We start from the raw sequence: 128,210 nt of genomic DNA on the forward strand, positions 1-128,210 counted from the left end.
CTTACGTCACACTGACAGAGCTGAGTGGAACTTTCTTCCCTAGCTTTTCCCAGAGAGCAGCCTCTCCTTTAGAAGATGGATTTTCAAGGCTTGAGGCAGGACCATTTTACAATCTCTTGGTGTTGTAGTCGGGTGAGTCCCCATCAACAGCCCTCTGGGTGATGAGAAAAGAGGAAATCCCTCCCAGGATAACTGCACACAGAATCACCATGAGATAGCAGGTCCCTAAAGGGATGAGAGAGGTTAGGGGAAGAAGAGCGAGGGGAAGTCACATGTTCAGCAAGGCGTCAAGCCAGTATTAGTTACAGCCATCATTATTCAGATATTCAGAACGAGGTGCTAATTTGGGGAGTTTAAGTACATTTGAAAAACAAGATTTTGTCATCTGATTAAAGGCTGGTTCCGAAATTATTGTCTTTTGTTCTTTTAAATAGTATTTTTATTAATTTTTCAGAATTTCATGCTCTGTATTTTGAACTTACTCACACCCCCACCTCTTGTAAAGCTTTTCTAGATTTCCCTTCACTTTTTCTGGCTTCAGAATGGAATCATAGCTCTAGGAACTACTGTTAAATCTTTCATGAGGTACTAAGCACATCTTCAAAAATAATTGAAATATTTTATCCCATGATATTATTGGAATCTAAAGTTACATTCTAAAGGAGAAAGCAGGACCCAGCCCAGTGCCATTAAGAGTGAGAGGGAGAAGAAAACCCACTTGCCAGCCCAGGACTACCTGCCCTGCGGACCTGCCCAGTACCACAAGTTGATGTCTGGGCCTGGGCTGCTGCCACAGCCCATATCTGGGTTCCAGGCCCTGCTCCAGCCGCGGTCTGTGTTGATGTCCTTGGCTCCTGTACCAACGAAGACCAAGAGGATAGGGCTGCACAAAGTTGTTCCTGCCCTCACTGTTGCAACACTAGGGAGAGTTGACACTCTCTTTAACAGCTACAACACTCAGGGTACTGGCCCTGCACCTCACCTGGGCAGCACAGTAGAGCTGACCCTGTTGACAGGGGCATTGGTGAGAAGCCCCAAGAACATGAGCATGGGAGATCTTGCCCCACCCCTCATCTTCCATAAGATGGGATGTGAGAGGGAGAGATGCCTTCCCCTCCACCCTGCCCCTCACCACCTGTGGAGGAGGGAGAGCTGGCCCTGAGGTCATAAGAGCAGGAGAGCTGTCCCTGCCCCTCACCAGCTGTAACACTAGGGAGGGTGCCCCTGCACCTGCATGGGCAACACAGTAGAGCTGGCCCTGGTGGTGTATGTGTGGGAGAGCCAACCCTGGGGGCATGAAAGCGGGAGAACTGGTCCTGCCCCTTGCTCCTTCCTGCATAGGGTGAACTAACTGGGGCAATGCCAGAGAGCTCACCCTGGTGGTGAGGACAGGGGAGAGCTGGCAGGCTGATCAACTCAGCAACCACCCAGGCCCAGAACCAGGGCTGTGACTTCATCCACCCCAACATCCACTTCATCAGTGATCTGATGGAGCACATGAAGGAGCCAGACATGCAGATCCAAAGCTGAAGTATGTCCATGACACAGGATGAGGATATCCAAGAGAAGTCCCATGAGAGCCCAGCATTGATAGTGTAGCAGAAGACTGAGGCCTCGAATCAGACCAATGACTCTTTGCAGTGAAGTCTTGTAAATAAAGATACATGGACACAAGTATATACTGTGTGACTCACTGGGCCAAACTACAGCTTCCACCACAAGATTTTTTTTCTCACTTTTCTCTCTCTTTTTTTCTCTTAAATTTTATTTTATATTAGTAGGGGAGGTTGCAAGGGCAGAGGGCAGATACAAAGGCATGGAGATGAATGGGATGGAGATACGTGTTGTGAAATCCACAAAGAATATAAAAAAGTTTTTTTTTAAACTACATTCTAACTATATAAAAATACTGAGTTGTGTCAAGACCAGGGAGAAACATTTGCAAGGGAATCCTAAACACTGGGTTATTATCTATTATTATCTGTGAGATCATTTACTAATGAGGAGGATAGGTAGTGATTTCATTGAGCAGTTCATACAACATATTTTAATATGTCAAAGCAAAGCACTCATGAGTTACTGAAAAATGAGAATATTAAATGGAAAAGAATAGCTTCAACAGAAATTCTTTGCTGTAGTTCTACTGGTGGAAAATCATGTATAAATGTGGGAAGGTACAACGATGGTGGAATACAGTGATGTATCAGAAGAGTGTGCACCATTCTATGAGCAAAAGACACCTTTGATGCATGAGAAATGAACTGGACCACCAAGAAGATGATTTCCCTCTACAACATTATTTTCTCTAGTTTTTAAATTTCTACAGTCAAGACAACACTAATTTCATAATTATCATATCACAGAATAAAATTGTGAGCAGATTAACACAAGTATTTTGGATATACAGATCTTTAGGAAAGCATGCATTATATTCAATGTTATGGAGGAACAAAATGGATAAATGCAATGTTTTGTTAGTTTGAGTGCACGTGTCCAATGTGGGTGAGGATGTGATTGTGTCTCCTCTAGCATTATATATTCCCAGGTGCAGTTTTTTCCTCATTGCAGAGAGGGCTCAGGATTATCAGTTTCAGTTAGATATCCTAGGAATGGATAAACATAAAGTGAACACATCCAGTCATTAAAATATTCATAAAGTTCAGACAGATACCATCCCTTCAAGTTCCTAGTCTTGGTCTCACTTTCCAGGCTACAAAGTAAACTGTTCAGACTCTCAGAGGGAAAACCCTGACTCTGGCCACTAGAGGCACCACAGTTGTTTCCAGTTAAATATCTTTTTTTTTTTTTTTTTTTTCGAGACAGGGTTTCTCTGTGTAGCTTTGCGCCTTTCCTGGAACTCACTTTGTAGCCCCAGCTGGCCTCAAACTCACAGAGATTCGTCTGGCTCTGCCTCCCGAGTGCTGGGATTAAAGGCATGTGCCAAATATCTTAAATGTTCACTCTATCAGTGTTTCTGTATTGAAATCTCCACACACGCACATTCAGACAGTTCTTCTGCTGTTGACCCCAAATCTGCAATCCACTCAATGTTCATCTATTCCTGCCTCGGTGCAGATTGAGCTCTGCACACTGTAGAGATTGAGCTCTGCACACTGTAGAGATTTCTCTCCTGGAGTAGAGTATGGGTTCTCCAACATGCCATCCCTTCACAGGCCTCTCCAAATTTGTCCAGGTCCTGGAGTCCCTTCCTCTCCTGTCTGCTCTGCACACTGCTGCCAAGTCCTGAACCAGCATCTCCGTCTGCTTCCACTCACCCCTGCCTTCCCTGGCACATGCTGGTGATTCCCACCAAACTCCAGAACTACCTGACATTTTGTAATGTGGACACTTGGAGTATATTAGTGTGTCTCTAGCATGTGCTCTGGACTGAAGCTTGGGTATTCTCCAATGATCTATTTGTTGAATCTTTGTTGTCAAGGCAACACTATTGGGAGAAGTTAATAAGCAAGACTTTATGGGAGACCCTATGCCATTGGGGTCGTGCCTCTGAAGGGATGGATCAAGGGAACCCAGGCCTGTCTCTTTGCCTGTGCTTCCTAACCATGAGAGGGCTGGTTTTGCTAACCATGCACTCAACCAAATGGTGCTGCCTTACCACAGGTCAAAAGCAACAGAGTCAAACTGTCCAGGACTGGAGGTTTTAACATTACAAACAAAACTGCTTTTGCTTTATAAGCCAATAGCCTAAGATATTTGTTACTCTTGGAAACATAAAGTACATGGTCTTGTATTATACCACTCAGGATTTTCAGAATAATTAAAGCTTTTACTTAGGTACATAAACTGAAATTTTTAAGACAGTCTCACTGTGCCCTCAATGGCCTGGAACATCTGTGGACATCAGGCTGGCCTTGAAGTCGCAGATATCTGTCTACTCATGTATATCATACATGTTGCAATCAAAAGTGTGCAGGATAATGCCTGGATTTTTAATATTGTTTTGTGAAAAATTTAAAATCTGTCTTTGTAAACAATAGCTGAGCAGTCTCTGCTAATGAGTTACACTGCCATCTCAGAATATTTCTGTTGTTGTTTGCTGTATCCATGCCAGACAAGAATTCTACCAGGTAGTATATCCCCAGCTCCAAGATTTTTCTTTAGCTCTTTGTGGATACTTGAGTTATTTTATCATAGTGCCACCTTGTGGCACAGTTGTGAAGTACAACCAGAAGACAAATACTGGAAGGTATTCAAAAGTTCAAATCTTTGAGAGAGGGACACTGATGGCCTCTAGAGAAAAATTAGATCATTTTCTGTATCAAACAGAAAGTTCTGTGCTACCAGAAGTGGAAGGTTTCCTGTCATTTTCCTATTCTGAGACAACTGGATAGAGATCTGCAAAAACAAAAGTGAATTTGTGTCATTTTTGACTAGTTGATGTAAAAATCTCAGCTCCATATTAAAAGGGAATAAGGGGTAGTTTATTCTGGAGACATTATGAGTGACCATGACACAGGGATACAGATGTAGGTTACCCCAAATTCCATGTTCCAATGAAGAAGTGGATTCACGTCTTTTTAATGTGTTTACAGCACATAAATATGTTTTAAATCAAGGCTAGTTTAAACTACATTGATAGGTACACCAGAGAAGGGGAAACATTGAGAGTGGAGAAGCTCTTTTATAGGCCTAAAACATTGTCTGATGTCATTTTTAGATCTTGGATTGGTGGAAGGTAGTGCTCTACTAAGTTGATAGCTTCTAAGGGACTTTTATTTATGATCACAAGATAAAGTTCTAAGTTAACAGCTTCTGAGAGGGTTTTCTTCTAAGAGGTGTAAGTTCAGATACAGAGTGGGGCAGGGAATAACTGTTCCTAACACTAGCCCAAGATAATGTAAATAGTCTTTGAACCTAGGAAATTCCTATGTCTCCAGACTACTGAAATTCCCATTGTCCTTCAGTCTCTGAGGTCAAGGAGGATCCTTCAATGAGCCACGGGTTCTTTGCCAGACACAGCTTCTTAGCAGGGAGTTTATTTCTCAGATGCAATGATAAGCTATGTTCACTTTTTCCATAGCTACATTTGCATAACAGTTTCTCTGGCATCATTTTAAATTTTACTGAAATTTCAGGTTTGAGTTTTATGTCCACAGTGATCTATAACTGGGATAAGTTAAAATCTATCTCACCAGCCCTCAAGTGACAGGAATTTTCCATTGCCATACTTTCTATTGCCTATAAAGATATATCTTGTATACACTTGTCTATAATGGAATCTTGAAGGTGTTTTTTTCAGGATCATAAGATCTATATTTTATAATAATATTTTACATTGGAAAACCTGTTGACAAATTTTATTCCTGACAACACAATGTGGAAGTGCCTGTTTTCCCACACATTGGAAATCACATGACACAATACTACTCTGACCAGCTACAAATCATTTTCCATTGGTTTTTATTATAATGTGTTTTCAAACCTTGCATAGAATTCTGTTGTATGGATATGGAAATAAGTTTTAATAATACCACATTATTTAGAATATTCTGACAGTCCCAACTTCCTAGAGCTTGAGGCCAGCATACTTTCCACGTTTGTACACTCCTGAAGAGCTGAGTTCACCCTGTTACTGGAACCTGTGGGGACCCTTGTGATACTGGGGAAGCTGGAATGGCCTACTGTGAGTTCTTAGTCTTGTTAATAAATGGAGAAATGGAGTCAGAAGGAAGCTCAAGGGCAATTTTTACTCTGCTTTGAGAGAAAAACTCCAGGGTAGGCAAGCTGTGGGTCTTGGCAGCCGCCCAGAGGAGGAAGCTAGAGAAGAAGGAGAGAGAACCATGTTGTTGTAAGCAGACATGTGGTAGAGGAGATGGGTCAGCTACAGAGAAACAGCGAGAAAGCCCAGAGCACCAGGGAAAGCATGCGCAGGCTTAGGGAGGGACAGAAAGCAGAAAACTGAAAAGCTTCACTTGTCTGATCAGGTTCACAGTGCTGTGGGAGGAAAGGTCTGCAAGCTTCTGTCCTGCCGAAGGTGGCATTCTGAGAGGGACCAGTACATCGTCTCGTTGTGCAGATAACTGTTCTTCTGTCTCCTTAGCTCGGCTCCAGGAAAATCAGCTTGCCGGAGGGGTTGTTGCTTCACCTGATGACTGACAGACCCAGCTTAACTAACTCTTAAGGGACGATATGATAGTATGTAACATGGTTCTTCAGAGTCATTTACACTCTCATGTCTCCAGCCAGCCAAGGGCAGAGATGGCCTCCATTCCTTCCATCAGGAGGAAGGAGCTTTTCCTTAAAGAGCCTCATCAGAGTTCTGGTATCCATCCTCAATGGCCTCCAAGACTACTGTCACACATACCCCGAGAGTTCCTAAATCATGTAAGAGATGGCTTAACATTTGGGAATATGGCATATTCATCATGGCAACATATGGCAAGTTCATCATGAAATCCCAGCTCCAATGACAAAGGTGTTTCCTAGCAGGGACTAGTGTCCAGACTGGAGTCTCACTCACAACTTCCATTGTCCCTCAAGCTGAGGCTCTAATTCAAGAGGAGGTAAGAAGCCAGAGTTCCCTTCTGGTATCCCAGCCAGAAAGCCAAGGCCATTTCTACTTCAGGCTGTGAAAGACTGGAACTTTTCCTTTTGGAGATTCCTATCCCTCAATTGCCTGATCAATTTATGTATTGTCTATAACAACAGATTTCACATGGCTGTTTGTACTGTTGAACTCTGTCTTCTTTGAATCTATCACACTCTTTGGGAGAATTTTCTGGTCATGATAATAGAACGTGGCTTGTGTACAAGTGTGTAAAAGTGATTGTGTGCTGCACAGAGAAGCCTATTTCTGTCTACTTCTTTTTGACAGGTGGACACATCAAAGGTTTAGTTGGCTGGACAGAGGTGGGTGTGATGTCCATATTCCCAGTGTTCTCTTCCTGTTATGTAGCCTGTAAAACATTGCTACTCAGGAACAGAATGATGTCAAATAAGTAAAAACAAAAAAGAGAGAACATTAAAGACTAAAATATGATACGTTAGAAGATGCTCACAATTCATACATAGTATAAACCCTTAAAATTTCAGAACTGAAGCCGGGCGGTGGTGGCGCACGCCTTTAATCCCAGCACTCGGGAGGCAGAGCCAGGTGGATCTCTGTGAGTTCGCGGCCAGCCTGGGCTACCAAGTGAGTTCCAGGAAAGGCGCAAAGCTACACAGAGAAACCCTGTCTCGAAAAACCAAAAAAAAAAAAAAAAAAAAAATTTCAGAACTGTGTTTGCCTATTCTGTGCCTTATTATTTCCCTGTTGCCTGATCCATTTGAACAAAAATAGTTGTAATATTAGTAGTGATGAATAATGACTTAAAAACCTTAGAAAATTAAGCAATACAGTGCTGTGTCTTTAATGTACTCTTGTCAAGACTTCTGGTACTTAGCTGATGGCCTCTTCTCTCACATTTCTTGATGGTCCATAGAACTTCCGAATTAGAGCTGAGCTGTCCTGTCTTGTTTGCGTACATTCCTAAGATTTCTTTTTTCCAGTCAAGGTTTGCTTTTACCCAACACTGTATCTCATGATTCCAGAGACAACCTCATTTTTCTTTCTCAGACAATCTCAGGGCTTGTTTAGCATCCAGTGAGTTTCCTGAAGTATGAGCCCACCCTGAAATGAAGATTATTACCAAGGAAACAGGATGCAGCAAAGAGAGCTCTGATAGATGCTTCTGCAGCTTCAAGAGCAGGTCTGTCTCAACAAAGAGAGCTTTTCTGAGTCATTGACTTTTACAGCTACTGCAGGCATTTGGTGGCCTGTGGCCACAATCCTCTTTAAAACAACTACTTACTTGTGAATCTGCTCCAACCAGGAAAGCGCCAAAAGTGACTTTCAACTGTTTACAGACACCAAAGGTCATTGTTAATCCATGAGCAATGTCTCTGCTTCCACTGATCTCCATGTGTCGTGGCTCAATTACTTGTTTTAGGATACCTGAACTTGGAAATCCCAGTAGATAACCCTAGAATTCCAATATATCCTCATATTACAATCTCACTGGAGTAAGGATTGCTTAATCAAAGGTCAGAAACAGACTTGCTGTGGGATGGTCTTTCTGTATGCTGTGAATATGTGTTGCTACCATTGGTTAATAAAGAAGCTTCTTTGGCCTATGGCAAGACAGGTTATAGCCAGGTGGGAAATCCAAGCAAAGATACAGGGAGAAGAAAGGTGGAGTCAGGGGACCAACTGCAAACAGCTTTTTACTGGCTGACCCATTCTCCACACCTCGACCACATGAGATGAGAGCCCACAGATAAATATATAAATTTATTATGGGGTGCAATGGGGAAACAGAGTAGATGTGCTGCAGATCTGCTTCTGATCCAGCTTCTGTTCTCCTCAAGACTAATAGGGATCAACTACAAGCCACTTTCCACCAGCCTGACCTGATCTCCTCACCCCAAAAGAGTGTGTGACCACCTTTCTTGCTCCTCTTAAGTGGTCATGTATGTAGACAAGATGCCATGCCCCAAGGCTTATACCCCAAAGCTATTGGCAGAACCAATTCCCACAACATAAACTTGGTGGTAAAGGTGTGTGTGGCGATAAGATCCATTATTCACTTCAAGTTGGAGGGTGACCTGGTACTGCCATGTTCTAGTTATAGGACACTGGAGTATACACCCAAAGGACTCAGTCTTCAACTGTACAGATACTTGCTTGTCCATGTTCACATCTCTATTCACAACAGCAAGAAAATGTTACCAGTCTACATATGGACACCATACATGGCTAGAACAGGAAAATGTGGAAGAAATACACAATTGAATTCCATTTAGCCATAAAGAAATATGAAGTTAAGACCTTTTCAAGAACATGAATAAAATCAGAAATTATTATGTCAAACAACATATCCTGACTTAGAGAAACTCTATGATTTCTCTCATGTTTGGGTCTTAAATTTGTATTCTCTCTCTCTCTCTCTCTCTCTCTCTCTCTCTCTCTCTCTCTCTCTCTCTCTGTGTGTGTGTGTGTGTGTGTGTGTGTGTGTGTGTGTGTGTGTGTGTGTGTGTGTGTGTGTGTGTGTGTGTGACTGTGCACAGGTCATGAAACTAGAAAGGGTCATGACCATGGTAAATAGGTCTTCAGAGAGTGCTAAGGAGATGAATGAGGACTCTATAACAACATGTGACATGAAAGCCCAAAGCAGGCCACTAGGGGGAGAAAGGCACAAGTAGGAATTGGACAAGGGAATGGAGGGGCGTGTGGAAAGATGAGAAAAATAATGCATTATGAAAATAGTGACACCACGGCCTCGTAGAGGCTAACTGACAAGGTGGGACCCTGAGAGCGACACCTGGATAGCCCAGTGAAGTAGAAGTGGATGGGATCTGCATGGGTGAGCTGGGAATGTTGGGTGGTGAAGGGCAAGGAAGGAGGGTGAAAGCATAGGGAAATGAGAGGGTTGAGCTGGAGTGGGGACAGAGTGAGAGAGCAAGGAAGGAGATACCGTGATAGATGAGGACATCATGGGAGTGGGAAGAGGCAGGGGGCCAGGGAAGCTCTCAGGAATCCACAGGGATGACCCCACCTTGGACTACTGGCAGTGATTGAGGGGATTCCTGGACTGGTCTACTCTGGTGACCGGTCTAGTGAATGCCCTAACTGTCATCATAGAACCTTTGTCCAGTAATTGATGGAGGTGGATGCAAGGATCCATGGTGGGGTGCCAGGCTGAGCTCCAGGAATCCTATTAAATGGAGAGAGGAGGGATTCCATGGGCAGGGGACATCGAGAGCATGATGAGAAGATGTGCAGAGATGACCAGCCATACTGGTGGAGACCCATGAACTAATGACTGTGGAGCCCCCATGGGACTAGACTAGGCCCTCTGGATATGGGAGACAGCTGTTTAGCTCGAACTGTTTGGGGGACACCCAGGCAGGAGGATTGGGATCCATCCCTGGTGCATGGGCAGGCTTTTGGAAGCCCGGTGCCTGTGGTGTGGCACCTTGAGGAGCCTTGGTGCGGCAGGGAGGGGCTTTGACCTGCCTCTGCCGGGTGTGCCAGGCTCTGCCGATTCCCCATGAGAGACCTTGATTTGGAGGATGTGCGGATCTGTGGCTTGGGAGGGAGAGCTGGGGGGTGGGAGGAGGGAGGATGTGGGATCTGTGGGTGGTATGTAGGATGAGTAGAAAATTTCTTAATTAAAAAATATTTTAAAAAAACATAAAAAGTGGATATCACAAAAAAAAACATGAGAGGCAAAACCAAGAGTTTAAGAATGAGGGGGACAAAAGAATATATATATCTCAGCCTGGCGGCGGCGGCGGCGGCGGCGGCGGCGGCGGCGGCGGCGGCGGCGGCAGCGGCGGCGGCAGACACACGCCTTTAATCCCAGCACTCGGGAGGCAGAGGCAGGGGGATCTCTGTGAGTTCGAGGCCAGCCTGGTCTCCAAAGCGAGTTCCAGGAAAGAAACAAAGCTACACAGAGAAACCCTGTCTTGAAAAAACAAAAAACAAACAAACAAACAAAAAAGAATATATATATATATATGTGTGTGTGTGTGTGTGTGTGTATATGTACATATATATATCATCCAAAGTACCTTATGTATGTGTACTTGTGAAATGATAAACATTTGAGAATGTACTTCCAGCACCAACAGTGTTGGTATAATATGTTGGCATATGTATCATTATTATGAAGGCAGTGTGTGTGTCCTCTCAAAGCATGTGGAAGATATTCCTCAAGGAACTCTCTATCCTTTGTCCTAGTTAGTAATGAGGTTTTCCAGGCATGTGTGTTCTTACTAAAGAGTAGACTGTTCATTAGTCAACACCCTGGTCTCCTAGAAACTCACACTGGTATTTATTTATTTATTTTGGCTTGTTAAGATCTCTTGTAACCTAGGCTGGCCTAGAATTAGCTAAGTAGCCAAGGATGACTTTGAACTCCTGCTTCCTACCTCTGTCACCAAGTGCTAGGTTACAGGTGTTTACTACCATGCCCAGTGATACATTAATAAATTAATAAATGGATATTTGATCTGGAAATCAAAAAAAAGAAAGAAAATACTGAAAGCTAATATTTCATGTGTTAATTTTTTAATATAATTCTCTATTGATTCTTTGGGAATTTCACATCATACACCCCAATCCTGCTCACTTCCCAGGCCTTCCCTATCTGTGCCTCACCCCTGCAGCATCCCCCACAAAGAACTCTCCCACAAATCTATTATGAACAACAACAAAAAACTAAAGTACCACCTTGCTCCCCCATCTGTCCCACCTCTCCAACACCTCTACATTCATGCTAGTGGCATTGGGAGCTACTGGGTGTCACACAATGTAGCATGCCCTTTTGTCCAATCAGCCCCACCCACAAATGTTCATTGCAATGAATCATTGGTCTGGTTCAAGGACTCTGACACACCATCATCACTGGACCCTCACAGAAATTCCTCTCAGATATCCTGCTGTTGCCCCGAGTCATGGAGATCCTGCGGCTATGGTTCCAAAGGATCAGTCCCTTTATACTATACAGCAGGTCATAGATGGGGTTGATGTTAGGCTGGGCCAACCCATGGCCCAGGATATGGGCCTTGATGGTAGCTGAGTTGGTAAGTCCAGGTCACTGGGACTGCCCCCCCTCAGGTGACAGTCAGAGCTAGCTCTCACATGCTGGTGGTGAGGGGTGGGGACATCTCTCCAGAGTGCTGAGACCAGCTTTCCAATGAGGGGTGAGGCCAGTTCTCTTGCTGCAGTGTCCAGCCAGGCACAGAGTCAGCTATCCCAGGGCCAGTGAAGGGCAGAGTTGGCTCAGCACACCCTCAGGTTTCAACAGGCATGGTTCCTGTGGCCCCTCCGTGGAGATAACATCAGCTGGCACATCAAAGTGACTCAAGATGAGTACAAACAGCTTCCCTACTACAAACACAGAGTTAAAGATTAAACTACCTGCAGACAGATGCCAAGCCAGGCAATGGAGAAAAGTAAGCAAAGGGAGCCTGCCGCCAAACAAAATCATAGCTGTCCTGTCACATAAACAGCTGTCCAACAACGGAAAAAGCCTTCAGAAGGACAGGCCTTGCACACGTGCCCTCTTTACACATGGATACCAAGAGCAGAAAACAAACCAGGTCCGTATGGCATGAGAGTAGGGACTGGAGAGAACAGCATCGAGATTAGCAACAGAAGAAGCCAATCAGCAGAGGAAGACTGAAAACACTGCCTTCCTTTACAACAAGAGGAGCTTAGGTGGGAAAAGACAAAGGATACCAACAAGAGACAGGTGCTATATTCAGCACTGATAGTGTTCATGAGCATGTGACTTTCCCCCACTCCCAAGAGTGTGCCTTCTCTTAACAAACTGCCCCTACTTCTGTTTCTATCCAGGAGTCCCTATGCCATTTCTTTGGCCTAGGATGTGTGAACCTGAAAGCTTCAGCAGGTGTCCTCCAAAGTGATGCACAACTATTCCAGCTAGAACAGATTTGACCAGATCGTAAATCCAAAGGACTGCATTGTGTTTCACTACTGAGCCCAAGTCAAAACCTCAAGAGTGTGATTCTATTGGCTGCTCCCCCTGTTATATCTGAGGAAGACTGTGGAACAAGGAGAGGGGGGGACGAGGGAGAGAGTATGGGCAAAACGGGGAGAGGAGGAGAATAGAAGACGAGAAAGAAGGGGGAGAAATGAGAGGAAAAGGTAAGAAAGGTGAGTCTTGGCCTGCCAGTCAAAGCAACTCCAGAAGCCCAGGCTACATCCAGTTCACAGAGAGCTTGAGAAACAAGGCCCTTCGCAGCCAGGAACTTGCCCTCTCCCTGCCAAGGCAACTCTGGAATTGTGGAAGCAGACTCTGCTTCATTCCAGCCTTCTGACTAAGTCGGGCCACCCTGCTTATGAAATCATTGCTTTGTGTTCCAGATGTGTAATTCTCCCTTGAGTCCCATTGATTCACTTAGCAGATCCATCCCTCAGGACCAGGATACATTCGGTATCCAATCCTTAAACAGAAAAACGAAACTTGACCAGAGAGGCTGGTCTATTTACCTCTTTATGTAAATGGATGAACAAATGTTCAAAATAAAAGACCCAGATATATGTGATAAATACAATCGACCAATTTGAACTAAATGCTAAATATAACCAGTAACTAGAAAGAAGTGATCAGGGACCTAATAAAACCCCTACTGCATTTTCAATCTGCCTTTAGATGGATATACAAATGTAGAGTCTGTCTGACATTAATGCCTCAGGAGGCAAAATCGTTTACAGAATGGATTCCATATTCAAACTGCTCCTGATACTAGGAGAATATTTTAAAATATTCACTGGGAACTCTGACTACCCATTTACTAAATCTAAATCATCCTGTTTCCTAGAACATGCAGTTAGGGACAGAACAGAGGGGACAAATTTAGGTTTAAGGTTCTAGAGAGGTCTAGAAAAGAAAAGGCACGCATACCATTTTGAAGCCTGACAGAGAGACCTGAGATCTCCTGATGGCTTCTATCCAGAGGAAATGCACTGACAATGATTGTTGTGACTCAGTGTGAGGGCAATGGAAGACAAACTGTCAAATGGCAAATATCCTCCTAAGATTCCTTGCCTCGCTGTGCCAATACAGAACATTGCAGGCATTGCTGACTACTCAACTGAAGACCTCCACATCAGAGCCAGTGATACTGTCCCTGGAAAAAGGAAGCCTTCAGCTTGGCAACCAACTTGACAATCAGCATCAATGGGACAGAGTCTGGGATGAGTCGGGAAGTCACAGGTAGGACCACTAGTTTTCTCCTATATTAAGGGCTTCCTACTCTGCTCTTAACTCTCATTCCAGGCAACAGACCTCCAACTCTTTTGAGGTAATGTGCCTAGATGGCTCTCCTCTGACCATACATTTCACTCCACCTTGATAATGTCTGTGGAGTAACTTGCTCTTTTCTTACACTTTCCTACTGATGCATCTCCTTTATTGGGTAGAGACTCCCTAGAAAATGAGACCCAAAATATCTGCAACCCCCTACAAAATCTCACAATAATAGCTATGATCACATTTCCTGGAAGGAAGCTTGATGGTTCAGTCCTTAGAGGCCTGTCCATTAGCCCCCAGCATGGGCTTCTGAAGGGCCAGGTACAGTGAGCATAGCCATCCCATCCCTATGAAGATATAAAGACTCCTGCTTTGCCTTACTCTAGACTGTACTTTCTACAACCTGAAGCTCAAGTGTGACATCATCTCCTAGCCAGCCAGGTAACTTCTTTGTGTTCTTTTTCTTTCATTTAATTAACATTTCTCATTTATTTTACATACCAACCACAATTCCTCCCCTTCACCCCACATCTACCCCCCTCCCCACTCCTCCTCTGTCTCCCTTGTGAAAGGAGCAGCCCTCCCATGGGCTTGAACATAGCATGGCACATCAAGTTGAGGCAGGACCAAGCTCCTCCCCTTGTGTCAAGGCTGAGCAAAGTAATCCAGCATAGGGAACAGGTTCCCAAAAGCCAGCTAAAGGCCAGGGACAGGTCCTGATCTCACTGATCATAGTCTTACAAAGAGACCAAGCTACACAACTGTCACACATATGCAGAGGGCCTAGGTAGGTCTCATGCAGGCTCCCTAGCTGTCAGTCCAGAGTTTATGAGCTCCCATGAGCCAGGTCTGATGTCTCTGTAAGTTCCCCCATCATGACCTTGACTCCCCTTCAGCCAGGTAATTTCTTATGGACTTTGAATTAAGACTACTGCTCACCTTGTCTTAGCCCAACACTGGACATTGGTTGTGTAGCAGTCCTCAGGACTGAAACATTCCATCCTGAAGGGAAGCTGGTTAACTCAGAAAGCAAACAACTCAAATGGTTTCAACAAGTCCTTGAAACCGACCAGGTTCACTAGGCCCCTCTCTCCTACAGTAAACTTCTGAGAGTCACTCTGAGACAAACCAAGCTGCCTGGGAGAAGCAGGAACCAGCCAAGGAGCCTAAAAGAATCAGAGACCAGCTGAGCTACCTGGAGGAGGTATCGATCAACTGGGGCACCTGGAAAGGACATTCTGCAACCTGCAGGCTGAGCAGTGTGCTCCAGGGTCCCAGCTTTTGTGAGCTGTTACCTGTGCTGGGGTGGGGTTTCGGTCATGTGGCTGCCTTGAGTTATCATTGCTCCTGTAAGTAATTCTTCAACCATATTCCTGTAAGTAACCCCAATAGAACTCATTGGTTCACAAGTTAGACTTTGGGAATATCTGTACTTTGGTCTCTCATGGGCCTTCTTTGTGGGGTGAGTAGATGTGTATGTGTTGTGTGTCTCCCCTGGAAGAGCTTGTCACACAACATTAAAGTTATCCCTTGATTTCCCCATCAGATCTCTTCAGAGTGATCATGGCCCTTTCTTTGTTTACCAGATGACTTAGCATTTGAATCTCTAGCAATTGTTAAATTCAAATTGTGGGCTCTTTCCTTGTGCTTGCTTTTGTTTCTGCCAAGCCTCTGCTTCTGCTTTCTTATACCAAGACAAACTATCCGGACCACTATAATAGTTTGCCTGTGTTACAACATCCCTCAACTGGAAACTCTTTGTATACTCTTCTAGGTTCCATTTTCATTGCATTCATAGAACATTTCTCTTTTATTTAACTTTTTCTTAATTGAAAATAATTTTTCATACAACATATTCTGATCATGTTCCCCTTCCCACAACTCCTTCCAGATCTCCCTATATCCCCATTCAGATAATCCACACTTACTGTTTCTCTCTGCAAAATGAACAGGCAAACACAAAAGCAAACAAACCAGATTTTAAAATAACAAAGAGAGAGCACGGGGCTGGAGAGATGGCTCAGAGGTTAAGAGCACCGACTCCTCTTCCAGAGGTCCTGAGTTCAATTCCCAGCACCACATGGTGGCTCACAACCATCTCTAATGAGATCTAGTGCTCCCTTCTGTATACATAATAAACAAATAAATAAATGAATAAATAAATAAATAAATGAATAAATCTTTAAAAAAAACAGAGAGCACAAGAAACAGACACAGACAATGAAGAAAATAATTTTTCCCTTGCAAGTGAATGCCCTCTTGCGATAGTTTCTTGGTTAGGAATGGGAGATCATGTCCACTTCCCACTCTCAGCACTGGGACCCTGTCTGGCAGGAAACTTTGCAGGCCCTGTGCATGCTGCCCCAGCTTCTGTGAGTTCATATGTGCATCAGTTCTGTTTCCTTGATGTCATTCATCTCCTGGGGCTGGTACAGTCTTTGTACCACCTCTTCCCCATAGCTACAAGAGCCTTGACAGGGAAGATTGATGATGACATCCCAATTATGACTGGCAGTTTCAAATTCCCTCACTCTCTGCACATTGACCAGTTTTGTGTGTCTGTGTATCTACTGCAAGAGTAAATTTCTCTGATGAATGAGCAATGCTCTGATCTATGGGTATAGCAGAATGTCTTTGGGAGTCATATAATTGCTAATGAGCAAGGCTCTGCTCTATGGGTATAGCAGAATGTCTTTAGGAATCATATAATTGCTATGTCAATTAGCAGAACAGTAGCATTTGGTTATCTCCTTGGCCCCTGTCCTATCTAGTCTCGGTTCTTGGTCACTGAAGCAGTGTGAAGCATGTGGACTTTAATTCTAATCAGAGTGGTCCGTGGCTCCCACAACGGTTGTGCCACTATTGCACCAACATATAATGCAGGCTGGTTACTGTTGTAGATTGCAGGGTTTAGAGATGGGTTAGTAGCTACTTTTGTTCCCTGACAGCATGCAGAGTACCTTCCAGTACCATGAACACTGACCAGTATGGGTGAAGGCTCTAGTTAGTCACATGTTCAATATCTCTGTGTTCAATGAGATATGGAAGTAATATCTTCTTCAATGTGGGCTTACTATCAGATTGTGGAGAGCAATCAATAGCCTGGACAATAGCCTGGGTTGCTTTCCTTGTCGATGATACCTCTTTGGCCAGCAACTTAACTAGATGTAACCCATTCCTCGTGCTGGAGGTTTTGGTGGGTGTAAGATGACTATTGGAGGCTTTACTTCTTCCATTATTTAGTGACCCTATTTAAATGTCTTTCATATATATACATATTTTAAGAAACTGGTAGGCTTCCATATAATCCCTCAAATGACCACTAGTGCTAGTTTTCCCTCTTATAGTCCAATTCATTCTGGTCCCCATTTAATCCTACTGCTCCAGTCTCATCCCCTGTCTCTCCATAAATATGCAATCTATTTCTCTTTCCTTGGAATATTGTAAAGGTATCATTTGATCAAGGTTAAATGTCATTTGTATATTCCTGACAATTCTGATAAAGTTATACATCTCATCTCCTTTACAAAACCAGATTCAAAGCACAGGAGTCACCACCACCATCAGTGAAAACCTTTGGAATTTCATCTCCAGATTCTCATGGAGGAAATTCGTTATTCCTCTCATTATGTTAGTGGTGATCATATTTTAGTTTTTGGAGCTTGCAGACTTAACTGGTGCCTTAATTTTATCTTTTTTAAATTTGCAACCAGTCCATCCTTAGGTGGTCTTGTGGAAACCTAAGTCCTGTTGTCTCCATACACTAGCTGTTTTTCAAGTTCTGAAAGTGAACAAGAGTGGAAGACCCTTCAGGCAGAAGTAGCCATATCAACTCACTGCCTAGCACCTGAATGATTGTAGAGTCTATTATAGAGTATTATAGGGAATTGTTACATCTATATTTCTCTATTAGAGCTAACTTGAAGCTAATTATGAACTGCTCCAACATCATCAGCGCCTTACAAAACCTGGAACTGAAATGCTAGACTTGGATTGCTCATGGGGAAAAAACTGAGAATGTGACCTTAAAATTAAAATTGTATTAGGCTCATTTGAATGCATAATTGTATGTGGCTACTGCATATTTGTTTCTGGATGGTCTTGAATGCATAATTTTAATAGGTTCTGTGTGTCCTGTTGATAACTCAACTGTTACTGTTGCCACTAGCTGCTGGGGCTCAGAATTTACCTCTGGGCTTTCTGGCCACTGAATCAATCTGGTTTGATAACAGAAATTCATATGTCATTTGAGTGAAAATGATACTAAGTTTGTTTTATGCTGTTCTACTTTATTAAAAACAGCTAAGGGGATTGGGTATGGTTAAAAATTTGACTGAGGTGATCACATGGTATGAGGCAGCCAAAGAGATAACAGGTCTCAAAAGATACTTTTCAATTGGGATAAGATTTTTAAATAATCCATCTCCTGTCCGAAAAACAAGGTTTATGAAAGATAGGATTTAATACAATGCTGATTTAATGGAGGCATTAAACTGCTCCTCCATGCATTCATATACAAAAATGTATCTTGCTGGCCGCCAGACTTTGTAACATAGGAGTAATCCACTTGGCATTGATTTTAGTGACACTGAATTGTTTACCCTGGTGAAACTTGCTTTTGCTTTCCCCAAATTATGGTTTGTTGTTCTATGTCTTCATTCTTGAAATTAAAAAGGTACTTTAGTTGGATATTACCAAAACACACGGTTGAGAGATCTTAAACGTCTTTAAAAGGAAATTTTAGAGTTTTACAGAAAGTTTAAGTAAACTGGATTTTTTTTGTGTGTTTTTTTTTTTTTTTTTGTGTGTGTGTGTGTGTGTGTGTGTGTGTGTGTGTGTGTTTGTTTGTTTTGTTTTGTTTTTCGAGACAAGGTTTCTCTGTGTAGCTTTGCGCCTTTCCTGGAACTCACTTGGTAGCCCAGGCTGGCCTCGAACTCACAGAGATCCGCCTGACTCTGTCTCCCAAGTGCTGGGATTAAAGGCGTGCGCCACCACCGCCCGGCCTAGTAAACTGGATGTTTTTAAGAAACAGCTTTTTAAATGTTAAAATTTATAAGGCTATGGGGCATTTCAAAACTTAGAAGATACAACCACCCCACTACCTCTCCCTTACTCTGGCAGAAGTTCTCCATTTTTGCCTGGCTCAACCCTACTGTGGGACCAGTTATTCTCACTTGTCTGTTTTCCTCTAGCCCCTTGCCTTCTTTGCTTCTTCTAGGAAAGGATTTGCGAGGTCTCCTGGGTGACAGTCAACCAAATGCCTCTTTACCCACACCTGCTGCTGAGCACAAGCCCACTGTGTTACTGGTGTTATATTTAGGAAGTGATCTCCAATGCCAATGCATTCAAGACTACTTCCTACTTTCTCTTCTAGCAGGTTCAGAGTAGCTGGATTTATGTTGAGGTCCTTGATCCACTTGGACTTAAGTTTTGTGCACAGTGACAGATATGGATCTATTTGCAGCCTTCTACATGTTGATATCCAGTTATGCCAGCACCATTTGTTGAAGATGCTTTCTTTTTTCCATTGTACACTTTTGGCTTCTTTGTCAAAAATTATATGTTCATAGGTGTGTGGGTTAATGTCAGGGTCTTCAATTCGATTCCATTGGTCCACATGTCCGAGGGAGTTTTGGGGTCCCACCTCTCTGTCTCATCTTCCTATTGTCAGGGTTGTAAAACAGCCTTAACTACCTTAATTGTATTTTCAGGGGTAATCCTCTCACCCACACATTTTTATTTGTGCCAACCTGCCTTGTGCCCCTAACGGAAAAAGATTTTCTAGCAAAGATAGGAGCTTTAATTTTGCTTTCTCCCCCCATTTACCTTACTCTGGACTCCTCAGCAGCTCTTCTCTTCCTCCTCCTAGCCACCCAGCCTACTAGCTCTAACATTTCATTTCCCTTGCCACCCTCTTAGGTAGACCCCAAAGACACCCAGAACCATTCTATCGCTAGGCACCTCTTTCCTGAGTTCTTTCTCTCCAAGTGGCATTACTAAGATGCCACACTTACTTTCCAGACTTGCCCACCCCTTAATATTTCAAACCTCCTTCCTTGACCTAGCACTGACTATTCTCCATCTCATTCCTGTACTGAAACCTGAGAGGAACTGTTACCTCACCCTTCACACATACAGGAGGGCACATTGCCTCAGGCCACTTATACCTGGTACACAGATGGCAGCTCCTTTTTATATGAAGGGACCCTTAAAGTGGGTTATGCCATAGTGTCAGATACTGAGATAATAGAGGCACAGGCATTACCCACACACACCACTAACCAACAGGCTGAGCTGATAGCTCTCACTTGTGCCTTCCAATTGGCACAGGGGCAATTCATAAATGTTTACACAGACTCCAAATATGCTTTTCATATCCTCCTGTCCCACACTGCTATCTAGAAAGAGTGTGGGCTCCTTGCAGCAAAGGGAGGATCCATTTCTAACTCAGGCCAAATAATGGCCATGCTGGAGGCTTCCCACCTCCCCAAGGCTATAGGAATTGTCCACTGCCAGTCTCATCAGATCAATAGCTCCATCATCTCTAGGGCAAACAACCAGGCTGACCAGGCAGCCAGGACAGCGGCCCTCCAGGGCCCAGTCTCACCTCACCCACCACAGGGAATCCATACAGTGCAGCTCACACCCTCACAGGGAACCCCTGACACTAGGCAAATTCTTTCCTAGCTACACCAGCTTTTTCACCCTAATAGTCTTACTCTGTGTCATTTCATAAAAGCCCATCTGCAGCCCACTTCTGAGGACTTACATTTCTTAATAACTATTACTGCCTCCTATGAAATTTGCCAAAAGTCAGATCCTAATTCCAAATATCAGAGTCAACCTTTTCCCACCCACCGGGATAGAGGTTCCTTTCCAGGGACTGACTGGTACCTCAATTTTACCCATATGCCCACTGTCAGATGAATTAAATATCTCCTCATGATGGTGGACTCATTTTCAAATTGAGTGGAGGCATATCTAGTTTCTAATAAGTGGGCTCACACAGTTACTGATCTCCTTCCCTGGGAAATTATTCCTCAGTTTGGGATTCCTGCTTCTCTTCAGTCTGATAATGATCCGGAGTTCACCTCCCTGATTTCCCATACATGACCTAATGCTCTTAATATTCCTAGGCATTTTCAAATCCCATACCATCCTCAGTCCTCAGGGAAGATGGAGCACACCAACCTGTCTTTAAAATCCATTCTTAGTAAGATGTCACAGGAACTTCACCTTGACAGGGTAAAATTATTGCTTCTAGCTCTTTTCAGGCTCTGGGCCCTTCTCAGGTAGCTCCTTTCTATCTTGCCATTTGATCTCATGTATGGGAGACCAGTTCTAACCCGGGCTTCCTTTCCAAATCTTCACCTCTCCCTGATTATCAATTAAATCCCCTACTCTATCATCTTTGTTCTCTCCCATGGAACTTCACAGACCATTCCTTACCTCAGCCATGCCCAACCCCAATACACATTGGGGATCAGGTCTTTCTTTCCCCTCCAGGCCAGTGCCACACTCCCCTTTCCCCTAAATATCAGGGATCCATCAAGGTATTTCTTGTAACACCCACAGCTGCTAAGCTCAAGGGCTTTCCCCACTGGATTCACCTGTCTTACCTGAAGCCTTTTATCTCACTTCCATCCCAGAAAAATCTCTCTTCATACACAGTCACACAGACAGGGCCCTGCTCTCTCAAGTTACAAAGGACACCAGTATAACTGCCTTGTCACAAATTCCAGAAGAATGAGGTTTTTACCCCACAAGTTTTTCCTACCTGTTTTTCTCTCCTGTCTCTACTAACCACATTCTGCTTCATCAGTTTCCCTCTGTATCTCCAATAATATATTCAAACTTTTAATTAACTACTCAGCTAATTGTTGCAGGAGTACCATAGAGCCAGAGGCCAAGGACCATCAAATATACCAGGCAGTAAGGAATGGTAACAGTCCAAAAGTATTTACACTCCCAGACTCAAAATGGTCTGCATTCTGCAAAAAAACGGACTTTAATATAACAGTTTTTTACTGTTAAATGCCTTCAGCAATTGATCACGTGTGTCTCCTGGATGCTAAACTAATAAAGAAAACAGGTGCCTTGAAGTTTGTCTCAGATAAGGCTTAGATAATAAGGTGAAAATTAAGAACATGTACCAGGTCTCTCTCTCTCTCTCTCTCTCTCTCTCTCTCTCTCTCTCTCTCTCTCTCTCTCTCTCTCTCTCTCCCTCCCTCCCTCCCTCCCTCCCTCCCTCCCTCCCTCCCCCTCCCTCCCTCTCTCCCTCCCCCTCCCTCCCTCTCTCCCTCTCTCCCTCTCCCTCCCTATTGTAATAAAATTCTGATAGCAGAGTATTAAACACTATAATATCATGGCTACCAGCTCAAATTTTAAATTAACTGTGACTGCTTCTTAATGTGTTTAAAAATTCTTCTGAGCTCCCGAGCCAGCTTGAATCCACCTGAATATATCATCCACTTCAGATAAGTATAATTCAAACTTTTTTGGTCCCAAGACCCCCCCCCTCACCCTGGGCCCCCTGGCAAAACCCCATGGTAATTTTTTTCTAAACTTCCTCTTCTGCCTCAGCAGCACCTTATCAACCCCAGTCTCAGAACCCAAAGCAGTGGAAGGTGATGGACAATTCCCAAAGCAGCAGAGGACAATCCACTACCTCAGGATGTCTGGCTACCCCCAAAATCCCCCTTCCTTACCCACAAAAGTTAGCCAACGCCCAGTAAGTCAGCTGGAAGTGGTTTTGGGAGACCAGATGCCTCCATTACTGCTCACCTACCATTTTTTATAAAACAAAGTCTGCAATGTTTGAATTTCTATCCACTCCCCCAGCTACATGACCATGCATGTGCTCTCCAGTAGTCAGGCAAGATGCTTAGTCATCCCAGGGCTTTATGTCTTAAGTAATCCATGAGCTGCATGTTCAGGTAATCCATGTGCAGCATGATTACATAATCTATGCAACATGTATGGTGCAGCTATGTAAGTCCATGTGTGCATATTCAGGGGGGACCTATAAAAGCAGGTTCCACCTATTCCCTCTTTTCTCTTCCTGCACAGTCATTCCATAGGTCTATGAACACCCCCTCTGTATCCCCTTAATAAAGGTTTTGTTTTACCTCATGGCTTTTCTCAAATGGTAAACAGTGCCACTTAATAAATAATATTTCTCCACTTAATAAATAACAGGAATACTCAGGAGCATGATGTGCCTTGCTTCTTATTTAGAAGCACAGCATGCCAAGAAGCCTGGCTGTCAGGATGTGCCTGCATTTTCTCCTAAAGCTAAGATACCAAGTGTTCAAATCTATGAGCCTTTGGGGGCCATTCTAATTCAAACTACGACACCATTCCTCTCAGATCTAGCCATTCTTCCCTAAACCCCCAAAATTGTGGGGTTTTTTTTACCAACCCAGTCCAATTTGTGCTGCCCATATATTCTTGGATATGTGGCCTTCTAGTGGAACATGAACATGGTGGGCTTACCAGGGCCACCAGTCTTTTTGTTAATGCAATATATTTTGATCATATTATTTCCCCTCCCCCAACTTCTCACACATCCTCCCCGCCTCCATACACAGGCAACTTCATGTCCACTCTCAATATAAATAAAACAGGTAAACAAAAAGTGAAAAACAAAACAGATGAACAAATAATGGAACTCTAAGTCTACCTCATCATTTCCATGATAGGATTTTTTTCTGGATTGTGCTTGCATGGGACTTGTGCATGCTATCACAGTAACTGTCTGTTCATATGTGCAGCTGCTCTAATGTGTCTAGAAGAAATGGTTACCTTGTATTAATCAAAGGCCTCTCACTCTTACAGTCTTTTTGCCCTCTCTCTTGCAACTATCTGTGAGCTTTGTGAGATAAAAAGTTTAAGTAAATGCCTGATGCTAAACAGAATAAATGGAGTGGTGACCTCAGAGCAAGATTCTGTCCATATAAACTTCCAACTTGTGGAAAGCAATAAAGAAAAGCTACAGCAGTGAAGGAAACCAGAAACAACAGCAATCTGATGAAAATGTAGTTGGACAAGGGGGAAAACTACCAGCCCCATAAAGCATCAGAACTTGGCAGTTTTGGCCACGTGGTTCTGACTTCAGAGTCAAGGACTGAAGATAGAGTTTGTGGAATCTTCCTCTATGCTTAAGGAGAGCAGCTGAGGCCAGGCACATGACCTTGCATTCCCTGAATGGAGGCTGGGAGAGGCCATTTTGTGAAGCTGTGAAGGTGGAGCCAGAGCTGTGGGATATCTGCCCAGGAGAGCTGCAGACTAGGTGTAGAATCAGCCCACAAGAGAGACAGGCATGATACAGTCAACAAAACTGGAAGGAGTTGGAGTTCTGCAGAGAGCTTTGACATCAGTCATGGAGATACAGAATCTGAAATTTGTCCTGCTGGTTTTGGAACTTACTTGGTCCAGTATTTTCTCACTATGCTCCCTTTCTTCCCTTTTGAAATGGAGATGTATAGCCGGTGCCATTGTATGTTGGAAGTACATGATCTGCTTAATGATTTTGATTTTACAGGGAATTACAGTTAATAGATTACCAGGAGTCTCAGAAGATAATTTGAACTTTCAAGCAGTGTTGAGACTGTTATAGACTATGAGGACTTTTGAAGTTGGACTGAATGGATATTTGCATTATGATATGGCTATGAGCTTGTGGGGGCCAGGGATGGAATGTGATGATTTGAGTAAGAATGATTCTAATAGGCTCATAACTTTAACCCTTTGTCATCAGTGTTAGATATTCATGCCAATGTGGGTGTTGGAGGAAGCTTTCACAGCTGCACATAGTGATGCCCCTGGAGACCTCTGGCCACCAGTCTCCACCCCCAGACTACTCTAGTGGCAGGCCTGACCCCCCCCCAAGGCATGTGAGTGGCCATACTGCCATGCCCAACCCAACCCCATCCCCACCTTGAGAAGCTGCAACAGCCAGGCCAAGGGATGTAATGGCCCTGTCAAGCAGGAGAGTGACCAGGCTATGCCCTACAAAAAGAAATCCCACCAATCCCTGAACTTGCCCCAAGAATGGCCACATAATCCCTCCAATACCATGTGACCCTGGAAATCAAAATATATATAAACCCTTCTTCTGCTCAGTTCTCTGATGCTTCTTGCCTGAGCAGAGCTGAGGCAGCCATCCTCCTGGGTTTTTCCCTCCCAATGAATCTCTTGTGTGAGGTTTGTTGTGTGGTATGACTTTGTGGTATTCTTTGGTCCTCAACTGCCAGAATACCTTTCACATCTGAGTTGTAACATGATCAAGGAGACCATTATTTAAGAATAATTAGAAGGTGTGTGGGGCATTTACCCACCACCCCCACAGCTTCCCCAGAGTTTTCTTGAGTGCAATCATCAGGAAATATTAGATAGAAGGATTTATTGAGGAGAATATCGCGGAGATAAACAGATAGAAAATAAAGGATAGCCTCGAGAGGGCCTGGAACTTATTCCAAAGGGCCCTGACTGTCTCTGGCCCAGGGTTTTTATAGAGACACCAAGGGGTGGAGCAAAAGACCTCCTCGCCCAGCACAGCCAAGTGCAGACCATCTCAGACACCTGCACTCAGGCCCGTGGTCCTGATCATCCTCTATTCGGACCTGCTGGGTAAAGCCACGAGGAACCCCAGAACGGGCTCCCACAGGTGTGTCCCTATTGGAAGTAGATGTTACTAGGGTTAGGAGTTGAGATTTCAAAAAAGCTGATGAGAGGCCCAGGCTCTCTACCTCACCTGCAGATGTAGCTCTCAGCTACCTCTCCAGCACCATGGCTGCTTTGCTTGCTGCCATGCTCTCCATCATGATGGTAATCTCTGAAACTGTGAGCAAGTCCCCAGTAAATAATTTCCTTTTTTAGTTACCTTGGTCATTTTTTAACTTCAGAGAAATGGAACAGTGACTAAAACATCATATATGTGTATATATATATATATATATATATATATATATATATATATATATATACACACACACACACATATATATAAAGCATCATATTATGGGGCTGGGAGGATAGTTCAGTCAATAATTCACTTGCCACAAAAGCATGAAGATCTAGTTAGAGTCCTGGTCAACACACACACACACACACACACACACACACACACACACACACACTCACCAACAACAACAACAATGGCCACTGTGCAAGGCAGCCCATCTGTAATTGCAGTGCTTGGGAGGCAGAGATAGGGAACCTCCAGAGCTAACTGGCTAGGTAAGCTATGGGTTGAAGTGAGGTAACACGTTTGGATGAAATAATGAGGAGACCAATCTAAGACATTTGGCATCAATCTCTAGCACACACACACACACAAAAAAAAAAAAATTCGAACATGGTACACAATATACACACACATACAAATCAAAAGGTACCATATTGTGTGACAAATACACACAATAAAACTTCTTAGATGAAGTAAATCTAGTCTGCAGAACATTTTCAAGAATATAGATATGGCCAGCTTCCAGTTTTATGATATGAAACTCTCTGTGACAACCTAACCAAAACTATCAAAAGAAAATAAAGCAGTATTCTTGTACATAGTTGTAAAAATCCTCAGGAAAACATTAATAAATCAAATCTATCAAAACACAAAGTATAATACAGCATCACAAAGAGGTTGTTATCCAGTAACTCATCTTCTAAAAATGAGATCACTGTATTAATGATTTCACTATTTTAAGAAAATTAAGAAGAAAAATAAAATGACTGTATCACCAGCCAGAAAAAAACAATTGATGAAAATAAGAACCATATGCCAAAATTTCAGAATTAAGAGTAACTTTTATTTTCTGTGTTTTAAATTTTTTTAGATTTATGTTATATATATATATATATATGAAGGTTTTGCCTGGTGATCATGGAGGTCAGAAGAAGGCATAGGATTCCCTCGAACTGGAGTTATGTATGATTGTGAGACACGATGTGATCACTACAAGATGAACCTGGGGTCATTCACAAGAGCAGGAAGTGATCTTAACCAGTAAGCCATCTCTCCAGCCTGTTTTCTGTTTTTATTTATTTATTCATCCATTTATTTATTCATTTATTTATGTTTTTTCAAGACAGTAGTTCTCTGTAGCTTTGGCTGCCCTGGTACTCACTCTATAGACCAGTCTGCCCTCGAACTCAGCGAGATCTGCCTGCCTCTGCCTCCTGAGTGCTGGGATCAAAGGCATGTGCCACCACCACCTGGCCTGTTTTCTGATGTTTTTGTTTTGGTTTGGTTTGGTTTGGTTTTTTGTTTTTTGAGACAGGGTTTCTTTGTGTAGCTTTGCACCTTTCCTGGAACTCACTTGATAGCCCAGGCTGGCCTCGAACTCAGTGAGATCTGCCTGCCTCTGCCTCCCGAGTGCTGGGATTAAAGGCCTGAGCCACCACCGCCCAGCCTGTTTTCTGTTTTTAAAACTGGGTTTTGCTGCTCTGTTCAGGCTGGTCTCCGGTAGTCTTCTGCTTCTGCTTCCCAAATGCCACAAATAGCCATGTCTCAGGGATATTTGTACTATAGCCATGTCTCAGGGATATTTTTACTATAGCCATGTCTCAGGGATGTTTTTACTATAGCCATGTATCAGGGGTATTTTTACTATAGCCATGTCTCAGGGATATTTTTACTATAGCCATGTCTCAGGGATATTTTTACTATAGCCATGTCTCAGGGATATTTTTACTATAGCCATGTCTCAGGGATGTTTTTACTATAGCCATGTCTCAGGGATATTTTTACTATAGCCATGTATCAGGGATATTTTTACTATAGCCATGTCTCAGGGATATTTTTACTATAACCATGTCTCAGGGATGGTCCCACTACCACATACATCAGAGAACTAGGGACATTAATACACGAGAGTGTTTTCTAACAAATGCATTTTTGATGTATGGGGTTGTGCATGAATGGTTTTTGCACCATGTGCCTGCAGTGCCCACAAAATCCAGAAGAGGGCATCTGTTCTTGATGGACACCTAAAGAGAGTGGTGGATTCGAGGGAACTCAGGTACCTAATGTAGAAAGCCGATCTGTGCATCCTTCCGACCTGGGGCCTTTGGGCGAACAGCCGGGGCTCTGGACCCCTGAACCATCTCTCCAGCAAGGGCCTGGTTTTTAAGAGAAAAGCTTCTGTGCTTTTGTCCACTCTATCTGACTTTTGGTCCCTGAGCTTGAGACCTGGCTTGGGAGAATCCTCCAGTCAGGCAGTGCTGCGGTCACACTCACAGAGTCCACATAGAACTTTGAACCAAAAAAGACGCAGGCAAGTGCATAGACACCTATGACTTGAGGACCTCAGCCTCGTGAACGGAAGTGCGCAGAGGGAGGTGAAGTCACCTGACCCCAGCTAAGCCAATCACAGTCCAGCTGACCCAGCTAAGCCAATCACAGTCCAGCTGACCCAGCTAAGCCAATCGGAGTCCAGCTGACCCAGCTAAGCCAATCGGAGTCCAGCTGACCCAGCTAAGCCAATCACAGTCCAGCTGACCCAGCTAAGCCAATCACAGTCCAGCTGACCCAGCTAAGCCAATCGGAGTCCAGCTGACCCAGCTAAGCCAATCGGAGTCCAGCTGACCCAGCTAAGCCAATCGGAGTCCAGCTGACCCAGCTAAGCCAATCACAGTCCAGCTGACCCAGCTAAGCCAATCGGAGTCCAGCTGACCCAGCTAAGCCAATCGGAGTCCAGCTGACCCAGCTAAGCCAATCGGAGTCCAGCTGACCCAGCTAAGCCAATCACAGTCCAGCTGACCCAGCTAAGCCAATCGGAGTCCAGCTGACCCAGCTAAGCCAATCACAGTCCAGCTGACCCAGCTAAGCCAATCACAGTCCAGCTGACCCAGCTAAGCCAATCGGAGTCCAGCTGACCCAGCTAAGCCAATCGGAGTCCAGCTGACCCAGCTAAGCCAATCGGAGTCCAGCTGACCCAGCTAAGCCAATCGGAGTCCAGCTGACCCAGCTAAGCCAATCACAGTCCAGCTGACCCAGCTAAGCCAATCGGAGTCCAGCTGACCCAGCTAAGCCAATCGGAGTCCAGCTGACCCAGCTAAGCCAATCACAGTCCAGCTGACCCCAGCTAAGCCAATCACAGTCCAGCTGACCCAGCTAAGCCAATCACAGTCCAGCTGACCCAGCTAAGCCAATCACAGTCCAGCTGACCCAGCTAAGCCAATCACAGTCCAGCTGACCCAGCTAAGCCAATCACAGTCCAGCTGACCCAGCTAAGCCAATCACAGTCCAGCTGACCCAGCTAAGCCAATCACAGTCCAGCTGACCCAGCTAAGCCAATCACAGTCCAGCTGACCCAGCTAAGCCAATCACAGTCCAGCTGACCCAGCTAAGCCAATCGGAGTCCAGCTGACCCAGCTAAGCCAATCACAGTCCAGCTGACCCAGCTAAGCCAATCGGAGTCCAGCTGACCCAGCTAAGCCAATCACAGTCCAGCTGACCCAGCTAAGCCAATCACAGTCCAGCTGACCCAGCTAAGCCAATCACAGTCCAGCTGACCCAGATAAGCCAATCACAGTCCAGCTGACCCAGCTAAGCCAATCGGAGTCCTCCAGTTGCGGCACTAAATTTGGAAAGGAGCAGTTGGGGACCTCGCAGGACTTTTCGAGGATCGCGCTCTGGTCTGGAGGTCACAGCTGCCGTGCCTGAGGGGGTGAAAAAGTCGGAAGATTCATCCCACTCTCCCGCTCAGGTAAATAAATGGCAGAAGTTTCTTTTTTAAAATTGAACCTGTTATGGGATTAACCGCCAGTTTCCCTGGATTTCTTCACAGTGTGGCCTTGTTCGCTCGAGGCTTCGGTTCCGCCATGTTCGCTCTCAGAATCCGCATCGCTCGCTCATTGCATTAATTCCTGAGGTGTGAGTCGCTTCAACTGTGTGACCAATTGCTTCAGATTCTTTTTCTAAAATACTTCGCACTATCCTTTAACTTCTTATTTAATAATTTGTATTTATGAACTGGGTGTGGTGGCATATTGGAGGCTGAAGAAAGGGATGTGAAGTTCTGCCTCAGCCTGGATACACAGTGAAGTCTTAGAAAAAAATGACAAAAAAAACCCCTCAAAACAGAAAAACCCAAGTAACCAACAATAACAACAAGAAAAATTATTATTTGCATCAGCCTGGGTACCTGGTGTGTCATTGTTTAAAAAAAAAATGACATTACTTTTTCCCCGGTTTGCATCAGCCTCGGTACGTGGTGAGGCCTTGTCTTAAAAACACAAACACAAACAAAACACATTTTTTCCTTCCTTTGCATCTTAGTCTTATTAGTTTTCATGTCAGACTTTCATAATGGTAGGAAAATGAGCTGTGAAGATACTTATTTCCCTTTCAGTTTATTTAATATGTATTTTTAAATCGATTTTCATTTGAAATTCATATACATACTGGAGATAAGTGATTTCATTTCCAAGGCATGTAGAACTTTTTTCAGTTCCCCGCAGAGTCTTGTCAGAAACTTTATGATTTTTCTGTCTTTGCATTCTGAACGTGAGAGTTACAAGTGTTTGCCTCCATGCCTGACTTTTATCTTTAAAACATTTAAGAAATAATTTTACAATTCTAAAATGTGTTCTCCCTGATATCTTTGAGAGACATCATATATAATGCCATAAAATGTCAAAACTAAGAGATTAACATTGAAATGAGTTATTACAGATTTTATTTTCATTTTTCAGTGTTATCCTTTACTTTTTATTATAAATTGTCTTTATTGAGAATTTCCTACATGTATACAGTAAAATATGATCATATCCACCCCCATTTCCCCTTTCCAACTCCTCCTACATACCTCCCCTACATGATCCCCTCTCAGCTTCACCTTGGTGTCTTTTTGTTTATGATAACCTACTGAGTCCAATTATTGCCACATATATGTTATTTCAGAAGTATTTCAGGATCCTGTTCAGGATACTTCATTGAATGTGGTTGTCATATTTCTCCATAGTCCCATCCAGGGGTATAAGCCTGAAATGTTTGAAGAATACTTGTCAGGAACTAATTTTATTCACGTTTTGTGGGTTTATCTGTAGTCACAGTTTTCCTGTCCAGCAGCCATTCTCAAATAATCACAGAGGCTCAATATTAATTACAAATATTCTGCAAATAGCTCAGGCTTATTACTAACTAGCTCTTACATTTTAAGTTAACCCATATTCCTTATTTATGCTCTGCAACATGATGGTACCTTTATTGGCTTGGCACATTAATCTCTGGCTCCCTCTGTGTCTGGCTGCCAACTCGAGACTCCATCCTTCTTCCTCTCAGCATTATCAGTTTGGCTCTCTCGGGTACCATTATCCTGTTCAGCTATTGGCCATCTTTATTAACTAATAAGAGTAATATATATTCACAGTGTACAAAGATTATTCCTAAGAATTTCCCCCCTTTTGTCTAATTAAAAAGGAAGGTTTTAACTTTAACATAGTAAAATTATATTCAACAAAAAAGTTATTAAGAATTATGCGTATCCAGTCCATTTATTTGTATTTGACAAAATTAGAGAAAAATACTCTATTATCTATCTTATCTTGGTGAGTTTTATGCCTAATTTGCTTTCTATCATAACTAAGGAAAAATGTAAGTTTAACTGTCTAGGATTCAACTCCACCTGAGACCACAGAGGAATGAATGTTACCTAATGACAGGGACATCAGGCTGCCTGGACAGTCATCCAAAGTTCCTCTATAATATTGGGGTATCCAGGTCTTGCCTCCAGGCCTAGCATATCTGATAGACTTTCCTGTGAAGTTGGGAATTTTGAAGGACTGTCCTACCTTGTCTTGGCAAAGTCTGGATGTCATTTTCTTTGCATCCTATTGGTCCAGTTTGGACAGTAACTGTTAGCAATTGAGGCAAGGTGAGTTTCTTTGCCCAAATGGCTAGTTTTTGCCATAAGGAAAGCAAAGATTCTTTGATGCCCATCATCTTCCTTTGAAGTAAAATGGTGCTGCCAAGAGCAGACATGTCTCACTGTCATTAAAACTGTTAGGTTGCTAAACATATTAAATGCCATATTCTATAGGTCTTTGAAGTGTTTGAAGACCATCTGTCTATCTAAGTATGTTTGTGTATGGCCTTGAAAACATACCTAACAAGACTATTAATTTGACTATTACAGATGACTATTAATTTGTATTTTTTAATTATATATTACATTTTTTTTTCGAGACAGGGTTTCTCTGTGTAGCTTTGCACCTTTCCTGGAATTCGCTTTGGAGACTAGGCTGGCCTCAAACTCACAGAGATCCGCCTGGCTCTGCCTCCCGAGTGCTGGGATTAAAGGCGTGTGCCACCACCGCCCAGCCTATTTATTACATTTTTAAATGAGCTGCATAAACACAATATCTCAAACAAGAGTAGAAATATACATACAGTATAACAAAAATAACTTTAAATTTGTATCAATAAACCATAATCCATACCAGTGTAAAATATTTAAGTTAAGTTAATACTTGCTTTTTGGATTAAAACAGATTCAATAATCTACCCTTTTTCCTATCATTTCTATACTTTCCCCTTTTCTTTTTAGAATGAGATCCCTGAATCTAATCTTTTTGTTCATCTTTTTTTTTCTGTTACCAATAATAACTTGAACAAATACCCCCTTAAAGATAATAAATATCTATAACTCATCTTTTAGTAATGTGGGCATAGTTCTCTAGACTGCTTCTTGTAGTTTGACAGTGTTTGTGGGGACCCTGAGAAAATTTAGGATTATGATCAAGTCCTGACTGGAGTATTCTGTGAGGCTGTATCATCTCAGCCAGCATCCTTGGAGATGTTCTGGATGCAGGCTTCTGAGGAGACTGTAACAGAGGCATTTTGAAAGGTTGAATCACCTGGGTCATCCTTTTTGTTGGTGTTTAGTGCCCTTGCTCTGAAAATACATAAATTTTTAAAGGTAACATACATATCTGCATTAATACAAGTATAGAATATACATTGTACATAAATCAGCCAAAGATGATTTTTTTGTTTTATTTTTGAGCAGGTAAAATATACTTCAAGTCTTGTACTTTTTCTAGGTTTATTTCTTTACATTTGTAGTTAGATTTTTCAGGGGGTCTTCCTCAATCAAACCTGATTTTCCTTAACCCAGAAAGAGTCCATAGTCTCTCATTTCCTGTGGAAATATAAGCATAACCTTTCCCCCAAAGTTAACATATCTTTTGACTTAAGTTTTGAGGTCAAGATATTTTTAAAATATCTAGTTTGGTTGAATCTAGCAGTTTTTGTAATCCAGTGTCTCTTAGCAGCCAAAAAGCTCAAAGATAACACAATAGAATACAGGATCCAGACTCTCTGTATTTCCCATCTTTATGTGGCTTATTTTTTTATTGCTACATTTTTCTCTACCATTTTTCTTTTCTCTCCCAAAGCTTTGTATATTTTTAAACACATTGCAACCTGTTTAGAGGTTTGGGATTTTTTTGTTTGCATCTGTCTTTACTGCATATCTGTAACCTTTTCTGTCTGCATGATCAGACAGCATCCTGGCAGAGCTTGCACTGATAGCTTAAGCCCACAGGTAATGGCTAGCAGAAGCCTCTCTGTACTGTGGCCTGTGTGAGAGACTGCAGGAACCCACCACCCCGCTTAGGTCACTGCAGTTGGTGGCTCCATCTCAGAGGCAACTGTAGGGAGATGTGTCTCTGCACTTCGGCTAGCATGAGACTTTGAGACTGGGAAGCTGTATTTATCTCTATTTCTGTGCATTTAGAACCTTTTTAAAAGCTTTCTCAGGCTTTCTGTGGATGTATTCCACCCTTCTTCCTCCCAGCATTCTCAGTTTGGCTCTCTCAGCTCACCCCATCCTGTTCAGTTATTGGACAGTCAGCTCCTTTATTAACCAGTGAGAGTAATCCATATTCCCAGTGTAAATAAAGAAGGATTATTACATAGCACATCCTTAAAAAAACAAGTTATCATACAAAATGTGAATGATGACATTTTTAGTATGTATATCTTGGTCCTTTGCTCCTGTTCCCTCTCAGTGCCCTCTTTTGTCCCTTGAGCCTCTTAAGATAATTTTCCTTCCTTCACTCAAACAGACCCTTTTCTACTATCATTGCATATCTTTGTGTATATATGAATATATATTTATATATTTAAATCTAGGTTCTTCCTGTGAGAGCAAGTATGTAATATATCTTCCTGAGACTGGATGATTTTGAGTAAACTGATGATTTTCAGTGCTGTGTATTTATCTACAGATGGCATCATTTTGTTTCACTTTATCACTTGTTAAGAACTTAATTTCATATGTACACCTAATTTCTTGGGTACATTCATCTGTTGATGGAATTCTAGGCTGATTCCATTCCAAGGTTATTGTGAAAAGTAATATAAGAAACCTGAAAGTGCGGGTATCTCTATGGTATGTTCATTTAGATTGCTTTGGGTGATAAGTGTGAAAAGTAAGAGAGTTCTAGTTTTCATTTTTTCAGAATCTTCCATAAAGGTTTTCATATTTTCACCAATGTTTTTATAAGAGTTCCTTTCCCTCACATCTTCACCATTGTTTGTTTTCATTTAGTGTATCAAAGTATTTTGATTGTTTTTTTTCCTTATGGCTAAGGAAGTTGATCCTTTAAGATTACTGCTATAGGAAGTTAAACATTTATATTTATTAGCCATTTGTATTTCTTCTTTCGAGACATGTCCAGTTGATTAATCATTTATCAGTGTGTTGGCTTCTCTATTCGGTATTTATGTTTTAAGTTCTTTAAAGATTCTAAATATGAATTTTCTGTAATGTGTATAGCTAGAAAAATATTACCATTCTGTCGAATGTCACTGTATTGTTGTTTCTACTGCTCTGCAGAAGCTTTTTAATTTCATGCAATTTAATTTGCCAGTATTTGCTATTGTTTCCTAAATGTGTTTTAAAGAGGGTTTTCTGTGCCTGTATCTTAAATTCTCATATCTTCTTATAGAAGTTTCAGTATGTTGCACTTACATTTTGAATTGATTTTTAAAAGAAAGACAGGCATGCTGTTTAATCTCTCTACATTAAAGCTACCTTTTTTAAAAAAAGGTTGTTAAAAACAGTTTTCTTAGCCAGGCAGTGGTGGTGCATGCCTTTAATCCCAGCACTTGGGAGGCAGAGCCAGGCAGATCTCTGTGAGTTTGAGGCCAGCCTGGTGGGCTACAGAGTGAGTTCTAGGAAAGGCACAAAACTACACAGAGAAACCTTGTCTCAAAAAAACCAAAAACCAACCAGCCAAACAAACAAACAAAACAGTTTTCTTTTCTCAAGTGGATGTTTGTTGGGCACTTATTTTCCTTCAAAAATCAGGTGATTGTAGATATATGGTCTTATTTCAGGGTTGTCTATTTCATTCCAGTGACTTACACATCTATTTTGTTGCAATAACATGCTGTTTTTGTTGCTATTGCTCTATGATATAACTTAAAAGCAGCTAATATTTACTTGCTGATTCTTGTTTGTAGGAGGTCTTTTCCTCTTCTACTGTCTTCTTCAGTCTCTTTCTTCATTGTTATTAAGTCAGATTGTTCCAGTCTTTCACTTCCTCATTTAGGTCTATTCCTTAGTATTTAATTTTTGAAGCTATTGTGCATGAAATTGTTTCTCTGATTTATTTGTCAATGTCATGGTTATTGTCATGGAAAAGCCACCAATGTTTGCACTTATTTTGTAATACTGATTTTTTTGCTGCTTTTTATCAAATCTAAGTACTTTCTATTCGAGTGTTTGGAGTCTTTTAAATATAGGATTATAACAAATGTTCTTAGGCATAATTAGACACCTTCCTTTACTGTTTGTGTATCATTTACCATTTTCTCTTCTACTACAGTGGGCTAAGACTTCAATCAGTATATTGAATAAGATTGGAGAGGGTGGTCCATGTTTTCTTTTTCCTAACTTGAAAAAAATGCTTTCAGGTTTTCCAAGTTTAATAATATTTTGACTATAGATTTATTGTGTAGATACATTTTATGGAAAGATATATTCCTTCTAGTGTCTTACATTCTTCAGGGCTTTTCTGATAAAGGCTTGTTAGACACCTGCAAGATCTCTGATCTGTGATCTCTGATTCCAAACCTATTTACATGTGAAAAATCTTTGCATACCTAACATAAACCAAATTGATCATGATGTTAAAATATATTATTAAATTCACTTTATAAAGACTTTATTGAGATAAAGTAATCTATTAATAATGTTCATCACAGAAACTTCATTTTCAAAAATCTTTAGTCTGAACTAGGTTACAGAACAAGGTATATTGTCCACATAGAAGAAATTTGGTATTTCCTTTATGTTTTATCAAGTATTCTGGGGAGCATTTTTCAGGTCTGATAAAATGTTTATATCATCCACGTGTTTCTAGGATTTTCTTTGTTGGGAGGTACCTTAATCTTACTGATTTTTATAGATCTTTAAAGTTGTTTATGTCCTTTGTATCTAGGGAATTATCCATTTCTTCTAGATATTCTGTGAGTATAAGTTTTCAAATGTTCATTAACCATTTTCAGAATTTCATTGGTGTTTCTTTGTAAAGTCCCCTTTTAACTCTATTTTTACTAATTTATATATTCATTCTCTCATTTAGTTCAACTAAGGTTTTTGTCACTCTTTTAAAGAAACCATCTTTTTTTCACTGATTATTTGTATTGTTCCTCTTAGTTACTATTTTACTGCTATGAATAGATATGACCAAGGCACTTAATTGGGGGCTTACTTATAGTTTCAAAGTGTGAGTCCATGGCCATCATGATGGGGAGTGTGGCAGGCATGGTGCTGGAGTATTAGTTTACAGCTCTCATCTTATCTGAAAGTTGCAGGCAGAGAGAGATTGGGCCTGACATGGGTTTTTGACACATCAAAACTCCATTGATACACCTCCTCCAACAAGGCCACACCTTCTAACATTTCCACTAACTGTAGCCAGCATTAAAACTAGAGTTTATTGAGCCCTTTTTTTTTTTTTTTTTTTTTTGAGACAAGGCTTATTTGTAGCCCTGGCTGTACTGGAACTTGAGATACATCTGTGTCAGCTTGGGATTAAAGGTGTACTGCTCACAGAGGCAGAAGCCACAAAACCAGTGGGTCTCAGATTGCATGCAGCGAGTGTCTGTTTAGCCTATATAATGAGTTCGGAGGATATCTGTGTTCCCAAAGTCCCAAGAATGGTCACGGTGGGTAAGAAAGTCAAGAAGGTCCTAAGAGAAGGGTTGGAGCCACCAGAGGGCAGGGATCCTAGAAGACCCTCTGGGTTTCCACACCAAAATGTTAGGACAGTAAGGAACAAAAGGCATGGAAGAGACCCAAGTCTGCTCTCAACAGATGAAACTGTTTATTGGCACAGCAGCAGGGGGCAGTGACTTCCCCATGGGAATGGAACTTGTGTGAAGGGGAAGAGGCTGGTCAGGGCTCTTATAGGAGTGGGCAGGGGGCCTGAATATAAGGAAGTTGATAGAGCTGCACAGGATACATATGACCTCCTTCTTTTGAAACTTCTTGTTCAAGCAAAGCAGGCTGTAGGTGGAGTTTTCCTATCCCACAGCCACTCTCAAGCACACTGAGGCTTATATTAATTATAAATGCTCACTCAATAGCTCAGGCTTATTACTATCTCTCACAACTTAAATTAACCCATTTCTATTAATCTACTGAAACATATATAATCTAGTGTTCGACTTGTTCTGCATCTGACTAGCAAATACTCCTACTGTGGTTTTCCTTCCTAAATTCTTCCTGCCCAGCTATAGGCTAGTGAGCTCTTTATTTGCCAGTGAGATCAGTACATATTCATAGTAAACAAAAAGATTCCGAAGCAAGCTATCTTGAGAACTGTCTCAACAAATAGTTCTCCTTGGGATATGAATTTGGCTGACTAATAGCAGTTGAGCAATGACATCAAGACAGTTTCAGCAGGACTTTTGGTTTTATGCTGCCAGGGCATTCCATCAGAAACCATTGTAAAGGTAAAGTTTATATAAATATAAGTCATGGATGAGGCCAGGTTTTAACCCAGGTAAGCAGAAGAACTTAGTACCGTAAGCCACATGGTTCTGTTTTTTTCAAGAAAGATGCAGGTATAAAGGGGTTGTGGAATCTTGCTCCATTGTTAAGCAAATCCAATGATGTCAATAACACCAAGAGGAGTGGGAGATATGAAGAGCCATCTAATAAGTGTGATGATATATTGTGTACTTTGCCTGAAGATCAGAGAACAGAACAAGCCACTAGATTAAACATAGAAGCCAAGTAGTGGTGGCACACGCCTTTAGTCCCAGCACTAGGAAAGTTGAGACAGGAAATGATATGAGTGGGCAGAGAAAGGTGTATAAGGTGTGAGGAGACAGGAACTAAAGTCTTTTGGCTGAGGAAAGCTTTTCAGACTGACGAGTCCTAAAGGTAAGAGGTGGCTTGTTCCTTTGTCTCTCTGACTTTCACCATTCACCTCAATATCAAGCTCCGGTTTTTTTTTTTTAATTAAAAAAAAAAAAAAAACACATTTAGTCGGGCGGTGGTGGTGGTGGCGGCGCCGGCGGCGGCGGCGCCGGCGGCGGCGGCGGCGGCGGCGGCGCACGCCTTTAATCCCAGCACTCGGGAGGCAGAGCCAGGTGGATCTCTGTGAGTTCGAGGCCAGCCTGGACTACCAAGTGAGTTCCAGGAAAAGGCGCAAAGCTACACAGAGAAACCCTGTCTCTAAAAACAAACAAAAACATTTAGCAATTTGAGCAACAATTAAGCCCTTTAACATCAGTCATAGAGATACAGAATTTGCCCTGCTATGTTTCAGTCTTGCTTTGGTCCAGTATTTCCTCACCATGACCCCTTTCCTCCTCTCTTTTGGAGTGGTAATGTATATTTTATGCCACTAAATGCTAGAAGTATGTAATTTGATTTTATCTTTTGATTTTACAGGGCTTACAGTTAAGAGATTACCTTGAGTCTCAGAAGAAACTTTGGGCTCTGGACTTGTAAACAGTCTTGAGACTGAAAGACTGTGGGGACATTTGAAGTTGGAGTGAGTGCATTTTGCATTATGATATGGCTACAGGCTTATGGGGTCCAGGGAGTAGACTATAGTAGTTTGAATAAGAATGGCCCCCATAGGCTCAAGTGTTTGAATGTTTCATTCCTAGTTGGTGAACTATTTAGGAAGGATTAGGAGTTGTGGCCTTGTTGGAGAAAGTGTGTCACTGGATGTGGGTTTTGTGGTTTCAAAAGCCAATTCCAGGCCTATTCTCATTTTCTCTCTTCCTCCTGCCTGCAGATCAGGAAGTAAGCTCTCAGATACTGTTCCAACACCATGCCTGCCTGCCTGTCACCATACTCCTCACCTTGATGGTCGTGGACTAAGCCTCTGAAACTGTAAGTAACCCCCTAGTTAAATGCTTTCTCTTATATTTTTCCTTGGTTATGGTTTCTCTTCACAGCAGTAGAAAAATAACTTGAGACAATGGACTTAAAGTGACATATGACTGTTGATTGCTTTTCTCTGTTGGCAGCTTGCATAGCACCATTGAATACTGTAAGAAGTAGTCCTTAGGGATGAGACTTAGAGGCTTTTTCCGGCTCAGTTCCTCCAAGTCCTGTGCCTGAAGTGTGTGGTGTCTTCCAGAGTAGTGTCATACCTTCAAGTCCTCATGGGCAACTGAGGGCAATGGCAGTGGCCTATATTCCTTGGGAAAGTGTCTTACACTCCCCTAAACTGATTTCAGGAATTTTTAACATCCTTCCAGATTGCTTCAATTAGCTACTAATCATTAGATGTAATGTTTTATTTGGATTGTTTCATTTCTGTCATTTCTCATTGATAGCAATTTATAATTATTTTTTTTGGTTTTTCGAGACAGGGTTTCTCTGTGTAGCTTTGTGCCTTTCCTGGAGCTTACTTGGTAGCCCAGGCTGGCCTCGAACTCACAGAGATCCGCCTGGCTCTGCCTCCCGAGTGCTGGGATTAAAGACGTGTGCCACCACCGCCCGGCAGCAATTTATAATTTTACTGCTTTATGATCTGATAAGGTAGAATATATCTATGTTACAGAATATTCCATAGGTTGCTGAGAAGATCTGTATCCTATAGCTATTGAATGTAATATTCTATAGATACTTGCACTAGTTTGCTTTCTTGTGGCTGTGAGAAACACCAAAACCAAAAGAAACTTGAGGAGGTAAGGTTTTATTTCACCTTCCAGCTTTTAAGTCCATCATCCATATAAGGCCATCATCCAGGGAAGTCAGGGCAAGAACTCACGGCAGGAACCTGGAGGTAAAAACCATGAAGAAATGATGCTTACTGACTTGCTTCCCCTGGTTTCCTCAGCTGCCTTTTTATACAACCCAGGACTACCTGCCCAGAGGTGGCATCTCCATCAGAGAGCTGGGCCCTCCCACATTAATTAAAAATATGCCCCACAAACTTGCCTATAGGCTAATATGATGGAGGCAATTTCTGAGTTGAAGTTCCTTCTTCCCATATGAGTCTAGCTTCTGATAATTTAACAAAAATTAACCAGCACACTGTCCTAAGTCTGTTTGATCCTTAGTGCATTATGTCTGTGTTAACTGTCAATTTTTATGTTTGGATTAATTATCTACTGACAAGGGTTGAGTATTGTGTTTATTGAGTAGCTACAGTATTGTTTTATAATACTAGGTATACCAATATTCAGTGCTTACTTATTTATTGTAATGATAGCTTATTGATGGGTTATTCAAAATATTTATTGGTTGTCTATGTATTCTGAATAATTTTTTGGCTTGAAATCTACTTTATCAGATCTGAGCATATAACTAGACCTGGTTTTTGTCCTGCTTCCAAGAGCTTGGTATATTGACTTCAGCCCTTTCGTTTTCAGAGTTTACTTATATTTGACGAATAGATTCACTCCCCTCAGGCACCAAACATCTAGGCTTATCTGTAATGCAGTCGGCTAGTTTGTATCTTTAGATTCAGTAGTTAGGACCATTTTAATTAAGATTAATATTAAGAGAATTTTTTTCATACAGGGAATTTTTTGGTTGATTTCATGGTTTGTTCAAATATTAATTGGCCTTGCTATTCTCCCTTCATTTTACTAGGTACATGATTATTTACTGAATTGTAGGGTTTTTCTATCATCTTCTGTATCTTTTACTATCATGAAATCAATTATTTTCTGTTTTCTCACAGTTAACACCGTATTTAATCCTCCTCTCTATGTAGGATTCCTTTAAATATATTTCTGATATGCTGGCTTGGTTGCAACTGATTGCTGTAGTTTGTGGAAAATCTTTATTCACTGACTTTAGGGGATAAGTTCTGGATATAATAATCTCACTTGACATTTATTTACTGCAATGCTTAAAACATATCATTTGCTATTTTTGTGGCTTTTCAGCGTTCTGTCAAGAAGTTTGATGTTACTCTGATTGGTTGTTTTCTTACATTGCCTTCTTACATGAGAGCATAGTGTGTACATTTCTGTTTTTCATTTAAGAGCATTTCTTTCCTTACTGAAAATAGATTTTTTTCATATAATATACTCTGATTATACTTTCACTTCTCCCAGCTCCTAAAACCTCCTTTTTCACCCAAATCTGTTCCTTTTCTATCTCTCTCTCTCTCATTAGAAAACAAACATATAATATTAACAAAATAATATAAACTAAGATACAATAAAATCAAACCAGAATAGGACAATGCAAACAGACAAAAAGAAAAGTAGAAAAAGCACAAGAGACACACACATTCACACGCAGAGAAAACTTATAAAAACAAAATCTGAAATGTAGTCAGAATTTCCTTGGACCACCAGCTCCCAAATAATGACATGGAGAGTTCCTATTAATTATTAGAGCTAGTTGGGAACAAGCTTAGCTCCTTACACCTCCCCTACACCCAAATCTGTATCATTTCTATATCTCTCATGTTAGAAAACAGACAAATAAGATTAACAAAATAATATAAACTAAGATAGAATGAAATCAAACCAGAATAGGACAATACAAACAGACAAAGAGAAAAAAAGAAAAGTAGAAAAAGCACAAGAGACACACACATTCACATGCATAGAAAACTTATAAAAACAAAATCTGAAATGTAGTCAGAATTTCCTTGGACCACCAGCTCCCAAACATGGAGAGTTCCTATTAATTATGAGAGCTTGGCCTTAGCTTAGGCTTGTTCCCAACTAGCTCTCAAAACTTAAATTAACCCATTTATATTAATCTGCATTTTCCCACATGAACCGTCACCTCTCCTCCACACTGTTTGTCTGACTTCTCTGTCTCGCTGGCAAATTCTGACTCTTCTTCCCAGAGTTCCTGTCTCTGCTGGGAAGTCCTGCCTGTCCTCTCCTGCCTAGCTATTGGCCATTCAGTTCTTTGTTAAACCAAACAGAAGGTGCCTTGGGAAAGACACATCTTCATAGTGTACAAAAAGATTATCCCACAACACTGAAACTATGATATATAAGCAACAGACCTGTAAGGTTTTTAAAAAATGCCCAGAGGATGCATTATTCGACTAAAACAAAACAAAAAAACTCCAAAAATACCATTGAGTTCATTTTGTGTTAACCATCTGCTGCTAGGCATAGACTCTGCTCTTAAATCTGGTTTGTATATCCAGTGAGACTCTTGGAGAAAACTATTTTTTTTCTTTTTGAGAAATTTAGAAATAGCTTCTGAGTTAGGAATGGGGCTCGTGTCCACTTCTGCAGACCCTGCACATATTGCCACAGTCTGTGAGTTCATAAGGGCATCATTCCTGTTGTGTCTAGAAGGCCTGGTGTCCTTGGAGTCTATACATGACATATTTCATGGATCTACTTTAAGTGATGTTTTTGTTTTAAATCAAGTCTCACTCTGTATATTGCATGTCTGTCTTTCCTTTAGTGGCTTCTCCACGTCACCTTTGTGTTTTTTATTTATTTTAATTATGATTTATGTGTATGGGTTTTTTGCATATATATATATATCACATTTGTACAGGGCCCATAGTAGCCAGAAGAGGGCATCAGATCCCCTGGAACTGAAGTGTGTTATGGATGGTTTCCAGGACTGGGAATTGAATTCATGCCCTCGGGAAGATCAGCCAGTACTCTTAACTGCCACACCATCTTTTCAGCCCTTCATTAAACATGGATGTCCAACCATGTTGGCTTCTATTTCTAAGATTTCTAACCTATTTCATTCAGCTATTTGTCTGTTCTTATAGCAATGATGAGACACTGTAATTACAGAAATTCTCTAGAAAGTTTTCATTTTCTTGGTATGGTGTCAGGAGTCTCTTCTCAAGTGTCTTCCTTCTCTCTTCTTAGCTATTCTTGTGTATTCTTTCACATATGAGCTTTACCATCAGGCTGTATAACTCAGTAAAATGTAGATATTTTTATTTTATTTAGGGAGAACTTTTTTAATGTTGAGTTTGTCAGGGAAAAGTCAAATTTAAATAGCATTGCTCCACAACCCTTATAATGGAATCTGGAGTCCTTATTCAGTCATATCAGGCACATCCACAACCGAATTTTGAATCAAAGTACTTGAATATTCACAGATATTCCTAGGAACAGAACATGGTGACCTTGTAATAGAGCACAAACAGCAACTTCTTGAATACATGTCACTAACATTTCTAACAATGTGTGAAACCAGCTGCTTTGTTTCATGAGACGGCCCAGTCCCTTTCTTTCAAAACTGTTTGAGTTTTTCTTCACACAAAAGAAAGTTCTTCACAAATAGGATGTACTTAAACTCTCTTACACCTTGAGCTATAGCAGAAGACCATCATTTGAAGAACAGGCTTTTAGGACTGCATGAACAATGTGTTCCTGAGAACCTGGATGCCTCAAGAAAATGTTCCACTTCTTTGTTGTTAAGTTTGATAATTTTATCTTAGTCATCAAGTCATTTATCCAAGGACAATGTCATAATGTGTGCAAGATGCTGTAGCAAAGTACCGTATTAGGTAGGTGATGAGCAACATTAATTTTGTTTTCTTATGGTTTTAATGATTTTGCATGGAAATTTTCTTTATTTGGCTTATTCATATTGTTTTTGAAGCTATCTAATTTAATCATTCTATTTTTGTTTATCAGTGTTGTGTAGGTCTTTTAGAGGGTTTATTGATGTTCCTGAAGTAGAAGAAAAACTTAGGAGCTTTCTGACTCTTTCATGTGTAACAAGATTCGTAACCCCCCCCATTTTGTTTCTTTTCCCACCATTAACAAATGTTCTTGAATGTTTCTCCTAACCACATCAATGCATTCTTCCCACAGTCTGTGTCTTTTAATATTGCAGTTTTAAACTAACCTCCATATCACTTATTTGATTCACCTTTGATATTCATTGTTTATAACACATATTCGTAATACATCTTGATGAGACTCCATCCTCTGGCTTACATGAATCGTATACAACTGTGCTTTGCCACCCCCCAACCCTGGCACCAATCCCAGACAAGTTTGACTGTTTCTTACTTTCCAGATGTGAGACAACATACAGCTTTGAAAGGAACAGTTTTCAAGTCTTTGCCCTAAACTGTACTGCATTCTTTTGATTTTATGTTTTCTTTTTCATCTTTAGGCTTACTTCATGACTAGTTTTTCTGAATATGCTTAAGGTCAACTTAAAGTTTTGTTAACCATCTTCCTTCATGTCTGTCTTGTGCCATTTTGGTGTCTTCGTCTGCCACAAATACAGTGACAAGGGTGAGACAGATCAAGGGCTGGAATGTCATTCTTTTTCTTTTAATCACAATGAACTTGGTGTTGTAATATTTTCTGTTGTACCACTGTTTTGTAGATTTATCTTTTTCTTCATCATAGCTTATATACTATGGAGGGAAAATACTGGAGTCATGTAGCTAAGTGACCAAAATTGTTTTCAGTTTACTTACTACCCATTTTTTTCTTTTCTTTTCTTTTTTCTTTTTCTTTTTTTTTGTTTAAGACAGAGGTCCATTGTGTAGCTTTGGAGCCTATCCTGGAACTTGCTCTGTAGAACAGTCTGGCCTTGAACTCACAGAGATCCACCTGCCTCTGCCTCCTGAGTGCTGGGATTAAAAAGTATATGCCAACACTGCCCTTTCTATCAATTTCTAATGGTGTTTTATCACATACATACTGTATATACATGGGAGGGAGAATAGTAATACACACACACCTTTATACACTCACAAGTCACTTTCTGATCTGTGTCTATAGTAGATGATTCTAGTGTTGGCTATCTGGTTCATTTATTCTTTAAATTTCTACTTTGCTGGCACTGGTTGCAAAGAAGAGACTGTGTATTATTTCCCAGAACTTCTAAATATTTCTCCTTCTGATTCAGGTTCACAAAGATGGATGCAAAGAACCCAAAGACACTGTTGTCTCTCGCTATACAGAGCCTGCTGAGAAATGAGTCTATAGCAATCCAAGCTCTGGAGGATATGCCAAGAGTCTTTTTTGTTCCACTGTTCATTGCTGCCTTCGAGGGTGGCCATAAGAATATATTGAGTGAGATGGTGAAAGTGTGGCCCTATTACTGTCTCCATATTGGGTCATTAACTGTACAGGAGCCTCAACATGAACTCCTGAAAGCCATGATTGAGAATCTTCCAGTGCGTCCTTCAAGGAACTCTGCTTCTAGGTAAGACTGGATAATAGAAACATGGAAAGACAGAGGAGGTTATACCACAGCCTGCTACTCTCCCAGAAGGAGAAACAAGTAAATGCTGAAGATTTATGTGTGAGGTTGTTGGCTCCAAATTTGGTAATACCTTAAAGACTGATTATAATCAATGTTCATTTTGAAACCTATTACTTAGGTTTCTGTTGATGGGTTTACATAACAGATGTTAACATAACAGAAAGACAGGAGCTTTAAGACTGGAGGGGGTTAAGGTGTATAAAGGATTGGGGGGGAGGCTGAATTTTTATGGGAAATATTTGTTGATAGTTATTACAAGGAGTATCAGCTATGAATAAAAGAATTATTTCCTAGATGTCATCATTGATTCTACTCAGTTTCAATATCGTTGGCTATTTCTCAACTATTCTATCTCCTCTACCCCTACAGGAGACCTAAACTGAGGATCCTAGATTTAAGGCAAGACAACGACTGTAGGACCACATGCCATGAAGGCAGCATCAAGGAACCTTTCTGTTCTCATTCTTGTACTTATTCCGACAGCTCTATCCTGAAAATAGAAGGGCAGCATCGTTTTGTGAATACAGATTCCATGGTTCAGTTCCCCAGGCCTGTAGAGTTACTAGTGGATCTTTCCCTAGATGGCTCCTTAGTGGAAAAGGAATTTTTGGTTTTGCTTACAAGTAAAATTAGGGAGAGTTCAGGGTCTTTGCACATATGCTGTCGAGATTTGCAAGTTGATAAACTGTGTGACAGCAAATGCACCCTGAAAATTCTTGATCTCAACTGTGCTAGTCAGTTGTCAATTGATAAGGGTTCACTGAGTGGTATCACCAATGTCCTGTCTCAGATGGACCACCTAGAGAGCCTCAGTCTGTCTAAAGTCACTTTTAGATCTCTGGGTGGGAAACTCTTTAAAAATTTCCTAGGTCACTTGCAACGTATGAACACTCTTAAGGAAGTCAGCTTCTCTTCATTCTGTCTCACAGGTCATCTGGACAGAGTGCTCAGGTGAGAGTTTGGCCCAGGTCCCTGGGTTTCCTAGAGATCCTGTTGAGACAGGAAAGAAAACATTCTTGGGTATTCCTAAACTCCTGAAGAGCTTTTATGCTTTCCTCTTTTTTGATTCTGGGAATTTGTAACTGGAGAAAGAATTACAAAAATTAAGCAGCCAGCAATGTACAGACAAGTAGAGAAATAAAAGGTGAAAAACACTAGCCTTCTAGATATGAAGAGGAACAGGGATTGAGATGGGGGAAGACTTTTTGCTGTAGCATTGATGCACCTCATCATAGATGCCCATAGTTCACAATGTCAGATCAATTTACTGATATGTAATCTCCAAGGCATAGGCCATGAAATTAGAGGTTGGTATGTAGGGACTGACCAAAGGGAATTTTCAGTTGCCTGCTCCTTCTGATCCCTCCCCACTAAAAAGATGAACTGAAATATACAGGATTTTAATCTTAGCACTCTGGAGGCAAAGACAGGCAGATTCTGTGAATTCAAGGCCAGTATAATCTCCATAGTGAGTTCCAGGACAGCCAGGGCTACATAGTAAGAATCTGTCTAAAAAAAAAATTCTCAGAGTCACAAAACTATTAAGTGAATTAAAGCACACATTAACACATTAATACCCAATTATAATGCATGTGAAAAGTAGTTTATTCTAGATATAAAGGTATAGTTTTCCTTATTCAGTCTTCATTCTTCAGAAGTTTTTTGTTTTCTCCCTACAGAGTCCTGCCACCTGGACTGCGTTTCTTGTATCTGCCATTCTGTGATCTTTCGTACAGAGACTTCAGATTTCTGGCCCAGAGCCCTCAGGCCACCCACCTGCAGCAGCTGAATCTTAGCAACAACTCAATGTATTGGGATGATTTTGAGCCTTTTCAAACTCTTCTGGCAAATCTCTCTGGTACTCTTCGGCATCTAGAGATAAATCACTGCCTTATAAATGATACTGCAATCTCTGTCCTTATCCCTGCCCTGATTCGTTGTACTCATCTCCGTGTCCTGTGTTTTGCTTCTAACCCCATCACAATGCCTATGCTTGTGACTATCATGAATAATTTAACACCCTTGAAGAATCTAAAATATGTGATTTATCCCATCCCTGTACATTGCTATGAACTGTGGCCTTTTCAGTGCAGTATAGATCGAAGGAAGCTTGCTATTGTTCAACTACAGTTGAAGGTGATGTTAGCACTTGCAGAGAGGCCTGACATGAACTGGATCACTTACTTAGAATAAATTTCATAGTCCAACACAGTTTCTACCGATATGTACTATTTAAGTACTAAATGTTATTTCCTGGACCAACACACACACAATATATATATATATATATATATATATTTATATATATATATATATATATATATATATATATATATATATTTCTTTACATTGTAGAAAATTACACTTAGGAAATATAGGTATATAACTGATTTCTACACAGCATAATTTAGAAAAGATGGAGGACCTCGAGTGTTCCTGTGTATCACTGGTCTACTATTGATATATTTCATTTTACTGACTACAGTGATGTGTATTGTGTACAATACAGGATGATCAAGTCCTAGTTTGCTCTTTCTCTGTCCACACTGTTTGGTTCACTTGTTGGTACATCACACAAATCAGAACAATGACAGGCTTTCCTGCCTGTATCTGTGGAAGGGTTGGTGGTTTTTGAAGACAATATTTTCATCCCCTAAGTTACTTTAGGCTGGTTTTGGTTGCTTTTGGGAATCCATCAGGATTTAATAGTGGGGCCAGGAAGGAAAGACAACAGAGGCTCTGAGGTATCAATAGAACCTTCAAGAACATAAAGATCATTTCCTACTTCTTGATGTAGGTCTGCTCTAAAGTTTCCACTACTTCCCATGAAGTCCTCAGCTGGCTCTCCAGCCTTTGTCACATGAATTTTTAGGTGGGATTTAGGGTCCTTCCCATAATATTCCCCCTCCTTCCTTTAGTTCTCTTACTCTACTCCCAATTCTGTTAATCCTTTCATTTCCTTAGCTGTATAAATCATTCCCTATATATATATTGATTCTTTTCCATTAGCTGTGCCCCATTTGGTATGATACATACTAGCCATGGGTGAGTACTGAGTCCAACTTATTTTATATTCCAGAACATAACATAATTATAAATTCAGTTTGCATATCCTAGACATAGTTAGAAATGATGTGTATAAAGTCTATAGTTAATAATTTGCACAGGGCTAAGGAATGCCTCAGTCTTCCAGTTGCTTACCACACAAGCCCACCTGTGCTCAGATCTGAACCTAGCGTTTGTGTAAAAAGCTGAGCATCCAAGTGCACACTTGTCACCCCAGTGTGAAAAGGTGGAGGAAGGAAGAGCCTTGTGGCCATATGGCCGGACATTCTAGCAAATTAGGAATTCGAGGTTCAGTGAGAGATCCTGCCTCAGAAAATATGTGTAGAATAAAATGCCAGATACTGAATTTTGGCATGCATGTGAGCATGTGCACACACAGAGACAAGGAAGTGCATGCACCTCCTCCCACATATGAACATGGACACATAAAAAGTTCTTACTTGTATTGTTAATTTCTTGAAACAGTATGCTGCATCGCAAAGACATGGTAAAGATATAAAATTAGGATTTGTTCTGTCCACATGTTGAAATGCCAAAATGACTACATTTCACTGACTGACTAAAAATAGAGTAGACGATAAGTAGTCATTTACACATAATGTTTTTGTACTGAAATAAATTAGTAAAAGCAATGCCTAAAAATTTATATTGTTTTCTTTATTAAGTGAGGTCATAATCTGTTTTATTCTGACCACAGATAAAAGTATTTTAATTTTGATTTTAGTGGCGATACTGGTAAATATATCAAATTATATTTTACAGTCATTATTATAATAGGAAAACTGACAAGACAGTTAACATTTGTTTTTTTATTAATTTTTTGGTGGTAACATTGTATTTCCAAGTTAGTAAGAAAAAACATGTTAAAATATATTGAAATTAATGTGTCATATTTCTTTTGTGATACATTTCAAATTTGTTTATATTTTCCATAATGCTTATATCATCATATAATGCAGAAAATTTCAAAGACCTACTAATATGCCAGTGTAATGAGCGATTTACTTACATTGTTTCCAAGTTAAAAATTGTGGAGTTTTTGGCACTTTGTGTTAAATAAAATATTAAAATTAGATCTACTTGTTTCTTTGAACTTTCTCTTCGTTTTATCCATATGGCTCTTACTATATAGTCTCTGGATAAGCTGGGATCTCGTGCTCTCAGAAGTACAGTCTGACCAGTGTGTTAACAGTGGCAGAATACTGTGGAAGATGCAACTGGATCAATATTGGCATATTTTCTCGCTTTCCTCCATCCTTCCTTGGGTGCCATGTTTCTATCAGAGACACTGCACCCTGAGGTGAAAACTAGACCCTACAATAAAGAGAGAATTTGGAACTCATTATTGTCATATTGACAATGTGAAGGATATTCTTGGAAATTCCTAGTACAAGAAAGTTCTCCCGATACTTTGTTTTCAATAGATTTGAAAAATAACCTAAGGGAGTGTACTATGTTGCCAACACATGGCTGTGATAAAAACTGTCCAAAAGCAACTGAGGGAGGAAAAGGTATGTTTGACTTACATGTCCCAATCTCAGTCCATCACTGGGGAAGTCGGGGCAGGAACTTGAACAGGAGCAGGGGCAGAAAAGGTGCTTAGTGGCTTTCTGTGACTTGCTGAGCTACCTGTTTTATACAACCCAGGACCAGTTGCCCAGGGGGCACTGTCCACACTGGACTGGGCCCTACCTCATCAGCCATTAATCAAGAAAATGCCCCAGAGACTTGCCTACAGGTCAGTCTGATGGAGACAGTTCTTCATCTATGGTTTTCTCTTCCTTCAGGACTTGTTTGTGTCAAGTTGACAAAAAACTAACCAGTGCAGTTGATCCTGTCAACTTGCCACACAAACGTAACTACTAAACTACACCCTTTCCTTGTTGATCCCCAATAGCTCATGTGAATATCACAGTATAAAAGAATATGACTTTAAAAATACCACAGCCTTTAATTTTTCAGTACATTAACAATCCAAGATCTCTTTAAAAATTCAAAGTTTCTTATTTGTGATTTCCTATAAAATTAAAAATAAGTTTATGAAAATTCCATAATGAAACCTAGTTTGTGGGTATATATATATATATATATATATATATATATATATATATATATATGTGTGTGTGTGTGTGTCTGTCTGTCTGTCTGTGTGTGTGTCTGTGTGTGTGTGTGTATATACATATATTTGTACTATTCAAAGCATTTTAATATTTTGCCACATTTAATATGCAAAAGGAATGTACACATGTGGAGTTCATAAGACAGCTTGCAGGAGTTGGTTCTACCTTTCTGCCAGGTGGGTCCAACGGATTCAACTCAGGCTGTCAGGTAAGGCAGCAGGTGCCTTTATTGGCTGTACTAGCTCCCTGGCTCCTTTTAACAGGTGTTTAAGAAGTTCAAAATACCTTCTTTTATAACACAGTATAGATTTAACTGGTTCTAAATTATGTGTGATAGATTAACATAATCAGCTTACATATAATTTGTTTTGTAATCATGTTTTGTAAACCTACAGCAGAGGTTTTTCCTCCCCTCAGCCTTAATTTCCAGAATTAGCATTTGAAAGTACGGAAATTTAAATATTCCACCATGAGGCTCAAAGTGGACATTTCAATATCTACATTTTAGTTAGACCCGACTGAGATAAAGACTTTGAATAATGAATTTTTCAAGAGAATAAAAAATAGAGAAAGGGAGCTGGAGAGATGTGTCAGTGGTTAAGAGCACTGCCTGCTATCCCAGAGGCCCAGGGTTTGATTCCCAGCACCCACACTGGGTACAACTATCTTTTGACTCCAGTTCCAAAGGACCTGCCAACTCGTCTAGCCTCTTTTCACACTGCACACACATGGTATACAATCATCCATGCAGGCAAAACATACACATAAAAATGGAAAAAATTTAAATACATACAAGCAACAACCCCTGGAAGTCCCAAACTCACTTACTGAACTACAATTGTCAGAAATGTTAGAATGGTATGGGCTTTGAAAATGTAATAAAAGATGGTAGCATTAGCTGTATTTGTCAATTCGGTTTAGGAAACCCACAGACAAATTGTGATCCATCTTAGAGAACTAAGGAAAGTTGACTCAATGTGGTATGTATGTGTTTAGGTATGTATTTCTGGTTCACCAACACTTGCAGATGAGTCAGTCTCACAGATGCAGCTGTACTTTGAAGTAAACTTCTGGTAGCTGCGCATCTGGGTTAGACTTGATGTCTCAACTAGACTTTAAGGTCAGACTCTGCCCCACCTACAGTTCCAGTGTATCTCTGTGTTTCACTTCTCCTAGGAGGATTTCCCTCATGTTCCTGCACAGGGCTGTGATCTGAACTCTGAAATCACTACTGTTTTCCAGGCCTAAAGCTTGACATACCTGATGCAGGAGAGAGACCCTAGGAATGCCCTGCCCTGTGCAGGGAGCCTGTACTCTATGACCTCAAAAGTCAGTTGCTTATCGTCTCAGAACGACTTTTCCAGTCTCCATCACATCTCAAAACTCCCTCCCCAAGCTGAGAGGCCCAGAGCTCAGGATCAGAGAGCAGTGTCCCACGGCAATGCCTCCTTTCCCATTGCAAAGCTTCCCCTTATCTTCAGATAACTCCTGTGTAAAAATCTCCTCTGATTTTTCTAGGTATTTGACATTTGACATTTCCAGTAATATTAATCACTGTAATATCATCACAGTGACCTGCGACTCCCCTTTCAGCATGCTCACTGTAGGGAAAAGGGGCTGGCTAAAGAAACCCACCCTAACCCTGGAGCCCAGAATTAGGGAAGGATGGCTCAGATAAGGCCAGTGTGAGAAACGCAGTTTAGCTCAAATCAGAGCCATCTCTGCCCCTGTCCAACTGACTTGTGAAACCAACCAATCACAGAGCAGGATATTAGAACCCTGGGCCAGGGTTGACTCCACCCCCTAGACTTCCTGTAAAAACCGCCTGCCTTGTCAGCTAGAAAGGAAGGCTGTTCTCTCCACGCTGGTAGAGGCAGCTACTCTCCGGACTCCTCCTTCCCAAATAAACCTCTTCCTCAAACGAGTTTTTTGGGTGTGAAGATCTTCATTCACTGGCATAGAGAAGATCCTTGCTGAGGCGTCACCCAGTGGACAAAACAAGAGAGAGAGAGAGCTGAACAGATGATGTTTGCTAAGACATCCCACAGTGGATGGACGGAACTATAAGTAACACTTTCCTGAGGAGCCGGAGCTGGAGGAGATTGCTACATTTCTGCAGGGGTTTCCCCTTTTGCTGAGTGTAATAAAAGAAGCAACATCTTAGGCTGGAGAAGCAGAGCTCTGCTAGGAAGCCCCCTTAAGTGGGGACTGAGCAAAGCTCAGCTGTAGAGGCTCTCCAGGAGAGGAGCAGGATTCCTATAGCCCATGGGGAGACTATCCCCCATCACACCAGGTATACCTTTACTTTCCTGAAGAGTCAGGATACCCTTCCCTGCCTGAAGCAGTTCCAGGTTTGACTCTCCAGAGAAGTCAGAAAAATCGCCCTCCAGGGCTGAACTGTCTCCTTGCAGTTTCAACCATCAATTTATTAACATTTGGGTGCTGAAACCCGGGACACCAAACCCAGAGATTTTGCAATTTACTAACATTTCTCGTGCAATTTACTAACATGCACAGTTCCTGAGGCTTGAGATTATGTCTTTCACCCAGCTCTCTGTTTCAATACCCATTGTTTTCTGTGCATTAACACAAGGGCATCATTCTTCTGTCCCTCACTAGTTTATGGTAACTCGTTTGTTTTCCAAATGATCTCTAAAATTGAATTGCCCAGAGGGGCTGGAGAGATGGCTCAGTGGTTAAGAGCACTTGCTGCTCTCCACAGAAGTTCTGGATTTGGTTCCCAGCACCAATATAGGTTGGCTCACAAATGCCTGTAACTCCAGCAATAGGTAATCTGACACCCTGTTCTGGAAGTTGTATGCAATTGCACTTACATGTTCAAATACACACAGATACACATAATTAAACAAAATTTTAAAATTGGGTTGTCAAGAAAAGACACTGATAATATTTTTAATATAATCATGTAAAATGTGAAAATTTGTGGAGAATTTTTATGTTATTCCTATTGAGTGTTTTCACATTAGAATATAGAATATCCTTTCATTCTTCAAAGCTTCATTAGTTGACTTTCAGAAGTTTTGAAAATTTCCCTCTGTTTGGAAAAGCTTATAAGATATCACCCTTTTAAATCAGCTCCTACAGGAGAACCTAGCAGACAAGATCAAATAAAAACGATATAACTTTGCCAAACTGAAATCTGAAGTGGCCCTGATTTCGAAAAGAGCAGAGAGTTCCAATCACCCTGAGCCAAGGATACAAGGAAGGCCCTCTGGTTTACCTGGGCAAGGTAGGTTGTCTTGAAGTAGATAATCTGCAGGGCTTTCTCCAGCTCTTCTCTCCATGAACGCAGCTCTCAGCTCAGCTCATGAGAACTTGCACAATACTTTAAAGGAGGTTTTACTAATTCTACAATGGCCGACAGTGGCAAATCAGATCTTGGATTTCAATGTGCTGGGGTTTGTGTCTTGATCCCTCCACATTTCCTGATTGCTCCCTTTGCTGTAGTTGTTTTGACATTTTATTTAGTATTCATACGTGGATATAATGTATTTGTAGCCAATATATCTCCCCTTCCTTGCCCTCCAATTCTTCTCTTGTGGCAGTGTGTGCCTGGATCCCCAGCACTGAGAGACAGAGACAGGTGGATCATGGGACTCACATGCCAGGTGGTCCAGCAAAAAAATGGAGAGCTGCAGATTCAGGAAGACACCCTGACTCGAAAAATAAGGATTAAGAAGTGATGAGAAAAGACACTCCAGTGTCAGTCTCTAGCCTCCATACAGAAGATATAAACACACACACACACACACACACACACACACACACACACAGAGAGAGAGAGAGAGAGAGAGAGAGAGAGAGAGAGAGAGAGAGAGAGAGAGAGATATCTAAAAAGAAAGTAGTCCCTTGACACTTTACCTAGGTTCCCAGAGAAGAATATGCAGGTAGAGAACTTACCCTCTAGAGTTGCCTAACTGTGAATTCAGTAGAGGTTATTTTTAAAATACCTTCTGCAGTGCTTGGTGGCTCACGTTTAACACACAGGAGGGAGAAGCAGTAAGATCTTTGTAAGTTCAAGGCTCCCATAGTTTATTTAGAGAGCTCCAGGAGAGCCAGTGAGGCATCCCCCAAAAATTCTTATTATCACTGCTCCAGTCAAATGCCAAGCTGAGGGGCTTTTACCATATTTTGTGCCTACACCAGTTTCCCTATCTCTGGGGGTCATTCCAACTGATGGTGGTGGTGGTGGTGGTGGTAGTGATGATTGTCTGTTTTGATTTTGTTTTCTTTTTTTCTGCCCCTCCCCACTCTGCCATCTGCATCTCCAGACATCATGGATCTGTTCTCATGCAGGCTCTTGCTCTCTCTGTCTCTGTCTCTGTCTCTGTCTCTGTCTCTGTCTCTGTCTCTGTCTCTGTCTCTGTCTCTGTCTCTCTCTCTGTCTCTCTCTCTGTCTCTCTCTCTGTCTCTCTGTCTCTCTGTCTCTGTCTCTCTCTCTCTCTCTCTCTCTCTCTCTGTCTCTCTCTCTCTGACAAAACACAAAAAATAGATTTCTCCATTCTCTGTTAAGATTTCCAACTTCCTACGGACTCTTCATTCCATTCCACCAGGACTTCTGTCCCCAAATTGCAATGGGTGTCCTCTCACCAAGGTCACAACCATTTTATTTTCTCTAACCTTGTACAAATTCACCAACGTATTGATAGTTACTGTTAATATGTATCCTTTTGTCAGCTCCTTCTGTCTCTCAACAACAGATTTTCAGCATTTTCCCAGAGCCCAGAACAGTGTACTGGATACAAATTCAAGGTCTCTCCTTTGCTGACTGTGTAGTCATGAGTACAAACCTTATTGTCTCCACCTCTCAAGATTTCATCTATAACATGGAAAGGGTAGGAAATTAGTCTCATATTGGTGCTGTGAGCACAGGGAGTGTGTGAAAAAGACTAGCACACAATTCATTACAGTCACTTTTATCTCTTCTTCTGTATCTTGGTTAGGAATTAGTAGACCTGCCACTCCCAATGTGTAGGCTGATGATAATGAATATTCAATCACTTTTTAATTGTCTGTCTTATTGATCCTGGAGTTACAGGAAGTTGTGAGCTGCCTGGCATAGTTGCTGAGAACCTAACTTTTGTCTTCTGCACAAGCAGCAAATGGTTTAAACCACTGAGCCATCTCTCCAGCCCCCATGTCCTAACATTTAAAGATCCATCAACATCACACCCTATACGTGGACAATAGGAAGATTTTATAAGATGGCCTCAAGTGAGCTCTGTGAGGATGGTATCCTTAGATAACAGTTAATAAATTTCCTCACAAAGCTTATGTCACACTGACAGAGCTGAGTGGAACTTTCTTCCCTAGCCTTTCCCAGAGAGCAGCCTCTCCTTTAGAAGATGGACTTTCAAGGCTTGAGGCAGGACCATTTTACAATCTCTTGGTGTTGTAGTCGGGTGAGTCCCCATCAACAGCCCTCTGGGTGATGAGAAAAGAGGAAATCCCTCCCAGGATAACTGCACACAGAATCACCATGAGATAGCGGGGCCCTGAAGGGATGAGAGAGGTTAGGGAAGAAGAGCGAGGGGAAGTCACATGTTCAGCAAGGCGTCAAGACAGTATTAGTTACAGCCATCATTATTCAGATATCCAGAAGGAGGTGCTAATTTGGGGAGTTTAAGCACATTTGAAAAATAAGGTTTTGTCATCAGATTAACAGCTGATTTTGGAATTATCATCTTTTCTTCTTTATATAGTATTTTTATTAATTTTTTTCAGAATTGCATGCTGTGTATTTTGAACTTACATCCCCACCTCTTGTAAAGCTTTTCTAGATTTCCCTTCACACTATATTATAGCTCTAGGAACTGCTATAGCTATATTATAGCTCTAGGAACTACTATTAAATCTTTCATGAGGTACTAAGCACATTTTCAAATAATTGAAATATTTTATCCCATGATATTATTGGAATCTAAAGTTACATTCTAGAGGTGTGGGGCGTTTACCCACCACCCCCACAGCTTCCCAGAGTTTTCTTGAGTGCGAGCAGCAGGAAATATTAGATAGAAGGATTTATAGCGGAGAATCTTGTGGAGATAAACAGATAGAAAATAAAGGATAGCCTCGAGAGGGCCTGGAACCTATTCCAACGGGCCCCGACTGTCTCTGGTCCAGGGTTTTTATAGAGACGCCAAGGGGTGGAGCAAAAGACCTCCTCCCCCAGCACAGCCCAGTGCAGACCATCTCAGACACCTGCACTCAGGCCCGTGGTCCTGATCATCCTCTATTCGGACCTGCTGGGTAAAGCCACGAGGAACCCCAGAACGGGCTCCCACAGGTCCCCCCTTCTTAATATATAAAAAAATAACTATTAATGGCTTACAGCAATCTCCATAGCTGTTACACCTCCCAGTATGGGAGTAGAGGATGATATAGATGGCATTTCTCTTTTGAATTAGGTCCAAGGTGACTACAGCAGTCTTAGCTGCCTCAAGCCCTTTCTAAACCAAAACTCGGTGACTACAAACTTAAAGAATCCCTTAGCTTCATCATTACCACTAACAGGTTAACATAAATATTGCTATACATAGTCACAATTCTCTCAATCTTACAACTCAAAGCAAACTCTTAACAGAACCATTAGAATTAGCACATATGGTGCTATATATAGTTAACAATTTTCTCCGTCTTACAACTTTAACTCAATCATTTGAATTTTCTTGTTAACAGAACATAGGAAAAACTTCGATGTATTCACATCAAACTTAAATATTTCCTTAACTCCACAAAACCAGGGTGCATTAATATCAATAGGTTTCTGCGAACATAATTCAATCTCATAACTCCTCCTTTTCTTTATAATTTTTTAAACAAAGTCTCAAACCTAGTTAGAAAACCCAAACTTTTCTGTTTAAACAGTTCCATTTGTAACACAAAACCAGTTCCATAAGTAATTCCATTTTTACATAAACAGTTCCACAAAACAATTCATGAACTACCAGTTAATAAAGCATATACGCATATACAAAATTGCATCTTGATTCTAAGTAGAAATACATTTCTTCATTTAAACAGTTCCAGAAAACTGTTCCTAGGTCATTACTATAAGTAAGCTCAAAATTGTCCCATTGCAATGAAATCTCTATTGTTCATTTCATTTAAGTACCAAAATTCAAATGATAAATATTGGTACTAGCCTTCCAAATTTGAAGAAATCCATAACCCAAATGTTTTTGTAATTTTATCTCATTTTAAGTTCAAAAAGTTTAAATAAGAAATAAATACTGGTATCAGGCTTTCACTTTCAAATATGAAGAGACGTTTTTCAACCAAAACTTTTTGCAGTTAATAATTTTTGTTCAAACAAGCGTCTCTTCAACTTTTGTTCTCACAGACAGACCTTTTTAGTTATAGTAATATTTTAAACCGCACCGTTTTTGCTGTTAGCTCAGGTTTTTCTGTACTGCGTTGATATTCCACGGATCTCAGCTGCGGATGCCTTGTGCTGGTTCTGGCGACCGCCATTCTTAGCTTCTTAGCGGCTTCTGGAGCTTTTGAAACCATTCAGACCGCCTACTTTGCAATCTACTAGGACACTATCTCCTGTGTCTCAGGTGTTTTCACCATATACATTAAGAATAGACTCACACTTAACATTTACACTTTACAAACCCACATAACATGTGCTTAAGCATAAACTCACTCAACATTACACATTTTTACAAACTCACATATTAACATCTACTTATTTATACTTTAAGGAAACTATAGAACTACTTTAGCAAATATATTTCTTATTAATTCTTATATACTTATATTCATTCCATCTTATTTCTTATTTAAACTTACATTTACAACTAGCATCTTACAAGCTTATTACTACATGTCTTAAGACTACCTTAGATACTTCTTACAAGCTTATATTCTTAAAGGAACTCTATAGATCTATTTTACAAACTTATATAGGTTACCATTAGCATATATCTAACTTAGCAAACACCTAAAGATTTCTTAACACAGATCTAACAAGACAGAATTTTACAAACTCACATATCTTATATTCGTCTTTCTACTTCTTACTCTTAATTATTATCACCATCTATCAGAAAGATTCTCTTAACTAGACAGGAAGTACGTACATCATTTCTAAAGTTTACAGTTTATAGTCAGCTTTGCTATAAAGCACTGGGATTTAGTGAGTGTTGTCATTATAGAGTTGTGATACTTGTTGCTAGGGGATTGTAACACTCTCAGGACAAAGCCACACCCCAAAGTTGCGAGTGGGCCTTTTCGAACCGGCAGAGATGCACTGTCAGCGGTAAACCGTTTTTAACTAGAGGCTGTCCCTTCACCCAGATTCATAATAGCTCCCCTAAGTACTTCAATTCAGACAAGCGTTTCTATTACAGCAGCACTTTTGGTTTGCTCTACCAAAAAACTTCACTTCACACTGAGGGTGAAATTACCATATTTAGCTGCTGTAAAGCTCTTCGCCAAAAACTGTACAGTTATTAGGTGGTATTTTAAGGATTTTAAAGTGACTTGTTTGCTCTTATAGGTAGCTTTTTGTCATCCAACTGCCGTAAAAACTTTGCACAGCTATTAGGGTAAATAAGGCATTTTACCAATGGAGCCCCAAAACGCGAAGCACCTAGTTCCGTATCCTTTCAATTTTTCATCGGAACTGACACTTAAACCCTTAGACAATTTTCCTCATTTTTAAAAGCTGTATTTTAAGTTTAGAGCTGACAAAAGTGTTTCAGGGCAATGTCACCATCTTGAGCGGAAAAACTACCTTTCCCAGAATGCATTTCCCTTATATCAGTCCATAATAATATCAGTCCCATATATCATTTCCCATAGTTCTTATCGGGTTTGAGAGTCAACTGGTTCTCTTTTACCAGACTTGCTTACAAATTCTTGCCCGGGAGGTTTGAACAAAGTTTTTTGCTTTTGCAATGGGAGATTTGAACAAGCATTTTACATTTTCAGCTATGGGACATTGGGAGGTTTCTGGTCTCTCCCTCAGCTAGCTTCAACAGGTGTCTCTCCTTCATCAGACACTGGCCCCCGAATCAGAACCGCACCTGCCTCGTTAGCGCCAATTGAGGCTGGCATTTCTGATAGCAACTTTGCTCGGGGCTTGTGCTTGCCTTAGCCAGTCAGTGAAAAACAAGATCACGTACAACAGCTTTTCCATAGCTCTTTCAGAGAGATTTTCTCCCACTGATCTTATTCTCATTTTGCTTGTTCCTTCCTTCCCCAGATGCAGAGCTTCAGCTATCAGTCTGCGGCTCTGTACCTCTGCTAGCTGCCTTTGGAAGAAGGGGCTTTTTTTTCTCCCCCGAATCTGCCTCCAATTCTAGCAGCTTTTTCAGGTCATACATTTTCTGGGGAGGTAATCTGTCCCTTCTGTTTCTTCAGAGTCTTTCTCCCAGACAGTTCCCAGTTTGGTCTCAGTTTATCCCCTCTACCCCAGAAACGGTTTCCGACACTAGAACGGCGGCTTTCCCTGCTACTGAAGGTAGGGGCTTTTGTCCGTTTCTATTTTTCGGGGTCTGAGGTTTGTGTTCATAAATCAAGCTTAGCAAGGGAGGTTTTCACCATCTCTAAACTCCCATTAGGACAGGTGCTTTGCCTTATCAGGCCTTCACCTGGCCCAGTCCCCCAGTGGGTTGCATTTGCTTGTCTGGGTGCTCAAGGACAGAGTTTATGCCAGAGGCAATCACCCCTCAGGGCTACACTCCCTCATCTCACGGAAGTCAGTTAAAACAAAGCTTTTCTCAAAGAGATGCTTTCTCTGACAGAAAAGAAAGCTTTACTCCAGGACAGTTCTGTTCTGCCCTGGCTGGGCTCTTTCCCCAGACAGCGTTTTGACTCAGCAGCACAACTGCTTCAGACCCAGTTCAGCTTTACTGTTTTCCCAGAAAGGTCCTTTCTCTGATAGGAAAGCTTTTTCTCAGGTTTCTTTTTGTAGTTGTGGACCTTTCAACCCGGGACTTGTAGGAAAGTGGACAACTGTGCCGTTCCCACCGGCTTTAGCTTTGTTTGTTCATTAGCAATCTTCCCCTGGGTCCTGCACCTTCCTGCCTCAGCTCTGTGCTCCAGGAAGTTTACAACTGCAGGAACCCTAGTATCCCCGAAATGCACTCCAACTCAGAGACGCTGGCCAGGCGCCTCTGGGTTTTTGCTCAGAAGCGAGGATACAATGCTAACAGTTTCAGGGAATCTTTGCATAGGACGATTAGGAGCACCTTTTCATTCTGAAATGCTCACTCAAAACCTTTGCTGCCTTAGCTCAGCTGTAACTGTGAAGCTTGACTATTTTGCTTTTCTCAGGTAAAGTTTCCTGCCCTTTTTGGGCTCTCTGTAGCTCGTCACCCACACTCTCCCCAAGCGTTTCCCTCAGGTACTCTGACCCACTGTCTTTTACTAGCTTGTAGAGACAGAGCTTAGAAGGGGTTTTTAGAAACTTGTCCTTGCCTCCTGCATTGCAGGGATGATTTTTAAAGCTTGAAAGAACTTAGAGGTTTTGCTGTCTTAAGAGGTTTGTTGTTTTCCCTTAGAGCTAATCACAGGTGGTCCCCATACTAATATCTTCAGGTGATTCTAATTTTTGTCCTTCTGAGGGAGAAAGTTCTGAAAGGCTTTAGTTTCTAAGTTTCTTAAGAGAGATTAAGGCTTTTTAAGAGAGTTTTTTCCCCCAAATTTTCCAAGAAAAGCTTTAGAGTTTAAGAGAAAGGTTTTTTCCCCCCCAGGAGAAAGACCAACTTTTCCCAAAACTTCCCAACTTTAAACTTTGACTTCTTACACCCCCATTCTTGCCTCAGGGAGAAATTACTTTCTCCTGCCGCTTGGACTTAGCATTTCAGCTGTCCCCAGGTCAAAAGCTTCCATAGGAAACTTTTTCTTTCCCATAAGCTCAAAGAAGAGCGTTTTTACTACCCGTAAAGCCCAAAGAAAGATTTTTCCCCCCAGTTTGCTTTCAAAGCCCCCAAAGTTAGAAAATTGAAGAGTTTTTCTGTCTAGTTGCCTTACTTATTTTTCCTACACAATCTTACACTTCTAAGTTTTTTCCTAAACTATATTACTACCCTATACCTTATACTTATCACAGATAGAAATTGAGAAAGGGATAGAAGATAGAAAATTTTGACAGAAGAGAATTTCGCTGCAGCATCGGACATCCTTCCAGTCCGCTTTCCTTTTCTCTCGAGGATAAAACGCCTGCCTTCCCAAAAAATATATATAAAAATATATATATATTCCATAACACCGGCATGCCTTTCCACTGGCAGGGCTAACTCAGCACTTTCACCAAAAACTCTGTAATAAAACTATTATTTTCCTTTATCTTTAGTCCCTATTACTTTGTCTTAAGTCCCTGTTCATTTGTCTTTAGTCCCCCCTTTTTTTGTCCCTTTTTTTCTTTAGTCCCTTTTTCCCCCTTTCTTTAGTCCCTTTTTTCTTTAGTCCCTGTTCACGGCGCCATTCTGTGGGGCGTTTACCCACCACCCCCACAGCTTCCCAGAGTTTTCTTGAGTGCGAGCAGCAGGAAATATTAGATAGAAGGATTTATAGCGGAGAATCTTGTGGAGATAAACAGATAGAAAATAAAGGATAGCCTCGAGAGGGCCTGGAACCTATTCCAACGGGCCCCGACTGTCTCTGGTCCAGGGTTTTTATAGAGACGCCAAGGGGTGGAGCAAAAGACCTCCTCCCCCAGCACAGCCCAGTGCAGACCATCTCAGACACCTGCACTCAGGCCCGTGGTCCTGATCATCCTCTATTCGGACCTGCTGGGTAAAGCCACGAGGAACCCCAGAACGGGCTCCCACATAGAGGGAAACAAGACCCAGCTCAGTGCCATTAAAACTGAGTGGGAGAAGAAAACCCCCTTGCTAGCCCAGGACTACCTGCCCTATGGAACTGCCCAGTGCCACAAGTTGAAGTACAGGCCTGGGCTGCTGCCACGGCCCATATCTGGGTTCCAGGCCCTGCTCCAGCCACGGTCTGTGTTGATGTCCTTGGCTCCTGTACCAACGAAGACCAAGAGGATAGGGCTGCACAGAGTTGGTCCTGCCCTCACTGACTGCAACACTAGGGAGAGCTGACACTCTCTTTAACAGCTACAACACTCAGGGTACTGGCCCTGCACCTCGCCTGGGCAGCACAGTAGAGCTGACCCTGTTGACAGGGGCATTGGTGAGAAGCCCCAAGAACATGAGCATGGGAGATCTAGCCCCACCCCTCATCTGCCCTAAGATGGGATGTGAGAGGGAGAGATGCCTTCCCCTCCACACTGCCCCTCACCACCTGTGGAGGAGGGAGAGCTGGCCCTGGGGTCCTAAGAGCAGGAGAGCTGTCCCTGCCCCTCACCAGCTGTAACACTAGGGAGGGTGCCCCTGTACCTGCCTGGGCAACACAGTAGAGCTGGCCCTGGTGGTGTAGGTGTGGGAGAGCCAACCCTGGGGGCATTTAGCAGGAGAACTGGTCCTGCCCCTTGCTCCTTCCTGCATAGGGTGAACCAGCTGGGGCAATGCCAGAGAGCTCACCCTGGTGGTGAGGAGAGGGGAGAGCTGGCAGGTTGATCAACTCAGCAAGAACCAAAACCCATAACCAGGGCTATGACTCAGCCTACCCCAACATCCAACTCATCTATGATCTGTTGGAGCACATAAAGGAGCCAGACCTGCAGATCGAAACCTGCAGTATCTCCATGACACAGGGTGAGGATATACAAAAGGAGTCCCATGAGGGTCCAGCATCAACAGTGTAGCAGAAGTCAGAGGCCATGAACCAGACCAATGACTCTTTGCAATGAAATCTTACAAGTAAATATATATGGACACAGGTATATACTGTGTGATTCACGGGACCACAAAACAGGTTCCACCACAAGATTTTTTTTCTCTCTTTTTTTCTTTTCTCTTAAATTTTATTTTAATGGAGGAGGCTACAAGGGCAGAGGGCAGATAAAAAGACATGGAGATGAAAGGGATGGAGATACGTGTTGTGAAATCCACAAAGAATAAACAAAAAGGTTTTTTTTAACTACATTCTAACTGTATAAAAACACTGAGTTGTGTCAACACCAGGAGGAAACATTTGCAAGCAAATTCTAAACACTGGGTTATTATTTCTTACCCCTGAGATCACTTACTAATGGGGAGGATAGGTAGTGATTTCATTGAGCAGTTCATACAACATATTTTTAATATGTCGAAACACAAGCACTCATGAGTTCCTGAGGAATCGTGAGAATATTAAATGGAAAGAATAGCTTCAGTGGAAGTTCTTTCCTGTAGTTCTACTAATGGAAACTAGTGTGTATATGTGAGGAGACACAATGATTGTGGAATACAGTAATGTATAAGGAATATGCACCATTCTATGGGCAAGACACACCTTTGATGCACAAAAAAAGAACTGGGCCACTGAGTAAATGATTTCCCTCTACAACATCATTTTCTCTAGTTTTAAATTTCTTCAGTCAAGACAACAGTAATTTCATAACTAAAATATTACAGAATAAAATTGTGAGCAGATTAACACAAGTATTTTGGATATACAGATCTTTGGAAAAGCATGCATTGTATTCAGCGTTATGGAGGAACAAAATGGATAACAGCAATGTTTTGTTAGTTTGAGTGCACGTGTCCAATGTGGGTGAGGATGTGATTGTGTCTCCTCTAGCATTATGTATTCCCATGTGCAGTTTTTCCCTCATTGCAGAGAGGGCTCAGGATTATCGGTTTCAGTTAGATATCCTAGGAATGGATAAACATAAAGTGAACACATCCAGTGATTAAAATATTCATAAAGCTCAGACTGATACATTCCTTCAAGTTCCTAGTCTTGGTCTCACTTTCCAGACTACAGAGTAAGCTGTTCAGACTCTCAGAGGGAAAATCCTGACTCTGGCCACTAGGCGGCACCACAGCTGTGTCCTTTTGAGTTGTTTCTAGTTAAATATCTTAAATGTTCACTGTAACAGTGTTTCTGTGTGGAAATCTCCGCGCATGCACATTCAGACAGTTCTGTTTGCTGTTGACCCCAAATCTGCAATCCACTCAATGTTCATCTATTCCTGCCTCGGTGCAGATTGAGCTCTGCACACTGTAGAGATTGAGCTCTGCACACTGTAGAGATTTCTCTCCTGGAGTAGAGTATGGGTTCTCCAACATGCCATCCCTTCACAGGCCTCTCCAAATTTGTCCAGGTCCTGGAGTCCCTTCCTCTCCTGTCTGCTCTGCACACCGCTGCCAAGTCCTGAACCAGCATCTCCATCTGCTTCCACTCGCCCCTGCCTTCCCTGGCACATGCTGGTGATTCCCACCAAACTCCAGAACTACCTGATGTTTTGTAATGTGGACACTTGGAGTATATTAGTGTGTCTCTAGCATGTGCTCTGGACTGAAGCTTGGGTATTCTCCAATGATCTATTTGTTGAATCTTTGTTGTCAAGGCAACACTATTGGGAGAAGGTAAGACTTTTAATAAGCAAGACTTTGTGGGAGACCCTATACCATTGGGGTCGTGCCTCTGAAGGGATGGATCAAGGAACCCAGGTCTGTCTCTTTGCCTGTGCTTCCTAACCATGAGAGGGCTGGTTTTGTTAACCATGCACTCAAACAAATGGTGCTGCCTCACCACAGGTCAAAAGCAACAGAGTCAAACTGTCCAGGACTGGAGGTTTACACACTATAAGCAAAACTGCTTTTTTGCTGTATAACCCAGTAGTCTAAGATATTTGTTACTCTTGGAAACATAAAGTACATGGTCTTCCCTTATACCTATCAGGATTTTCAGAATAATAAAATTTTTTTTGCTTAGGTACATAAAATGAAATTTTTTAGACAGTCTCATTGTACCCTCAATGGCCTGGAACATGTGTAGACACCAGTCTGGCCTTGAGGTCACAGATATCTGCTTACTCATGTATTGTGGGTGTTGGGATCAAAAGTGTGCAGCATGATGCCTGGTTAAACTGGATTTTTTTTAAAGATTTATTTATTTATTATGTACACAGAAGAGGGTGCCAGATCTCATTACAAATGGTTGTGAGCCACCATATGGGTGCTGGAAATTGAACTCATGACCTCTGGAAGAGCAGTTGGTGCTCTTAACCTCTGAGCCATCTCTCCAGCCCCCCTAAACTAGATTTTTAAGGAATTATTTTATGTTCATTTTTGTGGTGCACAAAATCTAAACCCTGTCTTTGTAAATAATAGCTGAGCAAAGTCTCTGCTAATGAGTTACACTGCCACCCCAGAGTATTTCTGTTGTTGTTTGCTGTATCCATGCCAGACAAGAATTCTAACAGGGAATATATCCCCGGGTCTAAGATTTTTCTTTATATCTTTGTGGACACTTAAGTAATTTTATCATAGTGCCACCTTATGGCACAGTTGTGAAGTACAAGCAGAAGACAGTAGAAATACTGGAAGGTATTCAAAGGTTCAAATCTTTGAAGGACACTGGTGGCCTTTAAGGGGGAAATTAGATCATTTTCCTTATCAAAGAGAAAGTTCTGTGCTACCAGAAGTGGAAGGTTTTCTGTCATTTTCCTGTTCTGAGACCTCTGGATAGAGAGCTGCACAAACAAAAGTGAATTTGTGTCATTTTTGACTAGTTGATGTAAAAATCTTAGCTCTCATATTAAAGGGAATAAGGAGTAGTTTATTCTGGAGACATTATGAGTGACCATGACACAGGGATACAGATGTAGGTTACCCAGATTCCATGTTCCAATGAAGATGTGGATTCATGGTTGTCATTTTTCAAATATGTTTATAGCACACAAAAATGTTGTAAATCAAGGCAAGTTTAAACTACATTGATAGGTACACCAGAGAAGGGGAAACATTGCTTTCCTTAATGAGAGTTGTCGTGGCCATTGTTTCTTCACAGCAATAGAACAGTGACTGAGACAGAAGGTGGTACTAAAGACTGTGATCTCACTGTGAAAGGCCCAACTACGCTGTGGTTTGAGGACTATGGGAGACTTTGGGACTTTGGAAAGAAAAGCAGTTGAACACTTAAGTGGGGCTTAATGGGCTGTGCTGATAGGGTGGAAGACAGTAGCTCTGAGAGCAATGTGGGCCCAGCTCAAGAAGTTTCAGAGGGGAAGAATAGTACTAAGGCCTAGAGCCCATTCTTGTGATATTTTGGCAAAGAATGTAGCTGATTTCTGCCCTTGCCCAAATTTCTGGAGGAACATTAGAAAGTATAATTGAGCTCAGTTCAGTACCCAAGGAGATAAAAAGTTTAAGTAAATGCCTGATGCTAAACAGAATAAATGGAGTGGTGACCTCAGAGCAAGATCCTGTCCAGCTAAACTTCCAACTTGTGGAAAGCAATTAAAGAAAAGCTACAGCAGTGAAGGAAACCAGAAACAACAGCAATCTGATGAAAATGTAGTTGGACAAGGGGGAAAACTACCAGCCCCATAAAGCATCAGAACTTGGCAGTTTTGGCCACGTGGTTCTGACTTCAGAGTCAAGGACTGAAGATAGAGTTTGTGGAATCTTCCTCTATGCTTAAGGAGAGCAGCTGAGGCCAGGCACATGACCTTGCATTCCCTGAATGGAGGCTGTAAGAGGCCATTTTGTGAAGCTGTGAAGGTGGAGCCAGAGCTGTGGGATATCTGCCCAGGAGAGCTGCAGACTAGGTGTAGAATCAGCCCACAAGAGAGACAGGCATGATACAGTCAACAAAACTGGAAGGAGTTGGAGTTCTGCAGAGAGCTTTGACATCAGTCATGGAGATACAGAATCTGAAATTTGTCCTGCTGGTTTTGGAACTTACTTGGTCCAGTATTTTCTCACTATGCTCCCTTTCTTCCCTTTTCGAGTGGAGATGTATAGCCACTGCCATTGTATATTGGAAGTACATGATCTGCTTAATGATTTTTATTTTACAGGGAATTACAGTTGATAGATTACCAGGAATCTCGGAAGATAATTTGAACTTTGAGCTTTCAAGCAGTGTTGAGACTGTTATAGATTATGGGGACTTTTGAAGTTGGACTAAATGGATATTTGCATTATGATATGGCTATGAGCCTGCAGGGGCCAGGGATGGAATGTGATGGATTAAAAATGGTTCCAATAGGCTCATAACTTTGAATTCTTAGTCATCAGTGTTAGGTATTCATACCAACTTGGGTGGTGAAGGAAGATTTCCCTGCTGCACATAGAGATGGCCCTGGAGACCTCTAGCCACCAGTCTCCACACCCAGACTACTCTAGTGGCAGGCCTGACCCCCTAAGGCATGTGAGTGGCCATCCTGCCAGCCCCTAACTCCACACCCCTGCCTTGAGGAACTCCAACAGCCGGGCCATGCCTCCCCATCCAGAGGAATGTAATCCCCCCCACCCCCCCACCCCCTACCCCCCACCCCCCTACCCCCCTACCCCCCACCCCCCCACCCCCCTCTAACCCCCCCACCCCCACCCCCCCACCCCCCGCAAGCAGGAGAGTGACCAGGCTATGCCCTACAGAAAAATAAATCCTACCAACCCCTGAACTTCCTCCAAGAATGGCCACATAATCCTTCCAATCCCAGGTGACCCTGGAAATCAAAATGTATATAAACCCTTTCTTCTGCTCAGTTCTCTGATGCTTTTGGCCTGAGCAGAGCTGAGGCAGCCATCCTCCTGGGTTTTTCCCTCCCAATGAATCTCTTGTGTGAGGTTTGTTGTGTGGTATGACTTTGTGGTATTCTTTGGCCCCCAACTGGCAGAATACCTTTCACATCTGAGTTGTAACACGATCAAGGAGACCATTATTTAAGAAGAATTAGAAGGTGTGTCCCTGTTGGAAGTAGCATGTTACTGGGGGTGGGAGTTGAGGTTTCAAAAAGCTGATGATAGGCCCAGGCTCTCTGCCTCTCTACCTGCAGATCAGGATGTAGCTCTCAGCTACTTCTCCAGCACCATGGCTGCTTTGCTTGCTGCCATGCTCTCCATCATGACGGTAATGGATGAAACCTCTGAAACTGTGAGCAAGCCCCAAGGTAAATAATTTCCTTTTTAGTTGCCTTGGTCATGGTTTCACTTCAGAGCAATTTAAAAGTGACTAAAACATATATAAAATATTTTGGGGGCTGGGAGGATAGTTCAGTCAATAATTCACTTGCCACTAAAGCATGAACCCGAGTTAGAGTCCTAGCACACACACACACACACACACACACACACACACACCCCACACACAAACAAAAACAATGCCCACTAGGCAAGGCGGTCCATCTGTAATCCCAGTGCTTGGGAGGCAGCGATAGGGAACCTCCAGAGCTAACTGGCTAGGTGGGTTTGGGTTGAAGTGAAGGATCATGTTTTGATGAAATAACGAGGAGACAAATCTAGGAAGACACTTGGTATCAATCTCTAGCACACACACACACACACACACACACACACACACAGAAATTCGAACAGGATACACAATATACACACATACATACACATCAAATAGCATCGTATTTTATGACAAATACACAAATTAAAACTTCTTAATAATGAAAGCAAGGTTTTATTACAGAATTAATAAACAATATATTATAGTAAGAAATACTAAAACCAACATAAATAACTTGAAAATTAGACAAACCTTAGCAATTTTTGAAAGATACAAACATACCCAGGAAGGAACAGAAATTTTGTTTAGCCTTAAGCAATTAAAAATATTAAATTAATAGCTGAAAAATTTTCAAATGCAATAATAATAATCTACAGGTCCACAGTAATGAAATTGTAAATACCAACAAAACTTAAAGGTAAAGTAAATCTAGTCTGAAGAACATTTTCAAGAATATAAATATGACCAGCTTCCTGTTTTATGATCCGAAACTCTCTGTGACAACCTAACCAAAACTATCAAAAGATCAAATAGACCAGTATTCTTGTACATAGTTGTAAAAATCCTCAGGAAAACATTAGTAAATTGAATCTATCAAAACACAAAGTATAATACAGCATCACAAAGTGGTTGTTATCCAGTAACTCAGTTTCTGAAAAATGAGATCACTATATTAATAATTTCACTATATTAAGAAATTTAATGCCAGGCTGCAATGGTGCACACCTTTAATTCCAGCACTCGGGAGGCCGAGCCAGGCAGATTTCTGTGAGTTCAAGGCCCGCCTGGTCTATAGCACAAGATCCAGGATAGGCACCAAAACTACACAGAGAAACCTTGTCGCGAAAAACCAAATAAATAAATAAATAAATAAATAAATAAATAAATAAATAAATAAATAAATAAATAAATAAATAAAAGAAAAGAAATTTAAGAAGAAAAATAAAATGACTGTGTCACCAGCCAGAAAAAAGCAATTGATAAAAATAAGAACCATTTGTCAAGATTTTAAAATGAAAAGTAACTTTTATTTTCTGTGTTTTAAAATTTTTTTAGATGTATGTTACAAATATAAGTGTTTTGTCTGGTGATCATGGAGGTCAGAAGAAGGCATTAGAGTCCCTGCAACTGGAGTTATGTATGATTGTGAGACACGATATGATAGCTCCAAAATGAACCGGGGCTCCTTCCAAGAGCAGGAAGTGGTTTTAACCAGTAAGCCATCTCTCCAGCCCATTTTCTATTTTTATTTGTTCGTTTATTATTTATTTATGAGTTTTCAAGACAGGGTTTCTTTAGACCAGCCTGGCCTCAAACTCACTGAGATCCACCTGCCTCTTCCTCCTGATTGTTGGGATCAAAGGGGGCAACCACCACAGCCCAGCCTGTTTGGTGTTTTTCCTTTTTTTTTTTTTTTTTTTTCCGGAGCTAAAGACCGAACCCAGGTCTTAGGCAAGCACTCTACCACTGAGCTAAATCCCCAACCCGTTTTGTGTTTTTAAAACTGGGCTTTGCTATTTTGTTCAGGCTTGTCTCCCGCAGTCTTCTGCTTCTGCCTCCCAAATGCCACAACTATAGCCATGTTTCAGGGATATTTTTACTATAGCCATGTCTCAGGGATGTTTTTACTATAGCCATGTCTCAGGGATATTTTTACTATAGCCATGTCTCAGGGATATTTTTACTATAGCCATGTCTCAGGGATGTTTTTACTATAGCCATGTCTCAGGGATATTTTTACTATAGCCATGTATCAGGGATATTTTTACTATAGCCATGTCTCAGGGATATTTTTACTACAGCCATGTATCAGGGATATTTTTACTATAGCCATGTCTCAGGGATGGTCCCACTACCACATACATCAGAGAACTAGGGACATTAATACACGAGAGTGTTTTCTAACAAATGCATTTTTGATGTATGGGGTTGTGCATGTATGGTTTTTGCACCATGTGCCTGCAGTGCCCACAAAATCCAGAAGAGGGCATCTGTTCTTGATGGACACCTAAAGAGAGTGGTGGATTCCAGGGAACTCAGGTACCTAATGTAGAAAGCCGATCTGTGCATCCTTCGGACCTGGGGCCTTTGGGCGAACAGCCGGGCTCTGGACCCCTGAAACATCTCTCCAGCAAGGGCCTGGTTTTTAAGAGAAAAGCTTCTGTTCTTTTGTCCACTCTATCTGACTTTTAGTCCCTGAGCTTGAGACCTGGCTTGGGAGAATCCTCCAATCAGGCAGTGCTGCAGTCACACTCACATAGTCCACATAGAACTTTGAACCAAAAACGACGCAGGCAAGTGCATAGACACCTATGACTTGAGGACCTCAGCCTCGTGAACGGAAGTGCGCAGAGGGAGGTGAAGTCACCTGACCCCAGCTAAGCCAATCACAGTCCAGCTGACCCAGCTAAGCCAATCACAGTCCAGCTGACCCACCTAAGCCAATCGGAGTCCAGCTGACCCAGCTAAGCCAATCGGAGTCCTCCAGTTGCGGCACTAAATTTGGAAAGGAGCTGTTGGGGACCTCACATGACTTTTCGAAGATCGCGCTCTGGTCTGGAGGTCACAGCTGCCGCGCCTGAGGGGGTGAAAAAGTCGGAAGATTCATCCCACTCTCCCGCTCAGGTAAATAAATGGCAGAAGTTTCTTTTTTAAAATTGAACCTGTTATGGGATTAACCGCCAGTTTCCCTGGATATCTTCACAGTGTGGCATTGTTCGCTCGAGGCTTCGGTTCCATTACTTTGGCTGGAGGAATCTGCCTTGCTCGCTCATTGCATTGTTTCCTAGGTGTGAGTGGCTTTTATTCTGTGACCCATTGCCTTATATTCTCAATTTAAAATCCTTTGCACAACCTTTAAGCTCTTATTTAATTATTTGTGTTTCTGAGCTGGGTGTGGTAGCATATCAGAGCCTGAAGCCAGCAGATTTCAAGTTCTTCCTCAGCGGGGTTACATGGTGCGGTCTTGTCTCAGAAAAAAGAAAAGAAAAGAAAAATCATAACAAAAACTACAACAAAACAATCCTAAAAAAAAAAATGCAGCCAACAATAAAAAAAAAAACATTCTTTGCATCCACCTGAGTACCAGGTTTATCCTTGTTTAAAAAAATACATTATTTTTTTCTCCCTTTGCATCAGCCTGGGTACGTGGTGAACCTTGTCTAAATAAAACAAAACAAATTTTTTCCTTCCTTTGCATCTTAGTCTTACTAGTTTTCATAAGTCAGCTTTTAAAATGGTAGGAAAATGAGCTGTGAAGATACTTATTTCCCTTTCAGTTTATTTAATATGTATTTTAAATGGATTTTAATTTGAAATACAAATACATACTGGAGACCAGTGTGATTTCATTTTCAAGGCATTTAGAACTTTTTTCAGTTACCTGCTGAGTCTTGTCAGAAACCTCATGATTTTCCTGTCTTTGCATTCTGAAAGTGAGAGTTATAGGTGTTTGCCTCCATGCCTGACCTTTATCTTTAAAACATTTAGAAAATAATTTTACAATTCTAAAATGTGTTCTCCAAGATATCTCTACTGAGAGATTTCTTATAAAGCCATAAAAATGTCAAAACTAAGAGATTAACATTGAAATAAGTTATTACAGATTTTATTTCCATTTTTCAGTGTTATCCTTTACTTTTTATTATAAATTTTTTATTGAGAATTTCCTACATGTATACAGTAAAATATGATCATATCCACCCCCATTTCCCCTTTCCAACTCCTCCTACATACCCTCCCCTACATGATCCCCTCTCAGCTTCACCTTGGTGTCTTTTTGTTTATGATAACCCACTGAGTCCAAATATTGCCACATATATGTTATTTCAGAAGTATTCCATTTGTTTTCCAGGATCCTATTCAGGATACCTCATTGAATGTGGTTGTCATATTTCTCCATAGTCCCATCCAGGGGTATAAGTCTGAAATGTTTGAAGAGTACTGGTCAGGAATTGTTTTTATTCAAGTTTTGTGGGTTTATCTGTAGTCACAGTTTTCCTGTCCTGCAGCCATTCTCAAATAATCACAGAGACTTAATATTAATTACAAATGTTCTGCCAATAGCTAAGGCTTATTACTAACTAGCTCTTACATTTTAAGTTAACCCATATTCCTTATTTATGCTCTGCAACATGATGGTACCTTTATTAGCATGGCATGTTCACCTCCTGCTCCCTCTGTGTCTGGATGCCAACTCTAGACTCCATCCTTCTTCCTCTCAGCATTATCAGTTTGGCTCTCTCGGGTACCATTATCCTGTTCAGCTATTGGCCACCTTTATTAACCAATGAGAGTAATATATATTCACAGTGTACAGAAGGATTAATCACAAGCATTTCCCCCCTTTTTGTCTAATTAAAAAGGAAGGTTTTTAACTTTAACATAGTAAAATTGTATTCAACAAAAACAGTTATTAAGAATTTTGCTTATCTAGTCCATTTATTTGTATTTGACAAAAATAGATTATCTCTTATCCATCTTATCTTGGTGAGTCTAAAGTTTTATACCTCATTTGCTTTCTATCATAACTAAGGAAAACTGTAAGCTTAACCATATAGTCTTCTACTCCATCAGAATCCCAGAAGGATGAAATGTTACCTAATGACAGGGACATCAGGATACCTGGACAGTCACCTAAAGTTCCTCTATAATGTTGGGGCATCTAACTCGGACCTACAGTCCTAGCATATCTGATAGACTTTCCTGTGAAGCAGGGAATTTTGAAGGACTGCCCTTCCTTGTCTTGGCAAAGTCTGACTGTCATTTTCTTTTGCATCCTGTTGGTCCAGTATGGACAGTGACTGTTAGCAATTGAGGCAAGGTGAGTTTCTTTGGCCAAATGGCTAGTTTTGCCATAGGAAAGCAAAGGTTCTTTGATTCCTATCATCTTCCTTTGAAGTAAATTGGTGCTACCAGGAGCAGACATGTCTCACTGTCATTAAAAAAAAGCCTTAGGTTATTAAACATATTAAATGCCATATTCTGTAGGTCTTTGAAGTGTTTGAAGACCATCTGTCTATCTAAGTATGGCTGTGTATGGCTTTGAAAACATACCTAACAAGACTATAAGTTTAACTATCACAGACGACTATTAATCTGTATTTCTTAATTATATATTACATTTTTAATGAGCTGCGTAAACATGATATCTTAAACAAGAGTAGAAATATACATACAGTATAACAAAATTAACTTTAAATTTGTATCAATAAACCATAGTCCATACCAATGTAAAATATTTAAGATTAATACTTGCTTTTTGAATTAAAATAGATTCAATAATCTATCCTTTTATCCTATCATTTCTATACTCTCCCCCTTTTTTTAGAATGAGATCCCTGAATATAATCTTTTTTTTTCATCTTTTTTTCCTGAACATTACCAGTAACAACTTGAACCAAGCCCCCTTAAATGATAATCAATATCCATAACCCATCTTTTGGGAATGTGGGTGTAGTTCTCTAGACTGCTTCTTGTTGTTTGTGGGTGCTGCTATGTTTGGGGGAACCTGAGAAAATTTAGGATTATGATCAAGTCCTGACTGTGGTATTCTGTGAGGCTGTATCATCTCAGCCAGCATCCTTGAAGCTGTTTTGTATGCAGACTTCTGAGGAGAATGTAACAGAGGCATTTTGAAATACTGAATCACCTGGGACATCTGTTTTGTGGTTTTGTCATCTTACTCTGAAAATATAATTTTTTTGGTTTTTCAAGACAGAGTTTCTCTGTGAAAATATAAAAATTTTTAATGGTGACATACATACCTGCATTAATACAAATATAGAGTGTGCATTGTACATAAGTCAGCCAAAGATGATTTTTTGTTTTATTTTTAGCAGGTAAAATATACATCACGTCTTGTAGTTTTTCTAGGTTTATTTCTTTATATTTGTAGTCAAGTTTTTCAGGAGGTCTTCCACAATCAAACCTGATTTTCCTTAAACCAGAATGAGTCCATAGCCTCTCATTTCCTGTGGAAATATAAGCATAACCTTTCCCCCAATGTTAACATACCTTTTGACTTAAATTTTGAAGTCAAGATATTTTTAAAATATCTAGCATGGTTGAATCTAGCAGGTTTTGTAATCCAGTGTCTCTTAGCAGCTAGAAAATTCAAAGATAACACAATAGAATAAAGGATCCAGACTCGGTGTATTTCCCATCTTTATGTGGCTTATATTTTTTATTGCTACATTTTTTTCTATACCACTTTCCTTTTCTCTCACAAAGTTATGCATATTTTTAAACACACTGCAACCTCTTTAGAGGTGTTTTTATTTGTTTGTTTTTTCTGTTTGCATCTGTCTTTACTGCATATCTGTAACCTTTTCTGTCTGCATGATCAGACAGCATCCTGGCAGAACTTGCACTGATAGCTTAAGCCCACAGGTAATGGCTAGCAGAAGCCTCTCTGTACTGTGGCCTGTGTGAGAGACTGTAGGAACCCACCACCCCGCTTAGTTCACTGCAGTTGGCGGCTCAGTCTGGCAGGCCACTGTAGGGAGATGTGTCTCTGCACTTGAGCTGGCATGAGACTGTGAGACTGGGAAGCTGTATTTATCTCTATTTCTGTGTATTTGGAACCTTTTTAAAAGCGTTCTGGGGCTTTATGTGGATGTATTCCACCCTTCTTCCTCCCAGCATTCTCAGTTTGGCTTTCTCAACTAACCCCATCCTGTTCAGTTACTGGCCAGTCAGCTTCTTTATTAACCAATGAGAGTAATCCATATTCACAGTGTAAAAAGAAGGATTATTCCACAGCACATCCCTTAAAAAACAGATTATCATACAAAATGTGAATGATGACATTTTTAGTATGTATATCATGGTCCTTTGCTCCTGTTCCCTCTCAGTGCCCTCTCTTGTCCCTTGAGCCTCTTAAGATAGTTATCCTTCCTTCACTCCAACAGACCCTTTCTACTGTCATTGCATATCATTGTGTATATATGAATATATATTTACATATTAAATCTAGGTTCTTCCTGTGAGAGCAAGTATGTAATATATCTTCCTGAGACTGGATGATGTTGAGTAAACTGATGATTTTCGGTGCCATGTATTTACCGACAGATGGCATCATTTTGTTTCACTTTATCACTGGGTAATAGCTTAATTTCATATGTACACCTTATTTCTTGGATCCATTCATCTGTTGATGGAATTATAGGCTGATTCCATTCCAAGGTTATTGTGAAAAGTAACATAAGAAACCTGAATGTTCAGGTATCTCTATGGTGTGTTGATTTAGATTGCTTTGTGTAGTATGTGTGAAAAGTAAGAGAGTTGTAGTTTTCATATTTTCAGAATCTTCCATAAAGATTTTCATATTTTCTCCAGTGTTTAATAAGCATTCATTTCCCTTACATCCTCACCAGCATTTGTTTCATTTAGCATATCAAAGTATTTTAATTATTTATTTCTTATTGCTAATGAAGTTAAACATTTATATTTATTAGCCATTTGCATTTCTACATTTGAGATCTGTTCAGTTGATTAGTCATTTATTAGTGTGTTGGCTTCTGTATTTGGTATTTAATGCTTTAAGTTCTTTAAAGATTCTAAATATTAATTTTCACAAATGTGTAGCTAGAAAATATTACCATTCTGTCTATTGCCACTCTATTGTTTCTACTGTTCTGCAGAAGCTTTTTAATTTCATGCAATTTAATTTGTCAGTATTTGCTATTGTTTCCTGAATGTGTTTTAAAGAGGCTTTTCTGTGCCTGTATCTTGAAGTGTGTTTCTCATATCTTCTTATAGAAGTTTCAGTATGTCACATCTTACATTAGGAACAATGATCCACTTTGAATTGATTTTTGTAAAGAGAGACAGGGATGCAGTTAAATCTCTCTACATTTAGATGGCTGCTTCTACTAAACTAGCAAAAATTACAAAAGGTTCTTAAAAAATTTTTCTTTTCTCAAGTGGATGTTTTGGGCATTTTTTCCTCCAATATCAGGTGATTGTAGATATATAAAATCTTATTTCAGGGTTGTCTATTTCATTCTAGTTACTTACACATCTCTTTTTGTTGCAATAACATGCTATTTTTGTTGCTATTGCTCTATGATATAATTTGAAAGCAACTAATATTTACTTGCTAATTCCTCTATATAGGAGGTCTTTTCCTCTTCTACTGTCTTCTTCAATTTTTTTCTTCAGTGTTATTAAGTCAGATTCTTCCAGTCTTTCACTTGCTCATTTAGGTCTATTCCTTGGTATTTAATTTTTGAAGGTATTGTGCATGGAATAGTTTTTCTCATTTATTTGTCAATGTCATGATTATTGGCACATGGAAAAGCCACCAATGTTTGCACTTATTTTGTAATACTGATTTTTTTTGCTGCTTTTATCAAATCTACGTATTTTCTATTAGAGTGTTTGGAGTCTTTTAATTACAGGATTATAGCAAATGTTCTTAGGAATAATTAGACAGTTTCCTTTCATGTATTTTTTTATCATTTACCATTTTCTCTTGCCCTACTACAGTGGGCTAAGACTTCATTCAGTATATTAAATAAGATTGGAGAGGGGGGTCCATGTTTACTTGTTCCTGACTTGAGAAAAAATGCTTTCAAGTTTTCCAAGTTTAATGTGACTTTGAATATAGATTTATTATGTAGAGATATTTTATGGTGAGATATGTTCCTTCTAGCCTTTGATTCTTCAGGGCTTTTGTGATAAAGGCCTGTTTTGCACTTGTAAGATCATCATGTTATCTCTGACTCCAAACCTATTTACATGTGAAAAATCCTTGCATACCTAATATAAACCAAATTGATCATGATGTTAAAATATATTATTAAATTCACATTATAAAGACTTTATTGGAATAAAGTAATCTATTAATAATGTATATCACAAAATCCTCATTTTCAAAAACTTTAGTCAGAACTAGGTTATAGATCATGGTATATTGTCCACATAGGAGAAGTTTAGCATTTCCTTTATGTTTTATCAAGTAGTTGGGGAGCATTTTTGAGGTCTGATAAAATGTTTATTTCATCCATGTATTTCTAGGATTTTCTTTGTTGGGAGTTACCTTAATCTTATTTTTTATATCTTTGTTTTATAATTCTTTATTCATTGACTTTAGGGGAAAACTGCTGGATATAATAATCTCACTTGACATTTATTTACTGTGATGCTTAGAACCCATCATTTGCTATTTTTGTGGCTTTTCAGGTTTTTGACAAGAAGTCTGGTGTTATTCTGACTGGTTGTCACTTGTAAGTGACATGGATGTTTCTTTGCAGCTTTTGATGTTATGTCTTCATTCTTTAGTCTTAGCATACTGTCCATGTTCTATAGCAGTACATTTTACTTCTGATACATCTTAGAGGTGTTATATCTGTTTGGAGTCTAAATGCCTCTTGTGCTTAAAATTTATTTATTTTTCTGTAGACTCAGGAAATAGTCTGCTTTAATTTCTATGACTGTTTTCTATGTCTTAAGTTTGATCTCCTCTCATTTTTCTACTGGTAGATGTATTTTATCTTGTGGTCATACTCCAGAATTTGTGCTTAAGATTGCTTATTTTTTCTTTACTCATGTGTAATATAATATTTTCTTCAACTTTACTTAAAGCCTTATTGTTTTTAATTCTGATTAATGTAGCTTATTGATACTTCCTACAGATTTTTATTGATGTAATTGAGTTTTTAATTTTCAGAATTTCTGTTTGTTTTCTTTCAAACTCCTTATGACTTTCTCATCTATGTTGCTGGCCTATACATACACATTCTGAGTTGATTTCATCACTTCATTCATATGTGTGAAAGCCCTTGAACCTGTTTTCTAGTATACTTTCAAACTGTTTGTCCAGCATTTTAAACACTTCTTCAATTTTTTGGATATGGCATTTGAGGAGATAGTTTCATCTGCTTTGCTTTTTCATATTTATATTTTTTTGTTGTGATCTCTATATCGCATTGGATGAGTATGTCTTCAAGTTTACCTTTCTCATTGGGTATAGTCCTTCTGTGGAGGGCTCAAGTCCCAAAAAGAAAGAAGAAAAGGAACCACTGTAATAGGTAAACTATATATAGAAGTACACTCAGAAAGTATTAAAGTTATCTACCATGCCCCACCAACTATGAATCAGATACTCACAGAAATAATGTACAGTAATATATTAAATTAAAACTCAGTTTGGGTAAAAGTGGGACTAATTGTACTCGATGGCTGTGAGAAAGAGCACATATAGTTGGGAGGAGTTTAAAGGTGGAAATGGATCTAGGAGGATATATGGGCAGGACTGGGGTTGAATACTAATAGAATACATTGCATGCATGTATGAAAATTTCAATAATTAATTAAAATGTTCTATTGTAAAAGTAGAAATAATAATAAATAATAAAGTAAATGAAGAGAACAGACAGGAGAAGGAAATAGAGCACTGAGATTTGTGCTGGAATTTTGGTCTTAGTGCATTCATTTCTCCCTCAACAGTAGACCATCCGTGAGAGGGAGGAGGCTGCTGCACCCTGAGGCCTTTGTGGACCAGCAAGTCGGAATTCTCCATTTCACCAGCATTGAACCACACAGAAGGTAAGTGGCTGCAGATGTAGAACTGGTCCCCAACCTCAATCATGGGATCACCAATGTCCTCAGTCATCACCAGGTGGTGGTGACTGCTCATGAACACACAAGTGATAGGACCTCAGAGCAGCGGGCCCTTCATTACCAGAGGATCTACTGCCTACATTTTATAGTGTGTCCTTGCCTGTCATTCACCCAGCCCATCACTGCCTTCGACAGGTGTCTCCCACAAAGCTGGTCTGGCAGACTCTCTCTAGTCCTTCTCATTTTGCAGTTGCTCCTTGTTTTCTTATTTCCAAGAGTATTTTTGTCTCAAGGAGTTAGCCTCTCTCCAGAGTGCACCTGGCTGGATATCCCTCAGACACTGAAGAGGGAAAGAATATGTTTTCCTTTTATGTGGACTAGTGCAACAGCAGAGTCACAGACCCAAATTTCCCAGATTGAATTAATGTTTGTGAGAATCTTGGGCTGACCTTTCAGGTAGGGGTGTCCATCTTTTTTTGTCATAGACATGTTACATTTATAGAGCCACATTTTAAGTGGCTTTTCCTCATTCCTCATACCTCCACCATGGAACTGATGCTGGAACATTTGGAGCTTGCTACTCGTGGATGGATAGCCTTTCTGTCTCTCAGCACTTTTAAGCTGTTCTAGCCTTTCCTTTGTGATTCCTGATGTTTTAATCTTTTTCCCTTTCAGTAGTCTATCTCTTCTTACCCTGGCTTCTCTTTTGCTTGTTTGTAAGGATTTGGATTTTTTGAGATAGGGTGTCGTGTAGCCCAAGGTGCATTTTTAACTGACTATATAGTTGAGAATACCTTGAACTACTAGTCCAGCTACTTCCACCTCCTGAGTCCTGGGATTGCAGGTATATGTGACTACACCTAGTTCTCTGACTCTTTCTGCTACTCTTACCATGTAGTCATTTTACCTAAGAATTTTATGTTTTCTTATGGCTGTATTGGAATTGTACATTTCTGAAAAAACACTTGTTCTAATGGCATCCATATTCCCCTTTGCTCATTTTAGTACGGGAGATGTGTTCACCATAGTGTTTCAGCAACAGCTTAATATATGATACCTGGCACCAGACATGAAATCTTCACAGCATGCAAGGATAACTGTGGGTTTTTTCCACTCTTTAGGTGCCCACTTCCCAGCTCCCAAATAAATAAACAAACAGAGACTTATTCTTACTTATGAATGCCTAGCCTTAGCTTTGCTTGTTTCTAGCCAGCTTTTCTTAAATTATCTCGTTTACCTTTTGTAAGTAAATTTGTTTCAACTCTGTGGTTTGGGTCCCAGGTTTTGGCACCAAAACATGAGTTTTGCAACTCTGGGGAAATGTAACCTGACTACTTGGGGAGTCAGGCAACATCTTGAGCTGCTTAGGACAGCTCTGATGGCTGGAACTGCAAAGAGACAGCTCAGCCCTAGAAGGAAATTTTTCTGACTGCCGGGGAGAGTCAGGCCTGGAACTGCTTTAGCAGGGAAGGCTATCCTGACTGTTCAGGAAAGTCAGTCCTGGAGCTGCTAGGACAGCTCTGCAGGGAAGGGTGTCCTGAACATTCTGGAGAGTCAGGCTACACCTGGTGTAATGGGTGATGGTCTCCCTACAGAATATAGCAATCCTGCTCCTCTCCTGGAGAGCTGCTACAGCTGAGCTTTGCTCAGCCCTGCTTAAGGGGGCTTCCTAGCAGAACTCTGTTTCTCTCAACTAATAAGATGTTGCTTCTTTTGCTTCACTCTACAAAAGAGGAAACCCCTGCAGAAACATAGCAATCTCCTCTGGCTCTGGAAAAAAGTGTTACTTTTTCAGCTTTCTCTTGCTCTGTCAACTGAAGGACATCTCAGCAAGGATCTTCTGTTCAGGTCCTCCTTATTCTGTTCACTGAGGGATGTCTCAGCAAGGATCTTCTCCACGCCAGTGAACAAAGATCTTTACACCCAAAACTCTTTTGAGAAAGAGATTTATTTGGGAAAGGAGGAGTCCAGGATGGACTACCAGGGTGGGAAGAACAGCCCACAACTGACCAGGCAAGGCAGTTTATATAGGATGTCTTAGAGGTGGAGTCAACCAGGGATTGACTAGTTTTTTTCTGCCCAGGAATTGGCCAGTTTTGTGGGCTAGGGACAGAGATGGCCCTGATTTCAGAGCCAAACTCTGTTTCTTTCACTGGCTTTTCTTGCCTTTTTGACACTGCTTCTAAGGCCAGGTCACATTTCTTTCACTGACTCTGATTCTAGGGACCAAGAGTGTTATTTTGGCACTAGATTCAGAGTCAGGGCATTTCCTTGGTTCTAGGTTTGGGGATAAAGTGTTCATTTCTCTGGCTCAGGTCCCAAACCCAGGCTGTGTTTTTGCTTCCCTGGTCCTGGGCCCCAGGGACAGGGTGCTACTGTCCTGCTCTGTGATTGGTTGGTTTCACAAGTCAGCTGGCCAGGGGCAGAGATGGCTCTGATCTGAGCCAAACTGTGTTTCTTTCACTGGCCTTAGCTGAGCCTTCCTTCCCTAGTTCTGGGCTACAGGGTCAGGAGGGGTTTCTTTACCAGCCCCTTTTCCCTACATCGTTTGCCTCTGGGGTTTTATCTTTCTATTTCTGTATACCTTTCTTTACTTCTTACTCTGCTGCTTGCTGTGTAGCTGGGTAGCTGGTCGCTGCTGTCTTCTCTTCTTCTCCTTTTCTCTCTCCTGCCTCGTCTCTCCTATGTATTCTCTCTGCATGCCAGGCCAGCCTATCCTTTCTCCTGCCTTGCTATTGGCCGTTCAGATCTTTATTAGACCAGTCGGGTGTTTTAGGCAGGCAAAGTAACACAGCTTTACAGAGTTAAACAAATGCAGCATAAAAGAATGCAGCACATCTTTGCATTATTAAAGCAAATGTTCCACAGCATAAACATATGTAACACATCTTAAACCAATATTCCACAACAGATGCTGCTGTAGAAAGTCCAACTGTGTTTATATTTTGGTGTGTGAAATATTACTATTATTCAGGTAATCCAATATAAATCTGTATATTTGGAAAGGTACCACTCCTTGCTACCCTGTTCTCATTTCGCATTTCTTTCTCATCCTTCCCTGAAGGAATAATATCATTCACTTTTTGCTCTAGTATCACTTACATTTATTTTACACAAAGGAAAGGTAACATATTTTCTTACATTGCCTTCTTACATGAGAGCATATTGTGCACATTTCTGTTTTTTATTTAAGAGCATTTCTTTCTTTACTGAAAATAGATTTTTTTCATATAATATATTCTGATTATAGTTTCACTTTCCCCAGCTCCTTCTACCTCCTCATTCACCCAAATCTGTAACTTTTCTTTCTCTCTCTCATTAGAAAACAAACAAATAAGACTAACAAAATAATATAAAGTAAGCTAGAATAAAACCAAACCAGAATAGGACAATATAGGCAGACAAACAGAAAAAAGAAAAGCACACATTCACACATGGAGAAAATCCATAAAAACAAAATCTGAAGTGTACTCAGAATTTGTTTGAGCCAGCAGCTCCCAAATAATGACATGGAGAGTTCCTATTAATTATGAGAGCTTGGCCTTAGCTTAAACTTGTTCCCAACTAGCTCTCAAAACTTAAATTAACCCATTTATATTAATCTGCATTCTGCCACATGAACCGTCACCTCTCCTCCACACTGTTTGTCTGACTTCCCTGTCTCGCTGGCAAATTCTGACTCGTCTTCCCAGAGTTCCTATCTCTGCCAGGAAGTCCTGCCTATCCTCTCCTGCCTAGCTATTGGCCATTCAGTTCATTTTTAAACCAAACAGAAGGTGCCTTGGAAAATACACATCTTCACAGTGTACAAAAAGATTATCCCACAACACTGAAACCATATTATATAAGCAAAAGACCTGTAAGGTTTTTTTAAATACCCAGAGGATGCATTATTTGACTAAAAAACAAAACAAAACTCCAAAAATACCATTGAGTTCATTTTGTGTTAACCATCTACTGCTAGGCATAGAGTCTACTCTTAAATCTGATTTGTATATTCAATGAGACTCTTGGAGAAAACTAATTTTTTCTTTTTGAGAAATTTAGAAATAGCTTCTGAGTTAGGAATGGGGCTTGTGTCCACTTCTGCAGACCCTGCACATATTGCCACAGTCTGTGGGTTCATAAGGGCATCATTCTGGTTGTGTCTAGGTCTTGTTTCCTTGGAGTCTTCCATCCCCAGTGACTCATAATCTTTCTGCCTCCTCTTTTGGAGAGTTCCCTGATGCCCTGAGGGAAGGGAGTTGGAGGAGATAACTCATTTGGGACTGAGTATTCCAAGCTAATAGCATCTCTTGAAATGCCTCCCTAATATTTCTTAAGGGATTTTCATTGTCCTTTTTTACACTTGCATCAGACACATTTGTATGGCTATTCCATACCATTTTAATCTACCTCTGTGTGAGGTTTTTAATTGTTTATATCTTGAAATTATACATAATGCTTCACTGAATATCCTTGGGTATGCATATATGTATATATATGCATATATATATATACATTTGTGTTTATAGAAGTAGATCTTTGTAAGATATTTAAAATTTTATTCCTTACCATTTCACTAATAATAGAACGCAAATCACTGTAATTTTGCCTACATGTTACCAGAGACTAAGCGATAACTTAATGTTTTTTTAATATACTGCATACATCTAATTGTCATTAAATTTGGGTATTTATTATTTGTTTTGTCTCTTCTCGACATTTTTGTGTGAACTGTTAGTTCATATCTTTTCTTCATTTTCATACCTTTTTGGTCCTTTGTTCCTCAGTTTTTGAGTTTTTTTTTAATAGGAAGCAGAGTTTCCTCTTGTCTGGGATGTTTTACTACTACATCATTTTAATCTGTAAGTTCTCTTTTGAAATGCTTGCATTTGATATTTTAAAATTCTTTGATTTTCATTTCGTTGGATCATATATTTCTGCCTTTCATTACCTCTAGTATTTGAGTGACATTTAGAAATCCCTTACCTACAGTAAGCTTAAAGAAAACCTCTCATGTTTTCTTCAAGAAGCTGTGTGATTCCACTTTTTGCTTAATTCTTTAACTCAATTTTTAGTTACTTTATACATGGCATGTTTTGTGGATCTACTTTAAGTTTTTTCTTTTAAATCTTTAAATCAATTTTTAGTTACTCTATACATGGCATATTTCATGGATCTACTTTAAATTTTTTCTTTTAAATCTTTAACTCAATTTTTAGTTACTCTATACATGGCATGTTTCATGGATCTACTTTAAGGGTTTTTTTTAAATCAAGTCTCACTCTGTACCTTGCATGTCTGTCTTTCCTTTAGTGGCTTCTCCACGTCACCTTTGGGTTTTTTATTTATTTTAATTATGATTTATGTGTATGGGTTTTTTGCCTGCCTATATATCTGTGTAGCAAGTTTGTACAGGGTCTTTAGTAACCAGAAGAGGGCATCAGATCCCCTGAAACTGAAGTGTGTTATGGATGATTTTCAGGACTGGGAATTGAATCCGTGCCCTCAGGAAGATCAGTCAGTACTCTTAACTGCTACCCCATCCTTTCAGCTCTTGGTTAAACACTGATGTCCATCAATGATGGATTCTATTTCTAAGGTTTCTAACCAATTTCATTGAGCTATTTGTCTATTCTTATAGCAATGATGAGACACTGTAATTACAGAAATTCTCTAGAAAGTTTTCGTTTTCTTGGTATGGTGTCATGAGTCCCTTCTCAAGTGTCTTCCTTCTCTCTTATTAGCTATTCTTGTGTATTCTTTCATATATGGACTATACCATCACACTGTCTAACTCAGTAAAATGTAGATATTTTTGAAATTGAATTAAATTTATACATCAACTAAGGGAGAACATTTTTTAAATGCTGAGTTTGTCAAGGAAAAGTCAAATTTAAATAGCATTGCTCCACAACCCTTATAATGGAATCTGGAGTCCTTATTCAATCATATCAGGCACATACACAACTGAATTTTGAACCAAAATACTGGAATATTTACAGATATCCCTAGGAAAGGAACAAGGTGATCTTGTAAAAGAGCACAAACAGCAACTTCTTGAATACATTTCACTAACGTTTGTAACAATGTGTGAAATCACCTGCTTTGGATGAGCCAGTCCCTTTATTTTAAGACTGTTTGAGTTTTTCATCACACAAAAGACGTTCTTGACAGATAGGGTGTACTTAAACTTTTTACACCATGAGCTACAACATAAGACAATCATTTTAAGAACATGGGACGTGTGTTCAGGAAAGCATGAAGGATGTGTCCCTGAGATTGAAATCCTGGAAGCCTCAAGAATAAGTACCACTTCTTTGTTGTTAAGTATGATAATTTTATCTTAGTCATCAAGTCATTTATCCAAGGACAATGCCATAATATGTGTGAGATGCTGTAGCAAAGTACCCTATTAGGTAGGTGGATGATCAACATTAATTTTGTTTTCTTATGGTTTTAATGTTTTTGCTTGGAAATTTTCTTTATTTGGCTTATTCATATTGTTTTACAAGATATCTAATGTAATCATGCTATTTTCTGTTTATCAGTGTTGTGTAGTTTTTTTTAGAGGGTTTGGTGTTGTTCCCGAAGTAGAAGAAAAACTTAGGAGCTTTCTGACTCTTTCATGTGTTACAAGATTCTTAATCCCAGAACGCAGAAGTCAGTATTCCATTATCAGATGACTATCTCTTAATTGAAGGGAACAGTTTTGAAGTCTTTGCCCTAAACTGTACTGCATTCTTTGATTTTATGTTTTCTTTTTCATTTTTAGGCTTACTTCATGACTAGTTTTTCCAAATATTCTTAAGGTCAACTTTAAGTTTTGTTAACCATCTTCTTTCATGTCTGCCTTGTGACATTTTGGTGTCTTCGTCTTCCACAAATACAGTGACAGGGGTGAGACAAAGCAAGGGCTGGAATGTCATTCTTTTTTTTAATCACAATGAACTTGGTGTTGTAATATTTTCTGTTGTACCACTGTTTTGTAGATTTATCTTTTTCTTCATCATATCTTATATACTATGGAGGGAAAATACTGGAGTCATGTAGCTAAGTGACCAAAATTGTTTTCTGTTCACTTAATAATGACTTCTTTGGGGGGGGGCAGATTTTTGGAGACAAGGTTTCTTTGTGTAGTTTTGGAGCCTAACCTGGAACTTGCTATGTAGAACATGTTGACCTTGAACTCACAGAGATCCACCTGCCCCTGCCTCACGAGTGCTGGGATTAAAGGCATGTGAAAGGCATGTGCCACAACTGCCCGCCCGGCTTACTACCCATTTCTATTTTTTTTTATCATATACATACTTTATACACAAGAGAGGGGGAATAGTAAGACACACACACACACACACACACACACACACACACACACACACACACACCCCTTGATACACTCACAAGTCACTTTCTAATCTGTGTCTATAGTAGATGTATCTAGTGTTGGCTATCTGGTTCATTTATTCTTTAAATTTCTACTTTGCTGGCGCTGGTTGCAAAGAAGAGACTGTATATGTTTTCCCAGAACTTCTAAATATTTTGCCTTCTGATTCAGGTTCACAAAGATGGATGCAAAGAACCCAAAGACACTGTTGGATCTCGCTATACAGAGTCTGCTGAGAAATGAGTCTATAGCAATCCAAGCTCTGGAGGATATGCCAAGAGTCTTTTTTGTTCCACTGTTCATTGCTGCCTTTGAGGGTGGCCATAAGAATATATTGAGTGAGATGGTGAAAGTGTGGCCCTATTACTGTCTCCATATTGGGTCATTAACTGTACAGGAGCCTCAACATGAACTCCTGAAAGCCATGATTGAGAATCTTCCAGTGTGTCCTTCAAAGAACTCTGCTTCTAGGTAAGACTGTATAATAGAAACATGGAAAGACAGAGGAGGTTATACCACAGCCTGCTACTCTCCCAGAAGGAGAAACAAGTAAATTCTGAAGGTTTATGTGTGAGGCTGTTGCCCACAAACTTGGTAACACATTAAAGACTGATTGTATTCAATGTTAATTATGAAATCTGTTACTGATTGTATTCAGTGTTCATTTTGAAATCTGTTACTGAGAGTTCTGTTGATGGGTTTACATAAGAGGTGTTACATTAGAGAAAGACAGGAGCTTTAAGACTGGAGGGGATCTAAGGTGTATAAAGGATAGGGGGGAGGCTGAATTTTCATGGGAAAGATTCGTTGATAATTAGGACAAGGAGTGTGAGCTATGGACAAAAGAATTGCTTCCTTGATGTCATTGTTGATTCTATTCAGTATCATTATCGTTCCCTATTTCTCAACTATTCTGTCTCCTCTTACCCCTACAGGAGACCGAAACTGAGGATCCTAGATTTAAGGCAAGACAATGACTGTAGGACCATATGCCATGATGTCAGCATCAAGGAACCTTTCTGTTTTCATTCTTGTGCTTATTCTGACAGCTCTATCCTGAAAATAGAAGGGCAGCATGGTTTTGTAAATACAGAGTCCATGGTTCAGTTCCCCAGGCCTGTCGAATTACTAGTGGATCTTTCCCTAGATGGCTCCTTAGTGGAAAAGGAATTTTTAGTTTTGCTTATAAGTAAAATGAGGGAGAGTTCAGGGTCTTTGCACATATGCTGTCGAGATTTGCAAGTTGATAAACTGTGTTACAGCAAATGCACCCTGAATTTTCTTGATCTCAGCTGTGTTGGTCAGTTGTCAATTGATATGGGTTCACTGAGTGACATCACCAATGTCCTGTCTCAGATGGACCACCTAGAGAGCCTCAGTCTGTCTAAAGTCACTTTTAGATCTCTGCGTGGGAAACTCTTTAAAAATTTCCTAGGTCACTTGCAACGTATGAACACCCTTAAAGAAGTCAGCTTCTCTTCATTCTGTCTCACAGGTCATCTGGACAGAGTGCTCAGGTGAGAGTTTGGGCCAGGGCCCTGGGTTTCCTTGAAGGCTTGTTGCGACAGGAAAGAAAACATTGTTGGATATTCCTAAACTCCTGAAAAGTTTTTATACTTTCCATTTTGTTGCTTCTGGGAATTTGAAACTGGAGACAGAATTACAAAAATTAAACATCCAGCAATGTACAGACAAGTATAGAAATAAAAGGTGAAAAACACTAGCCTTCTAGATATGAAGAAGAATAGGGATTGAGAAGGGGGAAGACTTTTTGCTGTAGCATTGATGCACCTCATCATAGATGCCCATACTTCACAGTGTCAGATCACTTTACTGATATGTATTGTCCAAGGCATAGGCCATGAAAATAGAGGTTGGTATGTAGGGACTGACCAAAGGGAGTTTTCAGTTGCCTGCTCTTTCTGATCCCTCCCCACTAAAAAGGTGAACTGAAATATACAATGGATAATGTTGTAAGTATCAAGTGCTTTCAGTTTTTTCTCTTAATATTTCTTAAAATCATTTGTTATAATGTGCTGTACACATTCTTAAGATTAAAAGAAATTGTATCTCAGTGTTGAAAACAAAACTTTCAGCCAAATGTGGTGGCACGGGATTTTAATCTCAGCACTCATGAGGCAAAGACAGGCCGATTCTGTGAGTTCAAGGCCAGTATAATCTCCATAGTGAGTTCCAGGACATCCAGGGCTACATAGTAAGAATCTGTCTAAAAAAATTCACAGAGTCACGAAACTATTAAGTGAACACATTAACACATTGACACATTAATACCCAATTATAATGCATGTGAAAAGTAGTTTATTCTAGATATAATGGTATAGTTTTCCTTATTCAATCTTCATTCTTCACAAGTTTTTTGTTGTTTTCTCCCTACAGAGTCCTGCCACCTGGTCTGAATTTCTTGTATCTGACATTCTGTGATCTTTCGCACAGAGACTTCAGATTTCTGGCCCAGAACCCTCAGGTCTCCCGCCTAAAGCTGCTGAATCTTAGCAACAACCCAATGTATTGGGATGATTTTGAGCCTTTTCAAACTCTTCTGGTAAATCTCTCTGGTACTCTTCGGCATCTAGAGATGAATCATTGCCTTATAAGTGATACTGCAATCTCTGTCCTTATCCCTGCCCTGATTCGTTGTACTCAACTCCGTGTCCTGTGCTTTGCTTTTAACCCCATCACAATGCCTATGCTTGTGACTATCATGAATAATTTAACACCCTTGAAGAATCTAAAATATGTGATTTATCCCATCCCTCTACATTGCTATGAACTGTGGCCTTTTCAGGGCTGTATAGACCGAAGGAAGCTTGCTATTGTACAACTACGGTTGAAGGTGATGTTAGCACTTGCAGAGAGGCCTGACATGAACTGGATCACTTATGTAGAGTAAATTTCACAGTCCAACACAGTTTCAACCCGATATGTACTATTTAAGTACTAAATGTTATTTCCTGGACCCACACACACTATATATATATATATATATATAATAGAAAATTACACTTAGGGAATACAGGTATGTAACTGATTCTTATTTAGAAAAGATGGAGGACCTCGAGAGTTCCTGTGTATCACTGGTCTACTATTGATATATTTCATTTTACTGACCACAGTGATGTGTATTGTGTATAGTACAGGATGATCAAGTCCTAGTTTGCTCTATCTCTGTCCACAGTGTTTGGTTCACTTGTTGGTACATCACACAAATCAGAACAATGACAGCCTTTCCTGCCTGTATTTGTGGAAGGGTTGGTGGTTCAGAAGACAATGTTTTCATCCCCTAAGTTACTTTAGGCTGGTTTTGGTTGCTTTTGGGAATCCATCAGGATTTAATAGTGGGGCCAGGAAGGAAAGACAACAGAGGCTCTGAGGTATCAATAGAACCTTCAAGAACATAAAGATCATTTCCTACTTCTTGATGTAGGTCTGCGCTAAAGTTTCTACTACTTCCCATGAAGTCCTCAGCTGGCTCTCCAGCCTTTGTCACATGAATTTTTAGGTGGGATTTAGGGTCCTTCCCATAATATTCCCCCTCCTTCCTTTAGTTCTCTTACTCTACTCCCAATTCTGTTAATCCTGTCATTTCCTTAGCTGTATAAATCATTCCCTATATATATTTTGATTCTTTTTCCATTAGCTGTTCCCCATTTGGTATGATACATACTAGCCATGGGTGAGTACTGAGTCCAACTTATTTTATTCTCCAGAACACAACATAATTATAAATTCAGTTTGCATATCCTAGACATACTTAGAAATGATGTGTATAAAGTCTATAGTTAATAATTTGCACAGGGCTAAGGAATGCCTCAGTCTTCCAGTTGCTTACCACACAAGCCTGCCTGTGCTCAGATCCGAACCTAGCATTAGTGTAAAAAGCTGAGCATCCAAGTGCACACTTGTCACCCCAGTGTGAAAAGGTGGAGGAAGAAAGAGCCTTGTGGCCATGTGGCCAGACATTCTAGCAAATTAGGGATTCGAGGTTCAGTGAGAGATCCTGCCTCAGAAAATATGTGTAGAAGAAAAAGCCAGATGATGACTTTTGCCATGCATGTGAGCATGTGCATGAGTGTGTGTGTGCGCGCACACACACACACACACAGAGAGAGAGAGAGAGAGAGAGAGAGAGAGAGAGAGAGAGAGAGAGAGGCTAGTGCACACACCTCCTCCCACACATGAACATGGACACATAAAAATATCTTACTGGTATTGTTAATTTCTTGAGACAGCATACTGCATTGCAGAGACATGGTAAAGATAGAAGATTAGGATTTGTTCCTTCCACATCTTGAAATGCCAAAACTTCATTTCACTGACTGACTAACAAATAGTGTAGAATCTAAGTAATCATTTATACATAATTATTTTCTTACTGAGATAAATTAGTAAAAGCAATGGCTTAGATCTTTATATTGTTTTTTTAAGTGAGGTCATACTCAGTTTCAGTCTGACCACAGATAAAAGTAATTGAATTTTGTTTTCACTAGTGATACTGGTAAATATATAAAACTTTATTTAACAGGCATTATTATAATAAGAAAACTGGCAAGACAGTTAACATCTATTTTTATTTTTTTTTTGGTGGTAACATTGTATTTCCAAGTTTGTAAGAAAAAGTATGTTAAAATATACTGAAATTAATGTGTCATATTTCTTTTGTGATACATTTCACATTTGTTCATATTTTCCATAATGCTTGTATCATCATATAATGCACAAAATTTCAAAGACCTACTAATATGCCAGTGCAATGAGTGATTTACTTACATTGTTTCCAAGTTAAAAATTGTGGAGTTTTTGACACTTTGTATTAAACAAAATATTAAAATTAAATCTACCTGTTTCTTTGAACTTTCTCTTCGTTTTATCCATATGGCTCTTACTATATAGCCTCTGGATAAGCTGGGATCTCGTGCTCTCAGAAGTATAGTCTGTCCAGTGTGTTACAGTGGCAGAATACTGGGAAAGATGCAACTGGATCAATATTGGCATATTTTCTCCCTTTCCTTCATCCTTCTTTGAGTGCCATGTTTCTGTCATAGACACAGCACCCTAAGGTGAAAACTAGACCCTACAATAAAGAGAGAATTTGGAACTCATTATTGTCATATTGACAATGTGAAGGATATTCTTGGAAATTCCTAGTACAAGAAAGTTCTCTCGATACTTTGTTTTCAATAGATTTGAAAAATAACCTACGGGAGTGTACTATGTTGCCACTACATGGCTGTGATAAAAACTGTCCAAAAGCAACTGAGGGAGGAAAAGGTATGTTTGACTTACATGTCCCAATCTCAGTCCATCACTGGGGAAGTCGGGGCAGGAACTTGAACAGGAGCAGGGGCAGAAAAGGTGCTTAGTGGCTTTCTGTGACTTGCTGAGCTACCTGTTTTATACAACCCAGGACCAGTTGCCCAGGAGGCACTGTCCACACTGGTCTGGGCCCTACCTCATCAGCCATTAATCAAGAAAATGCCCCAGAGACTTGCCTACAGGTCAGTCTGATGGAGACATTTCTTCATCTCTGGTTCCCTCTTCCTCCATGACTGGTTTGTGTCAAGTTGACAAAAAACTAGCCAGTGCAGTTGATCCTGTCAACTTGCCACACAAACATGACTACTAAACTACACCCTTTCCTTGTTGATCCCCAATAGCTCATGTGAATATCACATTATAAAAGAGTGTGACCTTAAAAATACCACAGCCTTTAATTTTTTCAATACATTAACAGTCCAAGATCTCTTTAAAAATTCAAAGTTTCTTAACTGTGATTTCCTTTAAAATTATGAATAAATATGAAAACTCCATTGTGGTGGTATTGTGTTCCCCAAAATATTGTGTACTCTAATAAATTTATCTGGGGTCAGAGAACAGACAGCCACTAGATACAAAGGCTAGAAAATGGCGGCACTCACACCTTTAATCCTAGCATACCAGAGATCGAAATCCCTCTGGATCTCTGTGAGTTCAAGGCCACATTGGAAATAGCCAAGCATGGTGACACACGCCTTTAATCCCAGAAAGCCAGCCTTTAATCCCAGGGAGTGGTGGTAGAAAGTAGAAAGATATATAAGGCGTGAGGACCAGAAACTAGAAGCATTTGGCTGGTTAAGCTTTCAGGCTTTGGAGCAACACAGTTCAGCTGAGACCCATTCTGGATGAGGACTCAGAAGCTTCCAGTGTGAGGTAACAGGACCAGCTGAGGAAATGGCAAGGTGAGATAGCTGTGGCTTGTTCTGTCTCTCTGATCTACCAGCATTGACCCCAATAACTGGCCTCGGGTTTGATTTTATTAATAAGAACTTTTAAGATTCCTGCTACACTCCATAATGAAAACCACTATTTTATGGGGTGATTCAAATATATATATATATATATATATATATATATATATATATATATATATATATATATATATGTGTGTGTGTGTGTGTGTGTGTGTGTGTGTGTGTGTGTGTTTGTGTGTGTGTGTGTATACATATATTTGTATATTCAAAGCATTTTAATATTTTGCCACATTTAATATGCAAAAGGAATGTACACATGTGGAGTTCATAAGACAGCTTGCAGGAGTTGGTTCTACCTTTCTGCCAGGTGGGTCCAAGGGATTCAACTCAGGCTGTCAGGTAAGGCAGCAGGTGCCTTAATTGACTGTACTAACTCCCTAGCTCCTTTTAACAGGAGTTTAAGAAGTTCAAAATACCTTCTTTTATAACACAGTATAGATTTAACTGGTTCTAAATTATGTGTGATAGATTAACATAACCAGCTTACATTTAATTTGTTATGTTTTTTCAAAGATTTATTTTATTTATTATGTATACAGAGTTCTGTCTGCACTTATCCCTGCAGGCCACAAGAGGGCACCAGATCTCATTCTAGATGGTTGTGAGCCACCATGTGGTTGCTGGGAATTGAACTCAGGACCTCTGGAAGAACATCCAGTGTTCTTAACCTCTGAGCCATCTCTCCAGCCCATAAATCATATTGTGTAAACCTACAGCAGAGGTTTTGTTTTTGCTCCCTTCAGCCTTAATTTCCAGGATGACCATTTGAAAGTACTGAAATTTAAATATTCCATCAGGAGGCTCAAAGTGGACATTTCAATATCTACATTTTAGGTAGACCCGACTGAGGTAAAGACTTCGAATAATGAATTTCTCAAGGGCCATAAAAATAGAGAAAGGGAGCTGGAGAGATGGGTCAGTGGTTAAGAGCACTGACTGCTATCCCAGAGGACCTGGGGTTTGATTCCCAGCACCCACACTGTGGGTACAACCAACTCTAACTCCAGTTCCAGAGGACCTGACATCCTCTTCTAGCCTCTTCACACTGCGCACACATGGTACACAATCATCTGTGCAGGCAAAACACTCATACACATAAAAATGGAAAAAATTTAAATACATACAAGCAAGAACCCCTGGAAGTCCCAAACTCACTTACTGAACTACAATTGTCAGAAATGTTAGAATGGTGTGGGCTTTGAAAATGTAATAAAAGATGGTAGCATTAGCTGTATTTGTCAGTTTGGTTTAGGAAACTTAAAGACAAATTGTGATCCATCTCAGTGAACTAAGGAAAGTTGATGCAATGTGATATGTATGTGTTTAGGTATGTATTTCTAGTTTACCAACACTTGCAGATGAGTCTCACAGATGCAGCTGTAATTTCAAGTAAACTTCTGGTAGCTGCACATCTGGGTAAGACTTGATGTCTCAACTAGACTTTAAGGTCAGACTCTGCCCCACCTACAATTCCAGTGTATCTCTGTGTTTCACTTCTCCTAGGTGGATTTCCCTCATGTTCCTGCACAGGGCTGTGATCTGAACTCTGAAATCACTACTGTTTTCCAGGCCTAAAGCTTGACATACCTGATGCAGGAGAGAGACCCCAGGAATGCCCTGCCCTGTGCAGGGAGCCTGTACTCTATGACCTCAAAAGTCAGTTGCTTATCGCCTCAGAACGACTTTTCCAGTCTCCATCACATCTCAAAACTCCCACTCCAAGCTCAGGAACAGAGAGCAGTGTCCCATTACAATGCCCCCTTTCCCATTGCAAAGCTTCCCCTTATCTTCAGATAACTCCTGTGTAAAAATCTCCTCTGACTTTTCTAGGTTTTTGACATTTGACATTTCCAGTAATATTAAGCAGTGCATCACAGTGACCTGCGATTCCCCTTTCAGCATGTGCACAGTTCCTGAGGCTTGGGATTATGTCTTTCACCCAGCTCTCTGTTTCAATACCCATTGTTTCCTGTGCATTCCCACACTGGCATCATTCTTCTGTCCCTCAGTAGTTTATGGTAACTCGTTTGTTTTCCAAATGGTCTCTAAAATTGAATTGCCCAGAGGGGCTGGAGAGATGGCTCAGTGGTTAAGAGCACTTGCTGCTCTCCACAGATGATTTGGATTTGATTCCCAGCACCAATATAGGTTGGCTCACAAATGCCTGTAACTCCAGCAATAGGTAATCTGACACCCTGTTCTCAAAGTTGTATGCAATTGCACTTACATGTTCAGATACACACAGATACACATAATTAAACAAAATTTTAAGAATCAGGCTGTCAAGGAAAAACTATTTTAATATAACCTTGAAAATATGAATATTGATTTGTGGAGAATTTTTATGTTATTCCTATTGAGTCTTTTCACATTAGAATATAGAATATCCTTTCATTCTTCAAAGCTTCATTAGTTGACTTTCAGAAGTTTTGAAAATTTCCCTCTGTTTGGAAAAGCTTATAAGATATCACCCTTTTAAATCAGCTCCTACAAGAGAACCCAGCATACATGATCAAATAAAAACGATGTAACTTTGCCAAACTGAAATCTGAAGTGGCCCTGATTTCGAAAAGAGCAGAGAGTAACATTCACCCTGAGCCAAGAATACAAGGAAGGCCCCCTGGTTTACCTGGGCAAGGTAGGTCGTCTTGAAGTAGATAATCTGCAGGGCTTTCTCCAGCTCTTCTCTCCATGAACGCAGCTCTCAGCTCAGCTTACAAGAACTTGCACAGTACTTTAAAGGAGGTTTTGACTAATTCTATAATGGCCAACAGTGGCAAATCAGATCTTGGATTTCAATGTACTGGGTTTTGTGTCTTTGATCCCTCCACATTTCCTGATTGCTCTCTTTGCTGTAGTTGTTTTGACATTTTATTTAGTATTCATACGTGGAAATAATGTATTTGTAGCCAATATATCTCCCCTTCCCTGCCCTCCAATTCTTCTCTTGTGGCAGTGTGTGCCTGGATCCCCAGCACTGAGAGACAGAAACAGGTGGATCCTGGGACTCACATGCCTGGTGGTCCATCAAAAAATGGAGAGCTGCAAATTCAGGAAGACACCCTGTCTCAAAAAATGAGGTGAAGAAGTAATGAGAAAAGACACCCCAGTGTCAATGTCAACCTCTAGCCTCTGCACAGGAGATATAAACACACACACACACACACACACACACACACACACACACACACACACACACACACACAGAGGGTGGGAGACAGAGAGAGAGGGAGGGAGAGGGAGAGAGAGGGAGGGAGGGAAGGAGGGAGGGAGGGATGGAGGGAGGGAGGGAGGGAGGGAGGGAGGGAGGGGAACATCTAAAAAGAAAGTAGTCCCTTGACACTTTACCTAGGTTCCCAGAGAGGAATATGCAGGTAGAGAACTTACCCTCTAGAGTTTCCTAGCTATAAATTCAGTAGAGGTTATTTTTAAAATACCTTCTGTGGTGCTTGGTGGCTCACATGTTGAATCCTAACACACAAGAGGGAGAAGCAGTAAGATCTTTGTGAGTTCAAGGCTCCCATAGTTTATGTAGAGAGCTCCAGGAGAGCCTGTGAGGCGTCCCCCCAAAATTCTTATTATCACTGCTCCAGTCAAATGCCAAGCTGAGGGGCTTTTCCCATATTTTGTGCCTACACCAGTTTCCCTATCTCTGGGGGTCATTCCAATTGGTGGTGGTGGTGGTGGTGCTGCTGCTGCTGCTGGTGGTGGTAGTGGTGGTGGTGGTGGTGGTGGTGGTGGTGATGGTGGTTGCTGTGGGATGGTCTTTATGTCAAATGCTCTGATTGGTCAATAAATAAAACACTGATTGGCCAGTGGCCAGGCAGGAAGTATAGGCAGGACTAACAGAAAGGAGAATTGAGAGAACAGGAAGGTGGGAAGAGTCACTGACAGCCGCCATGACAAGCAGCATGTGAAGACACCAGTAAGCCACGAGCCACATGGTAAGGTATAGATTTATAGAAATGGATTAATTTAAGCTGTAAGAACAGTTAGCAAAAAGCTTGCCACAGTCATACAGTTTGTAAGCAATATAAGTCTCTGTGTTTACTTGTTTGAGTCTGAGCAGCTGTGAGACTGGCGGGTGACAAAGATTTTTCCTGACTGTGGGCAAGGCAGAAAACTCTAGCAACAGGTGGTGGTGATGGTGGTGGTGGTGGTGATGATTGTCTATTTTGATTTTGTTTTGTTTTTTCTGCCCCTCCCCACTCTGCCATCTGCATCTCTAGACATCATGGATCTGCTCTCATGCAGGCTCTTGCTCTCTCTGTCTCTGTCTCTCTCTCTGTCTCTCTCTCTCTCTTTGTCTCTGACAAAACACAAAAACTAGATTTCTCCATTCTCTGTTAAGATTTCGAACTTCCTACGGACTCTTCATTCCACTCCACCAGGACTTCTGTCCCCAAATTGCAATGGGTGTTCTCTCGCCAAGATCACAACCATTTTATTTTCTCTAACCTTGTACAAATTCACCAACGTATTGATAGTTACTGTTAATATGTATTCTTTTGTCAGCTCCTTCTGTCTCTCAACAACAAATTTTCAGCATTTTCCCAGAGCCCAGAACAGTGTACTGGATACAAATTCAAGGTCTCTCCTTTGCTGACTGTGTAGTCATGAGTACAACCCTTATTGTCTCCACCTCTCAAGATTTCATCTATAACATGGAAAGGGTAGGAAATTGGTGTCATATTGGTGCTGTGAGCACAGGGAGTGTGTGAAAAAGACTAGCACACAATTCATTACAGTCACTTTTATCTGTTCTTCTGTATCTTGTTTAGGAATTAGTACACCTGCCACTCCCAATGTGTAGGCTGATGATAATGAATATTCAATCACTTTTTAATTGTCAGTTTTATTGATCTATAAATGATAAGCAGAAATGTATAGATTTAAGTGATACAGAGAATTGATTTGTGTGTGTATATATAGTGAAATGATTACCTCAACAGAGCCAATAACCACATCCATCAAATCATATATTGACCTTTTTGTGACATGAATACAGATCTAGTTTCTCAGTATTATTTCAAGTATAATATGCATGACTGTTAACTAATATCACAGTCCTGGTACTATATAATAGGCCTACAGAACCCATTCAGTTGTAACTGAATACTTCTATCCTTTAATCAATAGCACCCTGTTTCCTTCACTCTTAACTCTGGTAACCCACACTGTGCTCTGTTTTCTCCAAGCTCAACTTTGGAAGTTCTACTTACATGTTGGGGGTTCTTGATTTTTATTTATTTTTTTGTGGTAGTAGAATTGTGATATGAGGCAGTTTGGATATGCACGTCTCTAATGAGGAGTGTCACTGTGTATCTTTTCACAGTGGCCATTTGTGTGTCTTAGAGGAATGTGTAACAGAGTCCTTCATCCATTTTCAAAACCCATGTTACTGGTCTGAGCCAACTAGGATCACAACAGGGAGATGGCAGGTTCAGCTGGTGTCACACACCATCCCATCCTCCACCACTCTTCTCTTACATCTTTTCCCAACAAGGGTGTCTGATTACAGCATGAACCCCTGATTCCCCTCTCCATGCTCAAGCCTCTGAATACAATGGCTTTCACATTCCGGAGATTAACACAGTTAGATATAAGATTTACAAATGTTTTCTCCCATCTTGTTTTACATTTTTCTCCTAGGCATTGTTATGTGAAGCACTAAGTATACTACCACATATGGACTGCAACATATGATTTGGTAGACCCAAGAAGTCATTACCAAACCCAATGTGTAACTTACATTGGTGAAATGAAATTTATGTGGATGAGGTATGAGATTCTTTCAATATACAGCCAAATTTTTTCTACCATTTTGAGGAGATTTTTGTTAGTATACATGAGGTATAATCACTCTCTATTCTTACAATGTTTGTCTGGTTCTATATCATAGTGATCTTGTCTTTATAAAATAAGTTAGAACTTTGCGCTGGGTGCTGCTGGTCCATGCCTTTAATCCTAGCACTGGAGAGACAGGCACAGGTGGATCTCTGATATTGAGGCCAGCCTGGTCTATAAAGTGAGTTCTGGAACAGCCAGAGCTACACAGAGAAATACTGTCTCAAAATAAAAAAAGGAAACTTTGCTCCTCTTCAGTATCTTAGAGGATCTTAAGGAGTATATTTAAATAGACTTTAGTTTTTTAATAGCATCAGGCTCACAGTAAACTAACAAAATGCAACTTCCATTTACCTCCTGCTTCCCTCTTAGAGTCAGAGCCTCACTAGGTGTCAAAATTCTGCACCAGTGTGGGTCATCTGGGCTAACAGGTGAAACTGAAGACACATCTGTCTTCCAGATAGGGAAAAGGGCATTTTGATTTTCTCAGACCAACGATATCAAACCATATCTGTAAGACAATGACCCACCCAAGAATGTAGGGAACCTAGTATCCCCAAAGCTTAAATTTAATTTTAGGGGAAAATACAAGGAAAATGTGAAATAAACATTAGTAATACTTCCGTGATTGAGGTAGGTAGCAGGTTGCAGAGATCCTGATGTGGTTTTGGCTGGATACTGATAGATCAGAGAAGCCCTGTACTTGTGAATGTGGGATGGGTTGAATGGTCCAGGAAAGTTACTACCAGCACCCTATGCAGTCTGGAAACAGCCATTAAGCAAACTTTGTGTTTTGCATCTCCATTGTGATCTGTTGCAGAATACACCAAACAGACTCATAGACTCATCCCATTGGAGGTGTTCCCATTGGGGGACCTCTAATTGGGTTACCTCATGGGGACCTCTACTTGGGTTCCTCAAAGACATGATGACAAAGAGCCCCTATCACCTATCACGGACCGAAAAATGAATCCTTGTTTCCAAAATGTTGAGTTCAAGACATCCGAAGACATTACTTCATTAGTGTACATGTCTGTTTCTCATTGGAAGAGGCAATAAGAAATGATTTTTACAATATCTCAGTTAACCCAGGCCTTACCAAGCTAATGCTATATCTAATGCTCTATCTTCACATTTTAAAAAGATTTATTTTCACATGTGTCCATGTGTGAGTGCAGGAAGTATGTATGTGCACCAAGTGCATGCAGGTGACCACAGCATCCACAAGAGGACATCAGATCCCCTGGAACTGGAGTTACAGGAAGTTGTGAGCTGCCTGGCATAGTTGCTGAGAACTTAACCTTTGTCTTCTGCACAAGCAGCAAATGGTTTAAACCACTGAGCCGTCTCTCCAGCCCCCATGTCCTAACATTTAAAGATCCATCAACATCACACCCTGTACGTGGACAACAGGAAGATTTTATAAGATGGCCTCAAGTGAGCTCTGTGAGGATGGTATCCTTAGATAACAGTTAATAAATTTCCTCACAAAGCTTATGTCACACTGACAGAGCTGAGTGGAACTTTCTTCCCTAGCCTTTCCCAGAGAGCAGCCTCTCCTTTAGAAGATGGACTTTCAAGGCTTGAGGCAGGACCATTTTACAATCTCTTGGTGTTATAGTCGGGTGAGTCCCCATCAACAGCCCTCTGGGTGATGAGAAAAGAGGAAATCCCTCCCAGGATAACTGCACACAGAATCACCATGAGATAGCGGGTCCCTAAAGGGATGAGAGAGGTTAGGGGAAGAAGAGCGAGGGGAAGTCACATGTTCAGCAAGGCGTCAAGCCAGTATTAGTTACAACCATCATTATTCAGATATCCAGAAGGAGGTGCTAATTTGGGGAGTTTAAGCACATTTGAAAAACAAGGTTTTGTCATCAGATTAACAGCTGATTTTGGAATTATCATCTTTTCTTCTTTATATAGTATTTTTATTAATTTTTTTCAGAATTTCATGCTGTGTATTTTGAACTTACATCCCCACCTCTTGTAAAGCTTTACTAGATTTCCATTCACTCTATATTATAGCTCTAGGAACTGCTATAGCTATATTATAGCTCTAGGAACTACTATTAAATCTTTCATGAGGTACTAAGCACATTTTCAAATAATTGAAATATTTTATCCCATGATATTTTTGGAATCTAAAGTTACATTCTAGAGGGAAACAAGACCCAGCTCAGTGCCATTAAAACTGAGTGGGAGAAGAAAACCCCCTTGCCAGGCCAGGACTACCTGCCCTATGGAACTGCCCAGTGCCACACGTTGAAGTACAGGCCTGGGCTGCTACCATGGCCCATATCTGGGTTCCAGGCCCTGCTCCAGCCACGGTCTGTGTTGAGGTCCTTGGCTCCTGTACCAACGAAGACCAAGAGGATAGGGCTGCACAGAGTTGGTCCTGCCCTCACTGACTGCAACACTAGGGAGAGCTGACACTCTCTTTAACAGCTACAACACTCAGGGTACTGGCCCTGCACCTCGCCTGGGCAGCACAGTAGAGCTGACCCTGTTGACAGGGGCATTGGTGAGAAGCCCCAAGAACATGAGCATGGGAGATCTAGCCCCACCCCTCATCTGCCATAAGATGGGATGTGAGAGGGAGAGATGCCTTCCCCTCCACCCTGCCCCTCACCACCTGTGGAGGAGGGAGAGCTGGCCCTGAGGTCCTAAGAGCAGGAGAGCTGTCCCTGCCCCTCACCAGCTGTAACACTAGGGAGGGTGCCCCTGCACCTGCATGGGCAACACAGTAGAGCTGGCCCTGGTGGTATATGTGTGGGAGAGCCAACCCTGGGGGCATGAAAGTGGGAGAACTGGTCCTGCCCCTTGCTCCTTCCTGCATAGGGTGAACCAGCTGGGGCAATGCCAGAGAGCTCACCCTGGTGGTGAGGACAGGGGAGAGCTGGCAGGTTGATCAACCCAGCAAGAACCAAAACCCAGAACCAGGGCTATGACCCAGCCTACCCCAACATCCAACTCATCTATGATCTGCTGGAGCACATAAAGGAGCCAGACCTGCAGATCCAAACCTGCAGTATCTCCATGACACAGGGTGAGGATATACAAAAGGAGTCCCATGAGGGTTCAGCATCAATAGTGTAGCAGAAGTCAGAGGCCATGAACCAGACCGATGACTCTTTGCAATGAACTCTTGCAAGTAAATATATATGGACACAGGTATATACTGTGTGATTCACAGGACCACAAGATAGGTTCCACCACAAGATTTTTTTCTCTCTTTTTTTCTTTTCTCTTAAATTTTATTTTAATGGTGGAGGCTACAAGGGCAGAGGGCAGATAAAAAGACATGGAGATGAAATGGATGGAGATACGTGTTATGAAATCCACAAAGAATAAACAAAAAGGGTTTTTTTTAACTACATTCCAACTGTATAAAAACACTGAGTTGTGTCAACACCAGGAGGAAACATTTGCAAGCAAATTCTAAACACTGGGTTATTATCTCTTACCCCTGAGATCACTTACTAATGGGTAGGATAGGTAGTGATTTCATTGAGCAGTTCATACAACATATTTTTAATATGTCGAAACACAAGCACTCATGAGTTCCTGAGGAATCGTGAGAATATTAAATGGAAAAGAATAGCTTCAGTGGAAGTTCTTTCCTGTAGTTCTACTAGTGGAAAATAGTGTGTATATATGGGAAGATACAATGACTGTGCAATACAGTGATGTATCAGAAGAGTATACACCATTATATGAGCAAGAGACACCTTTGATGCATGAGAAAAGAACTCGACCCCTGAGCAAAGTGTCTAAGCATAGGCCCTAGGTTCCAAGAAGCCAGCTCATGCATCAAGGACAAGTCCCTGTCCCACTACCTGGGGGCCCCCCGAGACAGTTCAAGCCAATCAACTGTCTCACCTATGCAGAGGGCCTGGTCCTGCCACATGGGGGGCTCCCAGCTATTGGTCCACAGTTCATGTGTTTCTGCCAGCTCGGTATTTGTCCCTGTGCTTTTTCCAATCCCTCCTTTCTCTTGCCAACTGGACTCTTGGAGCCCCACCTGGGGTTTGGCCTTGGATCTCTGGATCTGCTTCCATCAGTGACTGGACGACAGTTCTATCATGACAGTCAGGGTGTTTTGCAATCTGATCACCAGAGGAGGTCAGCTCAGGCACTCTCTCAACCATTGCCAGCAGTCTATAGGAGAGGCATCTTTGTGGATATCTGGGGACCTCTCCAGCACTCTGCTTATTCCCATTCCCATGGGGTCCTCATTCATTTTAAGGAATTATTATATGTTCATTTTTGTGGTGCAGAGAATCTAAACACCTTGTTTGTAAATGCTAGCTAGGCATAGTCTCTGCTAATGAGTTACACTGCCATCCCAGAGCATTTCTGTTGTTGTTTGTTATATCCATGCCAGACAAGAATTCTACCAGGGTGTACATCCCTGGCTCAAAGATTTTTCTTTAGCTCTTTGTGGACACATAAGTTATTTTATCATAGAGCCACCATATGGCACAGTTGTGAAGTACAACCAGAAGACAAATACTGGAAGGCATTCAAAGGTTCAAATCTTTGAGGGACACTGGTGGCCTCTAGGGGGAAACTTATCAAAGAGAAAGTTCTGTGCTACCAGAAGTGGAAGGTTTTCTGTCATTTTCCTGTTCTGAGACCTCTGGATAGAGATCTGCATAAAAAAAGTGAATTTGTGTCATTTTTGACTTGTTGATGTAAAAATCTCAGCTCCATATTAAAGGGAATAAGGGGTAGTTTATTCTGGAGACATTATGAGTGACCATGACACAGGGATACAGATGTAGGTTACCCAGATTCCATGTTCCAATGAAGAAGTGGATTCACGTCTTTTTAATGTGTTTACAGCACATAAAATATGTTATAAATCAAGGCTAGTTTAAACTACATTGATAGGTACACCAGAGAAGGGGAAACATTGAGAGTGGAGAAGCTCTTTTATAGGCCTAAAACATTGTCTGATGTCATTTTTAGCTCTTGGATTGGTGGAAGATAGTGCTCTACTAAGTTGATAGCTTCTAAGGGACGTTTATTTATGATCACAAGATAAGTTCTAAGTTAACAGCTTCTGAGAGGGTTTTCTTCTAAGAGGTGTAAGTTCAGATACAGAGTGGGGCAGAGAACGGCTGTTCCTAACACTAGCCCAAGATAAAGTAAATAGTCTCTGAACCTAGGAAATTCCTATGTCTCCAGACTACTGAAATTCCCATGGTCCTTCAGTGTCTGTGGTCAAGGAGGCTCCTTCCCAGAGCCACAGGTTCATGGCCAGACACAGCTTCTTAGCAGGGACTTTATTTCTCAGATGTGATGATAAGCTATGTTTGTTCTTTCCCTGGCCGTATTTGCTTGAGACTTTGTTTCTCTGGCACCATTTTAAATTTTACTGAAATTTCAAGAATGAGTTTTATGTCCACAGTGACCCATGTCTGGGATATGTTAAAATCTCTCTCAGCAGCCCTCAAGTGATGGGAATTTTCCATTCCCATACTTTCTATTGCCTACAAAGGTACATCTTGTAAACATTTGTAATAATGGAATCTTGAAGGTGTTCTTTCAGAATCATAAGATCTATATTTTATAATAATAATTTACATTGGATAACCTATTGACGAATTATATTCCTGACAACACAATGTGGAAGTGCCTGTTTTCCCACACATTGGAAATCACATGACAAAATACTACTCTGACCAGCTACAAATCATCTTCCACTGTTTTTTATAATGTACTTTCCACCCTTGCAAATTATTCTGTCCTATGGGTATGACAATCAATTTTCATAATACCACATTATTTAGAATATTCTAACAGTCCCAAATGCCTGGAGCTTGAGGCTAGCATACTTTCCACGTCTGTACACTGCTGAATAGCTGAGTTCACCCTGTGGGGACCCCTGTGATACTAGGGAAGCTGGAATGGCCTACTGTGAGTTCTTAGTCTTGTTAATAAATGGAGAAATGGAGTCAGAAGGAAGCTCAAGGACAGTTTTTCTCAGTTTTGAGGGAAAAACTCCAGGGTAGGCAAGCTGTGGGTCTTGGCAGCCGCCCAGATGAGGAAGCTAGAGAAGAAGGAGAGAGAACCATGTTGTTGTAAGCAGACATGTGGTAGAGGAGATGGGCAGCTACAGAGAAACAGTGAGAAAGGCCAGAGCACCAGGGAAAGCATGCGCAGGCTTAGGGAGGGACAGAAAGCAGAAAACTGAAAAGCTTCACTTGTCTGATCAGGTTCACAGTGCTGTGGGAGGAAAGGTCTGCAAGCTTCTGTCCTGCCGAAGGTGGCATTCTGAGAGGGACCAGTACATCGTCTCGTTGTGCAGATAACTGTTCTTCTGTCTCCTTAGCATGGCTCCAGGAAAATCAGCTTGCCTGAGGGGTTGTTGCTTCACCTGATGACTGACAGACCCAGCTTAACTAACTCTTAAGGGACGATATGATAGTATGTAACATGGTTCTTCAGAGTCATTTACACTCTCATGTCTCCAGCCAGCCAAGGGCAGAGATGGCCTCCATTCCTTCCATCAGGAGGAAGGAGATTTCCTTAAAGAGCCTCATCAGAGTTCTGGTATTCATCCTCAATGGCCTCCAAGAGTACTGTCACACATACCCCAAGAGTCCCTAAATCATGCAAGAGATTGCTTAACATTTGGGAATAGACATATGGCAAGTTCATCATGAAAACCCAGCTCCAATGACAAAGGTGTTTCCCAGCAGGGACTAGTGTCCAGACTGGAGTCTCACTCACAACTTCCAGTGTCCCTCAAGCTGAGGCTCTAATTCAGGAGGAGGTGAGAAGCCAGAGTTCCCTTCTGGTATCCCAGCCAGAAAGCCAAGGTCATTTCTATTTCAGGCTGTGAAAGACTGGAACTTGTCCTTTTGGGGTTTCTTGCCCCTCAACTGCCTGATCAATTTATCTGATGTATATTAGAGCAGATTTCACATGGCTGTTTGCACCGAAGAACTCTGCCTTCTTTGAATCTATCATACTATTTGTGAGAATTTCCTGGTCATGATAATAGAACCTGGCTTGTGTATGAGTGTGTAAAAGTGAGTGTGAGCTACCCAGAGAAGCCGATTTCTGTCTACTTCTTTTTGGTAGGTGGACACTAGGACAGGTCAAAGGTTTAGTTGGCTGGACAGTGGTGGGTGTGATGTTGCAATTGATCACGTCCATATTCCTGGTGTTCTCTTCCTGTACTCTAGCTTGTAAAACATTAGTACTCAGGATCAGAATGAGGACAAATACGTTAAAAAAATGGAAAGAAAATTAAAGACTAAAATGATAAGTTAGAAGACTCTCACAATTCATACATAGTATAAACCCTTAATGTTTCAGAACTCTGTTTGCCTATTCTGTGCCTTGTACATTTCCCTGTTACCTGATCCATTTGAACAAAAATAGTTGTAATATTAGTAGTGATGGATAATGACTTAAAAACCTTAGAAAATTAAGTAATGTGGTGCTGTGTCTTTAATGTACTCTTGTCAAGACTTCTGGTACTTAGCTGATGACCTCTTCTCTCACATTTCTTGATGGTCAAGAGGACTTTGGTATTAAAGCTGAGCTGCCATATCTCATTTGCATCCATTCCTAAGATTTCTTTTTTCTAGTCAAGGTTTGCTTTTACCCAACACTGTATCTCATGATTCCAGAGGCAACCTTGTTTTTCTTTTTCCAGAGAATCTCAGGGATTGTTTAGCATCCAGCGTGTTTCCTGAAGTATGAGCTCACACTGAAATGAAGAATGTTACCAAGGAAACAGGATGCAGCATGAGGAGCTGTGATAGATGTTTCTGCAGCTTCAAGAGCAGGTCCGTGTCAACAGAGAGAGCTTTTCTGAGTCATTGACTTACACAGCTACTGCAGGCATTTGGTGGCCTGCGAACCCCTATAGCAGAGGATGGATGATCCTCTTTGAAAATCTCCTTACTTGTGAATCTGCTCCAACCAGGGAACAGTCAAATGTGACTTTCAACTGTTTGCAGACACGAAAGGTCATTGTTAACCCATGAGCAATGTCTCTGCTTCCACTGCTTTCCATGTGTCATGGCCCAATTACTTGTTTCAGGATACTTGAACTTGGAAATCCCAGTAGATACCCCAGAATTCCAATATATCCTCATATTACAATCTCACTGGAGTTAAGGATTGCTTATATAAAAGACAGAATTAGACTTGCTGTGGGATGGTCTTTCTGTATGCTGTGACTATGTGTTGATACCATTGGTTAATAAAGAAGTTTCTTTGGCCTATGGTAAGACAGGTAATAGCCAGGTGGGAAATCCAAGCAAAGATACAGGGAGAAGAAAACTGCAAACAGCTTTCCGCTGTCTGATATAGTCTCCTCACCCAGGCAACATGAGGTGAGAGCCCACAATTATATATAAATATAAATTTATTATGGGGTGCAATGGGGAAACAGAGTAGACATGCTATATATAGATCTGCTGCTGATCCAACTTCTGTTCTTCTCAAGACTGATGGGGACCAACTACAAGACACTTTCCACTTCCTGACCTGATCTCCTCACCCCAAAAGAGTGTGTGACCTCCTTTCTAGCTCCTCTTAAGTGGTCATGTCCATAGAAAAGATGCCATGGCCCAATAACACAAACAATAATAGGTCCAGCCTATATTGTTTGCTCCCAGGGTCCACGGAAGAGTTTAACAACCAGCTGAGGATTCTAATCTGAGGGAAATTCAATGACTCTATGCACACTGATTTTGTTGTCCGTTCACTTTATTCTTCGAAGTCAATTCTATCTACACAGTTTCTTTTCTGTTCTCTCTCTCTCTCTCTCTCTCTCTCTCTCTCTCTCTCTCTCTCTCTCTCTTTGTTTTTTGAGACAGGGTCTCTCTGTGTAGCATTGTGCCTTTCCTCGATCTTGCTCTGTAGACCAGGCTGTCCTCGAACTCACAAAGATCTGCCTGCCTCTGCCTCCCAAGTGCTGGGATTAAAGGCGTGTGCCACCACTGCCTGCCTCTTTTCTGTTCTCTTACTTGGCCCCTTTCAGTCCTTCCTGCTCTCAGTCCCTTCTGCTTTTCTCTCATCATTCTGCCTAATTCTTTCCATCTCTGTCCTCATCTCTGTTCTTCTCAATCAATTTTCTCAGTGCTCTCATAGAACCAGGATATGTACCCACACAGTAATTCTTTGGCAAAGCAATTTGAGGCTTGAAGTCTTCAGGGTTATAGAGAGAGGTGATAAGGACCAACACATAAAGCAATAATTGTCAGCTTCCAATTACAACCCAAAAAGGGAGTGGCTAAAGGAGAATTCTCTTGTAGTGTCAACTAAAGGTTAAGATCAATTAGGGAATTTATGTGCTCAAAGTATAATCTAGAAATGGCTAGATAGAATGTTAGTGATCAATAAGTCACAAGAAAGTAAACTGTCTTTGGCGCCGCTTTTCCCACTCATCCGGGCTGCAGCTGCTTTCTGATAGGGAGGGGAACATATGCTAGTTGGCTAAGCAACCTATGTCAGAGCATGTAGTATTTGGTTAGTAAAAGCACTTTCACTCAGAGTAATTGCTGAGGAGAAAATCTAGGAATAGCACCTGGCTGAGGAGGAATAAAAACTTAATTTGCACAAGAAAGAAGTTTGGATCCTATTGCCTGCCTGGCCTGGAGGCAATCTCCTTGGGTCAGTGGGAAGTAACTGCCTTAACTCAGTATCTAGCAAATGGTTAAAACTTCATCCCAGGAATGTGAGCAGTAAATCTCTTAAATTAGAGCCTTGTATAAATAACCCAGGGTGAAGATAAGGAGTCAAAGATTTAATTGTTACTGGTTCTTTTCTCTATCTGGGAGTGAGATGAGCTAATGTTTATCTATGTGCAGTTTTGTCCTTGGAAAAGTGTATCTTTGCTGAAATACTTTTATCCGGAGAATGCCCCTGGCTAGATATATGTTAATGAAAAATAAACACAGCTGGGGACATTTGTCCATTTACTCCAAATGTATAGGGAAAGTTGTGCCCAAGATTGAGATGCAATCATGAAAATACATACATGTACATGTAACATGGAGCTGCATGGTAAAGGGGGAGAATCATAGCTGTTATTGCACAAGAAGTTTACAAGAGACAGCCAGTTCATTCAAAAGGCAGTAATTCCATAACTCCTTGCGTGATGGTTTCCTCTAACAGAACCCTTAGTTCTGATAGATTGACCTTCTGAACACTAGTTGTCACTGCTGTATACTCTCATGGATTTTTGCTACTAGTGCCTCTAAATACCCCAAGACTTATACCCCAAAGGTATTGGTGAAACAAATTCCCACAACACAAACTTGGTGATAAAGGTGTGGCGATTAGATCCATTATTCACTTCAAGTTGGAGGGTGACCTGGTGCTGCCATGTTCTAGTTATAGGACACTGGAGTATACACCCAAAGGACTCAGTCTTCAACTGTACAGATACTTGCTTGTCCATGTTCACATCTCTATTCACAACAGCAAGAAAATGTTACCAGTCTACATATGGACACCATACATGGCTAGAACAGGAAAATGTGGAAGAAATACACAATTGAATTCCATTTAGCCATAAAGAAATATGAAGTTAAGACCTTTTCAAGAACATGAATAAAATCAGAAATTATGTCAAACAACATATCCCAACTTAGAGAAACTCTATGATTTCTGTGATGTTTGTGTCTTAAATTTGTATTCTCTGTCTCTCTGTCTCTGTCTCTGTCTCTCTGTCTCTCTCTGTCTCTCTCTGTCTCTCTGTCTCTCTCTCTCTCTCTCTCTCTCTCTCTCTCGTGTGTGTGTGTGTGTGTGTGTGTGTGTGTGTGTGTGTGTGTGTGTGTGTGTGACTGTGTGTGTGTGTGACTGTGCACAGGTCATGAAACTAGAAAGGGTCATGACCATGGTCAATAGGTCTTCAGAGAGTGCTAAGGAGATGAAAGAGGACTCTATAACACATGTGACATGAAAGCCCAAAGCAGGCCACTAGGGGGAGAAAGGCACAAGTAGGAATTGGACAAGGGAATGGAGGGGTGTGTGGAAAGATGAGAAAAATAATGCATTATGAAAATACTGACAGCTAGTATTTCATGTGTTAATTTTTAACATAATTCTCTATTGATTCTTTGGGAATTTCACATCATACACCCCAATCCTGCTCACTTCCCAGGCCTTCCCAATCTGTGCCTCACCCCTGCATCATCCCCCACAAAAGAACTCTCCCACAAATCTATTATGAACAACAACAAAAAAACTAACGTACCACCTTGCTCCCCCATCTGTCCCACCTCTCCAACACCTCTATATTCATGCTAGTGGCATTGGGAGCTACTGTGGGTCACACAGTTATACCCTTTTGTCCAATCAACCCCTGTAGCTGTAACCATCTTATTAAAATAGAAACACAGAGGCAAATGCAGAGTTGAAAGCTCAAGAGGGCAGAGCAATAGCTGAGAGCTAAAAACCCTTTCTTACCCTTCACTGCCACTGTTGTCCTTCCCCTCAGAAAGAGACCTACTTCCTGTGTATCTGTCTTTTTATTGACTTTCTGTTCTGCCTTCTCGTTGGTTGTAAACCCAAGCACATGACCTCCTAGTCACTGTCTGTCTGTACAGACCTCCAGGTCTTCTAGAGTTGCTATTCAGATTAAAGGTGTATGTCTCCATGCTGGCTGTATCCTTGAACACACAGTGATCCACGTAGCTCTGCCTCTCAAGTGCTGAGATTAAAGGCATGCACCACCACTGCCCAGCTTCTGCTATGGCTTGCTATTAGCTCTGACCCCTAGGCAACTTTATAAATTAAAATAAAAATAATATTACATTTCAGTACAAATAAAATATCACCATATTTCCCCTTTTATATTTTAATAAAAAGAAAAAAGGAAAAAAGTTATAACTAATATAAGAAAAACTACATACAAAAGTACAATAACTATATACCATATATACAAGCAATAAATACCTAAACAATGTCTTGTCCATTTGTATTTGACAAATTCAGAGAAATTAATTCCATTATCTATTCTATTTTGGTAAGTCCAAAATGTACCTGATTCACTTTTTTTTTTTTTTTTGGTTTTTCGAGACAGGGTTTCTCTCTATAGCTTTGTACTTTTCCTGGATCTCTCTCTGTAGACCAGGCTGGCCTCGAACTCACAAAGATCTGCCTGAATCTGCCTCGTGAGTGCTGGGATTAAAGGCGTGTGCCACCACCGCCTGGCCTGATTCACTTTCTATCCTAACTTATATTACTAACAGAACTATCTTATAACGTCTTACCAGATTTATATACTTACACTTCTTTAGTGAGTTTCTTTTCTGAAATTCTGAACAAGGAAAACTATAACTATAACAAACTAATCTTCAACTCCCTCAGAGACCCAAGAAGGAAATAATATTATCTAATAAAAATTAAAAAAAGAAGTGCATGCAAGCAGCTTCCAAAAAAAATGTGAGTTGACAGAAACAGCCAGCTGCCTGGACAGTCACCGAAGGTTTCTCCGCAGTGTTGGGGCATCATCTTCAGCCTATAGGCTTAGTGTATCTGAAAGACTCATTTGTGAAGTAGGATGTACACAAGGTCAACAGTTCAACCTCACATTGGGTGAGAGCAGTCCATGTACCAGAAACACCTGAATTCCACTAGTGTCATGTCATGATTCAGGATTTTAAATTCTGGAAATTGTTGATGTTTTTTTTAATTCATTTGTCCATTCTTCTTGGCTGTGTATGTGTGGCTTCATCTTGGCATCCCATTCTTTTCCACATTCCTCTATTAAATGCCAATCTACTATTGAGAGGTGTGAGCTTAGTTACTCTTCAAGAATAACTGTTTCAGCTGCTGTTCCACTGCACTTCAGAAGCCATCACTCCACTGCCTGTTCAGCTGCCTTAGAAGAAAAGGGCACTGTACCTTTTCTGGATTGCAAGGCCACTTCAGAGATGATGCCATATTGTCCTGGACTCAGAAGATGCCTTTTGTTAAAGCCACAACTTCACGTGTTTTGGCAAGAATCAGTAGTCCTTTGTTTCATGTCCTGTCTCTCCTGTTTGTCAGCAGTTGATTCAAGGATACTTTGTTGTTCAGTGGCTAACTTTTGCCACAATGAAAGTTAACTTCATATGCAGTTTCTTCAATGCCCATATTTTCTCTGAAGTAGATTGGTACTGCCAGGAGCCGACATGTCTCATAGACATAATCAAAAAAGAAAATTTTTCTAAGTTATTAAAGCATTTTAAATGCCATATTTGTACATCTCTGAAGGGTTTGAAGATGACCTGTCTATCTAAAATATATCTGCTCGATCTTGAAAACATACCTAATGTGACGACAAGTTCTATTGTAATGTCTAACTACTAACTTTCATTTCTTTATATCCTAATAGTTAGTAATAATAACATTCAAGGATCAGCAAATTGCATTACATTGTTAAATGAATGGTATAAGTACAATATCTTGAACAAGTTTAGAAATATACATATAACATTTTCTAACAATATCAATATGTATAATTTTATACAATATACAAAAAAACCAATCCAATGTAAAGTATTTAAAACTAGTAATTGTCTCTTTAGAAAAAAAAAAAACAAGAACCTTAAATCTAATCTCCTTTGCTTAGCCCTTTTTCTAACCCTTAACAACAACTTGTAACCAACCCTCCTAAACAATGAAAATTATCCCAGACACAAAATCCATTAAAAGACCAAAAAACCACCTGCCCTATACCACCTCTTTGGGAATGTGGGCATCATATTCTTAAAATTTCTTCCTGCTGGGTATGAGTGAAGGTATCTTTATTCTGAAAAGAAAAATTTTGGGTTAATTGTCAAATTCTAGGAAATGTAGCTATATCCTTTGTTGTCCAGTTTGAGCATAATGCCAAAGTTCAGGGCTATCTCAAGTCCTCATTCAAGTAGTCTTTGAAACTGGATCATCTCAGCTAGCCCTCTCAAAATTGCTCTGAGCATTTTGTAGTCCAAAGCTGATCTGTAGAAGATGTTTGTCAGCTTAGTGATATTATTATTGTCCACGTGGAATTATTGTTGTTGTGGGGCACCATCTTCTTCCTGGATTCTTCAGGTCATGTTAGGCCTGGCCATGGTTTCCTGCAGGAAACTGATAAGAGACTCGAACACAAAGACATGTGTAGGCAGCTAATTGAAGCCTCTTTTCTAGAGTTAGTTAGTACTCTATATGACCATTAATATCTTTTTTTTTTTTTTTTTTTTTTTTTTTTTGGTTTTTCGAGACAGGGTTTCTCTGTGTAGCTTTGCACCTTTCCTGGAACTCACTTGATAGCCCAGGCTGGCCTCGAACTCACAAAGATCCACCTGCCTCTGCCTCCCGAGTGCTGGGATTAAAGGCGTGCGCCACCACCGCCCGGCGACCATTAATATCTTAACAAAGTTTAAAATATATATATATGTAAATCTTGTAGAATTTATATAAAATTCATACTTTAAGTTTAAAGAATCAGAATAGAATCAAAGAATTGATATTAGTAGTAATATAATAGTTCCTTAATTAATTTGCTTTTTCCCCTGTCCCATATCATAAGATGGCTCTTTCTTCTGCCATGATACAGGGAGTTTGCATTTTCCTTTTACAAACATGCTTGAGTTTAAAGAAGGAGAGAGCCATTCTCCAACTCCAAAGCCAGCTTCAAATTGAACTGGGACTACAAGAAGATGAAGTGTTAAATTTCTTTAGCGAAGAACAGAAACAAACATTTAGGAAGACTTATGAAATTGTGTAGATGATACACCAATAGGCCACTTTACTCTTTTTCTTGGGACAGATGATTTATCCTTTTTCTTCAGTTGACTCATTTGTCCAGTGTTCTTCAGATTCCTTAGCCTTCATTCTCATAAAAGACAAAAACAAAAATCTTTCCAAAAGACTTATTTTGGGGAGGTTCCCTTTTGGCAAGCTATTATCTGATTAAATGAAAAGGCATGTATTAATGGTATAAGTTAGTTTAAATTGGATGGTCATGCTGGTTGATTAACTATCACCTCTTCTAATTAAGAGGTCTCTCTTGTTCAAATCGAACCTTTATGAATTTAGATGGTATCCACAGCTTATCTTCTGTAGAAACAAAAGCAAAACCTTGTCCCCAATGTAACACATATCCTGGTTTCCATTCTGAGGTCAGCACATCCTTAAAGTATATAGGCTGATTTAACTCTGTAGTTTTTTTTTTCTATTATCCAATGTCTCTCTGCAGCTGTTGTTCCTTTCTCATTGGCACTGAGAAAATTCAGAGTAAATAGAGCATTATGCAGTCTATTTCAGGGGGGGGGTTGTTACCCCTTTCTGTTTATTTAGCATATCCTTTAGAGTTCTGTTTGATCTTTCTATAACTGCTTGGCCTGTAGGATTATGTGGTATACCTGTAATATGCTTCCAGTCTGAGGAAACAGGATTAGCTGAGAAATTGGCAAAGTGAGGAAGCTATGGCTTGTTCTGCTTCTCTGATCTTTCAGCGTTCACCCCAATACCTGGCTCCAGGTTTGTTTTTATTAATAAGAACTTGTAAGATTCCTGCTACATCAGCCAGATAATTTCTTATGGACTTTGTATTCCCCGATGCTCACCTTGTAGTAGCCCAACCCTGGACATTGGTTGTGTAGCAGTCCTCAAGACTGAAACATTCCTAGCCGGGCGGTGGTGGCGCACGCCTTTAATCCCAGCACTCGGGAGGCAGAGGCAGGTGGATCTCTGTGAGTTCGAGGCCAGCCTGGGCTACCCAGGAAAGGCGCAAAGCTACACAGAGAAACCCTGTCTCGAAAAACCAAAAAAAAAAAAAAAAAAAAAAAAAAAGACTGAAACATTCCATCCTGAAGGGAAGCTGGTTAACTCAGAAAGCAAACAACTCAAATGGTTTCAACAAGTCCTTGAAACTGACCAGGTTCACTAGGCCCCTCTCTCCTACAGGAAACTTTTGAGAGTCACTCTGAGACAAGCCAAGCTGCCTGGGAGAAGCAGGAACCAGCCAAGGAGCCTAAAAGAATCAGAGACCAGCTGAGCTACCTGGAGGAGGTATCGATCAACTGGGGCACCTGGAAAGGATGTTCTGCAACCTGCAGGCTGAGCAGTGTGCTCCAGGGTCCCAGCTTTTGTGAGCTGTTACCTGTGCTGGGGTGGGGTTTCGGTCATGTGGCTGCCTTGAGTTATCATTGCTCCTGTAAGTAATTCATCAACCATATTCCTGGAAGTAACCCCAATAGAACTCATTGGTTTACAAGTTAGACTTTGGGAATATCTGTACTTTGGTCTCTCATGGGCCTTCTTTGTGGGATGAGTAGATGTGTATGTGTTGTGTCTCCCCTGGAAGAGCTTGTCACACAACATTAAAGTTATCCCTTGATTTCCCCATTAGATCTCTTCAGAGTGATCATGGCCCTTTCTTTGTTTACCAGATGACTTAGCATTTGAACCTCTAGCAATTGTCAAATTCAAATTGTGGGCTCTTTCCTTGTGCTTGCTTTTGTTTCTGCCAAGCCTCTGCTTCTGCTTTCTTATACCAAGACAAACTATCCGGACCACTATGACAATTTGCCTGTGTTACAACATTCCTCAACTGGAAACATTTTGTATACTCTTCTAGGTTCCATTTTCATTGCATTCATAGAACATTTCTCTTTTATTTAACTTAGTTTTAATTGAAAATAATTTTTCATACAACATATTCTGATCATGTTCCCCTTCCCACAACTCCTCCCAGATCTCCAGATCTCCATATCTCCCCATTCAGACAATCCACATTTACTGTTTCTCTCTGCAAAATAAACAGGCAAACACAAAAGCAAATGAACCAGATTTTAAAATAACAAAGAGAGAGCACAAGAAACAGACACGGACAGTGAAGAAAATAATTTTCCCTTGCAAGTGAATGCCCTCTTGCGATAGCTTCTTGGTTAGGAATGGGAGATCATGTCCACTTCCCACTCTCAGCACTGGGACCCTGTCTGGCAGGAAACTTTGCAGGCCCTGTGCATGCTGCCCCAGCTTCTGTGAGTTCATATGTGCATCAGTTCTGTTTCCTTGATGTCATCCATCTCCTGGGGCTGGTACAGTCTTTGCACCACCTCTTCCCCATAGCTACAAGAGCCTTGACAGGGAGGGTTGATGATGACATCCCAATTATGACTGGCAGTTTCAAATTCCCTCACTCTCTGCACATTGACCAGTTTTGTGTGTCTGTGTATCTACTGCAAGAGTAAATTTCTCTGATGAATGAGCAATGCTCTGATCTATGGGTATAGCAGAATGTCTTTAGGAATCATATAATTGCTATGTCAATTAGCAGAACAGTAGCATTTGGTTATCTCCTTGGCCCCTGTCCTATCAAGTCTCAGGTTCTTGGTCACTGAGGCAGTGTGAGGCATGGATAATATCCTGTGAAATGGACATTAATTTTAATCAGAGTGGTCCATGGCTCCCACAACGGTTATGCCACTATTATACCAACATATAATGCAGGAAGTTTACTATTGTAGATTGCAGAGTTTAGAGATGGGTTAGTAGCTACTTTTGTTCCCTGACAGCATGCAGAGTACCTTCCAGTACCATGAACACTGACTGACCAGTATGGGTGAAGGCTCTAGTTAGTCACATGTTCAATATCTCTGTGTTCAATGAGATATGAAAGTATTATCTTAATAAATGTGAGCTTACTATCAGATTTTGGAGAGCAATCAATAGCCTGGACAATAGCCTGGGTTGCTTTCCTTGTCGATGGAACCTCTTTGGCCAGCAACTTAACTAGATGTAACCCATTCCTCGTGCTGGAGGTTTTGGTGGGTGTAAGATGACTAGTGGAGGCTTTACTTCTTCCATTATTTAGTGACCCTATTTAAATGTCTTTCATATATGTACATATTTTAAGAAACTTGTAGGCTTCCATATAATCCCTCAAATGACCATTAGTGCTAGTTTTCCATCTTACAGTCCAATTTATTCTGGTCCCCATTTAATCCTCCAGCTCCAGTCTTATCTCCTGTTTCTCCATAAATATGCAATCTATTCCCTTTTTTTTTCAGTTATTGGAATGGTATCATTTGATCAAGGTTAAATGTCATTTGTATATTCCTGACAATTCTGATAAAGTTACACATCTCATCTCCTTTGTAAAACCAGATTCAAAGCACAGGAATCACCACCACCATGAGTGAAAACCTTTGGAATTATGTCTGCAGATTCTCACGGAGGAAATTCGTTATTCCTCTCATTATGTTAGTGGTGATCATATTTTAGTCCTTGGAGCTTGCAGACTTAAGTGGTGTCTTAATTTTATCTTCTTTTGTTTGCAACCAGTCCATCCTCAGGTGGTCTTGCAGAAAAGTAAGTCCTTCTTTCTCCATACACTTAGTTGTTATTCAAATTCTGAAAGTGAGGAAGAGTGGACGAGCCTTCAGGCAGAAGTAGCCAGATCAATTCACTGCCTAGCACTTGTGATTTCAAAAAGCCAATGATAGGCCTAGGCTCTCTGCCTCTCTACCTGCAGATCAGGATGTAGCTCTCAGCTACTTTTTGCTGTGGACATCGCTCTATATAAATAAAACACTGATTGGCCAGTAGCCAGACAGGAAGTATAGGCAGAACTAGGAGAGAGGAGAGAGGAAAAGGAGAGGAAGGTAGAGGAACGGGGGACACCAGCTGCCATCCAGGGAGCATCATGTAGAGGCAACAGTTAAAGCCACAGAACACCTGGTGACATATAGATTAACAGAAATGGGCTTAGTGTAAGAGTAAGAGCTAGACAATGGTAGGCCTGAGCTAATGGCCGAGCAGTTTAAATAATATAAGAGTCGGTGTGTTTATTTTATAAGAGGGCTCTAGGACTGGCAGGGCTTGGTGGGAGCTGGAGAGAAATTCTCCAGCTACAACTTTTCCAGCACTATGCCTGCTTTGCTTGCTGCCATGCTCTCCATCATGACGGTAATGGATGAAACCTCTGAAACTGTGAGCAAGTCCCCAGGTAAATAATCCCCTTTTCAGTTGCCTCAGTCATGATTTCACTTCAGAGAAATGGAACAGTGACTAAAACATCATATAAAATATGATATATATCATATTATGCGTGCTGAGAGGCTAGTGCAATCATTAATTCACTTGCCACAAAAGCATGAAGACCTGAGTTAGAGTCCACACACACACACACACACACACACACACACACACAAACACAAACACACACCAAAAAACAAACAAACAAACAAACGATGCCCACTAGGCAAGGCGGCCCATCTGTAATCGCAGTGCTTGGGAGGCAGAGATAGGGAACCTCCAGAGCTAACTGGCTAGGTAAGCTGTGGGTTGAAGTGAGGTAACACGTTTGGATGAAATAATGAGGAGACCAATCTAGGAAGACATTTGGCATCAATCTCTACCCACCCACCCACACACACACACAAATTTGAAGATGATACACAATATACACATATAAATCAAAAGATATATTGTATGACAAATACACAAATTAAAACTTCTTAGTAATGAAAGCTAGGTTTTACTACAGAACTAATAAACAATATATTATAGTAAGAAAACACTAACAACAAGATAAATAATTTGAAAATTTGACAAAACATAGCAGTTTTTTAAAGATACATACACTTCCAGGAAAGAACAGAAATTTTTATTGGCCTTGAAGCAATTAAAAATATTAAATTAATAGTTGAAATTTTTTTCAAATGCAATAATGATAATTCCCAGGTCCATAGTAATGAACTTGTAAATTCCAACAAAACTTAAAGGTGAAGTAAATCTAGTCTGCAGAACATTTTAAATAATATAAATATGACCAGCTTCCTGTTTTATGATCCTAAACTCTTTGTGACAACCTAACCAAAACTGTCAAAAGAAAAAATAGACCAGTATTCTTTGTACATATTTGTAAAAATCCTGAGGAAAACATTAATAAATCAAATCTATCAATACAAAAACTATAATAGAGCATCACAAACTGGTTGTTATCCAGTAACTCAACTTCTGAAAATGAGATCATTATAATAATTTCACTACCTTAAGGAATATAAGAAGGAAAAATAAAATGACTGTGTCACCAACCAGAAAAAAGCAATTGATGAAAATAAGAACCATTTGCCAAAATTTTAGAGTTAAGAGTAATTTTTGTTTTCTGTGCTTTAAAATTTTTTAAATTTATGTTATGTATGTGAGTATTTTGCCTGGTGATCATGGAGATCAGAAGAAGGCATAGGATTCCCTGGAACTGGAGTTATGTATGATTGCAAGACCACTTCAAAATGAACTGGGGGTCCTTCATAAGAGCAGGACGTGGTTTTAACCAGTAAGCCATCTCTCCAGCCCATTTTCTGTATTTATTTATTTATTTATTTATTTATTTATTTATTTATTTATTTATTTATTTATTTATTTATTTATTTATTTATTTATTTATTTATGGGTTTTCGAGGCAGGGTTTCTCTGTAGCTTTTACTGTCCTGGAACTCGCTTTGGAGCCCAGGATGGCCTCGAACTCACAGAGATCTGCCTGCCTCTGCCTCCCGAGTGCTGGGATTAAAGGCCTGAGCCACCACCGCCTGGCTGTTTTCTGTTTTTAAAGACTGGGTTTTGTTACTCTGTTCAGGCTCATCTCCGGCAGTCTTCTGCTTCTGCCTCCCAAATGCCACAACTATAGCCATGTCTCAGGGATATTTTTACTATAGCCATATATCAGGGATATTTTTACTATAGCCATGTATCAGGGATATTTGTACTATAGCCATGTCTCAGGGATATTTTTACTATGGCCATGTATCAGGGATATTTTTACTATAGCCATGTATCAGGGATATTTTTACTATAGCCATGTCTCAGGGATATTTTTACTATAGCCATGTCTCAGGGATATTTTTACTATAGCCATGTCTCAGGGATATTTTTACTATAGCCATGTCTCAGGGATATTTTTACTATAGCCATGTCTCAGGGATATTTTTACTATAGCCATGTATCAGGGATATTTTTACTACAGCCATGTATCAGGGATATTTTTACTATAGCCATGTCTCAGGGATGGTCCCACTACCACATACATCAGAGAACTAGGGACATTAATACACGAGAGTGTTTTCTAACAAATGCATTTTTGATGTATGGGGTTGTGCAAGTATGGTTTTTGCACCATGTGCCTGCAGTGCCCACAAAATCCAGAAGAGGGCATCTGTTCTTGATGGACACCTAAAGAGAGTGGTGGATTCGAGGGAACTCAGGTACCTAATGTAGAAAGCCGATCTGTGCATCCTTCCGACCTGGGGCCTTTGGGCGAACAGCCGGGACTCTGGACCACTGAACCATCTCTCCAGCAAGGGCCTGATTTTTAAGAGAAAGTCTTTGGTTCTTTTGTCCACTCTATCTGACTTTTGGTCCCTGAGCTTGAGACCTGGCTTGGGAGAATCCTCCAGTCAGGCAGTGCTGCAGTCACACTCACAGAGTCCACATAGAACTTTGAACCAAAAAAGACGCAGGCAAGTGCATAGACACCTATGACTTGAGGACCTCAGCCTCGTGAACGGAAGTGCGCAGAGGGAGGTGAAGTCACCTGACCCCAGCTAAGCCAATCGGAGTCCAGCTGACCCAGCTAAGCCAATCACAGTCCAGCTGACCCAGCTAAGCCAATCGGAGTCCAGCTGACCCAGCTAAGCCAATCGGAGTCCAGCTGACCCAGCTAAGCCAATCACAGTCCAGCTGACCCAGCTAAGCCAATCGGAGTCCAGCTGACCCAGCTAAGCCAATCACAGTCCAGCTGACCCCAGCTAAGCCAATCACAGTCCAGCTGACCCAGCTAAGCCAATTGGAGTCCAGCTGACCCAGCTAAGCCAATCGGAGTCCAGCTGACCCAGCTAAGCCAATCGGAGTCCAGCTGACCCAGCTAAGCCAATCGGAGTCCAGCTGACCCAGCTAAGCCAATCACAGTCCAGCTGACCCAGCTAAGCCAATCGGAGTCCAGCTGACCCAGCTAAGCCAATCACAGTCCAGCTGACCCAGCTAAGCCAATCGGAGTCCAGCTGACCCCAGCTAAGCCAATCACAGTCCAGCTGACCCAGCTAAGCCAATCACAGTCCAGCTGACCCAGCTAAGCCAATCGGAGTCCAGCTGACCCAGCTAAGCCAATCGGAGTCCAGCTGACCCAGCTAAGCCAATCGGAGTCCAGCTGACCCAGCTAAGCCAATCACAGTCCAGCTGACCCAGCTAAGCCAATCGGAGTCCAGCTGACCCCAGCTAAGCCAATCGGAGTCCAGCTGACCAGCTAAGCCAATCGGAGTCCAGCTGACCCAGCTAAGCCAATCACAGTCCAGCTGACCCCAGCTAAGCCAATCACAGTCCAGCTGACCCAGCTAAGCCAATCGGAGTCCATCTGACCCAGCTAAGCCAATCACAGTCCAGCTGATCCAGCTAAGCCAATCACAGTCCAGCTGACCCAGCTAAGCCAATCGGAGTCCAGCTGACCCAGCTAAGCCAATCGGAGTCCAGCTGACCCCAGCTAAGCCAATCGGAGTCCAGCTGACCCAGCTAAGCCAATCACAGTCCAGCTGACCCAGATAAGCCAATCACAGTCCAGCTGACCCAGCTAAGCCAATCGGAGTCCAGGTGACCCAGCTAAGCCAATCGGAGTCCAACTGACCCAGCTAAGCCAATCGGAGTCCAGCTGACCCAGATAAGCCAATCACAGTCCAGCTGACCCAGCTAAGCCAATCGGAGTCCAGGTGACCCAGCTAAGCCAATCGGAGTCCAGCTGACCCCAGCTAAGCCAATCAGAGTCCAGCTTACCCAGCTAAGCCAATCGGAGTCCAGCTGACCCAGCTAAGCCAATCGGAGTCCAGCTGACCCAGCTAAGCCAATCACAGTCCAGCTGACCCAGCTAAGCCAATCGGAGTCCAGCTGACCCCAGCTAAGCCAATCGGAGTCCAGCTGACCCAGCTAAGCCAATCGGAGTCCAGCTGACCCAGCTAAGCCAATCACAGTCCAGCTGACCCAGCTAAGCCAATCGGAGTCCAGCTGACCCAGCTAAGCCAATCGGAGTCCAGCTGACCCCAGCTAAGCCAATCACAGTCCAGCTGACCCCAGCTAAGCCAATCGGAGTCCAGCTGACCCCAGCTAAGCCAATCACAGTCCAGCTGACCCAGCTAAGCCAATCGGAGTCCAGCTGACCCAGCTAAGCCAATCGGAGTCCAGCTGACCCAGCTAAGCCAATCGGAGTCCAGCTGACCCAGCTAAGCCAATCGGAGTCCTCCAGTTTCGGCACTAAATTTGGAAAGGAACTGTTGGGGTCCTCACACGGCTTTTCGAAGATCGCGCTCTGGTCTGGAGGTCACAGCTGCCGCGCCTGAGGGGGTGAAAAAGTCAGAAGATTCATCCCACTCTCCCGCTCAGGTAAATAAATGGCAGAAGTTTCTTTTTTAAAATTGAACCTGTTATGGGATTAACCGCCAGTTTCCCTGGATATCTTTTTTTGTTTTGTTTTGTTTTGTTTTGTGGTTTTTTAGGGTTTTTTTCAGGGGTGTTGTTTTTTGTTTTTTGAGATCTGCCTGGCTCTGCCTTTGGAGTGGTGGGATTAAACGTGTGCACCACCACCACTGCCTGGCTTCACTGGATTTCTTAAGAATGTGGCATTGTTCTCTCGAGGCTTCGGTTCCACTACTTTCACTCGAGGAATCTGCCTTGTTTGTTCATTGCATTAGTTCCTGAGGTGTGAGTCACTTCAATTTTGTGCCGTGTCAAAATACAAACAAACAAACAAAAAACCAAGTTTTTCCTTTCTTTGCATCTTAGTCTTACTATTTTTCATATGTCAGACTTTTAAAATGATAGGAAAATGAGCTGTGAAGATACTTATTTCCATTTCAGTTTATTTAATATGTATTTTTAAATGGATTTTCATTTGAAATATAAATACATACTGGAGATGAGTGTGATTTTGTTTCAAAGATATTTAGAATTTTTTCAGTTGAGTCTTGCCAGAAACTTTATGATTTTCCTGTCTTTGCATTCTGAAAGTGAGAGTTAAAGTATTTACCGCCATGCCTCACTTTTATCTTTAAAACATTTAGAAAATAATTTTACAATTCTAAAATGTATTCTCCTAGATATCTCTATTGAGAGTCATCTTATAAAGCCATTAAATGACAAAACTAAGAGATTAGCACTGAAATGAGTTATTACAGATTTTATTTCCATTTTCAGTGTTATCATTTACTTTTTATTATAAATTTTTATTATTGTTATTGAGAATTTCCTACATGTATACAATGAAATATATCCACCCCGATTTCCCATTTCCAACTCATCCCACATCCCCTCCCCAACTTGGTTCCCCTCTCTGCTTCATGTTGGTGTCTTTTTGTTTTTGATAACCCACTGAGAACAATTATTGCCACATATATATTACTTCACAAGTAATCATTTTATCTAGGGTTTAACTCCATCAGAGACCCCAGAAGGATGAAATGTTACCTGATGACAGGGACATCAGGCTACTTCAACAGTCACCAAAATCCCTCTATTTTGGGGGCATCCAACTCTGGCCTACAGGCCTAGCATATCTGACAGACAGACTTTCCTGTGAAGTTGGGAATTTTGAAGGACTGTCCTACCTTGTCTTGGCAAAGTCTGGATGTCACGTTCTTTTGCATCCTTTTGGTCCAGTATGGACAGTAACTGTTAGTAACTGAGGCAAGGTGAGTTTCTTTGCCCAAATGCCTAGTTTTTGCCATTACTACATTTCTTTTTTAAGAACTTTCTACATGTTTTTTTTCTCTCTCAAAGCTATGTATATTTTTAAACACACTGTAACCTGTTTGAGGTTTGGGATTTTTTTTCTGTTTGCATCTGTCTTCACTGCATATCTGTAACCTTTTCTGTCTGCATGATCAGACAGCATCCTGGCAGAGCTTGCACTGGTAGCTTAAGCCCACAGGTAATGGCTAGCAGAAGCCTCTCTGTACTGTGCCCTGTGTGAGAGCCTGCAGGAACCCGCCACCCTGGTTAGTTCACTGCAGTTGGTGGCTCCATCTCAGAGGCAACTGTAGGGAGATGTGTCTCTGCACTTGAGCTGGCATGAGACTGTGAGACTAGGAAGCTGTATTTGTCTCTATGTCTGTGCATTTGGAATCTTTTTAAATGCTTTCTCAGGCTTTATATGGATGTATTCCACCCTTCTTCCTCCCAGCATTCTTAGTTTGGCTCTCTCAGCTCACCCCATCCTGTTCAGTTATTGGCTGGTCAGCTTCTTTATTAACCAATGAGAGTAATCCATATTCACAGTGTAAAGAAGGATTATTCCACAGCACATCCCTTAAAATAAAGGTTATCATACAAAATGTGAATTATGACATTTTCAGTATGTATATTGTAAGTAAATTGCAAAAACGCTGGGTTTGGTGTCCCAGGTTTCATCACCAAAATGTTAGTAAATTGGCTGAAACTGCAAGGAGACAGTTCATCCCTAGAGCGCGAGGTATCCAGGACACATCCAGCTACTTAGAACAAGAGCTCTGCCCTGAAGGTATCCCGGACACCTGAAGCTGTTTACCACAGCTCTGATGGCTGCGACTGCAAAGAAACAGCCCAACCTTGGAAAGGAAATTTTTCTGACTTCCCGGGAGAGTCAGGCCTGGAACTGCTTCAGCAAGGAAGGGTATCCTGACTCTTAGGGAAAGCCAGGTTATCCTGACTCTTCAGGAAAGTCAGGAAATACCTGGTGTGATGGGGGATGGTCTCCCTGCAGGAAACAGCAATCCTGCTCCTCTCCTGGAGAGCCACTATCTCTAGCTCAGTGTTACCAGCTCTCTCTCGCTCAGTCCACTATGGGACATCTTAGTAAGGTTCTTCTGTTCAGCTCCCCCTTGCTCAGTCCACTATGGAACGTCCCAGCAAGGTTCTTCTGTGCACCAGTGAATGAAGGTCTTCACCCAAAACTCTTTTGAGAAAGAGGTTTATTTGGGAAGGAGGAGTCCAGGAGAGTAGCTGCCTCTACCAGGGTGGAGAGAACAGCTCACAACTGACTGGGCAGGGCAGTTTATATAGGATGTCTAGGGGGTAGAGTCAACTGTGACTGGTTAGTTTATTTTCTGCCCAGGGATTGGCCAGTTTTGTGGGCAAGGGACAGAGATGGCCCTGATTTCAGGGCCAAGCTGTGTTTCTTTCACTGACTTTTCTTGGCTTTTTGACAATACCTCTAAGGCCAGGGCACATTTCTTTCATTGACTCTGATTCTAGGGGCCAAGAATGTTATTTTGGTACTAGTTTCAGAGTCAGGGCATATTTCCCTCATTCTGAGTTTGGGGATAAATTGGTCATTCTCTGGCTCAGGTCCCAAACACAGGCTGTGTTTCTATCCCTGGTCCTGGGCCCTAGGGCCAGGATTCTGCTGTCCTGCTCTGTGATTAGTTGGTTTCACACGTCAGCTGGACAGGGGCAGAAATGGCTCTGATCTGAGTTAAACTGTATTTTTTTTCACTGGCCTTATCTGAGCCATCCTTCCTTCCCTAATTCTGGGCTCCAGGGTCAGTGTGGGTTTCTTTAGTCAGCCCCTTTTTCCTACATATATCATGGTCCTTTGCTCCTGTTCCCTCTCAGTGCCCTCTCTTGTCCCTTGAGCCTCTTAAGATAGTTCTTCCTTCATTCAAACAGAACCTTTTCTACTATCATTGCATATCTTTGTGTATACATGAATATATATAAAATATATATTTATATATTTAAATCTAGGTTCTTCCTGTGAGAGCAAGTATGTAATATGTGTCTTCTTGAGACTGGATGATTTTGAGTAAACTGATGATTTTCAGTGCCATGTATTTACCGACAGATGGCATCATTTTGTTTCACTTTATCACTTGGTAATAACTTAATTTCATGTGTACACCTTATTTCTTGGATCCATTCATCTGTTGATGGAATTCTAGGCTGATTCCATTCCAAGGTTATGGTGAAAAGTAACATAAGAAACATGAATTTGCAGTTATTTCTATGGTGTGTTCATTTAGATTGCTTTGGGTGGTATTTGTGAACAGTAAGAGAGTTCTAGTTTCCATTTTTTCAGAATCTTCCATAAAGGTTTTCATATTTTCACCAGTGTTTTATAAGGGTTCCTTTGTCTCACATTCTGACCAGCATTTGTTTTCATTTAGCATATCAAAGTATTTTTGATTTTTTTTCTTATGGCTAAGAAAGTTAAACATTTACATTTTTTAGGCATTTGTATTTCTTCTTTTGAGATCTGTCCAGTTGATTAGTCATTTACCAGTGTGTTGGCTTCTGTATTTGGTATTTCATGTTTTGAGTTCTTTAAAAATGCTAAATATTAATTCTCTGAAAATGTATAGCTAGAAAATATTACCATTCTGTTGACTGTCACTCTATTGTTGGTTCTACTGCTCTGCAAAAGCTTTTAATTTCATGCAATTTAATTTGTCAGTATTTGCTATTGTTTCCTGATTGTGTTTTAAAGAAGATTTTCTGTGCCTGTTTCTTAAAGTGTGCTTCTCACATCTTCTTATAGAATTTTCAGTATGCCACATTTTGTTAGGAACATTGACCCATTTTGAATTGATTTTTATAAAGAGAGACAGGAATGGAGTTTAATCTCTCTACATTTAGATGGCTAGTTTTAGTAAACTAGCAAAAACTACCTTTTTAAAAAAAGGTTGTTAAAACAGTTTTCTTAGCCGAGTGGTGGTGGTACATGCCTTTAATCTAAGCACTTGGGAGGCAGAGCAAGGTAAATCTCTGTGACTTTGAGGCCAGCCTGGGCTACAGAGTGAGTTCCGGGGAAGGCACAAAGCTACAAAGAGAAACCTTGTCTTGAAAAAAAAATCCTTCATTTTTCTTTTTTCAAGTGGATATTTTGTTGAGCACTTTTTTTTCCTCCAAAAATCAGGTGATTGTAGATATATGGTCTTATTTCAGGGTTGTCTATTTCATTCCAGTGACTTATACATCTTTTTTTGTTGCAATAGCATGCTGTTTTTGTTGTTATTGCTCTATGATATAACTTAAAAGCAGCTAATATTTACTTGCTGATTCCTGTATGTAGGAGGTCTTTTCCTCTTCTGTCTTCTTCAATTTCTTTCTTCAATGTTATTAAATCAGATTGTTCCAGTCTTTCACTTGCTCATTTAGGTCTATTCCTTGGTATTTAATTCTTTAAGCTATTGTGCATGGAATCATTTTTCTGATTTATTTGTCAATGTTGTGGTTATTGGCATATGGACAAGCCACCAACATTTGCACTTATTTTGTAATTCTGATTTTTTTGCTGCTTTTTATCAAATCTACATATTTTCTATTGGAGTGTTTGGAGTCTTTTAATTATAGGATTATAGCAAATGTTCTTAAGAATAATTAGACAGTTTCCTTTCATGTTTTTTTTATCATTTACCATTTCCTTTTGCCCTACTACAGTGGGCTAAGACTTCATTCAGTATATTGAATAAGATTGGAGAGGGTGGTCCATGTTTTCTTGTTCCTGACTTGAGAAAAAATGCTTTCAAGTTTTCCAAGTTTAATGTGATTTTGAATATAGATTTATTATGTAGAGATATTTCATGGTGAGATATGTTCCTTCTAGCCTTTGATTCTTCAGGGCTTTTGTGATAAAGGCCTGTTTTGCACTTGTAAGATCATCATGTTATCTCTGACTCCAAACCTATTTACATGTGAAAAATCCTTGCATACCTAATATAAACCAAATTGATCATGATGTTAAAATATATTATTAAATTCACATTATAAAGACTTTATTGGAATAAAGTAATCTATTAATAATGTATATCACAGAAACCTCATTTTCAAAAACTTTAGTCAGAACTAGGTTATAGATCATGGTATATTGTCCACATAGGAGAAGTTTAGCATTTCCTTTATGTTTTATCAAGTAGTTGGGGAGTATTTTTGAGGTCTGATGAAATGTTTATTTCATTCCTGTGTTTCTAGGATTTTCTTTGTTGGGAGGTACCTTAATCTTATTTTTTATATCTTTGTTTTATAAATCTTTATTCATTGACTTTAGGGGATAACTGCTGGATATAATAATCTCACTTGACATTTATTTACTGTGATGCTTAAAACCCATCATTTGCTATTTTTGTGGCTTTTCAGGTTTCTGCCAAGAAGTCTGGTGTTATTCTGATTGGTTGTCACTT

General features: G+C 40.8%; 2 protein-coding genes across 3 annotated transcripts; both read left to right on the forward strand.

Moving 5' to 3' along the window:
• The first annotated feature begins 29,407 nt into the window (after nt 1-29,407).
• Nucleotides 29,408-47,717, forward strand: LOC102926897 (melanoma antigen preferentially expressed in tumors-like). 2 transcript variants are annotated; one of them, XM_076561656.1, is made up of 6 exons: nt 29,408-29,494; nt 29,576-29,659; nt 39,057-39,154; nt 45,101-45,400; nt 45,830-46,411; nt 47,140-47,717. In XM_076561656.1, the coding sequence occupies exons 4-6, from the start codon at nt 45,111-45,113 to the stop codon at nt 47,651-47,653; spliced, it is 1,386 nt and encodes a 461-aa protein (XP_076417771.1). In that variant the 5' UTR covers nt 29,408-29,494; nt 29,576-29,659; nt 39,057-39,154; nt 45,101-45,110; the 3' UTR covers nt 47,654-47,717. The 2 variants fall into 2 exon arrangements, with proteins under 2 accessions (XP_076417771.1, XP_076417772.1); XM_076561657.1 differs by lacking the exon at nt 29,576-29,659.
• A 23,764-nt stretch (nt 47,718-71,481) lies between these two features.
• LOC143270762 (melanoma antigen preferentially expressed in tumors-like) lies at nt 71,482-89,942 on the forward strand. The gene is made up of 5 exons (XM_076561815.1): nt 71,482-71,604; nt 79,432-79,530; nt 87,086-87,385; nt 87,850-88,431; nt 89,312-89,942. The coding sequence occupies exons 3-5, from the start codon at nt 87,096-87,098 to the stop codon at nt 89,823-89,825; spliced, it is 1,386 nt and encodes a 461-aa protein (XP_076417930.1). The 5' UTR covers nt 71,482-71,604; nt 79,432-79,530; nt 87,086-87,095; the 3' UTR covers nt 89,826-89,942.
• Nucleotides 89,943-128,210: the final 38,268 nt, after the last annotated feature.

This window comes from Peromyscus maniculatus, chromosome X (assembly GCF_049852395.1).
Source record: "Peromyscus maniculatus bairdii isolate BWxNUB_F1_BW_parent chromosome X, HU_Pman_BW_mat_3.1, whole genome shotgun sequence".
In the NCBI taxonomy this organism is placed as follows: domain Eukaryota; kingdom Metazoa; phylum Chordata; class Mammalia; order Rodentia; family Cricetidae; genus Peromyscus; species Peromyscus maniculatus.

Coding starts and splice junctions, on each gene's coding strand:
- LOC102926897 (XM_076561656.1), top strand. CDS start 45,111: ATGGATGCAAAGAACCCAAAGACACTGTTGTCTCTCGCTATACAGAGC. Junction 45,401..45,829: donor TCAAGGAACTCTGCTTCTAG/GTAAGACTGGAT, acceptor CTACCCCTACAG/GAGACCTAAACTGAGGATCC. Junction 46,412..47,139: donor CATCTGGACAGAGTGCTCAG/GTGAGAGTTTGG, acceptor TTCTCCCTACAG/AGTCCTGCCACCTGGACTGC.
- LOC143270762 (XM_076561815.1), top strand. CDS start 87,096: ATGGATGCAAAGAACCCAAAGACACTGTTGGATCTCGCTATACAGAGT. Junction 87,386..87,849: donor TCAAAGAACTCTGCTTCTAG/GTAAGACTGTAT, acceptor TTACCCCTACAG/GAGACCGAAACTGAGGATCC. Junction 88,432..89,311: donor CATCTGGACAGAGTGCTCAG/GTGAGAGTTTGG, acceptor TTCTCCCTACAG/AGTCCTGCCACCTGGTCTGA.